This window comes from Colletotrichum karsti (genome assembly GCF_011947395.1).
Source record: "Colletotrichum karsti strain CkLH20 chromosome Unknown Scaffold8, whole genome shotgun sequence".
NCBI lineage: Eukaryota > Fungi > Ascomycota > Sordariomycetes > Glomerellales > Glomerellaceae > Colletotrichum > Colletotrichum karsti.
The window spans coordinates 271,806-394,878 of NW_024065908.1; the positions used below are offsets into that span (position 1 = coordinate 271,806).

The following is a 123,073-nucleotide window of genomic DNA, read 5'->3' on the forward strand; positions in this document are numbered from 1 at the left end:
CGGCGTAGCTTCTCAGCATCGTCACCTTCCGCTCGTTTCATATACCCGCCCGTGGACTTTAGCCTCTTTTACGCCCAGCCACTGTCTCTCTCTCTCTGGCTGTCTATTCCAGGCTATCTCTCTCTCACACACACACTCACTCACTCGTAACATACCTAAACATCTAAACACCACAACCCGTCACCATAGGTTCTCGACCTTCTCTCGTCGACTCAAGACTCTCGACATCACAGAGGCCTCTCGAAGGCTCACCCCATCGTCACGATTCGGGCTCTGCAAAGGCACCTCGCTGCCCGCCCATACTTCCCTTCTTTCCAGGTTGATCCTCGGCCGCCTTTTCTTCCTCACTCTCTCCGTCCGATTCTGTAGAGCTGTGCTTGCTTCCCGTTTGCCTCTTACAACCTTCTTTCCGATCTACCTTCTCTAGTACTCTACAGTTTGTTTCCTTTGGTCTCACGACTCGCCCATATACCCTCGACGCGACGACGACGACTCGATAGCAATCACTCGCTTCACCAAAGAAACACCTGATTTCGCCACCCGACGAACACGGCATCTCTCTCACACAACTCTGTATCAAAGCGTATCAAATTTTGTTAGCTTGGGAAAGGGACGGCAAAGATTTTTGTTGGGAGTACTTGGAAAGAAAGAAGCTCGTAAAGGCTCAGAAAGCATAGACCTGGATATACCCATCAGCGGCTTGGGAACCATCATCGATTCCCGAACAGAAACGACGACGAACCACGAATTTTTTTACAACCCGAATCACATTTTCAACCTTCACAATGACGCGAACCGCATCGAGTTGGGGCCCGAGGAGGCTGTTGGCTTTGGCCGCTACCTTCGCCACCAGCACCGTCGCCGACTCCATCCTCAAGACCAGCAGCTTCACAACCTGCGGCAACGATTCCGCCATTACCGTACAGAAGATCGATATTCAGTACAACAACGACGACAAGACCGTCACTTTTGACGTAGCAGGAACGAGCGCCAAAAGCCAGAACGTCACCGCTGTATTGGACGTAAGCGCCTACGGAACCGCCATTTACTCCAACAGCTTCAACCCGTGCGACGCCGGCACTTACGTCGAGCAGCTTTGCCCTGGTATGTGACCAGTTGCCAGACTGCCAAGACTTGAACCCGTTATACTGACATCCCACAGTTCCCGCCGGATCCTTCGCCGCCCGCGGCACCCAGAAGATCCCCGATGAGTACGCCAGCATGGTCCCTGCCATCGCCTTCGCCGTTCCCGATATTGCCGCCATGGCCAAGCTTCAACTCAAGACCCTCGACACCTCAACAGAGGTCGCCTGCATTCAGTCACAGGTCACCAACGGCAAGACGGCCAGCGTCGCTGCTGTCTCGTACATCGCCGCCGGTGTTGCTGGCCTCGCTCTCGTCGCCGGTGGTGTTTCCGCTGTCAGCGGTGCCTTCGCCGGAGGCAGCGCGGCTCTCAGCGGCGGCCACGGCGGCGCCGGTACCATGAGCCCCAGTTTCACTGAGGTCGCCGGTTGGTTCCAGGGCATGGCCATGAACGGCATGCTTTCCGTCAACTACCCTCCCGTCTACCGCAGCTTCACCAAGAACTTCGGTTTCTCCACCGGTATCATCCCCTGGACTGACATGCAGGTCGCGATCGACAACTTCCGTGGAATGACTGGCGGTGACCTCACCAAGGACAGCGTCCAGATTCTCAAGAACAGCACCCTTGTTCTCAGCGACGGCTCGACCATCGACGGCAACAGCACTTCTCTCAAGGTCAAGCGTGCCATGGATGCTTTTGCTCTCCTCGCCAGAGAGATCGAGACGAGCGTCAACGGAACCACCAGCGGCGATTCTGGCGGCGACGACCCCGTCAGCACCATCAAGCAGAAGGTTCAGGGTATCACTGCTTTCGTCAACACCCTCAGTGTCCCCAAGTCCAACACCTTCATGACCGTCCTCCTCATCGTCGCCATTGTCATTGCTGCTATCATTGTCGGTATTCTCCTCGTCAAGGTCATCCTCGAGTTCTGGGCTCTCTTCGGCAGCTTCCCCAAGGGTCTGGCTGGTTTCCGTGAGCACTACTGGGGCTCCATCGCTCGTGCCATTACTCAGCTCATTCTCCTGCTCTACGGTATCTGGGTCTTGTACTGCATCTTCCAGTTCACCAACGGAGATTCATGGGCTGCGAAGGCACTTGCCGGTGTCAGTCTGGGTATCTTTACCGCCATTCTCGCCTTCTTCTCTTACAAGATCTGGAGCACCGCTCGCAAGCTGAAGAATGCCGAGGGTGACGTCGCCGGTCTGTACAACGACAAGAGCAACTGGATGAAGTACTCCCTCTTCTACGAATCCTACAAGAAGAGCTACTGGTGGATCTTCGTCCCCGTCATCATCTACATGTTCGCCAAGGGTACCATTCTCGCCGCTGGCGACGGCCACGGCATGGCCCAGACCTCTGCTCAACTCATCGTCGAGGGTCTCATGCTCATTCTCCTCCTGTGGAGCCGTCCCTTCGAGCGCAAGTCCGGAAACGTCATCAACATCGCTATCCAGGTTGTCCGCGTCCTCTCCGTTGCTTGCATTCTCGTCTTCGTCGAGGAGTTCGGCATCGCCCAGACCACCCAGACAGTCACCGGTGTCGTCCTCATCGCCGTCCAGTCAGCTCTGACTGGTGTCCTGGCCATCCTCATCATCTGGAACGCCGTCAACGCCTGCATCAAGGAGAACCCCCACCGCAAGCGCAGAAAGGAGATGGGTAAGTTCAAGCACGTCCACAATCTGAAAGACATGATCACTGACCCCATTACAGAGAAGATGCAGCGTGACATGGACACCCTCACGCCCCTCGACGCCCGCAACTCCCTCCTGATGGACCGTAAGGACCCCGAGCACGGCACCACCTTCTCCATGAGCAGCGTCCCCGAGAAGAAGGGCGTCCGCTCCGAGTCTCCCGAACCGTACCTCGGTGCTGCCGGCAACGGCCCTTACCACCCTTTGGCGCCCAACACGCCGTACATCAACCCCAACGAGAGCAGAGACAACCTCGTCCTCGGCGCGGCGCCCATCGCCGACAGGAAGCCCACGTTGCCCAACGTAGGCGGCTACGACAACGGTGGATACGGCGGCGGTGGTGGTTACCGGGGAGTGTATCACTAAACGTGATGAACTAAGGGAAGGGAAACGCCACCAAGCCAGGCGCGTGGCCTGAATGAACTATGAACATAAAAACCAATAACCCCCAAAAGTGTGGAATATGTATGACCAGATGGGATCCGATACCAAAGGTTCCATAAAGAGCCAAGCTTTATATCTCTATTTTCCTTATTTTTTATTTATATTCAAACTTTCCTTGACTAGTCTCTCATTTCTTCTCCATTCCCAAACACATACCTCTGCACATGGTCCAATGATGTTGACGGCCTTGTTGTGTCTTTTTTTCCTTCTGTCTTTTCAAGGAGGGAGAAAGCAACCGCAGCAAGCAGTCCACGCTCTCTACGTAGAAAAAAGTGTCAGCCTCATCAAATGAACAGACATTTTTTAATTATTCGACCGCAAAGGTTTCTTGTTTTCTTAGGGGTTTTTCTATATCAAAACAGTAAGAATAGGTGCATGGTAGCGAATTCGGTAGATACCTCTTTATTATTTCTTCTCATCCCACGCCGTGGACGTCTTTTGTTCCTTTGGCCATAACATTCAAGAGTACTGTATATACACAATAAACGAAAAATTAATCAATTGATAGCTCTATACGTCAGTGAAGGTATCGTATGTGTACGGATACATGGAGGTACATCGAAACTTTGAAGAGATCGTCGAAGGGGGGGCCTCAAGGGTGCGTGGTCTTGGCTTTTTCTTCGGCGGTGGCTAGTCATGTCTATCATGATGACTTGCCTTTCGCGCGTGGCCTGGCCCACGTTGACGCGTCCTTTGGGGGGTAAAGATCATCGTTTGTATGGAGATGGAGGAAAGGTCTAGACTTTTTGGATTTTGTTTGCTTTTTCTTGGGTGTTCGTTCTGGCCCTGTGAGGCCTTTTGGTCTGAGCGTCCCGGCGGTTTGTTTGTGTGGAATTGAGATGAGAGGTGAGATGAGCTGAGGTGTGCTTCCAGCCCCTTGCTCACATGACTGTTGCTTAGAAGTTTGGGTTGAGCTGATGGGTGCTGCGGGTCTGTGATGAGAGTGAGTTGAGCTTGAGGATTGTGGTTTGGATTAGGTGGTTATTGGGCTTTTGGCTTAGTTCCGTTGCTGGTTTTCTGAGGAGGACTTCGGTTGTAGATTGATGGAATTTGAAATTCGAGTCTGGGCCTGGAGGGAAGTGGTGCTCTATGAGATTTGAGGCGGGCGTTTGGGTTTGAGTTGGGATGTGGTTGTTTGTGTGGGTTGGTGGAGGAGGTAGGTGAGCTGAGCTGACCTGTGGTATTGAGTTGACCCGACCTGTGCTATCAAAGTTGAGCTGACCTGTGCTATGGATACCAAGTTGACCCGACCTGTGCTATCAAGTTGAGCTGACCTGAGGTGTGCCATGGATACTAAATTCACCTATCCCATGCTGTGGACACACAACTGACCTGACCTGTGCTGTCAAGTTGACCTGACCTATGCTCTGGATATGAAGCTGAGCTGACCTGTTCTATGAATACCTGTATGGTCTTCTTTTTATGGCACATGTATATCAATGACAGGTCAAGCGATCAACGAAGTCCAACGAGAGACCAGGTCTAACGTGGCCTGGCCGCCCGACAGCCTTTGAAACCCTCCCTCACCCATGGGAATCCTTCTCGGGTTTGGCGATATCGCTCCCTTTCAGCCCATAGGTACTGACTAAGTTGGAAAGCATGGAGCATAGAAAAGACCGAAACCGAGAAAAAAAAATGTGTGAAGGGTATCTCAGGTTACAGGAAACTGTCGGACTCGGATACCACATTGAAGTCGGGGACGGTGTTCAGGCACGGGATTTCCCCCTTTGATGAGTTTGGCAACGGCTTGACGGCGCATATCCAGCTTCTTGCTGATCACGTCTCAAGGCTTCACGACGTAATGACATCGCCAAGGATAAGGATTCGTAATTCGATATTATAAGGAATGCCTGCGCGATGGCACATATAAAGAGACTGCAGCAGTCCCCCGACGACCATCCGCGGGCCAAGTCCGGTTGCCAACTCATGTGCAGCAAAGCATCACTCACAATGCGGCCTACTCTGTTCTTTTTTACTCTGACTGTAGCTCCGTATGCAATGGCGCAAAGCTGTCGGACCGTCGAAACTTGCAAGAGCGGAGCATGCAACGTTGCGGATGTAAGAAGACCATTTTTATATCGAGAGACGCGAAATCAAGAAGATTTGAGGCTAATCTCAGAAGACACCTCGTGCGTGCGACTTTGGCTTTCAGAGTGCCCCATTCTGCAGCAGTGTAGGGACCCCACGCCGCGCTCAGGTCACTCATTCTCTTGCTGACACAGGTACACTAGGGCCAAGCTTGCCAGCCGGGAAGCTGTTCGAACTGTAACGCCAATGGTGTTTGTACTGTAAGTGAGAGTTCAAAAAACGTTGAATAACATCAACTGACATGAATCGGGCAATAGTCTTGCACAGTCAAATGCGTATGAATCCTGCCGATTTCGATTTTCAGTAGCTGACCCAAGAATTCAGTGTAACCGCGAGGGTAATTAACAAACGACATTCGGTGTAGGGCAATAGGCTTAGGTTTGTGTACGGGCATGGTAGACGGAGAGAAAAACATGTAACAAGCGGCATAGAGGGATCTAGATGAGACTGGCCTATCGAATTGAGCAGTTGACCTCTTGAGCTAACCTGACGTGCCATTTGAGTTGACCTGACCTACCCCAATGTATCTGAGCTGACCTGACCTACCCTCAGTTGACCTGACCTACCTACTCGACCCACATCAATGGTCCGGTTATCTTCTACTCAACAGCACTGAAATGATCGATCGATGGTAGGTAGATGAGCTCAACTGTGTTACCCGACAACTTTCATGTTCCGTCTCGTGCGCACATATCGCCAGGTCATTTGTCTCGCGAGGCAGCGCAGCATCCTTCCAGGAACGAGCGGCGCGTTCTTTCGCATCAGTGTTCATTTGCTGTGCTTGAAGCCTTCAACTCGCTCGCTTGTTCTGATTCTCGCTTGAGCTGACCTGACCTACCTATCCACTCGAGTTGAGCTGAGCTGACCTACCCTCCTGCTAAAGTTGAGCTGACCTGACCTACCTGATCCGTGCTCAATAGACTGAGGTGAGTGTTTGAGTTGACCTGACCTACCTACCCACTTGAGTTGAGCTGACCTGACGTACCCCTTGGAACTCATCTATGAGCTGACCTGACCTACCTTGTCTGTGCTCAGTAGACCGACATGAGTGTTTGAGTTGACCTGACCTACCTATTCACCTGAGTAGCTGACCTGACCTACCCTCCCGCGAAAGTTGACCTGACCTACCACTCTCATAACACGCCTTGTGTCAGATAGGCCAGCTCCAGCAATCGCACACCTTGTTTCGAAGAAGCAACATCCTCGCTTTACTCAGTGACCGTTGGATCATGAGTCGTCAGGGCAGCCTCGCGTCAATTCATCAGCGTGGCCTCACCAAGTCGGTAGGACGCGCACCGGCGCTTTCTCTCGACGATGCGGGCTTCGATTTGTGTAGGGACTCATTTGGAGACGCGACATGCGACACGCGTGAAAACTCCCAAAAGGGTCGTGGTCAATCAGATTACTCGGGATTCTCTTGACGAGCATCTGTTTCTGATTGAAAATTCGGCCAGAGGCGGGTTCTGCATTGCTTCTCTTGGCTGTGGATTATTCCTTGAGTTGACCTGACCTACCCTCCAAGCTGATCTGACCTACCTAAGGTACTGTTTGAGCTGACCTGACCTACCTTCGAGTTGACCTGACCTACCTTTGAACTGACCTGACGTACCCAACTACCTCAGGTCAGCTACGCGCCATCCAATCAGCACTTCGAATCTCAAGTTCAGCCCACAAACCCATCAATTTCCGAGAGTTGACCTGACGTACCCTCCTTCGCTTGAGTTGACCTGACCTACCCTCCGCTTGTCCTCGCCAAACTCATCCGACCTCCTATTCCCTAACCTAGTCGGATGTCTTCTGCGGCATCGTTGCTCAGATTGCGGATTGCGCGCCTCGATGGAGCTCATCTCGTTTGTTGCCCAAGCGAATATTTCCGCGCAAGTTGTTCAAGGGCGGCCCTGTGTTCTGTTTGCCGACTTGACCTGACCTACCCAACTCGCTTAAGCTGACCTGACCTACCCTCTTCGTAACTCGCCAGATTGAAACACTCTTTCAGAAACAGTCGGTGAAGAGAGCGCATTTTGTTAGTTTATCAGTCACTTCATTCTGCGCGCCGTGAATGATGCCACAGTGGCGCCGTTGGCTCAATTCAGATGCCAAGGAACTCACTCGTTCGAAAAGCTGCAACGATGATGGATGACCTACAAAATTCAACATTCACGTCAGCTCATTCACTGCAGTACTTTAGGTGAAGCCTGCTGCTTATTCAGGGGACACGTTCGAACCGACCAGGTTTGGTATCAATATCAATGCATCGGATCGCTGTTCAGTGTGAGTTGGATGAGTTCGCGAGTTCATGGCGAAAATTCAGGATGTCACTGGAGTTCATCTCAAGAGCCGTGATGAATTGTCACTGGCCCAAGAATGGAAGCAGCGGGTTTCCAGCCAGGGGCTTGCTCTTTCCAGGGCCTGAGTGCACAGTATATCATCGCGATCCGCGAAGACAGATCCGCACGGCTACTCGGTATGGTTATCGTGTATAGATGCACAGTGCTAACAGAAGCTCTGCCCCTCATCACCCCACTGAACGTCATCCACACCAAACGGTGCCCCAAACTTGGTCTCACATCGTCAACCCAGCCCATCGTCACCAGCACTCCTGCGGACATCGATCTGGCTCTGCCATTTTGTTCGGCCACTCCCCATCACTGGCTTACTCAGTCCCGGCATTGAACGTCGTCTCCTCGCAGTACCAGCTGCTCCTCTCGCCAGACCTGCAAGCTCCTCCCAATTCGCAAGCCAAGTTACACACAAACGAGCTGCTCATCTGCATCTCTACTGCACCCGCTTCCGCCAACCCGCATGGACTAAGCATTCCTTGGCAGTTCGGAAGAAAATCACCCCCCGAAAATGAGTGAGTTGCAAAAGGCCTGGGCCAAGAGGAAACTCGACCCGATGCACCCACTGCCGGAGCCTCTCAACGATCTCGACGAGGAGCCAGATCTCGACCAGGTCCCCGAACTGCCTGAGCAACCCGACGATGGGGATTCGTCTTCGGCCTCATCGGCCTCGTCCGCTTCCTCGACAGGCACCGTCATCCCGTCGCCCAGCCAGAACCTGTTCGCTCGACCTCAAGGGTAAGGAAATCTCATCATCTTCGCGCGAGTGACCCGAGGAGGGCGTCGAAGTGGACGGGAGATACACAATATTCAGGGCGCTGATTCAGCTTCTAGTGTGCCGCGGGGCCGCACGCTGGAACAGATTCCCTGGACCACCTACTTCGAGCGCGAGCTCTTTCTGAAGCCCGGAGGCGACGGTGACGGTTCCGTCACGTATCACGCGTACCTCAATTCCCCCGTCGACAAAGGTCCCTTGTTTGTCATGCACCACGGCGCCGGTTCCTCGGGACTCTCCTTCGCCGCCCTGTCGTCCGAAATCCGGAAGCGCCTTCCTTCGGCCGGCATCCTATCGCCCGATGCGCGGGGCCACGGCTCCACCTCCATCACGGACGGCACCGAGCTGGACCTCAAACTCGACATCTTGACGGCCGATCTTTTCAGCGTCATCCAGTTGACTAAAGCCCAGATGGGCTGGCGGGAGCTGCCTCCGATCGTGCTCATTGGCCACTCTCTCGGCGGTGCTGTCGTGACTGACCTCGCCAAGTCGGCCAAGTTGGGCAATTCGCTGCTGGGCTATGGGGTGCTTGATGTGGTGGAGGGCTCGGCCATGGATGCGTTGCAGAGCATGCTGACGTACCTTTCAACGCGGCCGAGTGGTTTCGCAAGCCTGCAGGCCGGTATCGATTGGCACATCCGCTCGCGGACCGTCCGCAATTCGGTCTCAGCCCGGACGTCAGTACCGGCTCTGCTGGTGTTTGATGACCAAACGGATCCCACGCGGCCGTGGCGATGGAGGACAGATCTTTCAGCCACACAACCGTTCTGGGAGGGCTGGTTTGTCGGGCTAAGCAAGAAGTTCCTCGAGGCCAGGGGAGGGAAACTGCTTCTCCTAGCGGGGACGGACAGGCTGGACACGGAGCTGACCATTGGTCAGATGCAAGGTGAGCCGGTCTTCATTGCAGCTTTCTGCTGATCGAGGCATCGAGCTGACATTATTTTCCAGGAAAATACGCACTTCAAGTATTCCCCGAGGCAGGCCATTTCATCCACGAAGACCTACCGGAGAAAACAGCGTTGGCGGTTGTGGACTTTTACAGACGGAACGACAGGACCGCGCTGGTGCTGCCGCCCAAAGTTGGCGATTTGCTAAAGCAAGGGAAGAGGGTCTAGAGTCGTGCCCGTTGGTGTTGATGCGTGCATTTAGACTCGTGGTTCTGTGTATTCAGAGTTATACCCCTGAATTCGCTCGTCGCCCGAAAGATTCTGTGCCGAGAGAGCACGGCGCAAGACTAACACAATCAAACAAAAACACAAACACGTCATGTTTTGACACCCGTTCGCATCTTTCTTGTGACACTGATCATGCCCCAGTAGCTATCGTTACACCGCCGAGATACCGAGATGTCTCGTTCGCATCTGATCACGGACACCCACGAAACTCTGCGAGTCACAAACTGCCTCATAGAAGACAGGCGTATCTAAGCGTTTTCCTCGAATCGATTCTTCCTTCGTGCGTCTCGCCATCAATCATTAAACTGGACAACGGGCCTGGGTCAAATTACCCGGCGAGGGGTATCTTTATCATATACATGTTCGCCTGCGTCGCTATTGTACGCTCCAAAATCCAGTTCCTCTCTATGTTCATGGTTTGCTTATGTTGTAGTTAGTAGGAAAAGGAAACACCTTTCTATCTCTCCATTCTGGTGTGCGGTCCCAGCCTCTCAGACGGCATATCCCTCTTCCCAGTCCTCTCATCATCGTCGCTGCTGTTGTCAGACACGCAAATCGTCGGCGGGAGGATGTGATCTATAGAATGCGACGTGATGTCGATGGTCGTGCGGACGTTGATGACAGGCCTCGGCGACGCCTGTCCCTCGCGTACGTGGCTGTGGCTCCTCTGCCCGAGGTCCGACGACGGCCTCGACTCGGGGTAGTCGTGCTCGTCGCTGCCCCTGTCCTCGCGGACGGTCTTGTTCAGCTCGATGTCGGAACCCTCGGACGAGAGCGCCCTCTCGATGTCGTCGTACGTGCGGCCGGTGGAGGTGCTCTTGTCCGAGACGATGCCCCCCTTGGTCGCCCTCGGCGTGGGGGGCTCTTTGGCACCCGGGTTTCCGTTCGAGTCGATCCATGCCGGGCCTGATGGACGGGAGTTTTTGCTGTTGGTGCTCCAGCCGAAGCCCCAGCCCTGGAAGAGGGGCCTCATGCTGGTCACGGAGGCGGCGATGATTCCTAACGCTGGTTCCATGACGCTCCAGATGGCGACGTCTCTGTTGATATGTTGTCAGTATGTCGGTGGCACAGCGGTGATGGTAAGCAGTCTTACATTGTCTCGTACAGAAAGTCCGCCGAGATGGCAAGGCGTCTGACGTAGGGAATGCGAATCATGAGAGCTACGCCGGCGCTGCAGATCCTCGTTAGCAAACAACATCAGCCCCAGGGGACACGGGTTTCCACTTACACCATGCCCATGCTGAGAAGCACGGCGACCAACGCCTTGGTCCGGCGGTTGAGGTTGACGTTCCACAACAAGGCTATCGGTAATAACCCAATGCACCAGTCAGACAGCGCCGAGATGATGCTGTGGGCGATGGTCGCGTCCGGGACGATATTGTAGTTGATGCACCTCCCCTCGTCCCCGTACAGTTGTCTCCAGAAGTACGACGGCGGCATGCACTGGAACATCATGATGAAGAAGAAGGCGACGGAGATGCCAAAGACGACGGCGAGGTTGACGTAGATGACCCATCGGTGGATCTTGTTGAGGGCGAGGCGGAGCAGGAGGAGGCAGATGGACGTCCTGATGGCCAGCGTGATCGGGGAGTAGAGCACCTCGCAGATGTACCAGGCCCTGAGGGAGGTGGCGGCTTGTTCGCGGGTGAGCTCCGAGATGTGTTTGCCGGTGGCGCCTTGGGTGACTCCGTGAAGGGCGACGCCGCCGTAGACGGTGTACATGAGCTGCGAGGGATCGCGTCAGTCTGAAAGCGGAGGAGGACTGAGTTGATGGACACGGCGAACTCACCATCGCGCCAAAGATGAGCCAGTCGTCGGCGGCTACGCTCTTGACTATGCACACTTTGACGTATGCTCTTGCGAGAACGAAGAAGCCGGCCGCGATCAGGAACGCCAGCTGGACTGCGAACAGCTCCATTCCCCGAGAATGGATGTCCTCGTGACTGACCCGTGCAAAGATGTAGTGGTTTTCCATGGCGCTGGATTGCTATCGCGATATCTGAGGAGATCACCCAAGACCGCCCACGTAGGGTGCCCATGTTGGAGGAGCGAGAAGAGCCTTATAGTCCAGACTCCTCCTGTCAGGCGCGAACCCGGATCTGTCAGGAATGAACTCCTCCGGCAGTGGAGTCCCTGGAAAAAAGAAATGGAAAAGAAAGCACGGCGTTTATGGGAGGGCTCCATGGCCGCATGGAGGTCGTTGTTCAGGTACGGGATACTTCTGCGGGTTGGCGGGGAGAGACTGCAACTTGCATCTGCCGCTGCATGACGGGCAGGGTGTGAGCAGGCATTTTGGCATACCGCGATGTGAGTGGCTCGTCGAGAGAATCAGGGTCATCCGAACCAGGGCCGTGTATTGGAACATGTAAGAAGGGCACTGCCAAATGACATACCCGCCACCGAGTCTGGTCTTCCCACGATTCCGACTGGCTTGCCTGCAAGTTGTATGCGTTCCGAAGGAGACGAGAACCCACAGTTGGAGAAAAGAAACCTCCACGGGGCCAGATGGAGTTCGGCTGACGGGTCAATCTAACAACACGAACGAAACTTCAGATGAAAAGATTTCGGTAGGGCAAGTATTGATAACTAGGTGAGAACCGTCTACAGAGGTAGGAACATCAGTACTCTGGACTTCAAGAATTTCCATCGCCTTAGTGCTTGGAAGAGAACGTGAAAGAACACCTGCCAACTTCTGTACAAACGAACCGTCGTGGCGTGCTCGAGAACTCCGCGAGGCTGAGATCCCTCCTTCACATTCAGACTTTTCCAAAGTCACTCCCCCGAATATGACACGTCTGGTAGCTCGGTCCTTGGTAAAATAAGGCGATATATCTCGCATGTTGGCTCTTGTCTTGGGTCTGGGGTCTGAAGCCTGCGACGTAGGAAGCCTGGCCACGACCGTGTTTCTCACCAGCGATTGCCGAGGGATTATGTGTCACCCCCTGCAAACGTAGAATGTTGCGCACTGCCGAGTATGTCTTGGATATCGCACATATCGTAAGCATCATGGTGGCGGGAGGCCCGTGGTCCTCGAACGACATGGTGATTCCTCAGCACGCTTTGGCCATATGGATCTTATTCGAAAAGAAAAGATGGAGTAGCGGCCTGGGATCTTGACTATGGGTGCAGGAAAATGCAAGGTGCGATCACTCAGTTCTCGTTTGTGACATATGCTGTTGCGTGATCCCGATTCCAGCGTCAGCCATATCGATTCTCGTCGTTGCAGCTTGAGCACACTTGGAGGACAGACTCCGCGGTGGCTTGTTGGGAGGGTTTTCCGCGCTCTCGGGCTTTCGAGGAACGACGGCGAGTCTTCTTCCTCAGCTGCATTCGAAATTAGCATGAAATAGATTACGGATGACTCTGATGGAAGACATCATACTACCCTATGCGATCCGCCGAATCCTGCTATCTCCCAGGGTGCTACCTAAGGCAGCACCGGCAGGTTGTCCCAGTCGTACGATTGTAAGGCACGTAAGGTAAAGTGACTTGCATACTGACCCAAGGCAAGATGGACAGGTTCAATGGGTGGGTAGCAGCCGATGGCAACATCGCCTTTGGCATATCGGCCGTAGCGGCTTCGAGTCGCCAGCCAATCACAACGGCCTTTTGCGTCGGAATCAGGGGTTTTCATGAGCCTCTGGAGCATGTCAGAATGATCATCCAACGGCCGTCGTTGTCGTAACTTCGGATATGCAGACTGGAAGTGGGCGTAACGGGGAAAACGGCCCAGGCCAAGCCGGCGAAAGGGCTTGAGTGATCTGTCAAATGCAAAGAAGTGGACTATGGGGAGGTTCGAGGACCCTGAGCGGAAAGGATTGGACTTTGCCCGTCTACTCGTAATATCTGACGGGTGCTTCTCGGGCTGCGAGAGGTCGAGATTGACAAGAAAAAGAAAGTTATTGGAGCCAGGTGGGGAGGAAGTTGCGGTGGAGGTCCAGCAGCGACGCTGCGGGGACCAGGATGACACAGGCCCGGGGGAGCTCCGGAGGCAGGGGCCGGGGGCCATCTCGCCAATCGTCAGGAGTCCACGACGTGAGAGGGCACCAGCCACGACGCGGATGGCATGTAAGGCACAAAGTGCTGGAGCAGATCTTTTGGATCCCGGACGGCTGCCGTGGTGTCATCCGGGGCGGGTTATGTTTGCCTGCCAACTTTGACGGGTTACATTGACAAGAGCTTGGTGCATGAGTACCGGCCGAAATACTGCTGGGCAACGGCTTCGAGGTGAGCCGGCCTACATTGCATCATGCTTTGCTTCAAGATGCAAGACGCCCAGGGCAGTTTCGAGATCGGATCGTGTTGAGGTGACAGCTCATGAAGCGGATCTGGCGCTTCTCACTTTCCCTGTTCCCCGACTGCATTATGCGTTGTGTGTTGTGGGATGAACTGCATTCCTTCCTTACATCTCGCAGACCGCGGATTGAAAGATTTTTCTCAGATACCCGCAGTTCGTTCTTTTCTTTTAGAGGCCTCTTGACGCTCTCGCCGTGATTATGCGTCTGGAGTGAGACACGAGAATCGCTTAAAAATGATCAATCACTTCTGAAAATCAATTGTGGTTTGGAGCCCCTCACCAGTGTCCGCAGCACTGGCAATTCTGCGTCGCTGCTGATTCGATCCTTTTTCTGTTCTTCATCAGCTCGGGTGCTTTGGAAATGTCTCGCGGGAGCGGCTTGCGGCTTGCCAGCCACGTTCGGACTTCGTTGGGCACAGTCTACCTTATGCTTGGAAACACGTGTGGAACAGATCTATGTCGTGCCCAAAAAGCTAGACGGGGTCGAAGAATCAAATGCGTGTCCCAGACAATTCCGAGTGAACGGAGCTCTTGACGCCTAAAGCCTGTCGTCGTCTGCGACTGCACATGTCGCTGCGCTGCGCATTGAAGCATTGGCGTTCGCTTTGTGGGAACCACCGAAATTTGAGACTTTTTTGGTCCCGAGGTCGAGCCGGGGAGGAAAAAGAAAATATCTCAAGCTTGTGGTCAGATTATGACGTTGACGACGTGGGCCTGGGCTCGCTTGAGGGCGCAGGTGGCTGACTGGAAGACATGAGGGGCATAGCAAAGTAAAGGAGAATAAGGCAATGCGGAGCATCATGGGCCTTTGACGGTCGGTGATGGGGTCCTACACGGTCTTCCGGGTCGAAGCGTCGTCCTACGGGTGCCTCACGGCGGCTCCGAAGACGGCACGGTGCAGTCCGCCCGAATTGCGGGGGCGGGGCCGTCCTGCTGATCGGGACGCACAGACCCATCTGGCCGAACCCTCCGGCTTTCCGATCGATCGAAATCATTACGTCGACTTTGCCATAGCGGGACCATTTCATAAGTCTCAAGCAGACGGAAGTTTCTCTCCGCAAATTCTATGCGTGGATGAGAGTCTTCATCTTGGTTACAGAAGCATTTAGAGAGTGCAATTAAGAATGCGATATCTAGGTAGACAGAAGGCACGCTGGTTTTGACCCTGCTGTTAGCAGTTGGGAATGAAAGAGAAATTTTTGTGAAGCCGTGTTGATTGTATTTTACGCTTCACATCCACTCGGTAATTTTGCGTGTTCATGACGGATGAAGTGAGGCTCTCCTGGGCCTAGACTGTGTAATGCTGCTGCAATTGCAGTCACAATGACGTCGTTGATGAGGTATGTGGATAACCCGCCCGCCCATACCTTCCCTGGGTCGGCTCGACGACATGCAGACTGCAGTTTCCCTATCTGAAATTCGCCTTGGGCGACGACATTTCTTTAAATACTTCATCCAGCGCCTGTTCTCTCCTCCGACTCCGATAAATTCTTCCCATCTGCCCTCGATACCACTCTAGAACTCAACAAAAGAAATCTACAAAAATGACGGACAAGTCTCAATTCCAAGAGGGTAAGCCTAAGATGGATCTCACCATTCGAAAACATGCTGATTTTTCAACAGGCCACTCGGTCCCAGTGACGGACCAAAGCTTCCCGGGAAAGGAGGGAAACATGCCCAACCCCACACCTCAGTTTGACCGAATCCCGACCGGCGATGGTGGTTCTAAGCTGTACCAAGCTGCCGGAAAGCTTGAAGGCAAGAAGGCCGTAATTACCGGAGGTGACTCCGGCATTGGCCGTGCTTCTGCCATTCTCTTCGCCATGGAGGGTGCCGACTCGCTCATTGCCTATCTCAAGGAGGAAGAGGATGATGCGCAAGAGACCAAGAAGCGTGTCGAAGCTTACGGCCGGAAATGCTATCTCCTGCCAACTGATCTGACCGACCGTGGCAATTGCCAGAAGGTTGTTGACACTGCCCTTGAGAAGATGGGTGGCATCGACATCCTGTTCAACAACGCGGCGTACCAGATGATGAAGGAGAACATCAAAGACCTCTCTGAGTAGGTTACATCTAACTTGGGTACCTGGTCGTTGCCATAAACTAATTCAACCGTAGGGAGCAATGGATTCACACATTCAACACCAACATCCACCCCTTCTTCTACTTGTCCAAGTACGCTCTTCCTCACATGAAGAAGGGATCGACCATCATCAACAACGCAAGCATCAACGCCTACATCGGCCGCCCAGACCTGCTCGACTACACATCTACAAAGGGTGCCATCATCTCCTTCACCCGCGGTCTGAGCAACCAATTTGTTGACAAGGGTATTCGCGTGAACGCCATTGCCCCTGGTCCTGTCTGGACGCCGCTCATCCCCGCAACGATGAACGAAGAGGCTCAGAAGCAGTTCACCGCCCCAATGGGTCGTCCAGCCCAACCCTCTGAGATTGCGACCTGTGTGGTGTTCCTCGCATCCACCGACAGTTCATGCATCAGCGGCCAGACCATTCACTGCAACGGTGGTACTATCGTCAACGGTTAAGCACTGGATATGCAGAGATCCGGCCAGGTATGGCATGTATTCTAGTTTAGTAATTAGTCAGTGTGACCACACGAATGAGGTATGACGCAATGAGAAAGGTTCTTCGTCAAAGCTCCGATGCTAGTCTTTAAATGTGTTATTATTGAACCCAAATCTTTGCTATGCACCGTTCACTTACCACAGTAAGTTCCTTGCAAACCTCAGCAATGGAACACTGGTCGCCGCCATTGAGAGCTGTCTGTTCAGCAGCAAATTACCTTAATTGATGATCATGTGTGAGAGTTGCACTAACTGGATACCGCTGGGGACACTGGAGACGGCAGGACTAACCGCAAAAGGCAGCGCAGCATGGATGAAACAGGGGACCGGGTTGAAACGTGTCCAACCACAAGCTGTCAAATTGTTAGCGAGATGCTAAAAGGCGGCGGGGAGGACGCGCTTTGCATGACCTGCATTTTGACTGTGGTTCTGGTGCATTTTGTGCATATTGGTCCATATTGACGTGTATTTACTTTGGATCAGCGACTTGTTGTTATTGGCTGAGATCAACGTCTCCGGCATACCACGGCAACCCCTTTATCTTGCTTCGTTTGTTGACGGCGACGCAACAGACACGACCTGTTGATCGAGAGCTGCCATTCGGAGAAGCTTTACGGCATCCCAGCCGACCATGTGCCACTCAGTTGTCAGTCAACGTGTATTGTTGGTCAGACTACCGAGATGCTTTTGCCACCAAAACTCAAGCGGGACAATGCGCCTCACAAGTGTTGGGCACTGGGCGGCGGTTGGGATAAGACGCGCAAGACTCATCAGTGACAGTTCTGTTGGTGGGTATCTTCGCGTATCTGGAGGTTGTTTCACCGCATCACGGATCTCTTCGCCCCCAGGTTCGTCTAGGTCTCCGTAATCACGGGGTATCGATGCTGGACGCAAACCGTTCCATAGCCTCTGTGACGTGACAAGTCGAGCCTTTTTCGGGTCCCGAACACGTTGGAACCTTGACGTCGTTCACGCTGGCTGTACAGAGTCATGTTTGGCGTTCTTAGGCGGCGGGATGCAATGGAAACCGAGATCGCTGGGAAACTCTATTGTAATAGTAGAGGCCTTTGCTAAGGAAAGACATCCAAGAGCATGGTTAGAGAGCATGAAATATTTGTATTATGCTACGCCGGAAATTAAGTCGCCTGGGTCTAGGAAGACCTGCCTGGAGGAACGAACGCCCAATGACAGACCCGCGCTGACTTTGGAGGTGCTCGGCCGCCAGGGCTGGAGGTAAAATGTACTTTTGAAAAGATCGTGAAAGGAGGCAAAATGTCGGCTATCACTCGTACCCGGTACCGCGACTGCCAGATCCATCCATCCACGACCAGAAACGGGCCCCTCCTCCAAAAAGACGTGTAAGGCGTCGCGCTTTCCCCTTCCCTCGTCACCTCCCTTGTCGCAGGCCCATCCCTTCATTTTCCCTCTCCCCCTTCCAGAACAACTCATCTGGTCTGCACTGCTTGTTTTGGCCGAGAGCCACCCACACATTCTCCATCCATCTGTTGTTTTTTCTTCTTTCTCACTTCTACAACACAGAAGAGCCGCCGCCGACTCGTTCATGTGTCTCCTCCCTCTGGACTGCTCTGCTTTCTTCTGTAACTGCTTGGGCCCCTCAAGCTGTGCACATCGGTAGCTGTCAGACTCCACAACCATCAAGTAAACAAACGAACCGCCTCTCTCGAATCGCATCGCATCGCATTCTACAGTTCCAACCCGCCAACGCCGGCAAACATGTCTGCCACGTACAAGCAGTTCCTGGCTGCTCCCAACTCGTCTCTGCTCGCGCCCAACGCCACCCTTCTGTACATCACCACCACCACTTCTTTCAATGGCCCTACCGACATCATCAAGCACTTCAACACCCTGCGCAACCAGGTGAAGAAGAAGAAGGAAGAGATTTTGGACGTCGTCGAGGGCCGCGATGCTATCGCCGCTGAGATCGAGACCTCTCTGGAGTTTGTTACCAGCGGCGGCACCTACCTGCCCGGCCTGGACGACAACTTCTTGGCCGACCGCACCGTTTTCCTCCCAATTGTTCGTTCTGCCCTGCGCTAGCAGCTTTCTTCTTCACTGCGCCATCTAGCTGACCTGTGACTCCTGCAGATGCACGTTGTGAACTTCGACAGCGAGGGCAGGATCGCGCAGATCCGCCAAAGCTGGGACCAGGGCTCCCTCCTCAAGCAGCTCGACATCATCGGAAAGTCTGGTCGCAACTGGCCCATCCGTGACAGCCAGGACCAGATCAAGATGATCACCAAGGGTTTGAAGGCTACCGGCAAGGTCTCAGAAGCTCCCGACACGAACGAACTGATCAACAGATCCCGCGGCAACTCGAGCAACGCGCTGCGCGACCCCCACGCATCCCTCTCCCTGTTTGCCCCCAGAGAGCAACAGGCTGAAGAAAGCCCGGCCCGGTCTGTCGTGTCACCTTATGCGGGTACCCGACCTCAGCAGCGGTCTTTCACCGATATTCTGGGCAACGCGGGTGCAGATGACGAGCCCAGCTCCCCCAGCGCAGGACGCGACCGCGTCGCTCCCAAGATCGGCGCTGGAAAGAACTTCCAGCCCAGTCGCCTGTTCGATGCTGATGAACATGCCGACGTGCCCGACAGCCCCGAGCAGTCGCCCGAGAAGTTCTACCGTCCCAACCCCAAAAAGTACCAGCACTTCGACTTCGCCGACGGCTCGGACCCGCAAGACACACCCAAGCCTGCCGAGGGCCGCCCCAAGGCTAGCAAGCACGACAGCAGCTGGGGTTTCGAAGACTTTGTCACTCCTCAGAAGGTCAAGCCTGGCAAGACGCTGCGCACTCAGGATGTGCGCCACTGGGATACCGACGTGACCAACGACTCTGTGAAGGAGACCCCGATCGCCCGTCCAGTCCAGCAGAAGCCCCGCCGCGACGCCGAGCCGCACTTTGAGTTCCAGGATGACGGCCCGGACGGTCAGCCTCGGCCCGCTGGTCGTCCCAAGGGTTCCGCGCACAACACTGGCCTGCACCTCTACGAGAACAACTTGTACAGCGAGGATGGCAAGCCCCTTCCCCCTGACGCTGACCGCGCTCTGGGGAACATTACAAACCTGAACCATCGCCACAAGGACTTTGACCCTCATTTCGCCATGTCTGACGACTCCCCCAGCCAAACCGGTCAGCAGCAACGACCCACTGTGAGCGACTCTCGCAAGAAGGCAGTGAACATGATGAACTCCAACTGGGAAGCCTACGACAAGTCTCCTGCATCTCAAAAGGAGAACATCCCTGAGCCTCAAGCAGCTACCAAGAAGGGCGGTATTCACATTGCTGGAAACGGCATGGGAGCCAGAAAGGCCCCGGCCGAACAGGAGGGCGATAGCCGTGGTATCAACATTGCTGGAGACGGCATGGGTGGTCGCAAGGGCGCCAACCGCAACTGGCTTTACGGCGGCGACGACGACGAGGAGGACACGCCCAAGGCCATCCCGCCCAAGAAGCCCGGTATGTCGGCGGCTCAGCAGAGCTTCTGGGACTTTTAAAGACATGTCCTTAGATCGACCCGCACAGACGACACGCGCGAGACCTCAGGGCCGCCCCTTTTTGATTGTTTTGTTATGACTCCATGTCTTGCATGCTTCCGATGATTCACGGAAGCGTTTACTGCTGCAATATTACCAGACCTTGTCTTGTTTACTCCAGAGCGGCTCGACTCTTCACCGGCTCTCTGGTGAAAAGTCTGGCTGGGCAATACCTGGATGTGAGAATGCTGTATTACGCCCTACACGGTGGAAGGGGGAGAAAGTTGTGTTGGATCAGGGGGGGCGGTGTGGAGTGAGGGGAGAAGAATAGGCTCCCCTGTTATTGTACTGTGTAAAGTTGTAAAAGCCCATGATATCCAACAGACCACCTATTTCTATTCAAATAACGTATGCGTTTTGCGAGGTTCTGAGTGATTGGTGAGAAAGGGCTTTGCAATATTGGGCTTGAACTCGGCTGCGCTTTAGGCTTGCGTGGGTAGTAGCGTCAAGACGACGGACGAGGTAAGGTACTGATATAAAAATGGAGGCCAGTCGGTTCACTTATTTGGCTCCGGTAAATAGGTCGGGAGACACTCGAGAGTTCCATAAGCCCATCACAGCATGAGTAGCCAAGCTTGAGCATAGCTCAAACTGTCGGATTGAGATGCGGATGGATCTGATGAAACGAGCCGCCTTCACTTCCACTGGTCTTCATCCTCGCCGCTCATTCTCGATCTTCGAGTATTACAGACGCCAGTGCGTCCAGTATCATTTCTGCCGTGGCCTGCAGAGCGCTGCACCAGCTCCGACCTCTCCGCGGTTTATGGGCGGCAAACTCCAACATGGGCGCCGAGCCTTCAAGGGGGCCTTCAAGGGAGACGATGTTCAAGTGAATCTTTGATTAACAGTGCACCAAAGCCAGATTTCCACCAAAGGTGTCTGTCTGTCTGCCCTGAGCTGATTCGTACATGTACCATATATAGCCTTTATATGTCAAGATAGGTATCCCGGAAAATTCCCCGTGGCATCCCAAACGCCTCGCTATCCGTCGCTTACGATTTCATTACATGAAAAGAGGAAATAAAGAAATAGGTATCTACCGGTTCCCGAACGACTAGCACAGAAACTTGTACATGCGCTTCCACCTCGGCCAGGTCCTCTTCTCCTCTTGTTCCTGGGCGACGAGGATGCCAAGGTTGAAGTCGCGGCGGCCGGTAACAAGGTCCATGTCGTCCGTCTGGATGAAGGTGGTGCGGAAGTAGAGCTTGTGGACGAGGTAGAAGACAAGGACGATGGGGAAGGCGGCGTAGCGGAGGAAGAAGTTGCGGGCGACCCAGTTGGCCTGCTGGTTCTCCCAGCCGACAGGGAAGGCGCCGACCCAGAATTGGGCGATGAGGACGAGGACGTTCATGATGAGGCCGCACCAGGAGCCGACGATGCCGACCTGGGAGCGGAAGGCGAGCTCGTGCAGGCCGTGGCCTTTCCGTGCCCAGGCGTGGCGGAAGCGGATGTGGCAGAGGCAGATGGAGGCCCAGGTGAAGACGGAGGAGAGGCCCGAGATGGCGAGGAGCCAGTCGAGGACCTCGTCCTGGGCCTCGAGGTCGGCGAGGTAGGCGAGGAGGCCGACGGCGGAGGCGACGCCGATGGCTGTTAGAGGCCGGCCTTTGCGGTCGACGTAGGAGAGGAAGCGGGGTGCTTGTTGCTGGTCCGCGAGGGCGGCGAGGGTGCGGGAGGAACCGAAGACGGCAGAGTTGCCGACGGAGAGGACGGCGATGAGGATGACTGCGTTCATGACGGAGGGTAGGATGTCAATCTGTGCGTTCTCGATAGCGATGACGAAGGGGGAGGTTTTCGCGTCAGCCGTGGACGTGGCGCCCAGCAAGCGTTTTTCGTCGTACGGCACCAGCAGGCCGATAAGGGCAAGGGCGACGATGTAGAAGAGGGTAATGCGCCAGAAGACCTGCTTGATTGCGGTTGGGAGGGATTTGCGCGGGTTGGCGGTTTCCGCCGCGGCGAGACCGACGAGCTCGGTGCCAGCAAAAGCGAAGGCTGCCGTCACGAAGACGCTGCAGAGGCCTTTGAAGCCGTTGTGGAAGGCCCCCGGTTTGTGCCAGTACCTGCCGCCAATGTAACCCGAATCCGGAGTTCCTCCACAGTTGAGGACGATACCCAGTAGACTTGCGATTTGTTAGACTCGGCAATGCATGTTGGTGGTGGGGACTGCTTACATGAAGCCTATCACGGCTATGACTTTGATGATGGAGAATAAGAACTCAGCTTCACCGTATCCTTTTACACCAAAGAGGTTTATGGCCACGATCCCGACCAGAAAGACGGTGACGAAGATGGCTTTCACATATTTCCCGTCCCAATATGTTATCGTGATGGAGGCAGCTATGATTTCGAGAGGTAGTACAATCAGCCATTGTAAGGCGTAGCTAAGCATTGTCAGTACTTGCCGAGGTTGGAGATTGTAGCATATCAGAAGACTCACTTCCAACCCATGGCGAAACCCCATGACGGATCCAAAAATCGTGTCGAGTAGGCCGAGAAGGAGCCGGCTACGGGGAAAGCAACAGCCAACTCTCCCAGAGCCTGACAGGTGCAATATAACATGGCGCCAACCAGCGAGAACGCAATCAATAATGAGGCCGGACCGCCGACCTCAAGTGCAGTGCCGGATGCCACGAATAGGCCCGTGCCGATGGAACCGCCGATGGCAATCATCTGCAGGTGCCTCCCCTTCAGCCTCCTCACCAGCAACGAATTGGAGGTTTGCAAGTTCGCGCGGCGGATATCGTAGTAGTGGACGCCATTGTGTACACGGTCGCTGGTGCTACCGGATTCCACGTCGTCAACGACTGAGTCCTTGCGCGCACCCTCCGGATCGCGCTTGAAGCTCTCCAGCATGCGGCTGAAGACGCCCGGCGCGGGGCTCGGGTCGTATACCGGCTCGCGGCGCATGCTGTAGCTGCTCCCGAGGGTCAGGGAGTCTTCTTTTATTTTGAGCGTACTGAGTTCGACCTCCTCGTGGTACGGCGCCATCCCGGTGGACGGAGGGTGGGTTTTGTTTTCGGGGGGGAAAGAGTGGAAGGCGGCTTTTGTGGTTCACACCGCTCCCGTCGCGGGGTCTGGGGTGATCGTCGGTCGCTCGAGGGGACGGGTCGGTCGTGTGGACTCGGTTGATCGCGAGATCGTCGTTTGGGATCGATCGGTTTGGGTTTTCTGGCCAACGGACTTCAGGCGTCGGACAGCTCCGTGAAGGACCTCATGCCTATCGCCGAAGGAAGTTTGGGGATTCTGGTCGCGATTCGAGAGGCTCGTAGGTTTCGGGTGTCGCGTGTCAGTTCAGTCGTCTGGTGAATCTTGGCAGGTCGCCGCAGAGTTTCGATGGGTGTTGAAATGATTTTCGATAACTAGGGAACGGAGACGGCGCGGCGGAAAGCTGACCACCTCAACGAAAGGGGTTGGGTGATTCGCCCGTGTAAAAGAGACGGGATGCTTATCATGCTGCGGCACCGAAGCAGCGTAGACCGATGGCCGCATTGGCGTCTCGAGGATGGTCGGGAAGGGTTCTCTATCTGGCGACAAGGATGTTGCCCGACCCCGACGCCAATGCCATCCAACGGTGGCAGCAGCGGCGACAAGACGAACGACTCCTCTCTGTCTTGCTTCTCGAACGGGCAAAGGCCGTACTAGGTTGGGCGAATGAGCGGAAAGGTCGCCACGACCCAGCCCCCGAATCCTTTAGCTCTCTCTCTTCAGGACTCTTCTCGCACTCGGGCTGTCCTCTTTGAATGTCACATCCCACGTTGATGTTGTGTGAGAGAACCCACATTTGCTATCTCTATCTCACTCGATTTCCTCGCTTCCCACATCGTCGCAACGCAATCGGCAAGGGCAAGCATGTGTCCGGGGGTGCCTTATGGGGACGAGATGTGCTCCAGCAGGCCAGACCTGCGACTTCCACTTTCTGTTGGAGAAGATGGGGGGGGGGGGGGGCACCCCTCCACTGACTTGCGGGAGATACACAGCACTGGCCAGGTGCATGAATTGGGGGCGGGAAGCTGCTGTAGGGGAACTGCTACTCGCGATGCCCCTGTCTTTATCTGGTGCTGGCCAAGACGACAACTTCTTCTCTCATCACAGACGATACCAGCCTCAATAAAACGCTCGTTCACGTCTGCAGGATGCCCTGAATTTCATCTGTTCTAAACTCTCGAGTTTGCCTTTCACCGTTGAAGATCGGCTCGTCCCGCCCTGTTTGTGTTTGCTTGACATTTGACATTTGCGCACGGATTAGGCGTCTCGGCCTCTGCCGGCTGTCATCCAAAGTCATCCCATGTCTCGGCGCCGAGGCGCTTCACAGTTGGCAAACTGCAAACATTGCCCCATGGTTCGTCCAGACGACATTGGGCTTATCTCACTGTCATGTTCGGTTGCCTGATGGTCTTTGAAACATCAAGCAGGCTCTCGATACAGACTACCTCAATGTCAGATTCCACATTGGATGCCGGCAATATGTTGTGGCACTGCCACTGGATTCATAGGCTTGTTCTGAGAAATCCCCTAGCCCTTGCCATTTGTCTAAAAGCTCTTTCGGTCAATACCTTTCATTCGTCTATATTTCCATAGCTTCTGTAAAATAGGTAGTTGAAGCCTTCGTCGTGAGCATCACGGCGCTAAGTTCCTGAGGTTATGGGAGAGACAAGTCGATTAGTTTGATGAAGATCTCAAATCTCTACCTGCGAATCAGTAGGCACCGCATATTCCAAAGGGGGTTTCCATGCTACGATTCAGTCGCGAGTTAGCATGCTACTTATCCTCAATCATCTCCGAAGAATGGCTATTAAAGTGAGCGAACGTTGTGAGAATACGTCGGTTCACTAGCGGCTGGCGAGGCCGAAGCAATGAGTTCAACCGAGTAGAACTGGTCCATCGAGCCAGCACCCCGGCATTGGAAGTTTTCCCAATGCATCCTATCCTGAGTGGAACTCGAGAACGTTGATATATGATGGAATTCGAGTATTCGCCGTGACACACAACCAAGAAACACCGGACAACAATAGTAAATAACGGGCGCAGTTGAGAAACTGGGAGAAGTGCTGAGAGACATGCCGTCCCGTCGACAATGGGTTTGTCGAGAATACCGACGATACACATCGCTCGTCGTCCGTCATGCGGCGCCTTTAGTTCTCACGAGTTCAAGGGCATGAGTTGCTCAATACCAGAGTTTATGCCAATGAAAGAGAAGCCCATGCATTCAGACTCACTATTGGACCCGTGCTCTTGAAATCTACCACTATCAACATTTGATGTAAGCTGCCTACAGTTTCCCCAAGTGAATAGGTCGGAAATGTCAATATTCTGCGACAGAAGTGCTCAAAACTAAGAGAAATTCTCTGGATTGGCGGGCGTATGGTACTGACTTAGCTGCAACTTGAGAAAGAAACGGATACTCCATCGCTGCATGAAGAGCCGAACGAAGCTCTGTCACTATCGAGCCCGGGTGAATGACTCATCGACCGTTCATTAGACAGTATTTTCTTGATAGACTGATGAGATTTTAGGGACCCCTTGAGTACCTCTTGTGCTTAGAAGACTCCGTATTCAAGTCCCGATGCTCGGTGAAGAAGTAGGACATGTTTCTGAGGTCAGAAGTGCTACTCCCTTTTTTGTTAAAATGACTTTAGCAACATCATGTCCCCAGATTCTACTGTAATGGTTTCCATTAGTAGATGGAAGACAATAATCGGATCTGCTTCGTCTTCTCAGTAATCCAAAGGTCTGTCGTCGTATACATCACTTCTCGACACAAGATCTTCATTGAGAGGTCTATCCGAGAGGTTTATCCCGTCGAATACACCAGTGATGGATATTGACGGAGACAAACATGGTGCTTGATGAGTTGGATCCTGGAGGTTGAAAGCAGTCTTGAGTAAACGCATCCCTGTAAGATGGTCTTTGACGTTACAGTCTTTATTGACGTCCGCATTTGGTGTGAATTACCATTGCTTTCTGGCGTAAAGTCACAGTTTCTCGCCGGCGTTAGAGGTTTTCATAGCAATACAGAGTAATAAGACGAATATCGTTCGCCGGTGCATCGCCAAAGCCTTCTCCCACAGAAACATTCGACCCGGCTCGCCTTCCGATCCCAGAACCGCTCGAGTACCTTTCTAAATGCTGGGGAGACTCGTCGTGCTACTTCTTTTCCGGGGACCGGCACCGGTGCTATGAGCAAGTATGCGCTAAGTGAGAAGCCTGTGATCTCACCTCAATGCCGGTCCAGCAATGGTATGGCGAACTTGAAATACATTTATCGTCCCCTGTGACCTCGTCTCCGAAGAACACCTCAGCATGTTTTGCCCAATGTTAGCCTTGACTATATATTGACTGCTACGACTGCCTCGGACGTCTAAACGTCTGCTGAGACACCAAACCACAATGAATCTGCGATCTCCCCAAGTGGACTTTTCCCAGCGGTTTGCAGGGTTTCATCCGCTGATCCTCAGTGGGCTCCTCAGCATGTCATGAGTGATCTGAAAATACGAGTATAGGCAATGGCTCTTTTCACTCTGTCCATGAGTTCCGTCGTCCAGAATATATTCAGTGCTGTTACAACGCAGGGCTATCAACGGGCTTGGCAATGTGAACCTACATGCGATCTATCGAGAAGTCCTGTGCAGACTTATAGTACAAATTTAGCTTGCCCGGCTGGAAGTTATTTGAGGCATGCTTGAGATCGTGCTACTAGAACACGTCAATGAAGAGACTGACCTCCCAGGGGCTTCTCAGCGTTCTATTTATGGTTTAGTTAGGCCGCGTCCATTTTGCATACGGACCCTGGCGTTCTTGTTCCAAGTATATAAAAATAGGCGAGAGATACCGTCATTCCAACTTCCAGTGAGTAGGGGCGCTCAAGTGCTGTGCAAGCGAATGGCGAAGCATACAACGCGTGATCCAGCCGCTGAAGGTTTCAGGATTGGGATGGGTGCCCGTGAGGATGCGTTTTCGGCACAATTTTGGTTTGTTCGTCATCCGCCGTCGTCTACCTGTGGTTATTTTTCTGTGTTTATACAGTCCAGATCTGCTCTTGAAGGTCAGTGGCAGTTAGTTGTGATCGAACTCCGCGCCGGCGGCATAATTTCTCGCCATCTTTTCTGGTGGCCAGAGAAGCAGCGTGTCATCGCCGAACCTCCATCTTGGGGTGCTCACTGAAGCTCACCAAAGGGCGTCAATATTTGTAGTAATTTCGGATACGTATACCACAAGCTGGACTTCCAAGTGAGGGAGTTGTGGTACTAGCCGTCGTGGAATGGCCGGTTCCCGGGATGACCAGGAGGCCAAACCATTCAAGTAGCCCACGATCAGTGTAGTCCAAAGGACGAGCAAGAGGTCCACCAGATCAAATCGCCAATCCCGCGAGGCGCTGCACATCTTAGAACATTATCGTAATAATCCAAGGGAACATGGAACACATTTATTCCTGCAAATGCCTTTTATGGCAACCCAAACTACTCCTTGTACAACGCCAGCCATGCCACTTGGATGAGAATGCCCCCAAAGACACAGTCATGCTCTGTAATATAAACATACCATCCTTGTTTGTTCATCACAAGATGGAGCTCCTCATCAGATAATCGTATCAAATCAGGCCTGCTCGACGATCTTTCCATCCTTCCTAGGCTTGCGCTTCCACCCCGTGTTGAACAGCTTGCCCATGTCGAAGCGAGGGAGCGGGTGCGCCTCGGTGTTGAGAACGACCTTGTCAAGAGGCAGCAGATCGTTGGGCGAGAACAAGAGGTAGAAGTACTTGAGTGTCTCGGCCTAAAATCATGTTAGCAAAAGCTCCATTGAGGGGTCACACACTAAGAGACTTACCATCCAGAAGCTCTCCAAGTTGTCGCGAACAACCGGAGGAATCGTGTTGGCGTTGCTCAAGCTAGTGAAGCCGCCACCGTCCTCGACCGCGGTGTAGTTAACGAAAGACTTGAACATCTCCCAGCCCCAGTCGCGGTACTTCTGGTCGCCGGTGATTCTCCACATGTAGAACAAGCTCTCAACGGTCTCGGGGCGCTGCAAGTTGTGGACGTCGTTGGAGTGGACCTCGAAGTCCTTACGCCACTTGGCGTGCGGGTCAGGGTCGAAGGTCTGAGGCGGATGGTGCGAGGCCGAAGCGGGAGCAGGAGGGTTGTCGATGTTGAAGTAGGTAATCTCGGCCGCGAGACCGGTTGCCATCCACTTGTACATGCCCCAGCAGGTTTGCATAAGCTCGCGGGCCAGCTTCATGTCGTCTTCCTTCTTCTTGTTCCACGTAGGCAATCTCCTGGCCTCGGCTTCAGGGATACCTCCGGTGACTCCCAAAGCAATTGTTCCTGGCATGAAGCACACAAGGTGGTCCATCTTCGGGGACAGATCATTGTGCAGGCCGTTAGGCCGCTCTCCGAGCACAGTAAAGCCCGACGGCTTGCTGTAGGTGATCAAGTGCTTACGCACTCCCTCGAGAGCTTCGTCCCACATTTCCAGGTAGATCGGCTCCTGCTTGTTCGTCTGCAGATACTGCTTGATCAGGTACTCATAGTACGAGTCGCCGCGGGAGCCCAGGCGAACGTTGTCGCCCCTGAATTTTCCGTCCGTGGCGTAAACGAAGATGGGAACCAGACCATCCTCGGCAACATTGTCATCGACGATCTGCATGACCCTCTCTACCTTGTCCCAGAAGTCCTTCTCGCCCGTGAGCTTCGCCAGGTACTTGAACTCGAGCTGCAAGGTGGTGGCCTCGGCGGTCGAGGAAGCGCCGCCGTCAGCGTGGGAGACGAGGCCCTTCATTTCGGCGAGATTGACGCTCGCATACGGGACCCCAGACGGGGAGTCGAAGGCAGCCATCAAACGGTCGGCCAGATCCCTCGCCTTCTCCAGGTATAGGTCTTCGCCCGGCTGACCAGGGTCGTCGTCCTTCATGGGAGCCAGTTCGGGGAATTCGGTCGAGAGATAGTGGGCGGAAAGCAGGCCACCGAGCATTCTAATCGTAGTTTCGAAGGTGTTGACGTCTTGATCTTGGTTGTAGGTCAAGGTGTTGGCGAGCCAGTCTCTGGCATGGGCTAGGCGCGAGGTCTGGTTCATCAGAATCATGGTATCTAGCGAGTCGACGATGATCCATCCGACGCCCTTGGGCGCCATCTGTCGGCCGGTCTTCGCAATCGGGTGGTACTCGTCGTAGCCTGCAGAAACACAAACATCAGCTTCGCCGTCTTGCGCCAATTAAGGTATCCTCGGGTTCAACATACCCCAAGCGTAGCGCTCGTACGAATCCCAGCTAAGCTGGAAAGCCTCGACAACTCTTTCGCGCCGGCTGAGCCAGTCGACCTTCTTGCCCGATTGATCGGAGGAGCTCAACCAGCCAGTCCATTGCGACGCCGACTCTCGAGTTTTGGAACCTTCAGAAAAGAAGCCGAACCACCACAGGCCGGTGAAGAAGACCAGCAGGGTGCCGATTATGGATCGTTTCCTGCGCCAGAGAGGGCGAAACCTCCGGGAAGCGTAGTAGGGCTTGTCTTTGTACATGGGAAGCTGGCCCTTTGTGCCGAGTAGGTCCTCGACCCGTCCTTGTACGCCTTGGAAGAGACCCGAGTTGCCGGCGCGACCTCGATTGTTCACGCTGCCGGAGCCCCAATACCGATCCTCCAATGCTCGCTGAGGGTTACTAAAAGAAGGGACATTCTTGGGGACATTGAAAGACATGTCGTCCAGGGCTTTCGTTCCCGCCTCTACTGCCTTCTCCTTGATGTTCTGGGCAGCACGGGAGGCCGTGACTTTGAAGACGTTGAGGGCTGAGTTCTTGTGGAGGTTGAAGGGGTCGCGGACGTTCATATTACGCTCTCAGCATTGTCGCAGTGGAGACCCGGTTTCGAAGAGACGACGAGCTGGGAAGGTGCGATTCGGACGCGGAGCAGCCAAAAGCCAAAGCCAAAACCAGAAATGCCAATAGTGAGATCACCCCCAGCAACGAAGCATGGGAATGCAGTCTTCAATGCAGATGAGAAAGAAAAAAAAGAGCGGCTGAGACACGCGCACGCGAATCTCGATGATGTGGACTTTTCTGATTTAATAACTGGACCACCGAGACCACCAGCAAGCGACGAACGGTGACGCCTCATTGCCCGCCAGGCGGTCGAGCTCACTCCTGGTCGGCGGCCCATACCAATCCTATCCCGGGAACCTTGCCCGCCTAGAGCCTGTTCGGCACGCTTTAGCAGGCTTGGCTTTGGTCGCCCAATCACTCGCGGACCCCCTGTAACTTGAGAAAAGGCCACCTGTAAAAGCCAGTCGCCAATGACGAACCGTAATTCCGGAAGATCAAGAACCAAATGGTAATGTGGGTGGAAAATTGTCCGGGAGAAAAGAAGACCGACCCTTCCGGCGCACCGTGATTGCCCAGGGAGCTGCTGCCAGGTGGATAAGCCAGTTGGGCCGCCCAGAAAACCCCGCCGCTTCCCGTCTTCCGGCACGGTGGGGCCTCGCAGGGCACACAATCGGAGAAGCATCACCGCCAGAGCTGCCTGGATGTCCGACTATGATCAGGTTCTTCAACAGCGAGAAATACGAAATACGAAAAACTGGCTGGACCCGAATTTCTGGATAGAGTACGAACACTACATCGCAAGGCTGCGTAACATCCGCCAGGAAAAGCGTGTGGGCCTGTGATACGTCAACTGAGAGTCGGAGGCCGCTTCAGTCATACAACATCGCACCAAATAACCAATATATCTGACGGCTGATTTGAACCCCAGAGACTCTTCCCTTGCACCAGAGCGGCGTATTGGAGGACGAAATGTCTATCAAGGACTTCCCATTCGTAACGCCGGAAGAGTTCGCTGAAATTTGTCACCACTTTGACAGCCAGTACTGCCGCGCGACGTTGGGACCCCTACGCCAACGCTGGAAGTCGAGAGTATGCACGGCTTTGGACACATCATTCGCTACAGGTGTTGAGTATACGACATACTTGCAAATCATCCGGCCCTTGGAGGCCACGCTGGACTGCGGGGATCTTTCATCCGTCTTGGACAAATTTTCGTTCAACGATGGAGGGGACGAGCTTGGATTGCACGACGAGGCTATGATAGATGCCGAGGAGACTGACGAGGTAATGCCGCCATGACAATCCTCGCACGGCGCAATGCCTAACCTTGCAAACGACAGGCCGCCTTGACAAAGCCTCGTGTACCAGACATTGGACACGTCGTTTATGAAGTGCACTTGCATCCCACGTATCGGATGCCATGTCTGTGGTTCACATTGCATGGACTGCCAGCGGATGAACCAGCATTCAACCTCGATACCGTCTTTCGAAGGCTCGTACCCGATCAATTCAAAGATGCTCTTCGGAAAACGGGTGGACTCGGGGGGATCTCAGGCGACGTGAGTGCGCACCAGCTGTGAACCAGTCAATTATGAGTTCTGAAAGAGACCATTTTTAGGTCCGTACTAACACATCATGTCGTAGCATCATCCCCTCACGGGTCTCCCCTCTTTCTTCATCCACCCATGCCTCCTCGGGGACGCCATGTCGGGGTTTAACTGCACCAAAGAGCAGTATATGATGATCTGGCTGGGGCTGGTCGGCGGATGCGTAGGGCTCTGGGTGCCCAAAGAGATGGCCATGGATTCATCCGGCTGAAACTCGCCGCGCTCGCCCCTCTGCCAGCTTCATTTCCTGAACTGAGTTGGATGCCTCCAAGAAGATCAATCGTCGTCGCTGTCCTCCTCCATGGCGACATCACTGTCGTCATCCTCTTCCTCATCTCGCTGTCGCTTCTGACCCGCCTGAGTATTGCCCATTGGCTGATCACCGCTGGCGGCGGGCTTCGCTGGGGCGGTTCCCGGTGCGCCACCCGGTGCAGGTGCGTTGAAGATGCTTTGCTGAAGCTCGGTAACCTCGATGTTGGAGGCTCCGGCGGTGGAGTTGGGCATCTTGAATGTGCCATCGAGCTTCGCAACGAAGTCGGACTTGGACTTGGCGTACTGAATCGTCTAGTTTGCGGTCAGTAAACAAACGCTAGAGTATATAGAGTACATGGAAGAAACGTACCAGAGAGCGGCCCAAAAAGTCGAACCCTTCTAGTGACCGCATAGCCTGCGTAGCTGCTTGTACGTCACGGAAGGTAATGTGTGCTTGGCCTCGCATCTTCATGGTCTTCATGGCGACGATATCGAGAACGGGCCCGTACGTAGAGAATAGTAAATAGAGCTCCGTTCGCAGGTCATTCTTCTGAATTTTTGCAGAGGGAAGGTTCGTGACGTAGAGTCTACATCAAGTTAGCAAATGCCTGCAGCATCTGGGGACATGGACATACGTCTGGTTAGGAGCAATCTGGGGAACTTTGGCGGGAAGTGATGAGTTGGGCGCAAGGCCGCGAGGAGGAGCGACGGCAGCCATTGTGAGTTCGTACCGGGCGCTTAGCGGCGTTGGAGGAAGGATCGGTCGCGAAAGTGTCTTTGAAGTCGAACAGCTCGAATGTGGAGTGGCTTCGGTCGGCGCGTCGCGTTACTGTCGTGATGCAACTGTCGCGATCTGATTTTTTGCTGTATCCGGCCACCGCAGTTTGGTCGCTTGCTTGAACTCGGGAGCTCCCACGCTAGTGCAGTACTCTAATTGAGGGGAACACCCCAGGGTGGCCTTACGGCCTGAAGCAATGCCTGCTGGATGACCTACGTAACACAGCTGCCCCACCATGACCTCCAGGTGCAGACGGTAAAGGGTACTCCAAATTGTGTGGTCACCGCACGGTTACGTATGTACCTAGAGCATTTCGGCACTGCCAGCGCAACGAAGCACTGCCACCAAGCATTACAGCTTCCTCTCTTCATCAACATCATTTCCCACTCCCTCCATCTCCCCCGCCATTCGACAAAGTAGTGGTAGTAGAGAGCTATACTCCTATCACGAAGGAAATTCCTCATCATGGCGGCTCCTCAGGTTCACCACCTCTTCCACGCTCCCATTGCGGACCACTCGTTCTCGGCCGACCGCCAGACTCTCGCTATCGCCCGCGATTCCACCATTGAGCTGTACGGTCAGTCAGGCAACGCCTTCAAGCTCAAGGATGAGTTGAAGGGACACGACAAGACCGTTACCAGTGTCGATATCGCCCCTAACAGTGGTCGCATCGTCTCATGCTCCCAAGGTAAGTCGATGCCGCGTCTCCTGAAGTGGTAATAAAACGGAAACCTGACTCTTGTTACTAGATCGTAACGCCCTCGTGTGGGAGCCCTCGCCGAACGGATACAAGCCTACTCTCGTCCTCCTCCGAATCAGCCGTGCTGCCACCTTTGTGCGCTGGTCCCCTTCCGAGACCAAGTTCGCTGTCGGCTCTGGCGACCGTGTTATTGCGATTTGCTACTTTGAGGAGGAGAACGACTGGTGGGTTTCGAAGCACCTGAAGAAGCCGATTCGCAGCACCATCACCTCCGTCGCTTGGCACCCTAATTCGGTCCTTCTCGCCGCCGGATCTACCGATGCCCATGCCAGAGTTCTCTCCAGCTTCATCAAGGGCGTCGACCAACGTCCAGAGCCCACCGCCTGGGGTGAGAGACTGCCCTTCAACACCGTCTGCGGAGAATACCTAAACAACTCCGCCGGCTGGGTGCATTCTGTCTCTTTCTCCCCTAGCGGAAACGCCTTGGCTTTCGCTGCCCACGACAGCAGCATCACCGTCGTTTACCCTAGCGCTCCCGAGCAGCCGCCCCGCGCTGTTGTCACCATCACTACCCAACTTCTTCCCTTCATGAGCCTGATCTGGAGTAGCGAGGACGAGATCATTGCTGCTGGCTACGACTGTGAGGCCTTCCGCTTCAAGGGTGGCGAGGGCGGTTGGGCTTTGGCCGGAACGCTCGAGTCTAAGGGTCGCCCAGGCCTGAACGACGCTCGCGAGGAGTCTGCCTTGAACATGTTCAGGCAGATGGATCTCAAGGGCAAGGTCAAGGATGACACCCAACTCAAGACAGTCCACCAGAACACTGTGACCAGAGTTCGCTCGTACGAAGAGTCAGGCGGCAACGTGACAAAGTTTACTTGTAAGTCCCATATCCTCGCTTTGTCTGGTGTCTATCGCGAAACTAACTGGAATAAAGCAAGCGGTGTTGATGGAAGAATCGTCATTTGGAGCACTTAGACTACCTCACATAGCACCTTTCAATGGAATACCATTCTGTCTCAATACATGCGCGCCCAAGACTCTACATATGTCTGACGTACCTGCTTTCAGCAAAGTCAGCTTCCATCGGCTCAACTACTTCCAGAAATTTGATGAACTTACTACACGCTCACACCAGAAATGCATATATCAACGCGCAAGGTACTGACAAGTACCGATCGACCTACAGATTCACGTTGCCCAGCGGACAACATGGATCCTCCAGCGTCGCCCAGCGGTTTCATATACGATGCTAGCCAGCAGCACCCACCGATTCGTCAATCGTCAACATCAACTGCCGCCTCTGAAGTTGCATCCGCAGATTCCTTGCAAGTGAGAGTTCAACGCGAGGTAACGGACGAGACGATGCAGACTCACTCGCCCCCGACATCCGAACAGCTTGTCCGAGTTCGAGCTCCTGGCTCTCGAAGATTTGATGCGTCGTCTGTGCCCTTTCGCAACTTGAGGGAACGTCCGGTGGATGTAGAAGCTCGTATCCAACCATTTCACCGGAGACAAATACCATCAGCGAGATTCAGTTCGATTCACAACATCTGTCTCGAGGCCACCCAGAAATACCTCAGAGACCGCCAAACCAACCGGCAAATGCGAAGCACAGCACCGACAGATCATCATGCCAGCGTCCTGTGCCGCAGACGCCGTCCCTCCTATCATGGAGTTTCATTTCGATACACCCCGTACGCGGCCAGCAATGTTCACGCTCGCCGTGAGAGCTCGACGGGCTTCGGGCTGACGGCTGGCTCAGACATCTCGCCTACCGAATCGCTCTTGACCAACATCAGTCGCATATGTGACGAGCTGTGGGCGCAGGCGCAGAGGGACAGGTTCCATGTTCCCGGAACCGAGCGAGCGGCCGTTGAAAACATGGCGCATCTTCTTGAGTGGGCAGAGACGATTGTATGGAACCTCCCCACCGAAGACGAATATGAAGACGATGGCTTGGTAGAGTTTCACGCGCGAGAGGTTACTGCGGGAAAGAACTTGTGCCTTTGGCTGGGCGATACGGAGAGGTGGGAGATGATTGTGGCATTGGAGCTTGAGGTACCACTCGGCAACGCACATTGAAGCTGTCACATGTGTTGTAAGTTGTGGTCAGAGAATGTCAACAGACAGAGAGAGCTACAAAGATATTCCTTCAACTCGAAATCGGTGCTTTCCACTGTTGAGTTGATTCCTCTTGCGTCAGCACGTTCGACGACAGATGTCAATAGGATGTTACTCTCCATGCATAGCTATTATTGTTCCCACGAGACCTCCTTTCTCCGTAGGTACCTACGTTGACGTCAATACATCTCCACTTGCATTTAGACAACAGAGTCAGATTGACGAAAAAGATGAACTCGCAAACTGTACATCGCACTTCTTGGGTGCTTTTAAACAGTGTTTAGGTATATCAGGAAGAATGAATGGAAGAAGGAAATGATATAATGTCATCATCCACTGCCGGATGGCTGTTGTATGAGGTGTCAGCTGCCGGTCTAAAGGCAGGGCAGTTTAGTGGGCGGGGGCACCTGCAGCCACTTTGTTGGCGTTCACCTTACTGAGCCCGCTGGAGGTGCGTAGAAGAAGCACGGGTATCCATGCCCCTGCAACAACTTAACTGTGGTGCCGCTGATCTAACCAACCCCACCAACACGTCTGCCGCCTGAGCCTGGACCTCCAGCTCCCGTCGTCAACCACCCTTTATCACGGCCTTTTCTAGCCATTTTGAGGGAAGCTCAACTTGACAGAGGATTCCCCGCGACATCTCTTGCCGTAAGTTCCTTCTTGCACTGTTGGTACGTCTCCAAGTTAGGCTCCATTACTCCTCGGCAAGTTCTCCGCTGCGCCTGTGGCCAAGATCACTCACCGCACACATCAAACGACCCGCCGCTAAACATTGCCCGAAGGACCCCGCCAAAAGCTCACTGCGACGCCGAACAAACGGCCAACGACGATTGCCGAAGCCGAGATACCGCTTCGCGACGCCTCGCCGATTCCGATATCCCTCGAGCGATTGCACACATACCTTAGCGACATGACCGCGGAGACATAATGGACCACCATACGCCGTCTCCTCAAGAGCAACAGCTCTTATGGCTGCTGAGAGACCTCCCTTCAAATTTCAACTATCAGTACAACGAGAATGCGCAGCGCGAGCTCCTCAACAGCCTCTTCTATTCTCTGGCGGGTGGCGATCGCTACATGCCTCTCTTCTTCCCGTCCGGCCGGCCATCCCATAACTATAAGCTCCACGATGCCCAGGGCGCAGTCGAAGGTGCCGAGTACACCGAAGCCGCTCGGGGCAAGCGATGCGGCCATATCTTCAAGCCCGGAGAGGCAAGCTACTCCTGCCGCACCTGCAGCACAGATGACACCTGCGTTTTGTGCAGTCGCTGCTTCGATTCGACCGATCATGCCGGCCACATGGTCCGCATAAGCATATCTGTCGGGAATAGCGGCTGCTGCGATTGTGGCGACGACGAGGCTTGGAAGGTGCCCTTGTTCTGCACGATTCATTCCGAGATGGAATCGGACAAGACGGAAGGCAAGGGAAAGCAAACGGCCGGTCTGCCTGAAGATTTGGTTCAATCCATGCAGATGACAATCGGCCGCGTGTTTGACTTCATTTGCGACGTCATATCGTGCTCTCCGGAGCAGCTCCGCCAGGCCAAGACACTGGAATCTATTCATGCCGATGAGGAGCTGTCGCGTCTATCTCCAGAGACGTACGGCGAGGGTCGGACGGGCGACTCCGAGTACGCTCTGGTGCTCTGGAACGACGAGAAGCATACGGTGGAGGATGTCCAGAACCAGATAGCACGAGCCTGCAGAACGACAGAGGCTCAGGCATTGGAGCGCGCCACGGAAACAGATCTTATTGGGCGTAGTATTCTCAAGCAGCTCGGCGATCTCGACACCCTTCTGGAAATGGCCACGAAGCTGGAGCACATCAAGGTCACTGTTACCATTCGGTCATCACGCGACACATTCCGCGAACAGATGTGCGGGACCATGATTGAGTGGCTCTGCGACATTTCGGGGTGCAGCGTCGGAACAGATCACGCCATTCTGCGCCAGACTGTCTGCCAAGAGATGATGAAGCCTTGGAGGAAGGGAAGTCCTGGCACCCACGCTGTGGTAGGCAAGGATGGTATTTATGATGAGGAGAGATTTCTAAGCAACTTGGAGCAGTCTCAGACGTTTACTCAACACGTACTTCTGCAAATGCAGCGCATAGCAGCTCAACAGGCAGCTCGAGCGTTCGACGTCAGTGACGATGAGGACATCGACATGGGCAGAGGCAACGGCACACCGGACAGTGATGGCGATGACGATGAGGACGACGACCTGGATGACGACGACATCATGATGGTCGACGTCCGACCCGAGGGTCCTGGGGATATCGGCCTCGAGTGGCGTGGAAACGATCAAGCTCTGGAAGAGGACGAAGCGACAATGGCCGGCTACCCGCCACCTCCGCCTCCTCCAGCGGCAGCTCGGCGGTCTGCACGAGACCGTGATCTGACACCGTCAGACTCGGACACCGCCGAGCCTCTGATAGCTCCCGCTATCTACGCAAAGGCCAACCTGGAAATCCCCAAAACCCCTGGTCAAGGGGAGAAGACACCATCGCCCAAGCCGGGCAGATACTGGCTCGAGACTCCTCCTGGGTACATGAACCGGGAGAATGTACCGCCAGCGGAGGACGTTTTCCAAAGAGTCCGTCTCGATTGGCTCATTCTCTTCGACCTTCGCATGTGGAAAAAAGTCAGAAACGACCTGAGATCGCTCTACATTTCAACCGTCGTTTCAATACCGGAGTTCAAGCGCATCCTTGGTCTTCGATTCGCCGGCCTCTACACCACGCTGGCCCAGTTGTATTTGATTGGTGACCGAGAACCAGATCACTCCATCATCAATTTGTCGCTACAGATGCTCACCACACCATCAATCACTGCGGAGATTGTGGAACGCGGCAATTTCATGACGAGCTTGCTCGCCATCTTCTACACGTTCCTCACTACTAGGCAAGTCGGGTATCCCTGGGATGTGTCATCCAATGCCGTTCTTGCTTTCGACTCCGGATCGGTGACGAACCGACGCATGTACCACTTTTATTTGGATTTGAAGTACTTGTTCGGCTCGCCCCATGTCCAGGAGAAGCTGCGCAGTGAGGAGCGCTACCTGCTGCAGTTTCTCGATCTCGTCAAACTGCACCAGGGCATCGGACCGAATGTCCGCGCTGTTGGGGAGCACGTCGAGTACGAGACAGACAGCTGGATCACTGCTTCGCTTGTAACAAGAGAGATCAATAGGTTGGCTCGACAACTCGCAGATGCGTTCAGAAATGTCTCCGAAACCGATGCGCAATTTGTTGCGCAAGCGATCAGGATGACGGCCAAGACCGTGATACTGCATTCCCTCGGCGCTGAACGCCACAGATTCAAGCAGGCGGAAATCAAGGAAGAGGTGAAGTTCAAGACGTTGGGCGACTTTGAGTTTGACACTGAATCCGCCCGTTACGACGTTGTTAAGTTCACTGTTGAGGAGGACCCCATCAGCTTCCATCACGCCCTTCACTACACGCTCTCGTGGCTTATCGAATGCGGAAAGTCGTTGCCCGCATCTAGCATGAGAGCTCTTCTGAGCTTTACAAACCAGGACCTGAGAATCCCTCCGCGCACCATGGGTCGCAAGATCATGCCGAGACGAGAAAACTCTACGCCGGAAGACAACCTCATGGCTACCTTTGATTATCCTCTTCGTGTCTGCGCCTGGCTTGCTCAGATCAAGGCGAACATGTGGGTTCGCAACGGTATCAGCCTTCGACACCAAGCGGCAACGTACCGCGGAGTCAGCCAGAGGGACGTCTCTCACCACCGGGATATCTTCCTGCTACAAACCGCCATGGTTGTGGCGGACCCTAGTCGCGTTCTCGCATCCATCATTGACCGCTTCGGCATGGAGAAATGGGTGAAGGGCTTCTTCGAGCAGAAATCGGCAGCCCAGGACGACGCGCAGCATCTTGATGTGGTTGAGGACATGATTCACCTTCTAATTGTGCTTCTGAGCGATCGCACTTCACTAATTGCTACTGAGGATGAGCCGAACTCCAATATCCTTGCCATTCGTCGGGATCTCACTCACATTTTGTGCTTCAAACCCTTGTCTTTCAACGAGATTAGCAACAAGTTGCCGGAGAAGTGGCAGGAACAAGAAGACTTCCACAGTGTTCTGGACGAGATGGCGTCATTCAAGCCTCCTGAGGGCGTCTCAGACGTCGGTACTTTCGAACTCAAGCCTGAGTTTGTCGAGCATATCGACCCCTACATCGCGCACTACAACAAGAACCAGCGGGAGGAGTCCGAGCTAGCCTACCGCAAGAAGATGGCGATCAAGACTGGTAAGCCTTTGGAGGAAATCGTCTACGAACCCAAACTTCGACCCATTCCGTCTGGATTATTCAAGGACTTGGGAGCATTCACCAGCACAGGCATGTTCGCTCAGATCGTCTACTACTCCTTGCTTTACCCACTCGTTGCTGGAAGACTCACGCCCAGTGTTCCCTCCACACGGATTGAGACCTTCCTCCAGGTCGTTCTCCACCTCATTCTCATCGCCATTTCGGAAGATAAAGAGGATGAGAGTGACATGACGGAGGAATCGTTGAAATCGTTCGTGTTCATTGCGTTGACGCGTACCGCACGAAGCAACTTCATGCAAGAGGCCCCCAATGCAAAGACGATCGTGTCATTGCTCGACATGATGTCGACGAAGGAAGAATTCAAGGCGTGCCACCCCAAGATTGGTCTCATCCTCAAGAGGATGAGGCAGAAGCGTCCTCGCAACTTTGAGAGTGCCTACATGCGCCTGGGTGTTTCGGTTGACCGTATCGACACCGCGTCGCCTGCAACAAATTCTGCCGAGGAGGAGCGGGAGCGCAAGAAGAAGGCCGCTCTCAGTCGCCAGGCCAAGGTCATGGCTCAGTTTCAACAGCAGCAGAAGAGTTTCCTGGAAAACCAAGGAAACATTGATTGGGGCTCCGATCTCGAGGACGATGAAGAGGTTGAGCAAAATGCCGACCGCAAGAACAACTGGAAGTATCCTACTGGCACTTGCATTCTGTGCCAGGAAGACACAGACGACCGCCGCCTGTACGGAACCTTTGCGCTCTTCAATGAGAGTCTTATTCTCAGACAAACGGACTTGCAGGATCCCGACTTCGTCCGAGAAGCCTTCCACACACCCTCCAGCCTGGACAGGTCTGCGGAAGACATCCGTCCATTCGGTGTTGCCCATGAGAATCGGGAGGAAGTCGTCAAGGTCAACGCCAAGGGCGAGAAATTCGCCGCGGAACGGCAGACAATAGGCAAAGGATTTCCTTCAAACTTGTCACGCCCAGGTCCCGTCTCTACAGGCTGCGGTCATATGATGCACTTCAGCTGTTTTGAGATGTACTTTGATGCGACCAATCGGCGACACCATCACCAGATTGCAAGACACCATCCCGAGAACCTCAAGCGACAAGAATTTGTCTGCCCGTTGTGCAAGGCCCTCGGTAACGCGTTTCTGCCGATCATATGGAAGGGACAAGAGGAGTCATTCCCGGGGGCCCTGCAATCCCAGCGCGTCTTTGCAGACTTCGTCGATACTCAGATGAAGTCAGGATATTATATACTTGGCGCAAATCGACCCCCAGACCAAGTCCAGAGTTCGTTTGCCAACTACACTGCCAGCCATGTCACCAGCTCTCTGGCAGAGAAGGCTTCCCAGTTGATCGACGATGCATGGTCATCTGATGACTCAGGCCTTGACTCTGTTGTTGTCAATACGCCGCTGACAGCTGCCTTCCCAGCTGCCGCCACGGCCCTTGCCAACCGCAGGTCACAACCTACCAGCAGCAGCAGCTCAACGATTGTAGGGGAACTAGTCAAGGTATACCGCCGTCTTCGTGATACGATGGCCTCCAATGGCTTCGAGAGCCGCCACAAGCATCCCCTTGACCGGCGGGAGAAGAACGAGCTCGCTTCCAGCGATGTCTTGGCCAAGCTGGTTGGTTTCTCCATCTCGGCCGCAGAAATACAGCAAAGAGGCGTCGAGGCACAATACGGCTTGACGTTGCTAGAAAAGATTCCAGAGCAGAGCCTTACGCACCTACGCATCCTGTCGGAGACAGCTACCTCTTACATCGCTACTGGTGGACTTAAGGCTGGCGGCGATAACCTCATCGACGAAGAGTTCCGCAAGGACAGCGAAAGGCAGCATGTCCAACTCTTTGCCTCTCAGTACTTTGGACAGGAGACTGAGAAAGCCAGACGACCCATCGACACCTACGGACCGCTGCTGGGACAAGACCCTTTTATCTTCTTCTCTGAGTGCGTTTTCGGTTTGATTCCTGCACAAGACTTCGATGTCACCCACGTCTTGAGACTCTGCTATCTTGCAGAGATCGTCAAGGTAGTCTTCCATATGGCACGCAACATACCCGTGTCCACGTGGGTGGGCCATCTCCTCAACAAAGACAAGCATGACGACCCAGCACTGAGGAACTTTGGTGCCTTCTGTCTGGCCATCACCCAGGTTGGCATGGAAATCAACGTTGCTCACCATGAGATACCAAAAGACTTGGGCCAGAACCGAGGGTTCAGCCAGCCCGAACTGGACAACTTGGAGGGCTACTACACGTTTGTCAAGAAGTATGCCTTGACGTTCCTGAGGAAGGCCATCATCCTTCTCTACGTCAAGTACGGCATCGACTTCAACAGCCACAACTCTCCCCAGCCCGATGCGGACGAACTAGAGCGTCTCACCGAAGCTCTTCGACTTCCGTCCTTTGACGAAATGTGCGCCTCCGTGACTGACCATGGATCATCCTGCGGTTGGCCAGCTTCAACAATGGGTCTTGTCAGCGGCTGGATCCGACACCAAATTATGTGGCCGGGTGATGTCGAAGGCAAACTCCCCACAACTGCGCTCATCAGTCACCCAGGTATTTTCGAGCTGGTGGGACTGCCAAAGAACTACGATGCCCTCATAGAGGAGGCCACCAAACGTAAATGCCCCACGACCGGCAAGGACGTGTCCGACCCCATGATCTGCCTACTCTGCGGTGAAGTCTTTTGCGGCCAGGCAGTCTGCTGCCTCAAGGAGGAGACCGCGTCCGGAGATCGCGAGCCACAGAGAATCGGTGGCTCGCAGCAACACATGCGAAAGTAAGTTAATGTTCCGTCCACTTCCTCATTAGCCAGAGCTAACCCAGGTGTGCGTCTAGGTGCCAAAAGAACATCGGCTTGTTCCTCAACATCCGCAAGTGCTGCATCTTCTACTTGTTCCGGCTGTCGGGATCCTTCAGCAGCGCCCCCTACATCGACAAGTACGGCGAAACGGACCTCGGCCTGCGCCACGGCCGCCAGCTCTACCTCAACCAGAAGCGCTACGACTCGATGCTGAGAAACACCTTCCTCAGCCACGGCATCCCTAGCTTCATCAGCCGCAAGCTGGAGGCGGAGATCAACAACGGAGGGTGGGAAACGATTTGATGAACGGAGATGGGAACTCGTGCATACGGCACGGAGGTGATGGGTGAGGTTATCTTGATGAACACAATATCCAAATAGCAATCGGTGACGAGGAGCGGGGGAAGAGGAGTACATTGGTGGATAGAATTTTTCATAGTGAGCTCGAGTGGATAGACCTTACGCATCTCACAATTACTTGGTTATCGTTGTGTGAACGGACTCAGGGACGGAGTTCTCACGGGGTTGGTCGGCCAATTTGGTTTACTTATCCATCGTGGTGGATTACATAGCACACACACATACACCCGCAAACATACATTGGCGTTTTTGAAGTCAGAAGAAGCACCGCCTTCTTGATTCTCTTGTTCGTCTCTCACTCTCACTGTGGTATCACGTATTATAAAATCAGATCACCCCTCAAGGTTGACCCAGGGGGACACATCAACGATCCGTTGACCTCTACGTCCCGCCCATCTCCAAATCCTCTTCCACTTTTATCGGCGGCTCTGTCCCCGGTGTCTCCTCGGCCGCCACGTCGGGCGCGTCTTCCACGTGCCCGTTCGTCACCACAGCAGCGGCAGCAGCAGTAACATCGCCATCCCCACCCACCCTGCTGAACATCCGTATAGACCCGTCCTGTCCCGCGCCGACCATGTTGTCCCCGTGCACATCGACCCAGAAACACACGCTCTTCTTCCCGCTGGGATGGTGCGCGGGGATCCTCTGCACGACTTCCTTGGTGACCACGTCCCACAGGACAATCTCACCGTCCTCGCTCGCCGAGGCGATAAAGGCGCCCTCGCCCGGGACGATGCCGAAGCAGCCGCCGATGGCGAACTTGTTGTTGGTGTGACCCTGGTACGTCTTCTTGACGGAGCCGTCGACGTAGTCCCACAGTCGGATGTTGTCGTCGAGGTTGAAGGCGAGCACGAAGCGGCCGTTGGGCGAGAAGCATACCGACGTCACGGCCGGGTTGTCCTCGTGGACCAGGGTGCGGAGGCACTGCCCTGTATATGTGTCCCAGATACGACTGTCCCGAATCATTCATCGTTAGCAATGGTTTCACGCTGCAGGGGAGGGTGTTCTTACATCAGCCCGTCGGTCGAACAACTGACGACCAAAGTCCCGTCGCAACAAAAGTCGATTCCGCTCACAGGGTCACTGTGCGCAGGCAAACTCCTCATCAACCGCCCTGCCCTCACGTCCCATAGGAACACAGCTTCGTCGTACGACCCGCTGGCCAAAACATTGCCCCTTGGCGAGAAGGCGAGGCAGTGTACGTAGTTATGGTGTCCGCGCAGCGGCGGCATCGGCCTCGCGGTGCCCCCGGTGGCGGCGACGCCCTTGGCCGTCGCCTTGGGTCGGCCTGTGACGCGGTCCCACAGCCGGATGGCCTTGTCGTCGCTGCCGGTCGCCAGGGTCCCGCTGTCGGGGCTCCACGCCACGCAGCTCACGCCCGCCATGTGCCCGACGAGGGTGTCCATGTGCCGGCCCGTCTCGGCGTCCCAGACCTTGACGGTGCCGTCGGCCGATGCGCTCGCGATCCAGCGGCCGTCGGGGGATATCCGGACCTGCGAGACCGGTCTGCCGGCATGGCCGCCGAGGACGCGGGTTTGTTCGAAGACTGGCCTCACGGGGCCCTTTCGTGCGGGCGGTGGCGGCGGCGTGGTCGGGGTCGCGGCGCCTGTTGTTACTGCGCCGGGGGTCAGGCGCATGCGGTCGACATTATCTGCTAGGCTGCGCCGAGAGGAGGACGAAGAGCGGTCGCTGCCACCGGATGTCGAGGCGGAACGCGAGCGTGAGCGGGACCGTGGGGATGCCGTCGGGGATCGGGTCCGTGATCGTGAGCGCGAACGGGAGCGCGAGGAGCGTGAGTAGTATGCTCCATTGAGCTCGTCGTCGCTGGGAGACCTGCTAGGCGTCATGCTAGGAGCGGCTCGCTGGGCTGAGAGTCGACGGCGGCGCGTGGGAGGCTTGGTTGGGGCAACGGTCCCGTTGAGGTCTGGTGAGCTAAGTTCGTCTGGGGAGCTGTAGCGATGTAGCGCGGTGTCGAGGACCTTGCGGCGTTTGGGAGGGGGTTCGGGGAGGGGTGTCGCGATTGCCGGGGAATTCGAGCCGGGCATTTTGAGGGAAGGTGGTCTTGGTAGCGACTGTGTCGTGGCGTCAGAAACTTCGGGTTCGGAGGTGAAGGTCGGTGTCTAATAATGTTCAGGAAGGAGGTGAGAACAGGTCGGAGTGGTGGATGGCGAGGGAAGGAGACAAAGACGAGGCTGAACAAAAAGTGACGATGGAGATCAACTTTTGGAAGCAAGGAGCAGGGGGCTTGACGTGTGATGAGAGCAGCCTCGTCCCCACTACACGGGTCGCCTGGCGGTTCCACTGTGGACGCTAAAAAAGAAAAGCGTGGGCGGGATGTTGCAGCGACACAGACGCTGCCGATTGGGCAATTGATTGGCTGGTGGAGCTGGTGCCGGTCGAAGCTGCACCTCATGAAAAAACAGCGGGGCCTTCCGGAGCGACCCCGGCAGGAACGGCCGGAGCAGGAATGCCAGAACGCAACGTCCTGTCCTGTCCTTCTTTCAAGGTCCGAGCGAAAATGACATCTTCATCCCATGTTGTCAGTCTCGTGGTCTTAGACGCGGAAGCGCACGCCGTGAGCTGTCTTGAACACTCTCGAGCTCTTTGAATCCGCATTGCTGATGCCGGAAACTTCAGCGCGTAAGGTCATCACCGCATCCGTCTTCGTCTTTCAGATTCTCGTAAACACTCTCACTCGCTCCGCCAACTTTCAAACTACGGCATCGCGACAACTTGCTTCTTCAATACGTAGACATCCACCATTTTGTTTCCTTTTCCTTCAGAAAGGAAAACAAAGACAACATGGAACCAGCAGACCTCCGCCTCCTGACCCTAAACTGCTGGGGCCTAAAATACATCTCCAAACTCCGCCCAGAACGCCTCTCGGAAATAGGTCACCGCATCCTCTCCCTCCCCAACCCGCCACACATCGTCGCCCTCCAGGAGTGCTGGGTCACCTCCGACTACGACTCCATCCGGACCACCCTCGCCCCGATCCTCCCCCACGCCAAGTTCTACTACTCGGGCCCCTTCGGCGGCGGCCTCGCCATCCTCTCAAAATGGCCCATCCTCGAGTCCTCCATGCACCGCTACCCCCTCAACGGCCGGCCCACCGCCTTCTGGAGGGGCGACTGGTACGTCGGCAAGGGCATCGCGTGCGCGCGGATCCGTATCCGCGTCGGCGACGGCGATGATGTGAGGGAACAGACGCTCAGCATCTTCAACACCCACACTCACTCGCCCTACACCGAGAACCAGCCGGGCGACAGCTACCTCGCGCACCGCCTGGCGCAGTCGTGGGAGATGTCGAAACTGCTCCGCGCCGCCGCTGAACGGGGCCACCTCGTCCTCGCCATGGGCGACTTCAACATGCGGCCCCTGACGCTCCCGCACCGTATCATCACGGCCCACGCGCCCGTCCGCGACGCCTGGCGCGCGCTGCACCCGGACTCTTCTCTCGGAGCGGCCGAAGACGCTCTGGAAAAGGCACGAGGCCGGCCGCCTCCCACGGCCGAGTTCAATCTGCTCGAGAACGGCGCCACGTCAGACGGGTCCTTCAACACCTGGCGGTGGCCCGCGGAGTTGCAGAAGAAGCTCGGCCCCGGGAACGAGCCGATCGTGATCCCGCCGGACACAATCGACCGCAAGGGCAAGCGGCTGGACTACGTCTTCTTCGGTGGTCCTCTGGACGCCGACGGCGCGGGCTGGGTCGTCCGCGAGGCCCAGGTCGGCATGGTCGAGCCGCACCCGACGCTCGGCTGCTCCCTGAGCGATCACTTCTCCGTCGAGGCGACGTTGACGTATTGTTCTCCTACAGCAGCATCTCGCAGGGACTCCAACGTCTCCGCTCAACTCGAGCCCATCCTCCCGCAGGACCTAACCCTCTCGAGCGCCGAGTATGACGAGATCCTGTCAGTGACGCGCGAGTACGTGCAGCGCGAGGAGAAGCAGCGGTATTGGAGGGGCGTGCACTTCTTCGCGTGGTTCGCTGTCCTGATCGGGTGCCTCATGGGCGTCTGGTGGAGTCCGCATAACTTCGTGGCCTTCATTCTCATGCTTCTGAGCAGCTTCGGGCTGGTCGCTGGCGTGATCGACGGTCTCATGTCGCTGTTGTTCTTCAACACCGAGTTGAGGGCGCTCAACGAGTTTGAGTGGGAGATAACTAATGTCAAGGCCAGGGCTCAGCGTAACTCTACGGAGTCTGGGAAGAGGGACAAGCCTTTTTGAACGCTGACTTAGGGCGCCGCTAGATTAATGTAATTCTGCTCAAAAGGTACGGTATACGACAAGCATGCCAATGGTCTCACACACGAGGAGAAAACTGTGGAACAATAATGTTTATTTCTATTCATCACACTCATCGATTTGTCTTCCGCAACTTGTGCCGATCGCCCAAATTTCAACCAGCCCGAGTCACCACCCTTGAGGTGGCACTCTGTTCGACATCCCCTGAAACCTCATATCGTAGCCCACCACCGGCCCTTCCTGCGGCATCGTATACGCATCCGTTTCAAAAACTGCACTGACAGGTTGGCGGTGCATGTGAGAGGCCTTGCGCCACGAGTATCCCAAGAACGCTGTTTGTTTTCTGAGTCTCATGACTTCGTCCTTGGTCTCTGGGTCTCGAAGAAGCTTGTCCCTGGGCCGTTTGCGCTCTTTTTGGCCGTATTTCCTGACAAGCTCCTTCATGCACTGCTTTCCCTCGGAGCTCAACCTCGAGTATTCATCGATGTCGCGATCGATCTGCTTGAGTCGGTTCGAGTCGTAAGGTTGCTTGATAGCATCAAGAACAAACTTGACATGACGATCTCCGAAGCCGACGGATCTGAGTTCCTTGAAGATGACGCTTGTGTCTGGCAACTCCTCCTCTGCACCAGGGTCTACCGATTCCGACCAGTCGCTGATAGGCTCGTCTTCTTCGAAATACTGAGTGTCGAGGAAATCGGTGATTTGTGGCAGCCATTCAGGCTCTCTCCAGCGTAGTTCTGACCAGCGAACTCCACGAAACTATCTGTGTCTCTTGATACCGGCCGCATCATTTGGAAACACATATCGACGAAGGTTGTGTGGCAGATGGAAACGGTCTTGGTGATCATAGTACGGGCACGAAAGGCGTTCGTGCTTCACCTCAAGCAGAGATTTGATCAAATCCCTACAATCGTCCGAAATCGGGGGTGTAGGGGGGAAGATCAACGTATCTTTGTGATTCTTCATCGAGTTAGCGTGACCCAAGTTGGGGGTTTTTTTTTTTAAAGAAAACTTACCACGATGTTCTTCTTGGTGTACTGTCGGCCTTTGTCTGAGAGGAACGGCGTATGCCCATACAGGCATTCGTAAAGGATGATTCCGATACTCCACTAGTCGCATCTGCCGTCGTATCTCTCCCCCATAACGACTTCTGGAGCCATGTACTGACTTGTTCCCACGACAGAACGGGCACACGATCGCCTTGTAGATACTGCCCTCCAATCAAGGAGATCGTCCACCATGGGTGGCGTTTCTGTGATATGAAGCTGTGCGGTGTCATCTATTGTTTTGAGTCTGGGTAGCTCCCTAGATTGAATCTTTTCCGCCGGGGGTTCGTGTCTCGATAAGCTCAGATGAAATGAGTTTCTCCTTGTTTGGGTCCCCTCTTGCGATGGTTTCTGATCTTCGTTATCGCCATTGAGAGTGATATTATTTGAAGAAAGCAGACTCTGGCGGTGCCACTTGTAATAGGAGGTATCATGAGACCAGTGATCATCAAAAGCCAGCCCAAAGTCAGAAATCTTGAGGTGACCGTCGGCGCCAATAAGGAAGTTGTCTGGCTTCACATCTCGATGAATGCAACCGAGATTGTGTGCCTCCTCAACGCAGAGAATCATCTCAGCAATGTAGAACCGGGTCCTCGACTCACTCAGGATATTCTCGCGAATCAACAAGCCGAGGAAGTCTCCACCCGGCATGTAGTTCATGACAAGATAGAGATTGACAGGGTCTTGGAAACTGAACATTAACGGGACGATCCTGTCGAAGGATCAGCATAGCTGTGTGAATCAGAAGCAACACCAACCAGGAGAGTAAACATACCACTCGGAACTCGAAGCAGCAACCAGAAAATCTCTTTCGGCTTGCAGGTGACCCTCCTGACAATTTCGAATCATGTCTGATTTCCGAATCACCTTCATGGCATAGACCTGGGGCCCGTATCGTTCGCGAACGAGTTTGACCACCCCGAAACTCCCCTTACCAAGGATTTGTACTGTGTCGAGGTGATCGAGATATGAGTACCGAGGCACACCGAATCTCTCTATCTGGAGCGGTTTTGTTGACCAGGACGCCCAAGTCGTCCGGCAGCTTTGAGCCTTCACGACTCTCTGCTGGCGGAGATATATTGTCTCTTCCTGGAAGAACCTTCCCATCTCGAGTTCCTTATGATAATCCGTCATTGGAGGCATAGCCTGATCCAAGTCGTGTCGGAACTGCATGAGACGCTGCTCGCGGGGCGTCTTGCCGGTGCCGAAAACCTCCTTGTAATACGTCTCGAGGTATATCTTTGCTGCGGCGGCTCTTTCAATGGTATTCACTCTCCGAACGTCAAGTGGTGGCTGTAGTTCTATGGTATCTCCGTCGGAAGGTATTGGTGGCGCCTCAATCGCCGCGGCATGCGGCGCAGACGCTTTCCAACCCCAGACGTGGGCCACTTTCTGCATCGCGCGCTGGATAGTGCTGCCGCTTGAGCTTTTCTTCTTCCTGAGACCTGTGACTGCGTGAGCATGGTTCACGTAGTGACTACCATTTCGTCGAACCTGTGATGTGCCTCGCAGCCAGAATGTGTCTGGCAACTCGACTGGTGTTGAAATTCGACGGCAACAGCTTCTCAGGTTTGCCCTAGTAACGACGTGGCTGGCCGTCAAACTCGCCGTACTCCTTGGGGAACAAGTTGTTTGGGTCGGCGTCGATAGTCACAACGGCGGGAAGCGGTCCAGGCACTGGAGTGCTGTTGCTACGATTGTGGTTGGGGAGGAACTGATGATGCATGGTGATGATGGGGAAATCGACGTAATGAATAAGTTTGCTAGTAAACGATCTGTAACGTATGACGTGAAGTCCAAAAAAGAGAGACGGACAAATCGACCAGCGATGGCGGCTCTTGATCTGGCGATTTGTCTGTGGTGGTGATGTTCGGGGGGCGTTTCAAGAACATAGGGAGATAATCAGGTGGATGTTTGGCTGCTCTGAGAAACTGAACCGCAGTCGACTGCGTGTATGCATTTCACATGCGGAAGCAGGAACTCGCGGTTGAGCACCGACTTCTGGGCAGGAGCACTCAATGCCATCCTGCTCAAGCAACAGCACAATCTAGGCAGACCGAGCCTGCCGAAACATTTTCAACGTTGACCAAGTAATGAAGCAGAAGGAGCAGGCAGCGTGAAAACAGTAAGGAAAATCTTTTCGTTAAGAAAACAGAGCTAAGTACAGACCGACCGGAAGAAACCATGACCGGTACAGAAATCCCTACAGCATAAATTCTTTTTGTAGTACGCCAACCAATGCAGTGTAAGTCCTCGCCTCGTCATCCCATCAAACAGAATCTGCTTCCCGCGCCTCAGCAATTGCGGATCTTCGCAGACAGCCACAGGTCGGAGACTATCCATTGCGGCACGGCGAGAGGGTGTGCTCGCCATCACTTTGAGCACACATCATTAAAAGGGGTAGTCCCGGAATGTCGTTCCCTAGCGTGTCCAAGCCATCGTCGTGGCGGGACAAGTTGGGTATGTATGTAGAGTACAGTTGGGAGTACCCTTCGTCGGCGTCACTCCGCCGAAGTCGGGCATGTCGATGATATGTTTACTTGATCTCAAGGAGCTTGACGTCGAAGGTCAAGGTGCTGTTGGCGGGGATGCCAGGCAGACCCTTGGAGCCGTAGGCAAGGTGGGCGGGGATGGTCAGACGACGCTCGCCGCCGATGGTCATGCCCAGGATACCGACGTCCCAGCCCTTGATGACCTGGCCCTTACCGGCCTTGAAAGAGAAAGGCTTGCCCTTCTTGTTGGCTGCACATGAGTTAGCAGACTGGGAGCAAACATGAGAATGATCATTACTCACCATCGAAGACCTTGCCGTCGTCGAGCTTGCCAATGTAACGGACACCGACGGTGTCACCGTTCTTGACAGCACGGCCAGAGCCGACCTTGCGGTCGTCAATGGTGACTCCCTGGACCACCTTGACGCCGACCTTGCCAGCCTGCTTGGCCTTCTCAGCAGAGCCGGTGGGGCCCTGCTCGAGATTCTTGGCGAACTGAACCTTCTTGTCGGACTTGGGGGTAGACTTCTCCTCGGAAGCGACAGCCTCGCCCTTGTTGTTCTTGAGCTTCTTCTTGTCCTTCTTGGAGAGCTTAGAGTCGTCCTTGCTCTCGGCGATCAGGTCGTCGAGGCTCTCGGCAGCACGCTTCTTGCCCTTCTTGGCCTCAACGAGCTTAGGGATCTCCTCCTCATCGGAATCGACCTCCATGACGCGGGGGTCAGCGGTGTCGTCGAGGTCATCACTGTCCTCGTCACTCACCTCGCCCATAGCGTACTCAAGCTCATCGGGAGACAAGTCGTACTCGTCATCCTCGTCCTCGTCCTCGTCATCGGAGCCCTCCTCGACGTCGATAACATAGTTACCGGTAAGGTGGACGGTGTGGGTACCAGAGACGACGAAGAAGACCTTCTCGCCCTCGGAGACGGTGATGTCCAAAGGCTGCTGGTAGTGCTGTGACATTGTTAGCGGGGAACGTCAGGCGTCTGTGGGTCGTGGCGCAACTTACGCGCTCGGTGTCGAGAGTGCAGACGACAAAGTTCTCGAGGTCGAGACCCTCCTCGTCATCGCTTTCGTCCTCGTCGTCCTCATCGTCATCCTCATCGGAGGCCTTGCCCTTGCCCTTCTTGCTGGCCTTGCCGTTGGGCTTGGCGTCGTCCATCTCCTCGTCAGAGTCTTCCTCCGCCTCAGCAGCCTCGATCAGCTTCTTGAGGGCATCGGCCTGTCTCTGCTTCTTGGACTTGGAAGGGTCGCTGGGGCCGCCGTTGGGCTCCTCGTCGTCGTCAGAGTCCTCGTCGTCGTCGTTGGCGGCGATAAGAGCCTTCATGTACTCCTCGTCGATCTCGTCATCGTCCTCGTCGGCACCTTCGTCGCCGAGGCGCTGCTTGACCAGGCGAAGAGTAGAGCGGGGGACGGCGGGGATGTTACCCTCGCTGTCGGCCTCGGGCGCCTCGGTGGGATCAATGGCAGCCATGGTGATGCGGAACTGCAAATGCACAGTTAGTACCCGAGAGGTATTGGTTGCGCCGGGCGCAAACTGCGACCGAGTCGCAATTCATCCGCGACGGCACTTCCGAGGTGAAAGGCAGAAGCATCAATGTACATACAGTGGCAGGGAACTCGGCAGCGGCGGGAATGAGGATCTCGCCAGGAGGAACCTCCAGGCCATAGAGGGCGACAGGCTGAAGCGACATTTTGATGATGTGTATAATAAAGCGTGAAAAGTATTAAAGATTGCCGCGCTGGGACTTGTAATGTGTTTCACAAGGAGGTCAGGAATGTCAAAGACCTTCGACTTGGAGAATTTCTGTTTGAGTATGTAGAGAAAGTTGGGAGGAGAGATGCGGGAGGGTGCAATGGAGAGGTTGTGCAGAGAAGGTGAGGTCCAGGTAGAAGAGCTTTTGCCTGAAATTTTTTTTTGCCGTTCGACTTTCCTGCCGGGAACTTTTTTTTTTTTTTTTTTTCCTTTCCATGGCGTCGACCCCACTCCACCGGCCAAGACACTGCTAGCACCGCCTTATCGGTCTTATCCTTCCATGGCAACCGCTGCACAACGACAGGGAAGCTGCGTCCGGGGAAAGAGCTGCATAGGACCCTTGCCAGAAAGAACGGATTCCAGTTGCACAATTGCGGCAACAAGTGAACGGTGAGAGCGCCATGGAGCCACCGAGAACCATCCACGCACACCGCTTTCTGCCTGCTCTGGTCTCCGTCTGCCTCGGTGCGATCGCAGCGCAATTGGCCTGGTTTCTGAGACCCGCTTTGATACGGCTCCCAGATTCCTCAGGTCGACGACTTCGGTGCAGCCCGCTTTCTCGCAGAAGCAGAACATCCCGTATGAGGACGCATGCCATCTCGAACAGATCACGATCTTGCATGATCAAGTTTCTCAAGTCATGTGATCGCTGGGAATGCATATACCGCTTGGAGAAGTGTGCCTAAGCAAGTGACAAGTCAAGAGCAACCCATTTACATGAGATAGTTGCTGTTGAGTCTCTCCCTCTCTCTCTCGGAACCACCCAGCCATCCTCAAGACTATAATATCAAACCACCTTCGCCTTCCCAGGCCTCACAAACAAAGCCTTGACAACCTGCCACATAACCCCCAGAAAGAACACACTCTGCCCCTCCCCGTAAACCTGCCCGCGATCACCCACATCCGCCATCGAGCACGCAATCTCAGCAACCGGTCCCGGGAAATGCCTCCCGTTCCCCCTCGCATATGCCGCGACGAGGTCATTCCCGTTCGTGACACCGCCTACACACATCATCGTCGTCGTATTAGTCCAAGAAGACCGTGAAAGACCAAGTAGCCGGGGACTGGAAACTCACCACACGTCCAAAGATTCCCATCCTGAACCCAACGGTACCTCTCCCCGACGAACTCCGTCCCCGTATACTTCTTCCTCAACACGCCCTGCAAACCCCTCGGCCCGCAGACCCTCCTCCCTTCCAAAACCCCCGCGGCACCGCACAAGAAGATACCCGTACAAACGCACAACACATCCGTCGTCTCCTTCTGCGCCGCATGGCCCCTCAAGAACGCCAGCACGTCCTCCCCCCAGCTCGCAGACGGATCCGGGCCGGGGACGAGGAGGATATCGAGCTTACCCGGCTGGACGTCCGGATGTGTCATATCGTGCATTGCGGCGATCTTGAGGTTCGACGTAAGCGGTACGAGCGCGGAGGGCGAGGAAGACGTCGTCTCGACGGAGGTAATATACGAAATCTCCACAGAGGGCGCGAGTTCCCTCACGTGCCTGGGCAGGAAATCCATCGACTCGAGTCCGAGGTACTCCCTGGACATCATGTGGAAAACGTCGATGCAGGCAAGGTCTAGAAGCTGGACCTCCGTCGGCACGAAGACGCCGATCTTGACCGTCTTCGAGTTGGACATGTTGGGAAACACCGTCTGGGCTGTCTATCTTGTCGATGTAGAACTGATGAGTGATGTGCTCCGCAGGAGTATCGCAAGTTACGAGTTGGTGATAGTAAGTGACGATCGTTGCGTTCAGGAAGCAGCGACATTCCTTATATCATTTCGGCTACCACCCGGCTCGCACCGATGATCCGGCCCTGGGTGGAACATCTGTCTCGACGGCCCCATACTCGGCCGGCTTCTGGGAGCCGCCGGCGCCGTGCAGGAAGCGGCGCAGTCGACTTTGGCTGACACCAGGTGCCTTGATTGGTTGAGAGCATGCAACTTCCGAGGGCACTCGGGACTTGGCGGTGATTCGGCCGCCTGATTGCTAGGTAACAATGCATAGGTACGAGAGCTCCAGTCGTCGAGAAGCTTAGCTACGGGAACGCGACCTACTACGCAGACGACTGAAGCAAGTCGCCTCCGGATCACAAGGTCCTCATACACACGGCAGACCTCACAGCATCACAGAAGGGCACGAGGCACGTCTTGAGTGTTTCTACAATTCACATGATTCGTATTGATTGTGGCAAAGTTCTTCCTATTGACCACTCCCGATCCACGTCTTAGCGTCAGTTGCCATGATCATGAATCGTCTATGTACACACAAGATTAGATATTATAGGACTCGTCCATTAGAGGGTTCCCGGGATTCTGTGTGTCGGCCTCCCTTCTTGCTCTTTGGAACCCACTCTCAGCTGTTCCTGCTGGGCTTGTCCCGTCCCCAGCGGATGCAGTCGTTTCTCACCCTCTCGGCATCTTTCTGCCTCTGGTGGTTGAACATCGTCATGCTGGCGTGGATATGTCCTACTCCTTCCGTTCCACTCCGTCTTCCGTATAAGCGAATGCACTTGGACGGCTCTCTCGCTCGTCAAGTTCCTGCGTAATTGCTCCGAGAACTCCGGTTTGAGGCCCCATGAATCCCCAATATATCTAGAATGCCGATACCATGCCATGCCATGCATATCAAGAATGCCCTCATCTATTTACACGTGAGGCTCTCGAGAGCCTCAACTTCTTCAAACACGTAATCGAGTTAAAACCGCCGCTCGGTGGGTCTTCCTAGAATTGGGCTGTGCGTCGAATCGAAGGAAATAAGGAGGAACCGTCGCGGCCCATGCCAGGGTGCGAGATCCAGTCGAAGGATAGGTAAAAAGATAACATAAGAAGGGAATAAGTCGTTACGCCATTTGGTCTGCCGAGAGCGATTTCGCCCTTTGTCTTGTGACCTTTTTGCTGACCGAGTAGACAAGGTCCAGTGTCCAGAAATGGCACAGTTGCGCCTGGGCGCAAGGAATGGCTCCGTAGATGGGAGCCACCAACGGGACCATGGCGTAGTCGATGAAGTTCTTCTTGACGCTGCGGTAGGAGAAGTTCATGCCGTCGGAAAGGCCGGCTTCGGACATCTCACGCTGGCGAGCCTTGACGCAGATACGGTGGAAGCTCTCGTACAAGAACAGGTACAGGGCGATCTCCATGAACCCAAGAGTGCGCAGAACGTTGCAGACGTTAAAGATCCAGCCGAGGTGAGCGACCTCTTCATTGCCCTCAGTAACCCAGATGTACAAGGTCGAGGCGACGACAAGGATGGTCATCTGCAACGGCAGGAAATGGGCCTCGAACAAGCGGTGGAACAAGTAGACTATGCGCTCCCAGTTGGGGGCCTGCAGGGTATCGTGGGTGACGTCGGAGAAGATACCGCTCTCGCGAGGCTGCTCCGGGTTTTCGTGATCCAACGGAGCCTCAGGGACGTAGACGTCGGAGGCGTCGCCCAGGGAGGTGTGCAGCGGGCGGAAAGCGCGGGAGGTGTGCTTGCGCTCTTGCCAGAGTTCTACGACCTTGCGAAGAGCGTATCCGGTATCGAGAGCACCCCACATGTGTCTCATGGCCTGCTTGTAGCGAGCCTGCATATCAGAGTAAAGACCACGCAGACCCTTGGAGCCATTTCCGCAGACGTTGCTTTGGCTGACGGGGCTGAGAATAGTTCTGACCGTCAGGTTTCCGTTGAGGGCGAAGAAGCACTTCAGGTACATGTGCAGATCCTCTCCGATAGCCTCGTTGTCACAATCCCAGCCGCCGACGCGGTCGACGAGCTCAAGAGGAACAGAGTAGACGGAAGTGGGAGGCGCAATGGTGGAGCCACCGTACAATCCAGACATACCACCAGCACCCCAGAGAATATCGGCGACACGGACGATGGCGGGAACGGCATGAGCATTGCGGTCGAAAATGATTGGGGCCGAGTACAAGGTTGTCTTTGCTGTTTCGGGGTAGGACAGGTGCATGGTAGTAAGCAGGGCGAAATAGTTGGCCGAGAGGTGGCTGTCGGCTGTAGATACCCCACGTTCTTGTCAGCGAATCATCCTACACGCGCAAAAATTGGAAACATTGACTGCGGCAGAATCTCTGATTCTGACATGCGCACGTACCGTCGATACCCGTAATGATCACATCCTTGCGGGCGGTCATTGAGTATTTTTGGCTCAACTTGCGGGCAGCCCATGCCACGTTGCTTCCCTTGCCAGCGGACTCTCCAGGAATGTCGGAAGGATGAATGGTGTAGTCGATGCTGCGGAACTTCTTGACGAATTCTTGGATGAGGGTCATGGCCTTGAGTTCCACATTGGGCTCACGCTGCTCCATGCCGAGGTAGACCTTAGGGGACCAAGTTAGCAATTGAACGCATTAAGTAGGGGAGCGCGTCGTCCAAAGCCGGCGAAAAGTTTGCCGTGGTTCGGGGACGAGACACAATGAAAATTTGAGGGCAAGTAATCGGAAGTCGACTCACATCGTAACAGCTGCGGGCCTGGGGGTGCGAGGCCAGAACCTCGAGGGTCTCTTTCAGGGTGTCCATCTCCTCCTTGTAGTTGGGAATGACGATGGCGTGAATGACGCGATCGGGTTCGCCGTCGCCATCGGTGTAGAGCTCGGGCTCGGTGTCGCCAGCTTCGCTGCTGGAGGCGGAGCAACCGTGGGAGGATGTCAGGGTCTCTGAACTGGACAGAGAGGTGGAGGAGCCCCGACGGCGATGGGAGAACTTGTAGTCCCTCAGAGTCTTGTTCCGTGCAATCTTCTTCAGGTTGCGGGTCATGTCGAAGACAGCGTAGCAGCATCGGATGGGGAAGGCGAAGACGAGGACGTGAATAAACAGGCAGTAGTATACGAAGATGACGGTCCAGTAGCCAGCGCCCTTGGTCGTCGAAGAGATGGGTGAAAGGCTGTCCTTGTCCTGATGAATGTATTTGAATGCCGAGGCAGCTGATTCTGTTGAAATAACGTAGTAACTCAGGGCCAGCAAGGCCAGCATGGCCAGGCCGCCTGCACGGCGCGAGGCCCAGGCGAAGATGGACATGTTGATGACCGACCGAAGATGCGTGAAAAGGCGATACCAGAGAGAGGTTTATCGTCGGCGGGAGAGCGACAGTGACGGTTGTTGGACGACGGAAGGCGACTGTGGTGGCTGTCTGTCTGTCTGTCGAGGCGAGGGAATGTACGAAGCGCGGTTGAGGCTACTCGAGGGAGGGCGAGACCAACAACTGCGAACAGCGGACGGAGGAAGGAGAGAGGAACGGAGGGGGGAAGGAGGGAGTAGGACCAAGAAGCAGGAAGCGAGGACCTGAAATTGCGAAAGCTGTCCGACGTATGGAGCGCTACCCAACAGGACAGGTCGAAGTGGTCTCTCTCTCGCGCTCGCTCGCTCGCTCGCTCACTCTCGTGTCTCGAAGGAGGAGTTGTTTTGAGGAGTAGGAAGGTTAGCAGAGGGGGAGGGGAGGGAAGGAAGAGGGAGGAAGAGGAAAAAAAAGGGAGGGACAGAGGGAAAATTAGAGTGCGTGTTGTCGGATGATATTCACGAGGTGAAGGGCAACTAATGGATACGGGACGGGACTGAGAGAGAGAGAGGAAAAGAAGGGCAAGGTTGAGAGAGAGTGGATGATTTCTTGGTTAGGACAGAGACGACCGGGACGTGGACTGTGACATGGAGCGCGAAGTAGCGCGGTGGGCACTGGACGGTAAGGTGGTAGGTACAATGGGCATCGAAGCAGACTGGACGGGACGGGGACAGGAAAGGAAAGGGGGCGCACCCTTCCCACCTCTGGTGCTGTTTCTGCGGTGCTGGTGCGGTAGGTAAGGTGAGGTAAGGTGAGTTGCTGCTGGTGCTGGTGCTGGTAGACCGTCTGGTACTGCTATCTGTAGACCTGAGAGGTTGGAGCTGGGAGCTTCGTGCTTGTTGTATTGGACCTGGGGTGTTTTAGAAACCCAAGCAAGTACCTCGGCGCAGGCGAGGCTCAGAAAAGATACATGAGGTGCAGATGCGTAACGTCAGAGCCAGAAGCAGGCCTGAAGCAGCCGCACCTGGAGAAGTACTTACCTCAGTCAACCTAAACCACTTGTACCTTTTGCAGCACGTCCAGCGGCAGTCATGACGCCCGTACACACCTGAGGTACCTTCCCTACCGACTTGAATGAAGGTACCCCTGGGCACTCACTATTGAGACCTACAAGAAGCACCAAACCCAACCCAGAGCCAAACCAGCAGATGGCGAGACAGGACGAGCAACACAGCAAAGAAGCGCAAAAGCTGGGCGATTGGGGATGCAGGATGCGGGAACTGTACTGGGCGAAAGGGGGCAAGGAAGCCTCTGGATTGGCGAGACGACGACAGGGGGGTAACCCGGCAGCGGTGATGGCAGCCGTAACAGACAGGGGACTATGTACTTGTAAGTGGAGCTAAGAAAACGGAAGCCAGATGTACCCAATAACCTCGATCTCAGCAAAGAGCACACTCTTGCTTTGATTCTCTGAAGAAGACGGAGAAGACGACGGGATTGCAATTTGGCATTGGCCGGACCGGGCTGGTATCGACGATTAGAACAGCATGCAATTGGTCTGAAATGGATAAGAGAGGTCTAGAAACCGGGCATCTGGGGGTGGCCTTCTTCTTCTTGGGGGTGTGCGTGCCGTCCAGTCCTTGCCCGTGTTACTAGCGCATTTCTCCCGCTCTCATCTAGCGGGCTGCCTCTGCCACACACTCAGGTCGCTAAGGTGCTGCAGCCTGATGATGATGATGCCGCTGCTGCTGCTGCTACTGCTGCTGCTACAACAGAAAAAGATGAGGTGCCTCGATAATTGCGTTAGCGCGAAGTGGGACGTGGGTTCGCGTATGACAAGGTTGGCACGGATTCGACAGGGTTGGGTCGCCTTGGGAATTTTCTGCGCCTGCACTGAATCGCCCCGCGGGAAATGAGCAATGAGAAATTTACCGGCTAAGCGGCCAAGCCCTCGACAACTCGCACCATTCACACTGTATACTTGATCATTCCATTTCCTTCCTGTCCTTCTCCAGCCTCTCTCCTCCAGCTGTCTCTGTCCTCCAGCCTTCATCGTTGTCCGCTGCAGAAAGATTCTCGACACCGCCTCACTCTCCCCGCCGTCTACCTCCACAATTCTCTTGGAAAGGCTGTAAAATGTCGCCGTTCGTCTGCCATGGCGTTTCCATTTCTTCCCGCGTATGATGTACGATTACGCCCAGAGGGGACCCCGCGATATTAGCCTCACTGAACGGCTCGGCTTTATATGCCTGCCTTCCATTCATCTACGAACTGCCCACATGACATGGCGCAGACCAAGCCACAGCAGCAAAGCCGGGCAAGCTTCGACAGCCTCCCCCAATCGAGACACATCGTAACACGCGTCGCGCGGGATTCTCTTCAGGTAGATTGCTGACCGCTATCGTCTGTCACCTCACCTGCCTCTGCGTCGCCATCATCGCTGCGTGCGAGTCACTCTCCGTCGGGCAATGACACAGCCTCACTTGGCAGCTCTTGTCTTTTTTTTTTTTTTTGAAGGCATTCTCGAAGCCTCCGTGTCTCTCGCTCTTACCGTCCTGTGTTAACATCTGAGGTTAATTACTCAAGACCCTTTCCCCTTTTCCCATGCAGTCTCTTGTCGCAAACTGTTCTGGACTGGCCGTCAGTCATCAATGCCTATCCGCATTCAGATGCCAAACCACAGGACAAATGTTCCAAGCTTTGAAGACGGAAATAATTTGACAGTTGCCCGCACAGTGCGGTCATCTCCGTGTGTTAGCCACCACAGATAGCGGGTATCAAAACAACAAGAAAGACAGGGCCCAAAGACCGAAGACCGCTTTCTACCTGTGCAAAAACACGCTAGGAACGCTAAGCTGCCGTAGGTTCGCTCCTCCCGCTCTGACGGGCTGGTTGGCCCAAACGGCATCCCCTTTGGGGTCGTGAGAAAGATGCAAGACAGGAGATGGAGTACTTCCCCCACTAACAATTTGCGATGCTTCGACTGGGGGGAGACCACAATGTCCACCAGAGAGACCCCATCGTGTCCAGGTCCCCCTACTGCTCTCCACTGCTCAGTCTGACCGACATCACGCTTGTTTGTTGAGGCCCGTCTCGTCTGGAGAACAAAGGAAACTGATTGATCAGCTTTGAAATCATATCCATTCTTCAATCCAATACCTGTCATCTTGGCGGACAAAAGCCGACGGGAATACTGAGGTTTTAGCTTCCGCGGAGGATGGAGGATTCGACATCCAATGCAAGATGCAAGAATGCAAGGACTCCTACCAAGCCTACTGGGTTGTCGACTTAGCTACATTTTAAGGCTGTTCCGGGGCGGCGTAGTATCTCGTCGTAGTCAGCCCTCGAAGCTTAGGTTGACCACCTCACAAGCCGAACTCCAACCTCGCTCCTGTCACGCGTCCCGGGGAACCTTCTCTCGTCTTGCCTTCCTTGGACAAGCATCATCTTGTCCTCTGCTAGCTGCTTGACGTGTATGCAGTTGCAGTTGTTCATGCAACAAGAGGTACTTGTAGGTTTGGCTTGTGAAGCAGTCGGTGAGGACGGTACCTGCCTCGTGTAAGTGATGACGGGAGTGCACCTTCCTTCTTCCTTCCTTCCAACCTCAAGCAAGGTTCTGCTATGCCATTCTGGTAGGCATCCACGGTACGTACACCGACTTCGACTTCAACTTCACCAAACACGACGTCCGCCTCGGGTCTTTGAGTCCTTTCATACCACATCTCACCGTGGCCAAGAGGCCAATGCCATTGTCTCCCTCCATTCCTCGACCCCAAGGCCTCCAGAAACAGCAAGCTAAACACCCAATTCCTGCGAAAAAAGCATAGCGTGCTTGTGCGCTTGTCACGACAATCCTACCAACTGTTTGCAGGAGATGTGAGGCTCAGTGGAAGCAACTCAACTCTCCCTTGGAACGCTATATTCGGGCGTCTCGACGAAATTCCGTCGCCGGTTCTGCTCGCCCAGCCAATCAAGTAAAGATGGTCGCTACGAGAGACGTCTGCACCATCCATCTCGGCTACCTTGAATGGGCTGTGCTGGAGATCCTCAGTCTCGGAATATAAGCGATTTGCCCGCGGCGCGCGTAGTGCGTGCGTGTGCCCGTGTGTGCCCGCTTCGACGACACGATTTAAAGACAGCACTTCGCAGCCACGCGCCATGGATCTCGCCATTGGTGCCACACGCCAACTGAACAAAGACGGTTCCCCAGGCCACCCGTCGTGGCTGCACCTTTCGCCATGCGTGCGAACCCGGATCGAGGCACACGGCGGGCAGATACCGCTGCTTGTACCACGCACGCTACCTGAGAACAGCAGGCGAATGGGAGATTGCCTACGAATACAATGGCCCGGGTAGCGCACTATGCAGCACACGCAGCTGTCTCTTCTCTCCGGCTCTGCAAGTCGTACGTACGCCAAGCGGAGCAAATCGTGGCTCGGCCAAGCCTTAGTGTACTTGTCGCTGTTGGCTACATCCTCGCAGATGTGTATTGGTCGCTTGCGAATCTTCCAGCGAGCTTGGTTCCTTCTCAGAAGGAGGCGGGTCTGGGGCTTGGAGAATGGCATGGCAAACTGTGGCTGCCGTCGTCATCATCAAAGCCATACTGCGGCCTCGTCGTCATAGGACCTGGGCGAGGGATGCTGGGGTTCCTGAGCTCTCGACAAGGTGGTCGCGGATAATTAGAGAGACGACGAGCAGAATGCGAAGGCACCCACGCAATCAATCCACGAACATCGATGCAGACATGGACATCGCCATCGGCAGTGCCAGGGACGGGCACGACAGCCCAGGCCAGGCGGGACAAGGCAGTTTGCTTAGGGTGCTTGCCTGGCCGCCCACATCAAATGTCATCCCATGGTATTCGCCCTTTGACGAGACCGTCGCACGTATTCCCAGGGGTCGCAAAGATGATCGCGCTCTGCTAAACTAGCTCGCGGCCGAGGCCCTACGATGTTTTTCTTGGTCGTCCCACCATCGCAAACCTTCAATTTGGTGCCAATCCCTCGCCGAGTCTGACATTCCTCCAATCAACTACAAAGTCCAGTCACAGTGCGTTCCCCTCCTCCAACACTACCTTCATCACCGGCTGGCGAGCCGGCCTGGGATCTCGTGGCGAGCCGGGATACCGTTGCTGCGAAATGATGGGAGGCTACTGCGAGACCCAGGCTCCAGTTTTCGTTCCCCTCGTTCTCTCCTATCCGGAAGAGATGCAACAATCAAACGAGAAAAATTTGAAGCGCATATCAATCAAAAGGAAGAAAAGGTATGGCGCTCTGGCCAGGTCTCCGCCGCTGAAGCCCGAGAGCAATAGCCAATGGCTCTGTTGGGGTCAAGCAGTGACGGCAGTCGGAAACGGAGATTTCGACCTGCACATCGCGTACGTGGTGGTCCTGGTCACACCGCCCGATATAATCATGTGTTCGACAAGCGCATGTCATTACGATCTCTCTCGGCCGTGGAGTCAACCAGCTTCTATTGCCCGTCGTTATCACGAGTCACAATATGTGGTTGAATCAACCGCGCCGCCTCCTAACGTGTTCCAGCAGCACCGTGCTCACCGCATTCAAGCCATCTCGAACATCCGTGCTATCAAGAGCGGCACCATTGAAGTCGGTTCACTTAGCGCCTCACCCTCCCACCTTATTGGGAACAGCACATTGAGGAAGTTGAGATCGGACGCTTTACTATGCTTATAAGAGAAAAGGCAAGCTAAGCAAAAGTATCGGTGTACGAGACAGCTCGCTCGGTGCGCATGCAACAAGCACACCAGAAGAATATCTGCTCCTAGGGCCCTAAGAGACTACCAAGGCAGTTTTGATGGCGACGGCGACCATCCCTGCATCAGACTGTGCTTGTGCCTCCAAAGCACTGGCTACGCAGTAAACCGAGATTCTCAGATATCTTGGTATTTCTCGGCGTATAACGTCTCCGCAACTCTCCGCAATTTCAAAATCAGAAGCGAGAGCTTGCTTTTCGCCGTACTGAAAGATGCAGCCTCGAAAAGAAACGGATACGAGCTTATTCTCATCAGCGACGGGCAGGCGCATCGAGCACTTCCTGGTCCACGCAAGCTGCTTGTATCAGGCCGACGACAAGCTGACGCGACACTCCCATATGAGCTGGTGCTTCATCTCAGAAACGTTGATACGTGGAGCAAAGACACGATCCAACGCCGACTCCGAAGACTTGTTGGTCAGCACCGGCCTTTAGGGGAGATTCCGATGCCGTGGGTTTCCTCCGAGGATTTGGAGGCGGCCAAGAGACTTGAGCAGTGACATAACGGTCGGTCAGCGCCAGCAAAGAGGATGAAAAGCGACGTGGAAAGGGGGGGGGAGGTGCCGGATGGTGGGGTGAACAAACCCTTGGCGGGCCGGCGTTTGAGATTGAACGTTTCTGATGCTCCGAATCTGACTGGCTGGTGTGGGCCAACAAGGCCGGACCTGGAGTTCCAACTTCCAGCCCAACCAACCAACTGGCCGCGTAGAGAATGCGCGGCTGCCAACATGTTTTCCTGTCACATCTGGTGACTTCCTGTGCTCTTCTGGAGGTCACCAATGTCGTCTTGGGGACTGGCCTCGCCGTTGACCCCGGTACGTCAAGGACGGCATCCCTCCAAGCTTGGTATCGCGGCACCCACGTTGACCCGCACCCGCGGATCGCCATTAACGACACCACATGCAGACGCGATGGCGGGTGATTGGGGAAAAAGGGGGCCAAGGAGAAGCGAGTTCAACTGCAGAGATATGGAGCTGGGCCTGCCTTGATCGGAGCCATCACACCACCATCGACGCGGTCCAACGGATAGCGGCCGCGTCTGGGAAGTCCTTCGCTTCGCTTCTCTCATGTGCATTGGTGTCTTGGCCCCATTCAACTGTTGCGATCACAATTTTTTGATTGCACCTCTGCCTTGATGCCTTGGCGGCGTTGGCCCTGCTACTTTGAAGTTCTGGGCTGCAGTCCCTCATTGGCTGGATTCTCTATGCTCACAGTCCGCGTGGAGTTGACGTTAGAGTTAACGGGAACTTGACTTGATTCAGTCGCTACCTCGGTCTACGGCACGCGCTGATTCATCAGCAACATATTTGGTAACATCCGATATCGAGACTTTTTGCCCGCCACGATACGGGATTGAGCCAAAGCCAATATGCGAGCAATCTCAAGAGACTCAGACTGCAAGGCTGCTGCTACTGCGCTTGGAAGCTTATCGCCCTCCATTCGGCGGCCGCAAACCACCTAACCCACGCATAGTCGAGGGTTCGCCTTCGAGACATTTACTTCGTTGGGCTCAAGGAAACCCTCGGACTCATCCGTCCAGTAGTGGAGGGTGGCATGTTAGACCTACTGCGACTCAGACGTTCGCCCCATGATATCGGTCTGCAAAGGCCGTCCACCTCCCCGCCGGGCCCCGTCTCGTCGGCCGATGGTAGCTGCTGCACCGAATGCAGGAAACGACTTTGAAACAGGCCCTGCAAGACCATCAGGATGAGCATACTTTCCCCACGCCGCGCAGGGCGAACTTGGCAAAGTACCACATGTACCGCTCCGTTTTGAGAGACAACGAGGAGGGGGCCAGTTTGGGGAGTAAGGGACTTTCTCACGGTTAATGGTTCGTGAGCGGGGGACAGCACCAACACCTCTTCAACATGCTCGTTCTTCTTCTCTTCTCTTCCGTTCCAAAGAATCCGAGACATCGACGTCTGATCAGTCAATGACAGTTGACGGGGCCCTTTTGGCACCCGCATGCCGCTTCCTCCCTGATTTCGAATGGGGGCTTCTGGGACACGCTCGTCGTCGTGGCCGATGAAACGGTTTGCCCCAGACGCCCAAAAAGCCAAAAAAGAATCCCCCGGCCTTCGCAAGGTCTCACACACACGACATCCCCGACGGCCGGACGAATCGACCAACCAGTCAGCTTACGGGACTGACATGTCGTATCATCGGATCCGAGGTGAGACCTTCGGCTGCCCTGTGCGCACTCGTGTGTCCCAGGCCCAGGACACGTCTCTTGCTGCCCGCTTGATCGTCGCCCGGTGATATGCCGTCTCGGAGAGTAAGTGGCGGCGGGCCGGCGGCGACGGACGACAATGGACATCCGCATGGAGACGGCCTCGGCAAAGCTTCCGGACCTCTATGCCGGGGTATGTCACAGAGTCACAACAATATTCAGGTCCGGACAATGAATGTGTCGAATTGCATTGTATTGATGTTAGGGCATAACGGTGACCCTCATGATGACGTTGGCGCGACGTATGCTCTTCAGCCGCAGCTTTGGTGACGCCGCCTCAACCATTGAGCTCTAACTATTCTCCACGCCCTGGTGGCGGCCACCAAAGTCTGCCAGTGGCGGGAGAGCGGTTCGCGTGAGTGAGCCATTGCTCCTCAACATCCTCCGCCGGGACGCATGCTGTGCTCACTGGTGACAGAAGCCTATACGTCTTCGAACGCCTCACCCAAACTTCAGCTACGACGCGAGGGCGAGTACGGGAGCTCGGTCGTGAGCTCGCGTTCGTCTAACCTGACCTTCCCCCTTTTATCCTCGATCAGCAGCTTCTTCTCAATGTGATAGTTGAGTACGTGAAAATGCCTCTTTCCATGTCGATAGGTGGCGGAGCCGTGGATTTCCAATTCCTTGAAGGTTTGCAGAGTGGCATTTCCAGAGCGGGACCTCAGCTAGGGGTCTTGCCTCAATTCGACCCAGACTGATGTTCGTAACTGACAAGCATCTCAACCGCAAGCTGTGGTCGCAGTAAAGCTTGATCCAGTAGATATGTTGTTGATCAGTGTCATTTCTCATGCCACCTTCTCGAACAGCTCTTGAATGGGTTTTGCAGCCTAGAATGGTGGTCAGCATCAGGACAAACACTCTAGCACCGGTCAAACTGACATCGATGAACTTCTCCAGGTCCTTATCAAGATTGGCAAGATCGTCTTTCCGCTTCTTATTCTCGGCCATTAACTTTTGCTTCTTGCCAACCAGCTCCAATCTTTGCTGCTCGAGAGCCTCTCGTTCCGCCCTCTCGTGGCCAATCCGGGCGATCATCAGGGCGTTTTCGTCATCGTTGGCGTGTTCGGGGTGGATGGCGAGGAAGTCCTCGACGGGAATCAGCGGGAGTTTCTGGTACGTGTGGCTATAAAACATGGTCAGCAGCGCGTCCACGACGATCGGGGAACTCCAGATGGACATACTCGTACGATTCGCACGCCTCGATCTCGCCCTCCAGGTGCCTCTGCTCGTAGTAGAGATTTTGCAGTTGCAGGTGCAGGCGGTCGACCTCCTGGCGGGCCTCGGCCGTCTGGGCCTTGGTCTCCCTGGCGGCAAGATTGGCGGCGCGGTGCAGGCCGCGGAGGTGGGCGATGTTGGTGAGGAGCAGCTTCTGCTCCTTGGAGAGGCCCTGCTGTTGCGCCGTCGACAGGGCGTCCTCGCCGGACCGGGCGGTGTCGGTGAGGACCTGCAACAGCTTCACGGCTTGGTCTTGGGCGTAGCCGGAGGTCTGCAGGACCACGAGCAGCTTCGGGTCGGATACCAACTCGCTGACCGCCATGACTGTCGTGGGGGGGGCCTATGGGGCGGGTGAAGGTTGGTTCGGTCGTAGAGGTTGCGACGAGGCTGAGGATGGTTTCTCCTGGAGGAGACGCTTGTCGTCGCGAACGGGAAAGCTTGTGATGCGGCTGGGCGGATGGCTGAGTCGTCGTTTGGGCCGGAGTCTGGGTCTGGCTCGTGTCGGCTTGGCCTGGGTCGCGCGACCGCGTCGGGCAAGGCTGAAAGATGGGATCGGTATCCGTATCGGACAGACAGGACAGGGCAGGGGAGGCGCGCGGGACGTCGAACGGCTCGGGCGCTTTCGGCGGGGTGGTTGATCGTGGTGGTGGAGGAAAAGGGACCTGGACTGGAGGCACGGGGCGGTCGCCGGTCGGAGAGGATGTTGCAGGGTTTGAGGTGCAGGGCTGCTGCTGCGGCGGCTTCTTGTCGTTAGCCTAGCGCTTCCACAAGATGAAGCGGAAAGCTCGATGGAGCAACGAGGCGGACGTTGGACAACTGACGCAGCCGCGGGGACCGTGCTGGTGACTTTTTTTCTTTCTCTTTTCTTTCCGCAGTGGGTTGGAGGACCTGGAGTGTTACCGCCATGTCCGCTCCTGCAGCTTGCAGACGGACGCCGTGCCGTCCCACCCATGATGAGCAGGTTCCACAATGTTGTGGCCGCCAGAGCCAGTCATATTCATTCATTCGCATTCCAGGTCTTAGTCATCCTGGGGCCGCGGATGATGGATCTTGAAGATCATCAAGACTCAGCCGGAACATTTTCCACAGAGCGAGACATTTTAGGGATCTTCCGCCTCACTAGCAGAGAGCCGTCATCGTTTTGGTGCTTGGGCTAGATATCACGGCCTTCTTAGGAAATCGCCGTCACCAGGCACGCTAGGGGCGGGAGAGAGTCTTGTGAGCGAGATCACATCTTGGATCATGGATGACATCCGAAGGACACTGAGTTGGGTAATATCAAAGGTAATATTTGTAGTTTGGCGGCGATCAGGACCCCGAAACAGACGGGCATATGCTTTGCCAACCAGTCATCACTGCGTAAGGATATGGCCAAGGTCTTGGGGGCTACCTACCTTATGCAGTATGCTCTTCACCGCGGATCGTTTCGACTTTTTTGAGCAGGTAAGGTACGTCAAGATCTCGTTGGCGCTGACGCTGACGTTGGTGCTAGTGCCGGTGCTGGTTCTGGTGCTGGTTCCTCTGCGCTGTCACCTGCTTCTTCAACAAGAGACTTGATTACCCCCATCGGGTAGAGTAGAGTAGAGTAGTATTCGTACCTGCTGGCACCTGCGTGGGGGAGGACTCAGGAACAAGCAGCCCCCTCTCCCCCGTCGGGGGCGGTCACAGGCATTGACAACAGCGGCCCAGCTTTGTTGCGTTGCGACCTGCGGCGTCCTGCGGCAATGCGGTCGGTGTGTTGCAGTGTTGCGGTGTCTGTCTGTCTTCCTTCAAGTCGTCTTTCATCAACCAGTCCCTCAGTCAGTCTGGAGAGTGGATATCCATGCATGGGATCGAAATGACGCTATTGGGCGGCCATTACGCCTGGTCCGCCACGGTGCCCACGCTGGGCCGAACTTTACCGGACGTTCCCAAATTCTCATTGCAGCAATGCGCGCCGCGCGGGAAGAGAGAGGGAGTTCAGGTCCCCCTCAGACCTCTCTGATCCCTGCCAAGCTTCCCATCTCTGCGCTGGAGAATCTCCATTCGGGCTTTCGTAAGTTCGTATCTGTACCTATGCAAATCTCGTTGTTGTCCAATGTCTAATGTGCGCTATCATGTCTTGCGTTAAAAGGTAAAGGTAAAGTTTCAGTTGGGCAATAGGATCAGCAACAACTGCAACAGCAAAGACAAAGCGAGAGCGCTTTTAATTATCTAGCACTCTACCTAGGTATCTAATTCCTCTTAGTGATATGTTGTTATTCCCTCTGTCTCCCACTTCCTTCCGATGCGGACCCTCCTCCTCCCTTCTCCATCTCTCTCTCCTTTGCGCTCATGACCTTTTTTGGACACTGATGCCGAGAAAATGACCACCCCGGTCTCGTCCTTGTATATCCGTCAGGTAATCTCAACCGCATAGTGCTTCCTCGGCAGGCTTGGGGTACGCATACTCCTTCCGAAGGTCACTTGGCTTCGTAATTGTTTTCTTACCTCTTTACCTTTGAGTTCTTTTTGATCCCTCTTCCTTCAATCCTCTCTCCTTCTCAACTCACTTTTTCGGCCCGCCGACTTTCGGGGGACTGAGTTCAAAGACGTGTTGTTCTGTTGCTTATTCGCCGCGCAAGCTTGGCTGCTGATATTACTGTACCCGCCCACGACAACCAAGCAACAGTAATAACAACTCGGTTGATTCTTTTCCAAACCCGCTCAGTAGCTTCTCTGTTTCTTGCCCCTCATCCAGCTCTCTTATCTTCTCCCTCCATACCTTGCCACGCTCGCCAAATCCGAAGCACCAACATACCTCAAAGTCTTGTAGCAAAAAAAGACAGGACGAACGAAGTACACCACGTGCGGACGACCACAGCGCCTCCCTCAGTCGCACAGGGAGCGAACATTCACAAGCCCGAAGTCGCAGTTCGCCTCCTCCGCCGCTCCAGCTCCAGCTCCTCCTGTCAGGGTCCAGGTATCCTGCCGATCTGCACGTCTGCGCTTCTTCTGCACACACGTTTTTGGACATCCGGGCCAATCACTACCGCATTGTTGAGATCCCGCCCGCAAATCGACCCCCTCCCTCAACAGACTAGAAGCATTTTATTTCGTGGAGAAGCCGAACACAAAGCGCGCCGCCCAAACCTCCGCCGTCCCTGACTTCCACTCCCAGTCCCCTCCCTCGGACTTTTTTGGGATTCATTAGGTATAAGCCAATCGATTCCCTCGCCTCCCGCCCGTGGTCTCGTTGGTAAACCATCAAACGGCTCGCCCACCATAATTGCAACCCACACCAGAGGCGTTCGACGACTTCACCACCGCAGAGCCGCCAACTACGTCCTGCATTATCTTGCTTGCCGGTGCCACATACGGCCAATCCCAAGCCCCTGGGACATCTATTCGTTACAAACCATACCACTCGACGGCGAACTTACATCGCACCGTCTTGGTTGCTGACCGACCATCCCGGTCTGCACCCCCTTCCTGCCGAGGCCGAAACCCCTCGAGCTTGGGAAACCTACTTTGCATCCTTTTATAGACGAGTTATGGACCCCCTCGCCAGTATGGCTTCGCTCAAGTCTCCCTGCTCCGGCGCTGCCGTTCAGGACGACGAAGATATCGCCGTGGCCACCAGCTCCGGCCTTCAAACTGAGGGCACCGAACTCGCCCGCAGACGACGACACTCCTCCTTCATTCCCAGACGCAAGTCAATTGTCAGCCACATCATGGACGGAGAGGAGCACTTGTTGCTAAAGGTACGTTTTACACCCAGTGGTGGTTTTTTTTGTTTGGTTACACTTGCCCCCCACCGAGCTCGGACAAAACATGCGGAAACACAAAAAAGAGAGCTGCGGTTGCTGACATGTGCCTGGTCACACCAAACAGGTCGACCTCTTCCTCACCGAACTCGAGCGCCGCCTCGAATTCATCGAGGAATATGGCGAACTCACCTTCGATGCAAGCATTTCCCGTGCCTTCTCCACCCTCCAGACCGTTCGCGCACGATGCTCCCACGCCTCGGAGGAAGTCCTCGGCGCAGGCCGACGCCGCCTGCACATCATGGTCGAGACCCTCGAGGCCCGCTACCAGGAAGCCCTCGACTCCGCCGAGTCCCTCAACGAAAAGGCCCGCGTCGGCATCGAGCTGCTCGACGACATGCTCACCGAATTCGAGAACCGCGCCTACAAGCTGCGCGAGCAGGGCCTGGCCAACGCTGCCAGCACCGCAGGAGCCTTCATGTCGGAGGGCCGTAGGGTCGTTGACGGCGGTATCGGGCTTGCGAGGGAGGTTGTGGACGAGGGTATTGAGCGGGCCATGCGCGCGGCGGAGAGTCTCGAGGAGAAGATCGAGCAAGCGATTGCGCGCGCGAGGAAGACCAAGCTGATCACCTACGACGACCTGCCCAACCCTTGGCGCATCAACCCGCATATTCGCAACGGATATCGCTTTACGGAGTCGAAGCTTGAGTGCATTTGGTCTGCTTTCGGCGTCTCCAACGAGCTTGTCAACATCTGGTCTCACGCCATCGGTCTGGTTATCGTGCTCGCCGTAGCACTCTACTTCTACCCGCGAAACGTCAACTTCTCCCTCAGCACCAAGACGGACATTTTCATCGCTGCTGTTTTCTTCTTCACGGCCTGCTTAACGCTCGTATGCTCCACCATCTGGCACACCATGAACGCCGTAGCGGACGTCGACGCAATTTCCATCTTCGCGTGCGTGGATTACACCGGCATCTCCCTCTTAATCGCGGCATCCATCGTAACGACCGAGTACACCGCCTTCTACTGCGACCCCATCAGCCGCTGGACGTACATGACGACCACCGCCATCCTTGGCATCGGCGGCGTCATCCTCCCCTGGCACCCGACCTTCAACGGAGCCGACATGGCCTGGGCGCGCGTCGCCTTCTTCGTCGGCCTCGGCGCAACTGGCTTCTTGCCGATTCTGCAGTTGTACTTCACCCATGGCCCGGACTTCGTGTGGACCTTCTACACGCCCATCGCCAAGTCCATATCTGTATACCTCATTGGCGCCTTCGTGTACGCCAGCAAGATCCCCGAGAGATGGTGTCCCGGCATGTTCGACTACATCGGCGGAAGCCACAACCTGTGGCACCTGGCTGTCCTTGGCGGTATCCTCTTCCACTACACGGCGATGCAGTCCTTCTTTGAGGATGCTTTCAGGAGAGCCCAGGGAGAATGCTCCGTGTTCTGAGGGTCATTCGCCGAAGTTTTAATATCCGGTAATGCAATGCCACTTATGGTTCGGCGGGCTCCGGTCACTGGTGGCTCCTGCTGCGAGTTCAGTGTCCGGAGGCTGCCTGACAGCCCTCATCCGCAAGAGACTGAGCCTTGCTCTTGTCAAAGGCTCTTCCGGGGGTACTGTTCTCCATGTACCCACGACGCACTACCGACCATAGCGTCATGCTGCCTTCAGCAAGAGCAGTAGACTTCATGCGCTCTTCAACGCGCCATGTAACCCTCATGGCTTATGAAAGCGGCTCGGTCAGATCGAGCCCCCTCAAATCACGAAAGAATGACATCACGCCACGCCTCACGCCAGTTGACGAGAGAAACGAACCTAGGACGTTACTGAGACTAGATGGTGATGAAGTTGATGATAAAACGGGGGGCATTCTGCTACAAACCAGGCGCAGCATTTTTCTTCTTCGCCATTCCCTGCTCTGAGCTCTTGCTACTAGTGATTCTAGCATTGGACACATCATGATATAGAGTAGACTCGTGTGTTCCATTAGCATAGAAGCTTAGATGTACAGGATATTTATATGAATAGTAATAGAAATGGATACCCATCTGTTCGAAACCAAGTTGCAGTATGAATTCGATGTTTTGCGTACTGGCTTCGCCCGTGATGGTACTCTTCCGCTTGAATGTTAGATGTCAAGTCTGTGAGATGTAGTTCGGATGCCTGTCTTTCCTAAGATGGTATATATTCGCAACCGACGTTCGTCATCTCGAACCTTACGGAGCAGGACTGCTTCGTGGGGTTCGTAATCGGCTGGTTGCGTCATTCAGTCATCAACAACAGATCGCGCAAGAAACCGACGTTGACGGCTCGTTGTTGGTCCTTCGGGTAACACAGAGAGATGATGTGACATCTGGCGTATACCCACAAGACGACGACGGGCGTCAGCAGAAGTATCGATCGATCGGGTTTATCGACCTGACGTTCTGGGTTGCGTACGTACCTTACCCGACATATGTTACGTAGGGAGGATCTCCAGCTGGCCAGAGCAATCCGCGAAGGAAGCCTTACAGTCGGTGAGAGTCTATCTCCTTCATCCTGAACCTTTTGAGTGGGAGATGAGTCTCTGCGACAGCTGGGCGGGATAAGAATTTGTCCTGCGTGTTGGTTATGATATAGGCGAGTCGGGTCTCCTGGCATCCGTCTAGGATTCGAAATGCGCATCATGGATGCATGAGAGGATGCGGGCCTTTTGTCCTTGGTTCACATTCTCGGCTGAAGAGGTCCTTTTAAAAGCATGTGTTTTCTTTCTTCGTGAATCGTTCAACACATCGATTGGTTGCTTCTTCGAAGAGTTGACTGGTTTGTGGACGTAACGGTTATCTTGGACTAGTTGGTTGATGAATCGATGATGTTAACGGATTGGTTGCGAGATGATGTTGAGAGGTATGAATGATTTGGGAATAATCTAGAGGCGGCGATGATGAACGACATTTATTGCACGTTGATCTATAACATAAGTCTATTTGATAGCCCCCTGATAGAACGGTCCAGTGCAAAGCGATGGCAGATGTTCCTTGATGACGTGACAAATCGTCAACACAGACTTGCCATTTCATTGCTTCGAGGGTAAAAGTGACATCTGAATGTAATTAATATACTGTCGTTGAGCTACGAAACGTAGTCTAAGACGAAGTTGTCTTGCGTCAGTATAGAAACCTCCATAAAACGCTGTGCTCCATGTTACGCCAGCTCATACTTCGCTATCCGGATAAGTCTTGAGTAACTTCTGCGTCAGTTAATATGTAAGCGAACAGGATTCTTCACCTGTCCGGAAGCCAGGCAGCGGGGAATGGCGGCTGGTCTGACATTGATGCTCAGCTGGATTCGGCTCAGGATGATCAATGTTTCAGGTACTTGCTCTAGTTGACGTCAGTTCGACTGAGTTGAGGGACGCAGGTGTATTATTGGATATGGGTAATACTCAGACGACAGCGATGGAGGATGACGGTGGTACTCGCGCCGGAACATGGAAAAGACGCGGTCGTCGAAATGTCGTTCAGGGACTTGATCATGGAGAGTCTGAAATCCCTTAGGACGTATTCTGCTAGGAAGAAAAGACGGCGGACTGCACCATGTCTGCGCCGAATGCACCGTGTGGGGTTCCTAAGGTACTCAAGTGGTTTGCACTGCGGCTTATATAGGAAGGTTGGTGAATAGCAACTCGGTCTCTTGTGCGAACGCAAAACTCGGAGTCAATCCTGTGCTTTGGTGTCATTTCGTTATCGAATCAAATAAAGCGGACGAGGTCCTGATACCGCTGTATAGCTTGGGATGATTTACAGACGCACATGATTTCTATGTTCATGTCAGGTATGAGCACATGTATCTCACGTGAGCCGTATCCTGCGTTGGGTCAGAAGAATCATTCGCAGTACGCAGTACATAAACAACCAACCATGTTTTTCTTCGTCATCTCTCCAGACGGTTCAACCAAAGCTTCCGGGTATTGAACTGACCTAAATCCCCAACCGGAGAATATATGATCGGGCGGTGACTGAGTGAGGCAAGTACGGACAGGCAATTCAAGACACTCGCAGCGAAGAATACTTGTTGTAATATATGGAAAGTGATGAAGGATAGCAGGGGGATGACAAGTTCAAGTTTGGTCCCGATGTTAGTGAACAGCAAGATGGAGACACCTTCTACCGACGGTGCCTGCCGGAGATTCGTTTGAAGAACCGGCGGCGCGGCGTGGCATGTCAGTGGACGAGATCTCTCACTTGCCCGACAGTCTACTCCCGCCCTGGGAGGACATTTCTTTTAACGACTTCCAAGTTGCGTCGCGAATTTTAAGGATCATTAGAGCTCCCGGATTCCAACCACACGTTACCAACGAATTGAAGAGCTCAGTTCAGGACTACTATGCTGTCCTCACAAAGGCTTTTAAACCAAAATACGCTAAGTATAGTTCGTTCAAGTGGGAAGACGATAGACGTCAGATCGGGTCCGTTGTGGTTTCGGTCAGGGACTAACAAGGAGCATCCCACATACTGCACTCCTCTTCAGGCTGAGAGCAAGTATCTAGTCATCCATGAAACTGCTATACTTATGGAACTGACACGCAGAATAGGGCGCCGTCTTGTGTGGCTTTTGACGCCGGATATACTACTTGCTTGGGAATTGCCTGCTTGACGAGTTTGTTCTTCGTCACGTTGATCCGAAGGTTTCAACCCCAGCTGGGGGCTCTGACAAGAAAATAACAAGAGAAATATGACGGTGATAATCTGGAGACGGAGATGACGGGAGCTGGGTTGAACTCGATGTGTGGGTCAGAAGAGGCCGGGTTCTTTACAGGGCTTCGTCTATGTTCACCACCCAATGCCACTTGTGACGAGGTATGCTTTGGCTACTAGGACAACGGATCGAGAAGACTGCATCAATTGTTTAAGCAACAAAAGTTCAGCGTGTGATTATAGGTAGACGAGCGCATAGCACGTACGAGGAGTCAATCCAGAACATAATGAGAAACTAACTAGATTGATGTTATGGCGAAATGGACTGAGAAGAAAAAGTGCTGCTGGGCCTGCATCGTTTGCTTGAGTTCTTCCTCGACGCCAAGAACACCGTAGTTCCGTCAATGATGTTCGGTATAAGTCATTCAAAAGACGACAACGTGTGAAGCCCAGCGCCTTGCATTCTTACTGCCATCACGCAGCAGTCGGCTCACTGACAACTGTATAGGGGTATCAAGTCTGAGCTGGGATATGAGTAGCATACTAATACTTAGACCGAGTAAGTGTAAGTATATCACATGAGTACTCTGAGTAGTTCATCGCTTCCACACATTGCGCCTCTGGTTTCCATTCTACCATCGCTCCCAACCCCACGAACTCACATCCAAGTCCATCACCTAGGCGGCTCCGGCGCAGGCGGCGGCCGCAACCTGGACCCATCCGACTCCCCATCCGACATGAAATCCTCCTCCTCGCCGTCCTCAAAATATGGTTCTTGGTATCCGTTTGGATGTTGTCTCCTAGGTCCGACTTGGTCAGCCGGAATCCTCCGCACTAATGTGCCAGCTTCGGTTTCTTCCCTCACCTCCTCATACGTCGGGCCCCGTCCGCCGCTCATGAGAGTCCTGCTCCTCGGCGGCTCCGCTCTCGACAGAGGTGCCCCGACGTTGTCCGCTTGAGCTGCAGCCCGCGCCGGCGCATTGCTCCTCTGGGCGGCCGTGTTCATCTCTCGTGCGGCCTCTCGTGCCGCGCGGTGTCTGCGTGGTCTCCCTACCCACTCTGCTTCGGTCTGGGGTGTGTTCGATGCGTGTTGGGGCACACGCCTACGCTGTGTAGGGGATTCTGGAGGATCAAAAGGGGTGCTTTGCGGGACCGCTGTCTCGCTTCTGTAGATTCCATTTTGCCATGCAGATTGCCGTGGACGAGAGGGGTCTCCGGCTCCGTAGTGGGTTGATGATCGTTGTGCTGTGGGTGAAGGGGGGAACGCGTAGCCGTCTAGCTCGCTGAGCGCCACTTGTACCCCGGCTTGGATCGCTCGTTGCATGTGTTCAGGGTCGACCCGGGAGCTCATAGTCGACAATCGATCGAATTCCACCTTGTCGCTGTAGAAGCCCCCTTGTCTTCTCGGGTCCCCGTAACTTTGAGGCTCGAGCCTCCTTCCCTCCAACAGCTGGTCCATTTCTTGTTGATGTAAGTCCGGTTGCCCGCCGTTCAGATCGTCCCAGTAGGGCTGTTGATCCGGTACGGATCGTGCCGGCGCCGAGTACATCCTCATACCGTATTCCGACCGAAGTTCGGGCTCCGAATGTATCTCTTGATGCCGTAGTTCCTGTCGTAGCTCGTTGAAGCCAAGGTTAATCTTCGCCATCTCCTTGCGCAGAGCTTCGTCTCTTAATCTTGCTGCCTCATTTTCAGCAGCCCTTGCCCTGGCGGCATCTCGCCTGTCTCTTACTTGTTGCTGATACAGAAGGTCACTCGTTCTCTGGACTTGTTCAACTTCGTGCTCTAGTCGTGAGGGTGGCCGTGTAGGTTGTGATATCTGGATCGGTCGCGGCTGCGGTCGCGCGTACCTTGATCCATGTTGTGCTACTGACCGTGACCGAGTAGGAACCGGGGCTCCGTAATACTGCCTGGGATCTTCTGCATACGATGCAGGCTGGTCTTGTGGGCGTGCGAAAGGGTTAGGTTGAAGGAAGTTGGTGGAGAGTGGCCTTGGGGGAGGTGCGCTCTGAGGATACGAGTAGGCGGGATAGCCGTTATAAGCAGTAGGCGGTGGATAAGGGCCGGGAGCATACGAATGTCGTTGTTGTGGTGCCAGGTTTGTGGGAGTGAAAGGATTCTCGCCGTAACTATGTGAGGGTGGCAGTTGGGTCTGAATCGGCGGCGGCCTATATTGGCTTGCTGGCGGAATCGGGGCAGCAGCAAATGGGTTCGGCGGTCGTTCGTCAGTTCTGTTTCTCATGCGATGTGTGCGAACCGAGCGTGTGGAAGGCTGTTCTGATGGCAAGTCAAACTGTACGCTCCTTGCCTTGCTATGTCTCCGGGTCGGTTGTTCAGGCTCGGGGTCGCTGTCGTCGACCAGGGAGTCGTCGTATGCAGGCTCACCTGCGACGCTTATCCCATAGTGACTTGGGGAGTCGTAGTACATTCGCTGTCCCCGACCCATCATGATGGAATCGACGGTTCCCGGAATCCGTTGAGATAAGGGTTCGGTACGTCCAACCCCGAATCAGGCGACGAGAGATCTTGAGAGGGATTTAATCGGTTGTCGTGTCACACGCGATATCGAAGCGTTGGGGTTGAAGAACCAAACACCATGATCCTGAAGCCGAGCATTTCAGAGATGAATAGAGAAGATTTTGAACCCCCGATTATCCGAGGTGAGGAGTGCCGCGCGTGGTCTCTGAGCTGGCAATCGTCGCACCCGGTTCTCCTCCAATTGGTAAAATGCGGAGGTATGAGCCGTTCATGCAGCTTCGATCAATCAGCATCCACCACTCCTGGCTCGAACTTGGTCGTACTCAAGCAGGCTGTGAGGCATCCTCTGCACCGTGTTGCCTAACAATGCACCTACTGGAAGGACGTGAAACCCTTCAAGGGCCTCACAATCTGAAACTCGGTGAAGCTATTCTCAACCACGATAGTTCTGACATTTCGCCTATCTGGACGTCATTAGCATCAAATCCGCTTTTTCTCGAATTCGCTTCTTACCTTTCCAACGGAGGCTTACTTTACCCTCAGTACAACACTTCTCAGCTTCACTTTCTGAAGTACTTCTCAACTGGCCAGAGCCTGCTTGATGCGGCCTCAGCATGCGGCCTGCGCTCCACCCAGAGAGACCTGCCGAAGCGACATCACGAGCTGTGGTCTGTTTTCTAAGCGTTGCATTAGCATAGCTGATTGCATAAAGTTGCTGCAGGCGACTCCGTACGGCCTCATTCAGTTACACAAGTGAGGCTGACGGGCCAATGAATGGCGCATTTTGTTATGCATGCCAGTTCATGACCCGGATAGTTCCATGCAGAAGGAAAACGCCATCCAGTGAGCCTGGGGCTTATCGGCAAGACATGTTTGATGCTGCAAGTGATCTGTCTTCTTTATCAATTGCGTCGGGGCAAGCACGCAAGATAGCGTCCCGGCTTCTGGTACAGCCCCAACACGGATCGTCGTAAATGCATGGTACTCTTCTCTGCGGCTCTCTGACGTCAAATGACCTTGTCAATACTGCATAAATTTAGTTTTTGATGCGCCCGAACTGATTACTTCGTTGAATTGGCAAATGATGTCATGTTCCAGTTGATGTCGCTGTACAGCGATGCGAGAAAGTTGGTTCGCAATTGCTGCAAACTCGGTGGGTGAGATCTAGAAGAGATTACCGACTGGAACCGGTCTGGGTAATTAACTCTGACGGAAATTGACCGATCGAATACATTCTGAAGCCGGATGAACCATCTTAATTGGCCCCCAAAATAGTCTTTCGTTGATCATCCCCAGATAGATGTAAGTCTTGATCCGGGCCTACACAGATGGCCGGAAACGAAGCTCGTGTATCAAAATAATCTGATTTAAAGACAAGAAGATAGGATGCCGTGGATCATATAAGCCAGGCTGGGGTCAGGGCGATTGATCCTCTCAATATCCCACTTCCCAAGGCCACAGCTTGGGTCGATATATCGTCAGACCCTCCACGTCAACAGGTAGAGCGAAGTTGCCCGTTATATCAGATGTGGATCCCCCGCATGTGTGCCAGTTCCGTCCGAACCTCCGAATCGTCCGGGACTGCCCCGGCCAGCAGAACTTCCGGCTCACCATGTCAGGCGTAGATACCATTCCTCCCCGGGTAGCCAGTAATACTCTGTAAACGTAACTTTACATGAAGGTTCTAAACACAATTTAATATTACCCGAAATTGTTTGGTTCGCACGCTGCCACTACCTGCTGCATTTCTCCAAAGACGGTGCAATTGTTTCGGGTGTTTTGGCGCTCGGTCAGTATCGGCGTAGACACAGACAGTGCCAGTCATCTGTCTTCGATTGACCGACGATATAATCAATTCATAGACACTCCTCGTCGCCATCAAGCTTCTCTTTTTGACTACTGCATATCCGTCTCGTAAAGCCATTTGTGGCATGTCAGAAACCACTAACTCGTCTCTGCCTTGCGCCCTCGAGTGCTGAAGGCAAGGTTTCCAAGTAACTATCCGATTAAATCTCCCGATATGCCAACTTAAAGAAGGGTGGTCGATCGGCCCCCTACGACTTACGCAACCTACCAAACCCCGCCACTACATATTATCTTTCGTCGATCTCAAAAAGTCATGCTCGTAATATCATTCTCGATCATCGCCGTGGGGCTGTTCACATACATTATCATTAGGGGTTTCTACCTCTTTTGGTTGCATCCCTTGGCTAAGTATCCCGGCCCAAAACTGGCTGCTATATCCAATGTTTGGTACTCGTTTCACTGGTAAGTTGTCAGGCGTTGATCTCTCAATCACTCTTTTACGTCAAAGACATACGGACCAAGGATGCAAGATGCCAAAGAAGCGATAGAGGATGGCTGTTGACCTTTCCCAGGCTGTCCGGTAGATACCCGTGGACGCTCGAACGCCAATTCTATATTTACGGTATGTATCGAACATGCTACTCATAGAATGAATAAGTGCTCACCTACAACAGGCGATGTCGTTAGGATCGCTCCAAACGAGCTTGCGTTTCGCAGCCCGCAGGCGTACCGAGACATTTATGGGAGCACCCACAAAGGACGAGAGACGTTCGTCAAGACCGACATACAGGACTATTCCGAATTCACGGGCTTCCCAAACCTGGGCATCGCCGCAGTGCGCGACCCGGAAAAGCATGCGGAGGTTGCTCGCGATTTGAAAGCGGCATTTAGCTCTCATACACTCCAGAGTTGTCAGGGCGTTATCCATCAGGTCATTGACGAGTTTGTTCTACAACTAGAACAGCGCGTCGAAGTCGATATCACCAAGGTACACGGATCCGAGGACCTACCTGGTGGGCGATTCATATCACAGATCACGCCGTTAACGAGGACAGTGGGCCGAATACCTCGTACAAGACATTTCTGGAGAGATTATATACGGCCGAGAAGCGACACTCGTCAAGGCAGGTGAGCTCAGCTATTTGAAGGTAGTGTGAATTCAGGCCGCCGAACTGACGTCGTCGGACATGAAATCAGGTGTACCATCACCAGACCTGATCGCAACACGCAAGTTGCCTTATTTGGGAGCAACGCTCGTCGTACTCAAGCGCTTTCCGCTCCTCAAATTCCCTCTCTTCGCGTGTCTCGTTCCATGGATCTTGACCTCTGGTATCCCATCTATTGGCGGAACCGTACAAGAACAAGTGCGTGCCAGGCTTGTCCGACGGGATAACTTACAAGCCCTTCGGCACCCAGATCTCTTGCAACCAGTCATGCCTTCTTCCTCGGAAACACCTTCAGAAAAGGGAACCGAGCCGCACAGCCCCGAATGGATTATAGCTCAAGCCAACTCCCTTGTGGCGGGCGCTTTAGCCCCAGTCACCAACGTGATCATCTCTTCGCTCATGTTCTTGTGCGCTGCTCCAGAGAAGATGGAGCGACTGAAACAGGAAGTCCGCAAAACATTCAGCACTTACACCGATATTACCGCCGAGGCCGTCCAATCATCCTGTCCGTACCTCAACGCTGTCATCAATGAGGACTTGCGCCTCATGACCCCGGCCCCTTTTGGACTTCCCAGGTTCAGTCCGGGAGCACTCGTTGATAGTCATTTTGTTCCCGCCGGGGTAGGTCGACTTGGACGGAAAGCAATGACGCTCGTACAAAAACTGATATGAGCAGGTTACGGTCCAGACTTGTAATTTCGCGACAGCTCACTGTCCGGAGTATTTTTTTCTGCCACGCGAATTTCACCCAGAGCGATACTTGGACGCACACCACATTTGGTACGACGCACGATTTAGTAACGATGACAAGCAGTCAATCACACCTTTCTCCGTCGGACCACGCCGTTGTCCTGGGTCAAATATCGCGTATCTGGAAGTGCGTCTGGTGCTTGCCAAGCTGATCTGGACCCTCGACATTGAGTTTTCACCTCGAACCACCACACGCGATTGGGACGCAGACATCAGAATGCTCTTGTCGTATCTCTTTCCAAACGTTTGGATTCAATGCAAGCGGGCCGCATGTGCTTGACCTACGTAGAAAGTGATGAACTTGTGCGGCTCTGGGTATATTCGATGGCTGGGTAGATGGCGCTCTTGTTTGCTGAACCCGGAATGAGGTAGAAGCGCTAACCCCTTTATCGATAGTAAATAATGATGATGAGTAGTGAGGCATCGGGAATACTGGACATTAATAACAACTGCTTTTACTCGATCCAACATTGTGTTCGTAGAATGCATTATTAACACTTCTTGTAATGAGGGTGAAAAGGATCTACCGCGCCGGCGTATTCAGGAGAGCGAGCATATAATGGTCCTATATAACTCAACAGTGGGTGAAAGTTCCTCAAGTCTTCTCCTGACGCGAAGGCTCAGAGCATTGGACTTTATCAATCTGCTAGAGCTTCAGCTGGAGAGACACCCATTTATTTCTATCATTTCTATCCAACATAGCTTCATTTAGGTCGCGAAATGTCTTAAACATGCGATACGTGCGGCTTGTCGGCCGTAGAGATATTCTTGTTATCCATGTCGTTCGATGCCATGATCTTGTCTCCCTCAAGCTGCCCAACGCGACGCGCGGCACCCTCGTAGGCGCCAGACGAGCTGCGAAAGGGGTTGAATGCAACGCTGAACACGTTATCGATCTCCTCCAGAGCCCGACCCTGCACGACGGCGTAGTTGTCAGTAATCTGTTTCCAGGCAAGATTGTTGTCGGAAGAGGCTGCACTCACCTTGGTCTCGGGGAGGACGAGGAATGTGAAGATGAAGGCTGCCAGGGAGATGCTGCCAAACACCCACCCGACCTGGAAGTGAATGCTATCGATCATGTACGGGATGATGAAGTTGGTCACGAAAGCCCAAATGACGTTCCAGGCGGCGCCAAGCGACTGCGTCTTCTCCCGCAGAGAGGCGTTAGGGATCTCGGTGCCGAGGAGGTAGGGGATCGAGGCGCCTCCCATCTATTCAGAATTCAAGTCATTAGTACAAGGTAGGATCATCTGGAAGGGGGATCTCAGTTGCTAGTTGCTGAGGACTTACGTTATAGCTGAAGGCGAAAAGCATGAATGCAGCTACGATGGTGTTGCTCTCCGTTGCCGTTTTGGTGGTTTGCTGGCCGAGGCCGGCGAGGAGGTACATGAAGAAGCATTGGAAGAAGAAGCTGATCAAGAGAGAGTACCGGCGACTGTAGGTGTGCATCGTCAGTGAGCTATCCGCGCAGCAAGTCACCGAAAAGAAGGGACGTGTAGGCGAGGAAAACGCACCCTATTTTATCGACCATGTACATGGACGGGAGCACTGCGATCATTCCCAGGCAGCTGTTGATAATAGGGTAGGTGAAGGCGTGAGCTGCGTATCTGTTTTCTCTATAGAAGACTGTTTGGTACGTAGAGACAAAGGCTTGGCCGGTTGTCTGTAGTCCAGTACGTTAGAAGAGTTCCATTCAACTTCGATCATCAAGAAAGAGTGGCAGGTAGGCGCCTCACCTGCTGGAAAAAGTAGTACACGATAACAATAGTCGTTCGACGGAAATTGGTGCTGCGAAGAAGATCCGTCCATGTGCCCTTGTGCACATGGCTCTGGAGAGCCCCCCTAATAGCCACAATCTCGGCCTCGCAATTGCCGTTTTCAGCATCCTCCTTAGGCCTCAGGCGGCAGAGAGCCGTGACGGCGTCTTCCTCTCGATCTTTGGAGAGAAGCCAACGCGGAGAACTGGGAATGAAAAGGGTGAAGAGGGCGATCACTACGACGGAATGGGTTAACGACCGTTTTGGAGAATTCTTGGAGCGACAGGGGATACTCACAGGCTGGGAACACCAGTTGTACGCCCGTAACCGTCTTCCAGCCGACAGGGCTAGTATCGGTAGAGAAGGCCTTGTTGATGCCCGTGGCGACGAGTGTTCCAGCGTTGAGGAAGAGCTGCAGCGAGATGACGACTAGACCTCGAAACGCGGCCGGGACGATTTCGGACTGGTAGGTGCTAAAGTAGACTTGTTAGTTTACATTCCACGGTTTGCATAACCTCATGGGAAGCTAGCTCACGTCACGTTGACCTCGACCAGTCCGACTGAGATGTAGACAACGATTCTGCCGACGATGAATTGCGGGTAACGCCCGGTGCCGGCAGCGGTATCTGCAGCCGTGATCTCAACTGCCACAGAAGACTCATCAGTCTTTGAAGTCTCGAGCGCGGTAGTAGCACCAACAAAAGCCATAGCGAGAAACACAACCACTACAACAACAGGGCTAATACTTACGAATGACGCCGATTACCGACACGACAGACAATAGGTAGAAGACGTTCCGATGACCGAGCCTCTCTATGGCAGGCGCTGCGACGAAGCATCCGATAAACTTTCCAATAAAGGCCAAAGACGATATAAGAGAGGTACGGAGAGAGTCGAAGGTGTATGCTTCCGTATGCGGGTTGTATGTGCCAAATTGTCTAATGAAACCCTGGCATAGAAGTCAGCCAGCCAGCTATTTGATCCCGTCTGATAGTCTACTGCTCACCTGGTTCGCGAGAACGCCTCCAAAACTGCCCGTGTCGTAGCCATAGAGCATGTCTCCCACGAGCAAGCAGAAACTCGAGTAGAGTAGCATCGGGGTCACCACGGACCAGGGAGAGCGCTGAGTCGTCATCGCGTTCAGAGGTAGTCGGACATAAGTGCAGAGACACAAAGCTTGGAACCAGTCAAAGGAGTGGGAATGATGTTCGGTCGGTTTATGTATAACATCAACAAATGGCCATGGCTCCCCGTGGGTCCGATTCGACCCCAGGAACTGCCACCAGTTCTTTCCAGCTTCCTGGGGCTCAGTGCGGGGAAAGCAAAACCTGGTCCCAAAAACCGTTCTACGGTGTACATTTTCAGTATTCTGGGTAAGGGGATAGCGATCTTGAAGAAACAACCCTCCAATGGCTGACTCGAACCCGTGTAATCTCCGTTCTTCCCCGTGGGGACATCGGAGGCTGTCATGCGACCCACTCGCAACTCCTGCATTATCCCGGCTTGGGAAAGGCTTGGGACGCACATCGTGGGGAGTCATCTTGGCGGTGACGCTTTATCTCCCCGTGCTTCCCCGTCATCATACAAAGGGTCCGAATTTCTACTTCGTTACCCCACAGAGATGCTCATTATGGTAGAGAGGGACATCATCGAAACTGAGCGCGAGGTGTTAGCGGGGTTTTATCATCTTCGCCCGAGTTTCTCTCACCACGCACCCTCAGAGCTTTCTCATCTCTGACTTGTACATATAAGACCCCCGTACATCCTCAGCAGCATTCAGAGACCAGGCTGCGATCTGTAATCTGGGCCCCATCAGTCAACCGTCGCCATGAGCTCGATACCCAAGAAGAAGCCTAACTTCCTCGTCGTTGTGGCCGACGACCTGGGCTACAGCGATATTGGTCCCTTCGGGGGTGAGACCAAGACGCCGAACCTGGACCGCCTCGCCAAAGACGGTGTCAGGCTTACCAACTTTCATACCGCGTCAGCCTGCTCACCCACGCGGTCCATGTTGCTTTCTGGCACGGACAACCATCTGGCAGGCCTCGGGCAGCTGGTGGAACACATGGCTGACCGGGCCAAGTACGACGGGAAGCCGGGCTACGAGGGTTATCTGAATTTCCGTGTCGCGGCACTATCAGAAATCCTCCAGGACGCTGGGTACTTCACCCTCATGTCTGGGAAATGGTGAGTAGCTGAAATCATACCACTCACTTTTCCATTCCCAACGAACCATGAGGCTAACCACGTCTTGTCCAAACACACAGGCATCTCGGCCTGACGAAGGAAACGAGCCCGCACGCGCGCGGTTTCGACAAGAGCTTCGTCTTCCTCTCCGGCTGCGGCAACCACTTCAACTACGAGCCCCAGCTCTCCGACCCCTCCCACGGCATTTTCACACCCATGAACGGCGGCAAGTTCTGGATGCGGGATTCCGAGTTCCTCGACCGTACCGCCGACCTCCCTGAGAACTTCTACTCCACCACCTCGTTCACCGATGACCTGATCACGACGCTCTCGGGTCGCACCGATGCCGAGGCGGAGAAACCCTTCCTCGCCTACCTGGCCTTCACAGCGCCGCACTGGCCGCTGCAGGCGCCGCGGGAGACGATAGAAAAGTACAAGGGCCTCTACGACGACGGGCCCGACGCGCTGAGGACGAAGCGCCTCAAGAGAATGGTCGACCTGGGCATCATCAAGGAAGGGGTGGAGCCGGCGCCTATGATATCGCAGAACTGGGAGAAGATGACTCCAGCTGAGAAGGCGGAGTCGGCCCGCAAGATGGAGGTCTTCGCCGCTATGATGGAACTCATCGACGAGAACATCGGCCGTATCGTGGACTACCTCGAGGCGGCAGGTGAGCTTGACAATACCTTCATCTTGTTTATGTCTGATAACGGCGCCGAGGGCGCTATGCTCGAAGCCCTGCCGATGATGGGAAGCGTGGGCAGTGTCAATGCCATTATTGATAAGTACTATAATAACAGCATAGACAACATCGGCATGGGCGACTCCTTCGTCTGGTACGGCTCTGAGTGGGCGTGCGCATCCATGGCGCCGTCGCGTGGCTTCAAGACGTGGATCACGGAAGGCGGCATCCGTTGCCCGTGCCTAATTCGCTACCCGCCGCTCGGAGCGGCCGCGGCCGGTTCCCACACGGACTCGTTTGCCACAGTCATGGACGTTCTGCCCACCATCCTCGAACTGGCCGGTGTGCCGTCGCCCGGTACGGAGTTCCGCGGGAGAGAGGTCCTGCCCGTGAGGGGCGAGTCGTGGGTGCCGCACCTGACGGCGAAGTCAGCCGGGTTCCACGACGAGGAGCACCACATCACCGGCTGGGAGCTCTTCGGTCTCCGCGCCATCCGTCAGGGACCCTGGAAGGCGCTGTACATGACGGCACCGCGCGGCAAGGATCGGTGGGAGCTGTACAACCTGGACAAGGACCCTGGCGAGATCCACGACCTGGCCGACAGCGAGCCCGAGATACTGCAGAAGTTGGTGGAGCACTGGGAGGTGTACTATGCCGAGACGGGCATGTTCGACCCGGGACACGAGTTTCCCTATGTGAAATACGGTGACGGTTTGCTGCTAGAAAGCTGATAATGGCCCGTGGATGCCTCGTCTTGGATCAGATACGTAGATCTTGGCGTTGATTAATCTCAGGGTACATGCTAAATGAATCATTCGCGTTGAACTTACTTATCGTGTACAAATGTATGTATAGTAATAACATTGTATGTATTACTCATTTCGACAGCTAAAATGCTCTACAACCAGAAACTCCTCATGACCGCTGCCGTACCCGACTCTTCAATCTCCAGTTGACTGTTGTGTAAGATACGAGAGCGCGAGGGTCTTTACAGTTGTGGAGACAGACGTGAACAGTGCTCGAGTGGCACAGATAACATCTCTCATGTTGGCAGTACTTGGACGTTGAGGTCGAATCATCGCAGTGCCTTTCCACGTCAGCTCTTCTAACCGACATTTGCTTTGAGACTCACGGACGTCCACAGCAGGATGTTGACAGTTCGTGCTTGCTTATTATATGCGTGACCCAAAACAGGGTCTCTAACAATTCTTTCGTACATCGGGGGCAGTTCCTTTTCTCAATGGAGCGACGCCTCCCAAGCATCCCTCCGATGATGCTAACCCCACTCTCGATCGAACGCAGTTCCGAGGCCTGCGGTGCAAAGATAATTCCAACATGATGCCGAACGCCAGGAAACCGTAATGTCTTTTGATGCCGTACAAGTGCTCTTCTCCCCCGTGGTTCACTGCAACGCGATCGCTCCTCGTCGATTCTCCCGGATGTGGAGGAGCCCCTGAAGGCCGCAGAAAACGAAGAAACCCTATCAACAGAGCCAAGAGGTTAGCACATGCTCATCCAAGCGTCTGCTTCGTTGTTGTCACGAGATGGCGGAACGCGACGTACAATGTAGACCAGCACGGAGACGAAGAGGGTGCCCGCGACGGCGCCGCCGTTCTGGGGGTCTTCCTTTCCGCCGACAAGCTCCGGGTGGTTCGAGTTGAACAGAATAGCGAGGATACCGAGGATGACGACTGCGAAGACGGAGATGACGGTGCTAAAATCGAGGTCGAACGGTTAGTTGTCTCCAGGGTCCTTTCGAAAGGGCGCGTTGTCTCCCACGTACCATTGCCATGCCAGGCCGGCACCAACGACGGGCTTCATGATTGCAGTTGTGACGGAGGAAAGGTCCTCCCTGACTCGAAGTGGATGAGAAGGTGATGCGAGCTTGATGAGCAAGGCTAGATGCGTTACGTTGGCGATGATGAGGCTAATCGTGATGCGTCGTCGGTGCTGTTGCTGCTCCTGTGTCGCCGGGACCCACATCCATCCGGTGACGTCCAATAAGGTAGTACTGCCTTACTTCCAAGGCAAGCTGCCCAACACCAGCCACTGCGATCAACAGCTTCAGCCACATGTCGGAATGAGGAAGTACTTGGACCCGGGGCGGGCCCGCTTCAGGAAGAACCCGACCGCACTGTTCCGCTCCTAACCGACTGAATCCTGGTTCCTTCCACCACGATATCCCATCCACCATCCCGTCAGTCTGACGAAGGCAAGTCCGGCGACGCTTCAAAAGTAAAGCTTCAGCCGTTACTACTGGCAGACCCGGATGATGTTCCCTGACGGCAATGGACTCGTTCCGTCAGATCGAGACCGGAGACGTCCCAGAGCATCGGGCCTCTGCTCTTGAGTAGTAGTTTTACACTAATGGTTTGACCATCTCGAGAACCTAAGCCCTGAAACGCCATCTTTACGAATCTCAAAGCAATACGAGCTTAAATAAAGATTGAAGATGGTGTCGAAGCAGACTCGCTCCAGAGGAAGCCTGGCGACACGGAGTGCAACGGGACGCACGGCGTATCAAACCCGGCCCCGCAACACCATCCGAGCCAGAGTCTTTGTCCGTCCGCTTTACGCAATTGACGGAGCTCAGCCGAGCGTCCGTTGCGGATGGTCTGGGTCACCGGAAATGACATACTCGAAAGACGGCCCATCGAAAGCACAGAAAAGGGTCGAATGCAAAGACGTGGTTAGGCAGTCCAAGCTTCAGTCTTAGCACTGGCACCTGGTCTTCGCAGCTGGCCAACGTGCCAGCGAAAGACGTTGCTGTGGCGCTCTACAGACGGCTTCGTCGACTCTCCTAGGATGACCTGCCATAGAAAAGGACGGAAGGCCCGCCCGTTCGTCGCTCGAGCCTGATGAAACTGCGATATGGCCCAAAAAGGTCACTGTCATATCAAACGGTGCACGAAAACAGACGTCGCCAGTATACGTTTCTCATGAAACACTGGTATTACGCAGAGCCTCTAAATAGAGTGGCTCTCGAACTTCGCGTACGAACACCTCCACAGCAGGACTCTTATCGTTGACGTTCGTCATGGCGGTAAGACGGTTCTTCGACGATTCGACGAGACTGACGGCGTGATGGCCCTACCTTACGATTTCCCTTCACCACGCATGACGAGCCGCCATGACGGATTTCGACATTGGATGAAGGATCGATTCACACTTCAGAGACTGGAGATTGGACATCTCGAAAGCACATCTGAACGAGACAGCCAAGAGTTGGATTCAATCCCATTTCAGGCAACCGAAATGCCTGGAACTCCTGTCTGCCAAAAGTCCGACGGGAGGAACTTTGCTTGAAACAGAACCAAGACTTGCTCCTCTGCAACTACTTTCCAATACTCTTTTGGGGCTTCCCCTAAATCTCCTGCCTGCATCTGCTCATCCTCTAGGATTTATTGCGAAAAGGGGCACATTCATCTTTCACGTTGGGGCCAGGGTTGAATGCTCGATCAATCGAAGCCAACGGAGTTGGAAGCGATCTGTCAGGCACTGGCGCTGGAGGCTTCCCAGCTTGTCAGCGCTAGTAACGCCGCCCGCCTGTTCGGAATGGCACTTTTAGTTGCCGTCCAACGATTGCAAGCGCGCGTGGCAAGAGGAGAGACAGCTGAGCCAGACGGCAATTTGGATGCGACATGCAATAATGGGAAGGAAACATTGGCAAAGTCACACCGGGAGAAACAAATCAGACCAGTGGGGCGTTTCTTTGTTGGTGACACGGACACAACGTTTGCTAAAAATGACGGGATATTAAAGGCATGTTTGTCGTTGGTGTTGAGCAACCATGCTGCGCAGGGCTTTTCTTTGAACGCTGAATTTGGCGAGATTATGAACGGATCATGATACTGGCCATGTTGTTTGCCGTTTGCTACGAATGTTCGCAGTTGCGCCATGGTGTCTGCGGCGAAGTGCCACTAAGCAGCATCGTCATCTAAGTCGTTCGAGGAACGGGCTGACGGCCGGATATCACGGCGAGGTCTGCCTTTCTTGTTGAACCCCGGAAACACAAACTGCAAGGGCTGTTCTGAAACAAAGGGAAAGGGAATAAGGAATAAGGCTTCTTGGGGAGCAGAGCGGAAAAGCAGCGTAGTCTATGTCCCACGAAACCATTACCTCCATCGATCATCCGTACTACCGTTCAACAGGCATTTTGCAGCAGTTGGCCGGGTTCATGGGTTCCGAGTGTCCCTGTAAGCTGCAAAGAGCCAGATGAATACGGGACCTTGCAGAAAGACGTTGTCATTCGAAACACGCCAACGAGGTTTCTGTGAGGTAAGGCTACCTACTACGTAGTAAGCTAGAAAAGATGACAGACGTATCCGAGCGGGCGAGACAGCGCGCTTGGATGCAGCGAACATTTTGCGAGGGTGCCATGGCTCACTTCAGTCTGCGGTCACTACGTAGTAACTGAAATGGTGATGAAATGGAGGGTTGATGGCTGCTCGTTCTGCTGTTGAATTTTGGGGTCTGGGGGCGGCTGGCCTGGCCGAACTGGAGGGATGATGGAGGTTGTCACCTCAGGGTCACTTTCGGTGGTCCACAGCCCACGACGGCCTGAAGCGAGGCCCCGGGATCCCACGGCGGCTCCACTCGTACTCTAATCTCGACTCCCATTCCACGGGTTCCTCGTTGGGTTGGCGTCCTTCCACCAACAACTCATCACCATCACACACCCTCCAACAAGCACCGCCATCCGTCACGGGCACACGCCAATGCGCCCTCGGCGTTTAAGCGACCTTCTGGATGTTCTAATTACTGACCCCGTGCTGACGTCGACGAAAGGACCTGCAAATCGAAACACCATCAGGTCCAACCAACAAAACTCGTTGTCATGGTGAAAGAAGAGGCTGGATAAACTGGAGGTTGGTGTTGGCGGGGTCGTCACCACTGCAGCTGCAGGCAGTTTGGGCTGTTTCTTTGGTTTGCCTTGCCCTGACACACAGAAACGCAGCACACTGCGGCATGCTGCGGCACCGCTTGGCGTCTTTCTCTTGGTTCTTCTTTGGCGATTGACTCGTCAGCCCTGCTCACCCAGGCGGCTATTCGCATCCTGTGGACAGAGTGACAGAGCGACCAAGCATTTGCTGGCAAAAACCCTCCGAGACCCCATATCGGCACGTTTCTTTGATGGAACTCTGTCTCAATCCGATTGGCAGGGACGGCAACTGGTCTCCAGGTGGCGCCGTGCTGATCGAGGTACGAGAAACAAAGTCAGACACTGCCAACCATCTATTTGTTTTTGTCTAAGGTACCGACATGCAGCCCAGATGCGAATCCCTGACTCTCTTGAGCTGGGGGCCAACGGATTCCCCTGCCGCCGTCGCTTCTGCTCCCGATGGAACCTGCTTCCGCATTTCACTCCAACGAGTAAAGTGCCAATTTTGGCAGAATGCCTAGCAGATTTCGGCGTCCTCTGTGTGTATCCCTTCCATCTTTGCGGCTGTATCGAACATAGTTGCATGGCCCCGAGGTTGGTTCTCCGGTCTTACCGCAGAAGCATGCAGGTAGACAGAAAACCGACGTATCCGTTCCGTCCATTGGGCGTCGAGGCCGTGAGCTTAGCTGCAGCAACGACAACCTCCCCGCCCCCTCTGAACTACCCGTCCACTGCCTGCCTGTCCCTTCTCTCCCATCCATCATCTCTACTTTCGTCACACAGGATCTATTCAAGGGAAACCCCTGCATAGTGGACGTGCGATACGTACCTTGCGAGAGACATGGTTCCTCGCTAAGATGCGCCGACGGCTAGGTGCCGTTCACCCCAGTTGCACACGATGATGGCTCAGAGCATCCGATGTACTGAGTATGCGAAGTTCTCGCTGCTTCTGGCCCCCGTTCCTTTCTTTGATTAACCTGAAATGGGTAGTGCAAGCTGGGGGCATGTTCAGTTTGTCAGTGAAATAATACATATGTGCCAAGGGGCCTTCCATATTGGATCTTCGCTAATCCTATCCTCATCACCTCTCGCATGTGGGCCATATAAGGAAAGCAGCCCAATACCCTCGTCAGCCTACCGCAGATCACTCCATTAGAGTTCCTTCCTCAACCTCCACTCTTTACCGCAATAAGTCTATATTATTCCACTCGCACTTGATCTTTCCGGTGCTCGGCGAGCTAGCGGTCCTTGCTTCATAAGAACCTTTCAGCCCCTTCCACTTCTGATCTGCGTCCTCGCTCACAAGCCCGTCCTTGATCAACACCTCCCAACCTATATTCCTCAAATCATCCTACCCCTCAGCACTCAAAGTCGTCACGAGGCCACTATGCGCGCCCAGTCTATCGTCTCTGCCATCGCAGCTGTGGCTGTTAGCCACGTTGCCGCTCAAACCACAGGCGTATGTCCACGTTCGTCTTGGAAATGACGTCTCGATACTAACACTACTCGAATAGGAACTCGGTGATGCCGCTGTTGTCAGCAACCCCGCGGGCTATGTGTACGAGGCGGTTCTGCCCGAGGAGCCATTCTTCAAGGGTTCTCTGGAAAGCAACGTGAAGGGTTCCATCGTTGCCATGTCGGCTCCGGACGGAAAGGGCGTCGAATTCAAGGTCAAATTCTCCAACCTTCCCACGGAAGGAGGCCCATTCCGTAAGCTATTGATACACTCTCTCGTACAAGTCCATCATCTAATACATAACAGCCTACCACATCCACGTTGACCCCGTTCCCGAGAACGGCAACTGCACCAAGACCCTCGCTCACCAGGACCCCTACATCCGTGGCGAGGCCACCGCTTGCGACTCCTCCAAGCCAGAGACCTGCCAGACCGGTGATCTGAGCGGCAAGCACGGCGCCGTGGGCGTGGATGGCTACGAGAAGACTTACGTCGACCCTTACCTCTCCATCGTTGAGGGTCCCGGCTCCTTCTTCGGCAACCGAAGCTTCGTCTTCCACTACGCCAACAAGACCCGTATCACCTGCGCCAACTTCAAGCTCGTTTCTAAGCCCGACTCTCACGACAACTGCACCACTACCACCTCCGCCGTCGCCGGCACTGGTGTCGTTCCTACTCCCACCTCATCTCCTAGCACCACTGGTTCTAGTGTCCCCTTCCCTGGCGCTGCTTCCGTCAGTGGTGCCTCCGTCTCGTGGGTCATTGCGGCCTTCGCTGCCGTCATGTTCGCGCTTTGAGGACCTTTCTAAGAGTTGGGAGAGCGACCATGATTATCTGCACCTATTCCAATGTGATTCAGCACATCGTTCCGGGCTAGACGGCGTCCAAGTTTTTGGTTTCACAAGCAAGCAACATGGCCTTCATCATCGGGCCTAACACATTTTTCTCTTCACGCGTAATGAGCAACGCCGGATCCAGCGCGGAATATGGCAGAGCACCTTTCCAATCCTGTACATACTGCCCTTTGGTCGAAGTTTAGATGATACCAGGACTAGATAGCTAGTCCATGACAAAAGTTGACTTCATCTTTCACTCATGAACATCCTTTTCCGGTGACTAGTGCCAACCTTATCAAACGCCCTTCAGAAGCCGCCTGCCGAGAACGAGGTAATGTATGCAGTCGCCGCTCGGATGATGTCCCCGCGAGTAAGTGCGGTCGTGGCACGGACGGGGATCTTGGGTCATGAATAGACATTCGATCGTCATATGTCGAGCCAAGACGTCGGTATCTTCCACATTGCTGATGGTGTGCCGCCGCGGCGCTTCATTGCTCAGGGACAAGCATAAGGCGCATAGGGCGACCGCGTGACGGGTCAAAGTCAAAGGCAACAGCGGGAGGGCTATCCGCCCACGGCAACATAAGCGGACCGTTCAACGTGAGGATCTTCCCTCTCGAGGCTGGAGGGCTTTACTATTTAGATACTCATTATAAAACCCATTATTTATCCTGATTAGTCATGCCCCAAGCGACATGATGCCATATAACGATGCGATTCGAGGCTGGAGGGCCCCGGTTGGTCGATCCGGAGCGTTGACAGGGACAGTGCCTGTTTGTGCACTTGTCAGCGCGGCGATGAAACAGAGAGAGAGGGGACGACGCGATGTGTTCGGAGGACAGAAAGTTTGGGTTCGTGGGTTTCTGTCCTCAATTGGTGACGTCGACGGCGGGGAAGGGCCCCTAGGTTAGACGTCTCTGTGGGTACGACAGAGACCCTTGGGCCCTTGGGTTCGATGCGGAGTGTGGGGGATGCTTTTCTGGGAGATATGTCGACGTCTGTATGCGGCTCTGGCGGTTGTGTCTGCCCCTTTGCGTCCCCGTATGCGGCAGAATGCATGTGTGGGACGAGGAGAGATGGCGCCGGTTTGGATACGCAGTACCTAGTGTATGTAGCCTGCGGGAACTTGTTTCGACTGGGCTGCTAGTTCAAAGATCATCTTGCCAGGGTGTTGACTGGGGAAAAGTGTCGTCTGTCACTTGTCGCAGCTCGCTATCTGACTGGGGGGGATGGGTAGCTGCTCGGACCGATGAAATGTTTCATGTGATGTTAGTGTTTGGACGGTTTACCAGCGTCGCGGGACTCGGCAGCGGAGATGTGGGGCCGCAGGTTGCGGCGCCGGTCCCACGCCCCGGCTTTTGCTTGCGAATCCCGGGAGGATATCCGAAGAGTATATTTCTGCTTCCGTGACTACCACGTACGATATCAATTTCGATGGCTGATAGAGAGATTGCGATATACTCTCAGAGGAACCCGTCTGTTTTCCGACAACGGCGGACGGTCTACTGAGTCTGGACCCCCGTCAACCGGCGAGACCGCAGGTTGCTCCGTGTGCCCGCCACACCCCGACACCTCCTCCGTTCGGACGCGCCCGCGAATTAACCTCAGAGTTTGAACGCCGGCGAACTGACGCGCACCGGTAGAACTTCTACGCAGGGTGCCGGGTTTGCTTTAGTTGGTCGGTCGGTTACTCGGCAGCGGAATCGCTCTCTTAGTAGTCGTCGGCAACTTAGATTGATCCCGACCCTTTCTTTTTGTTTCTGGTCTCCATTTCCTTCTCTCTCAGTGGACGTCGGAAAAACTCTTGCAGTTTTCATTTCATAAAGCCGGCCGAAGCCGGCTTCATTCAGATCGTCTGGTACGATTCGAACAGCTCGCAATCCTCGTCCTTCAGTGCTCTGTGATGTTTTGAGAGTATCCGGGTGGGTGGGTGACTGGAACTCTTAGCCCCTGGCTGTGCTATAGTATGTGTGCTTCCAACATCAACCCTCATAATCATACAGGTGACATGAGTCGTCCGTCACATAAAGACGCGATGCCAGGTTTGATGAAGAGAGGAAACCCCGCCTATGGTTGCCCTTCTCAGCCGCAGGAGGGCTTGCCCGGTATATATAGGTGACAGAGCTAAGGTGGAAGACTCTGTTGGAATGCTTTCAGGTACCTACCGTGGTCAAAGAACGAAGACATACAGAACTGGAGTCGCGGTTATCACGGTCTGCGTGATGACCTATGATGTGCTTTTCTCCGAAAACGTCTCATACAAAGCAGATGGTTCCTCTCCAAGATGCCGCAACCTCGCGCTCCATCGTAACCTCGAAATCCAACTGACCAAAGCATTTATAGCACTTTTCAGGATGCTGCAATGTTCACTGAGGACCCGACGGTAGGATCCTCCATCATTTCCGCCCCTTTCCAGGTGAATGGAATGAAGCACCATGTCCCGTACCCGTCTCGGTCTTGAAACGAGGATGATCGTATGCAGAACCAAGAAGCGACGAATACTCAAACATGATAACCAATCGAAGATATTAACGACGGATATCACCGCCGAAATATTTATTGTATGTTCAGTACCGAGAGCTTACAACGCCGAACTCGGAACATATCTGGCGGCTGGTTCTGTGGAAACCCGATCTTGCCGTCGTGTCCCGCAAACGCACGACAAGCCATCTTGAAGTTTTAATGCAATTCTAGTCAACTTATGGTTTTATAGGAGACAGAACTCTCACCGAGGACCATCCGTCTTGACCGGCAGCTGCGTTGCTCGAAGAGAAGAGCTGATCAGGCAATGGGATGCATCAGTTACGTCCAACGAGGTGAGGTTGCCGATTAACCACAGTACGCTCTCAACACATCGGGTGCGACACCGTGGAAAGACGGTCGAGATTGCGACATATATGAAGTTAATCATCGAAATTTACATTTGCACAAACTAAGGGGTATTGCCAAGTTGGGTGAGACGATCCACTACCTATTCACTAAAGTGGCCGGCCTTCACAGAGGTATGTCCAACGAAAAGCTGACCCGGCTCTTCTGCAGATGAGAGCATCCGTCGCCGTTCATTACTACTCGGCGGTTATTACTGCCACTATGCAGAGTGAGTTGAGTTTTAGCGTCTCAAAGCTAGCCACCTGCACTGCTGGATGAGTGGCACATCCGATACACCTTAGGTCAGTTCCACGACACAACCGAACATCCATCATCAAACGGCAAATGTCAGACAGCCTCAATAACAATCTGTCTGAGCCCGTAACAACTTCGTGGTGGTGCCTCGGCGTTTATATCAGGCCGAGTTGAGAGGTACTGCCTGTGAGGCACACACCGTTGAAAAACGGAAGTTCAGTGTGATAGCTACATGCATTGAACGTGAATACACGTCTCGACAAATGGCAGCCTCATATTGCTATGCCACGCCTCAAGCCATGTCATCGACCTGCATGACGGACATGGGGTAGTACACGACGATCTCGTTATAAAAACACCACTGATTACGTCAAAGATCCTCGCGCAGAGCACGTATTAACAGCCGTGCGAAGCCGATCGTAAGAATCGTAAGATAGGGCAACGTTCTTTAAAGAGTATTATGAGCGCCTAATGATCGTCCTGCGGCCGTCTGTAAGGATGTCGATTTCACGGAGTCGACCGCCCGCTGCCCACAACCCAGCCAGCCAGCTGTGTCCATGGTCGCCCTTGTTGATCTGTGATCATTCGTACCAGTATATAAAAAGAGAAACACAGGCTTGTTAAAAGACGAGCACGATCAGAGTCTCGGTGATGTTTAGCGGCCTTGACTTCATCACTTTCCGTGCGTGGCCTATCCCGAGAGAGCCGGTTTCGATCCGCGCACACTCGAATTTCGGCTTGACGAACTTCGGTGCGGGGAACGCACAAGTGGTCCGCATATTATAGTCTTTATAACAAAGCGATTATCAACGGCTTAGTCTCAAACTGGGCTCTTTGGAGGTCGATGGCCCAGTCTATCATCGCGTCCTTCGTGCTACAGTCGTGTATAGACCACTCGTTGACGGAATGCAGAGTGACGGCCTATAAATTCCAACTTCAACGGCCTTGGTACTGGGACTTTTGTTTCGCACAACGTGACTTCCACGGCTTTGCGTTCGTCGTCTGGCGTCATTGAGACAGTCAGACTCGTTATAGGTAACTGGAGCCTGCGTCAATGATACCAAGTCCGCTGCCATCCAATCGTTGCAATAGTGTGAACGTGTTTGGATTTTTAGTATTGCCGGCTTTGCTTATTGTTGCAGGATATGGCGATGAGTAAGATGAGGGAAGCCGAGTACGTTTCGACATCATGTCCGCAAAGCGACTAGCAAAGCTCATCTTATTGCCCTCGACACAGCCTTTCACATTGAAGAGTCAAGAATGCCTGTCCAAGCAGCACAAACATGGTCGGGCACACTACAAAGCTGGGCAAAAGCCGGCCCTTTAAACCGCGACGCCGCCACCCATCGCCACAGCCGGTCCACACCAAATTTGGAAAGTAGATCACTACTCGTGTTCGTAGACGTGAAATCGCATTAAGTAAGTTGAACATATATAACATGAGGCGGACATCATCTGTCCGCCCCTATACTCGTGCTTCTCGTGTTCCTGGACCCGTGGCTGCATTGTATCATTAAGCCTCGTTTCGGTTACCCCCCATCGTTCGTTTTTTGTGTGTGCTCCCATCATCAAGTCGTTAAAGTTCTTTCGTAATGTACAATGCGTTGCGACGTTCAAGACAAAAAGGAATCGCTGTTTCGTCTTCCGTGCCCCTGTACTGGTCGTGGCTTTTCGTCTCCAGCTTACGCGGGCGCCGCCGCTGGCCGGACGTGTCTGTCGTTTAGAAATATGCCACTAGAAGCTCATCTGCGTCGAGGCTCGGTCTCCCGTCCAGTCTTCGAGATCGGGACGATTACTGGGCGTGCGACACAATGGCGGCGTAGGTGTCGTCTGGTATTCTCTGTATGATCCAGAGAGTGCGTTCGATAATCTTATCCGCCTGAAGCGATGGGAATGAGCGCAGTAGCTTATTGGGGCTTGTCCAAAGTTAGTCTTCCAGCTGTCAAGGATCGATCAAGTTTCATACCTTGGCGAGCTCATCAATTGGTCCCGCATACCCATCAGCTGGGCCACGATGCATAGAATGTTCAAGTGAGGACCGTAGGCGAACAAAAAGTCCCACAGTCGCAAGACTTCGGGCAACGGCGGCGTGCAGGCGCATAAAGTCAGAACCGAGGGGAAGGCATAGATCTCAGCCGTCAAGCCCTTGGAATGAAGATATCCGCTCAACTTGGAGTCAACAGTCGCCAAGACCTTGTCCACCAAAGCCAAGCCCTTGTGCACGCCGTCCATAGCGCCTCGAATGTACCCTGGACACTCCCGCGTGAGAAGCGTGTAGAAAGCAGTGAAAGCCTCGGCCTCACTGCGCGCAGCGTACAAAAATGGCGCGGCCAACACGTTCATGCCCTGGACATATGTTCCTGGCTCGGCCGCGTGGCTGGACTCGGAACCCTCGGTTGTCAGCGTCAAGGCACGAGCCCGGTTTCTAGCAGACGGCGAGGCGGGGTTGGTAGAATGCGCGGTGGTCGTCGAGGTCGAGCTGTCGTGTGATATAGAGCTGCGTCCGGTGCTGGGTCGACTAAGGGACCTGTCGCGGTCGCGGCTGCGCTGTATCTCGCGGGAATCGTGCAGGCGCCAAGCAACGGCGTTGAGAAGACGGATAAGACTCGCCTCGCTGACGCGTCTGCGGAAGAGAGGATCGGTGGTGAGGGTGCGGAAAGTGTCGTTACGGATTTTGGAGTATGCTGGGGACGCGCCGCGGTGGATGAGGGCGAGATAATCGTCGGTAGGGAGGACGGGGGTGTCGAGGAGGATGAGCCAAACATAGATGCGCAACGTTGACTGTTCAATGACACGTTAGCTTGAGGAAGATGTCGAATGGGAAAGCAAGGGGAAGTTTACCATGCCGTCACTGTCACTCTTGATACCCTCGCTCAGGACTTTGCGGCGTGCCATTCCCAATGCCTCGACGGTGTCACCATCTGTCGGCCCGTCCTTGATAAGTTGGTTCAGCGACATATTCACATATCGCGGGTTGATACCCATCATGCTGCGCTTGGTGGCAGCTAGGGCGTTCAAGTGGTGTTGGCTCGTCGCATCGCTGTTGGATCGTCCACGTTGCGGTGATCTGTTCAGGTTCATGGCAGAGGACGAACTCGCATCGCGTCGCGTAGGGGAGATACTGCGTTGGGTCAATCGCTGCTGCGCGATCAGGGAAGGTTGCGAGAGGGGCTGCAGCTGGAGAGCAGCCTTGGAGCCAAGATTGTGCGCGGACTGCAGTTTGCGCAAGGCGCGATGCGTTCGTGGGGACGGGGGAGGAAGGAGCTCGGTGGTCGCGTGCGTCTGCACAAAGGCGTGTGTCGCCGGGGGCCCGGTAAACGGGTCTCTTGTCGGACTCGGCGGCATCTTTGCGAATGATATATAAGAGGGCAAGGGGGGATTTGGTACATTCACTCTATGAATCGAGAATTACAACGAATTATACGAGAATATTCAGACAAAAGGGGTCCAGGCAAGAACAAACTGCAACGCCCAGCAGAAAAAAAAGGGGGCAACTACAGCGTAGCGAGGTGACGAACACCTCGTGGGCTACTATTTTTGGCCCAGGGCGGGGTGAGGAGGTTGGTGATTGCAGATTTTGGTGTTGGCGATGACCAGCAGTGCAACGACACGATGGCGGAGGGCTTGGTGTTGCTGGTGCTGGTTGTTTGCTGTCTGACTAAGGCGGCTCAGTTGCCCGGTGAGATGAGGGGACCGGAGCCCAGGGGCCTTCGCGACGGACCAGCCGCCGTGTTTTTTCGCGTCCCGGGTGCCTCACAGGCCTTCAGCTGCCGCCTTCTACGGCTCCTGAGTGGCCAATGCACTGAGCTTCAACCGAAGAGGGCAATTCGAGGAAAGGAGCCAACCTCAAGGATTGAAGTCTCAGTGCACGAGACCCCTTTTCGACGGCTCAGTGATCTCACTTATCGTCGTTCTGCTTGCTTCTTTAACCTGGGGGCATACGGCCAAAAGTCCAGGTGGCTGGTAATGCACAAGAAAGGGGTTCGACTGGCTTGGGTATCCCGAGCTGTGAAGATGGATTCCATTTTGTTGAGCTGGACGCCCAGAGAAATGAAAATGGAGGCGCCACGGACGCGACAAACTCCCTCGCACTAGCCACAGTTAGTAAGTGAGTGTGTGGCTGTAGGCTCGGCTTGGAAGAATATTGACGCCGCCGATCTTATGTCAGCCGCACGTGTCGCAACGTTTTCGTCATGCACGATACAGCGTCTTGGCATCCGGTACATGCTGGGGACCATGACGTGTGGTCATCCGCAACCACACCCGCCCGACGGAGCCAGTGGGCAATTCGAATCTCAACTCGAAATGCAGAATGCCAGAGTCACTCCCGCTTTCCGGCTTGACAGCTCCCCATCCATTCCGACTCCCCCATCACTGTCGAACCTGGGGCCGTCGGTCCCCTGCCTCTCCAGACTCACACTCATCTGTCACGATCCCCTCCAGACGAGTCCAGCCCGAATTTGGCCGGTCTGATTCGTACGTCTAAAGAACTATTGAGGCCTGGTTCTGCGTGAGGCGTTCCAACTGGCTCGGTGACTCTGGAGTTTAATTCCGCTGACCTCAGGGAAGGGCCTGGCAGGAATTCATGGCCACAAAGCTTCGCACCACACTTGGATCAAGTCCATCTCAAAAACGAACCAATCAGCTTGAGCATCTCTGCACCCTTCCACTCCACTTGCCATCACCTCAAACAAGGGTGCTATTGCACCATCGCCGAGTTGCAGAAGCTGAACCTCATTGGCCAGATCGCCACTCAGCACACCCAAAGCGGTAGTTCGCTGGGGAACTGACCCCCTCTGTTGGAACACCTGTTGCGCAACAGAAAGCACCAAGCACCGGAGCTGCAGCACCTCGTCCGACCATCAGCTCTGATTTTTCAACATCTCCATATTATCACTTCTGTCATCAAGGCAGACCTCTGCCCAGGCTCCATGACTGACGACACTCCGAGCATTGGCATTCTCCAAAACATCCACTCGGGGATAAGGACCCCGAATTTTCTCCCATGTTGAGAGACGCATTTGTCATATTTTCCGTGTTTTTGTGACACAACTACGTCCACCCAAGCCCAGGTACTCTGTATTTCACGCTGTTTGCTTGGGGGGACCACGCGACTCGTCCTCCGAGACCGCCTTCTTCTCACATGGCCCGTTTTCCCCCTCGCGGTTCTGTTTCCGTCTAAAGGCGCTTAATGAAAAAAAGGGAATGCGGACTTCTCCCGTTCGCTTGCCAGTTCGACATCAAATAAGCAATCCGAAGACGCCCATGCCTCCTCTTGTGTGGGTATAAGATAATTGGACTCGCAGCATATCCCGTCCCCATCCTGGGCTCCGCTAAGCTTGGTCTGGCAAAGACTCGATGGCGACATCGCCCCGGTTTGGACATCGCGGGAGGAGTGTATATACAACCACCACCATAACAAAGCACTCTCTTCGCTACCTCCAATCTTGGGACATTGTCGCCTGTTAAAGCTGCGCCATTACTCCCCGGCTGTCACACTCGGATGTGATTCACTCACACCCCCATCTCGTCAGGGTTTTCTCATTCTTCGCCGTCGCCTTCTCCTCGGCCACTCTCTCGCTGCTGCATTGCTCTTCTTGGCTGCCGCCGTCATCCCGGAACCACATCTCTTGGCCCACGAGATCCATCGTCTCGTCCAGCGGGAAGAACTCAGAGCCTCCCTTGGCACTCTCCACTACCGAAGTCTCTGAACTCAATTAATAACCCTGCCTGCCGGCGTTTCACACACTGGTTGAAGAGCTTCGAAGAGCTTTGAAGAGCTTCCGTTAAAGTTGATCAACCAACCGCCTCGCACGCGCAACTTCTCTGTCCTTCAACATTGACAGCTCGTCGTCCTTGTTGCAATAACGGACTCCCCGATCCTACCCAGCTGCGTGGTTGCGAGCACACCAGTTGGCCCTTATCAGACGCCGTCAAATCACGACAAACTCCCTGAGTCGGGGGCGTCGACGACCTCGTCATTGAATCGGGTCTCGACCAATTAATATCACCTTGGTCGATTGCGCAACTTTACAAGGGCTTTTTGGCAGGTGTCAATTTCGCTCTTCTTGCCTCAAAGCGCCATCCCCGGCGAGGTTCAGGGCCTGAAAGAGCTTTAGTTCCTTCTTGCGACATTCAGCTTCCGCATATCACACCCTCGGTCCTCATTCCTTTCACCCACCGCTAAGTCGGTTTCTTCCGGGGCAACTTTCGTGGGTCCAGATCGTGTGGCACAGGAACCCCAGCCAAGCCTATATAGCCTTGGGTCTATCTACATCTGAAGAATACTCAGACTCACTCTGGCCACCTGCTCCCAACGTACCAGCCGACCACCTAGTCCCTCATCGCAGCCTCTGCCATCATGGCCAACAAGATCGGCCATGGCCTGGCCAAGGTCCTGGGCATCAAGCTTGACCGCCCAGAGAACGAAGAGATGTTGCGCGGCGAGTCCGTCTTTTCGGTTCAGTCCTCAGATACGTTTGTCGAGGCGGAGCCGACAACAGCAGAGTGGTTCCTGGAACTGGTCCCTACCGGCCAAGAATTCCTCGAATACATCCGCTCTCTGTTCCCCTTCCTGAACTGGATTGGTCACTACAACTTGCAGTGGTTCATGGGTGACCTCGTTGCCGGTGTCACTGTCGGCGCTGTGGTAGTCCCCCAGGGCATGGCCTACGCCATGCTCGCGAAGCTTGATCCCGAATTTGGTCTCTACTCATCCTTCATGGGTGTTATCCTCTACTGGTTCTTTGCCACTTCCAAGGATATTACTATTGGCGTATGTTCACCTGTCTACCGATCTCACGGACTTTGCTAACGATTTCCAGCCTGTGGCTGTTATGTCAACTGTCGTCGGTAACCTCATCACCGATGTCCAGTCAGAGTTTCCTCAGTACGAAGGCCACCAAATCGCATCAGCATTGGCAATCATCGCCGGTGCCATCATTCTGTTCATCGGTCTGATCCGTATGGGATGGATCGTCAACCTGATTTCTCTCACGTCGCTCTCCGCCTTCATGACCGGTTCAGCCATCAGCATCGCCGTCGGTCAGCTCACGACTTTAATGGGCATCAAGGGTGTCAACACACGCGAAGCCACCTACCTGGTCTTCATCAACACTCTGAAGAACCTTCCCAAGACCAAGATGGATGCCGTCATGGGCTTGACTGCGCTGACGTGGTTGTACCTCCTCCGAACCGTCTTTACCACAGCGGCAAAGAAGTATCCTCAGAAGTCGAAGCTGTTCTTCTTCCTGTCAACACTGCGAACAGTCTTTGTTATTCTGCTGTACACCATGATCAGCTGGTTGGTCAACATGCATAGGCGCGACAACCCCATGTTCAAGATTTTGGGATCAGTTCCAAGAGGTTAGTTCCTATGCTTCAGTGACTACCCGTCGCATAGTCTGACGAATACCACAGGTTTCCAGGATGTCGGTACCCCGAAGATCGACACTGACCTCATCAGCGCCTTCCTGCCCTTTCTCCCCGCCAGTGTCATCGTCCTGGTTATCGAGCACGTCGCGATTTCGAAGTCTTTCGGCCGTGTCAACAACTACACTATCAACCCCTCGCAGGAGTTTGTGGCGATTGGTGTTACCAACGTGATCGCCCCCTTCCTCGGCGGCTACCCTTCTACCGGATCTTTCAGTCGTACAGCCATCAAGTCCAAGGCTGGTGTCAGGACCCCTTTTGCCGGTGTCATCACTGGTCTCATCGTCTTGCTCGCCATCTACGCTTTGACGTCTGTCTTCTTCTATATTCCCAGCGCATCTCTGGCCGCTGTCATCATTCACGCTGTTGGAGACTTGATCACGCCACCCAACACTGTCTACCAGTTCTGGCGTGTTTCTCCGTTCGAGGTTCTCATCTTCTTCATCGGTGTCTTCGTTACCGTCTTCTCCTCCATCGAGAACGGCATTTACGCTACCGTCTGTATTTCCGCCGTCCTTCTCTTCTGGCGCATTCTTAGAGGTCAAGGTCGCTTCCTCGGCAAGGTCAAGATCCACTCCGTTATCGGTGACCACGTCATTGGCGAGGACCACAGACAGGTCGTTGGCGAGTACGGCACCTTCGACGCTGGTGACAACGCCGCTCGCAACGTCTTCCTCCCCATCGACCACGGTGACGGCACAAACCCCGAGGTCGAGCTCGACCAGCCTTACCCCGGCATCTTCATCTACCGCTTCTCCGAGGGCTTCAACTACCCCAACGCCAGCCATTCCCTCGAGTACTTCACTGAGTACATCTTCGACCGCACGCGTCGCACCAACCTCGAGGCCTACGGCAGCCTCGGCGACCGCCCCTGGAACGACCCCGGCCCGTCCCGCAAGGCCAAGAAGGCGGCCGCCCAGATGGCCGCCTCCGAGCACAAACCCACCCTCAAGGCCATCATCCTCGACTTCAGCTGCGTCAACAACGTCGATCTCACCTCCATCCAACAACTCATCGATGTCCGCAACCAACTCGACCGCTACGCTGCCCCGAACAAGGTCAACTGGCACATCGCCTGCATCAACAACCGCTGGACCAAGCGCGCCCTCGTCGCCGCCGGCTTCGGATACCCCGCCGACCGCGGCGACGGCCTGCAGCACAGGTGGAAGTCCATCTTCAGCGTGGCCGAGATCGGTGGCGCCGAGTCCGCCGCCGCCGTCGCGGAGAAGGAGGCCAACGAGAAGGAGATGTCGTCGCACGCAAAGGCCGCGAGACAGGCCGACGAGGAGACGGGTAAGGCCGGTGGTGTCTACGACGACATCGACCCCGTGTCATCGTCGGGCATGCACCACGAGCGCGGCGGCGGCAAGGAGCTGAGCCCCAGGAGGAGAGGTGTCGTCGTGCACGGTCTGAACAGGCCGCTTTTCCACGTCGACCTGACGAGCGCGTTGCAGAGTGCGATTGCGAACAGTGAGAGGGAGGAGGTCGAGCCCGGGCCCAAGAGCCCGGATACCTCTAGCGAGTAGATGGGCGTTCTGGATACTGGATTAGCGATTGATACCCATGTTGGGAAACATTTGTTAGATTGGTGTGGATGAATCATGAAAAGAGTGGCGTGTCGCGATACCTGACGGCACATCCATAGACCTTGTTCTTGTCATTTACGTTTTTCTGTATATAGAGCTGTGTGCTCGATATATTCGGCATAATCACATGATGTTATTGCTGAATGAGTTGATTCATACTTGGGTGAATTGGCTCCTACAGATATCAGTGGATTTCCTATTCACTGCGCTCATTTGCGCTTGCGACAGGGACAGTCAATCACCTCGGCCGCTGTCTGTACATGTGTATGAATGGTGCCAGCATAGGCCATATAAATAGAGACGACATGTTCAACAGCTGCAAATATCCAGCAACAGTAAGCTCTGCTGGCATCGTTCTCTTTGCGCCGAATCGGTGCTTCTTCATATCCGATGGCATTCATCACGCCTGGCATGTCCCATGACTTCACATGAAGATGGAGGGTTGCCATAATTATTATCATTACCGACATTTCTATCCTTCTCTCATAGTTCCCCAGTATTCGATGGCGAATACTCAAGAAATGAGGGGATCAAGTGCGCTTCAAGCACATCTACAATCATTCAGCCCCTCGCTTACAATAAACAAAGTTACCTAATTCCAATAAACCTCCTTAAGAAGCATTAGATCCTCATGGAGTATCGTGTAGACCAGTATGTCCAATTTCACAATTCGCTCGCGAGCAAAGGCAGATTCGATCCCGCCTTACCCGAAATCACTATTTATACTGTCTGTTTCCATTTCGTAGAAGAAGTAATCACGAAGTGCTGCATTGAGAGAACGGTGCGCACGAACGTGAGCGCAGCGCATGGTCGGTAGCGGCAGAATATTCATGCTTAAAAGACAGAAGTGTCGGGGCATTGTTTTCTCTCGCAAACAAGCTTGCGTCCTGGTTGGGTACTCGTTTTTGTTCAGCGGATGAGCTTCGCGGCCAGGAATGTCCGAAACAATACGTTGATGTCGGACTATCACCACACACATATGTTGATCTCGTGGGAGTGATCGGTGGGGCCGAAAGATGGCTATAACCTTCTACCTAGCGTCTGACCTCGTCTCTGTCCGGCTCCTAGATCATATTCACGGTTATTCCCAATCACGGGTCGAAGTTATCTTGCCTGTGTCAAGGGTCTCTTATACCACCGATGGCATCGCATGTCATGATCAACTGGATCTTAAAATGCAATACAACCGTCAGAAATCTGCGTTTCGAGTCCCATCAAGATCTCATTCTGGACGTCTAGTAGATTCCGAAAAGGCCCTGCGTCCTGAAAAGATGATGACCATACGCGCCACCGTGTGTTTTGGGTATCTGAGTGAGTTGTTAACAGCCTCAATGATCAGATCAGGAGTGCTTGCATCGTCGGCAGACTACCACTCATCCTAGAAGAAGACCGGATAGTGATGGTTCCGTTGTTTGCGTGGGATATACGCCGGTGGCCTGGTCTTGAATGTGTAGGTGAGAGGTAGTAGTGTGCTTGCTAGAGCTTGCATTTATAGAGCGACGCCGGGTCTTTTGTCAGCATGTCGCTTCAAACATTTGTTGGCCTTACGCTTTGGTCTGATGATGGTTGATGGTTGATTGTTGATTGTGGACGATGAATGGTCCAACCGGTATCTCTCCTGACGTTCGACATTAGCCCAAATAGTTCCCATGTGTTTCCGCGTGGTGTTAACAGCAGAGTTGCCGTTGTTCTTCTCTTCTGGTGCCCTGTTATTCGGTCGGATAACGAACAATATTCTTGGCTCAATTAGATTCAAGCTGATCAAGCAAACGTTCGGCTGTTCATACATGGTCAAGGTTGCGCTTAAGAACTACGAAGATGCACTCCAAATGGCACTTTCACAACCAGCTCAAGGTTCGAAAGGCCTTCTCCATAGAAGTTGATCCCGAGTGCGGCCGAGTGGATTGCTTAGATTATGGAAATCGTTGAGAAAGTGACAAAGTTCACATTAGATAGAGTCGAACTCTGATAGAACCAAATTAGGTTCTATGTAATAGACTTACCTTATGTGTCATATCAATCTAACTTGTCTGTCATCTTTGCTGTCAAGCCACGAAACTCTCTCTAACAGGAACGACCCAACTCGACTCCATTGATCTCCATGGTTGATCAACATCAGCCCTTCTCTCTCTGTGACATTCAAACACCACACCACCTTGGTAGCTTCTTCGGCCACATCGAACATACCGATTGCCACCACTTTCTCATCCAAGCTACGGCTATCGTCATCCAACGTTGAATCTTCGCCGTTCATACATTCAGCGTCAGCAAGAAGAACACCGAACCTTACTGCCTTGCCTATGATGCTTTGGCCCCACCAACTAGAAGAATCTTTGCCGCGAAAGTAATCGCCCGCCGATGTGTCAAGAACCAAAGCCTTGGCAATTTTCCCCATCACTCTGAGCTCGCGGTGCGGTATATGCAAAGTTTCCAAATCACAATCTTCATCCGTTGTCCATCTGTTGTTTTCGGCCCCTGGCCTCAGCTTGACGGATTCGTTGAAGCGAGAAGCTTCCCGTTTGGTCGTAAACCGATGATATATCGGGCCTTCGATAGATGCCCATGACCATGATGGCGCCCGTACCACCGTTGATAGGGAGAGAATTGCTGACCTGGGCCGTTTGCCAGGGACCGAGGGGCCGCTAATTATGTGCCGCTTCGGTTTCCAAAGAAGACCCCTGGCGATGTCGCTTTCCCAGAGCCCCGCAAGGTAGCGGGAATCTATATTTTTTCGAGCAAGACTGGCGATAGATGCTATGGCAGCGAAGATGTCGTGAGGATTGGACAAGTTCCCCTGCGTGTAACCATATAATATCGCATACCACTGCGCCAATGTTTCTTGCCTTCTAACTTTCGGATCTGGGGCGTCGGACAGGAAAGCGCGCCTTAGACTAGTTTCCCCTGGGTTCCAAATGCTCCTGGAGCCATCCTCCCATGAGCTCCCAGTGCGGCAATTATATGCAATCTGATTCTCAGCGAAAATGATCTTGCGCTGAGAAAGGACTTCTTCCTGATAGCACCACCCGCGGGTACTGGTAGGTCCTGTTGTTTGTCGACGGTCTGGAGTAAAGTATACAACATCGGTACTAGAAGACGAGAGCGGCAGCGGACAATGCTGTTGCTCTTGTTTCACGTTTGGTGTGCTGAAGCCCAGACGAGAGTCTGCAGAGCGTGCGGCAACAAGAGTGAGGCCCGCGTTGCCATAAACCTGTTCCATATGTCTCGACTCAAAAGCCCAGTCTTCTGTGTCACCCTGAATGATACAAAGGGCATCGATCCAGAGGTACTGAAAGCCAAGTGCGCGGGCTAACTGAATAGCTTCTTGATGAGCCTTGGCTAGTAACGCCAGTGGAAGTTCAACGAGGAATGCCTTGAAAGTATCGTGTGTCAACTTAGGAGTATCCTTTGACGGCCCCCAGCAGTAGGAAAGCGCCATGTACGGCTCGCGCATATCTCCAGTAACATGGAGTCTGGGAGGCCTGCTCTCTCCCACATCGATGACTCGCGTGGGCATCTTCAAGAATTCTGGGCCCTCGCAACGTTTATGATTCGCACAACACTCTTGAAGGCGGGAGCGAATGAACGACACCTGAAGGCTAGTGTCGGGATCCGCGGCGATGAACCGTCCAGGATACCTCAGCGCAGCGGCAGACTCGGCCAATCTTCTAGCTTTTAGATAACGTTTCCCATTTTCCGACAGAAAGGAATATTTAATTCTGAGGACTCACGCATAAACACGTAGACTAACCTGCATAGGAGTACTACCAGCGTTTGTCTCTGACTGGTCGGGTACGGATGGTCCGGCCCGCCCGCACATTATCCAAACGCGAGATTCATAACCGCCCCGTATGGTCTGACCCCAAAGCCAGATGCTTGGATACCATGGTGCGTTCTTGGTATATGAGCTCGGTCTTTCGCCGTTGAGCAGCTCAGTAATAGTCTCAAGTGGGGTGCGACTTGTCAGAACGCCAGCCCAGCAGACACCACAAAAGGCACAGCCTGATTCTGCACTTTCCTTGAGGGATTTGAGGTTTGGGTGGAATTTTACATCGTGATCGCTTATCGACTCGACGGTCAGCTTGGCGCAAAAGTTGCAGAACGTCATCGGGAGGGAAGAATGCTGAGAAACGCGGCCTCGTTGATGCGGGTTCCAAAGTTCTTCTTCGTTCGTCTTCCAGGTTTACTGTGTCAGAAATAGAGAGCAGGCAGACAGACGAGGATGCATGCTTATGTAACGACGCGCATAAGGATATGACTAATACGGACGTACGCTCCAATGACCATTTCTTTCAGGATGGAATATGGAGAGCTGATCTGGCCATCGAGGAAGTAGATAATGTTCCCTTCAAGTTCATCATTAATTCGATATGGCTGTGTCCCGCCGCGGCTTCGCCAAGCGGCATTGGTGCCAGGACTCGCCCATGGGTGTTAGACGAATCGATAGCTGCTGACAAAATCAGCTAGATCCGAGCATCATTCAATCAATCATGGCGGTGCCTTTCTAATTGGCACGTTAATACGCAGGTCTGTTATACGATTGCCCATTCTCGGACGCAGTCTCTGACAACTGGTTGCCTGCAGCAAGGGCGTTTCTCCCATGCTGCTCAAATCCTTTGACTGGGCTTAACTCCCAAGTTCATACTAATTGACAGCTCGGCAACCTTCCGTGATAAGTAAAATGCTCTTTTGTCAAGCTCACTCCTTGGCAACTCATGGCAAACGGGAACGAGATCCTACGAGTCCACTTTCCGCAGTAAGCTTAAATGTTCTTTTGTCATACTAACCCCTTGGCAACTCTCAGCACACGGAAACGAGATCCTGCGATCCCACCTTGGTGAGCGCTAGCCACTGTCAAACTCTAAGTCATGCGGTGCTTAATGACAGTCATTCTAGACGACGAGAGCCTCTATTGGATTCTTGGCACCTGGATATTGCTGGAGAAAGAGACATCTACAGGCACAAACCAAACAGAGGGAAGCGAACATCGAACTGTTCAGCAGGGATGGTGTGAAGATCACTGCGAACATAATCTCCAGTTGACAGGAACTTTACGGACGTAACTTAGCCATTGCATCCAATAGTGCTCCTGTGGGGAGCGGATGATCCAACATGCCACTCTCTAGTGACGCATCACTTCAGGATACCAAGATCCGGCAACCTTGAGGTGGTCTTATTTGATTGGAACTTCTACGGGACTAGATTCTTATAGGACAAATACCCGGCAGCTACGAGCGATCGGGTTGATGTGGTCCCTTGCTGCGGAGAACTCGGAAGGAACCTTAACGGGACCGCCCATGTCAAGGGTTGCTCAGCTGTCTGGCATGTACAGGGCTCGGCATGCCTCGAGAACCTCAGAGAGATTTGAAAGTTATCGATCAACATGATACCACGACAGCGAAAGTTCTTCCGCCTCGGTGACCTCTTGGAGAGTCAGAAGAGGAAGGTGCTTCACACTACAGAGGCGATCGAATGATGGATGGGCCAAGCATCATGATGATGATACGAAGACGAAAGTCCTTCCGCCTCGCTGAAGCCAAGAAGTCCGATTGGGAAAGTGCTTCAAACTGCATTGGCAATACGATGAAGTCTGAGCCAAGCGTGATGCCACAAAGGCGAAAGTGCTTTCTCGTTGAACTCGAGGACCGTCCGAAGAGGAAGGTGCTTCATACTCCGTGAGCGATTCTTGCAGAGGCTCATAAGTATAAGAAGGGAGAAGACTCCCATTGAATCTCATCATCACTCTACAGTTCTTCACAACCATCCAATTCACCCATACAGTCGTACACCTTACCAACACTCTTTCCAAGATGAAGTCGACTCTCCTGACTGCCATTGTGGCATCTTCCGCGGTTTGTCCACGGCCATCCACCATACTTTGCCATCTACTAAACTCCAACTCCAGGCCCTTGCATCTGCTTTCCCGAAGGGCGTCTCGTTCGTCAAGGCCTCGTCTCTCTCTCAGAGATCCATCGACGAAGCCGTTCCCTTGACCTTCATCGGTCAGGCATTCGTCGACGGGCCCAACGTCACGCTCACCGGCACCGCCGAGTCCATCTACAACGACCTTCTCGCCATCAACCCCTCGTACAACGAGTGGGACTTCCCCGAGTACCAGGAGCGCATGACCGCACTCGGGTTTACCAAGGAATCGCTCCTCGAGCTCACCCACTCGGGCGACGCCAGCAAGTTGAGGAAGCGCGGCCACGTGAGTAAACCACCCCATTCATGACGACTTCATAGACTTACACTTCATCAAAGACCACCTGCAACCCCTCTGGCGACGAGGTCGGCAACTGGGGACTCCAGTGCAACGAGGGCCTGGGCTATCTCGGCAGACTCAACGGCTACTGCCAGGCTCCCGCCGGCCGCGGTGGATGCGCTCGCACCAGCTGCTCTCACGGCTGCGGAATCTTCCTCTGCAACGACGTAAGTACACCGTTTCACTCATGTGCGTCCTGACAGGGCTTGAATGCTAACACGGACAGAACCCCAACCCGATCTCGGTCTGGTGCGGCAACCAAGTCGGGGACGTCTACGACATCGCGGCCCAGTGCGAACGCGAGAGGACCTCTTACGTCTTTTCCCTTCTGGGACAGATCTTCCGCGACGGGCCGCCGGCCTGGAACACTGTTGTCAGGAACCAGAACTGCTAAGTTCTGGGCTTCCAAGGCAGCTTACTACCATTTCCTGGTATGATGACGGTTTAGAGTGTGACCGTTGAGGAGAACAGATCTATTTTTTATTCTTAGGCGGACATATTAGTGAGGAACAGGTGTTGTAGGAGATATAGGATAGAGTCGATTATGTCAATCAATCCTTTAAAACAGTTCTCTGCCTTTGCTTCTCTCTGTACATGATGATTGGCTAGCGGCCGTCACTTCCTCAGCTCGGTACCACTTCACTCACTTGTACAAGCTGCTGATGTCGGCCAGACCCGCGGCCACAAGATTTTCCTGAATCGATCCATTCAACAAGACGTTGAAAGGCCCGGCCTCAAGCGGACAGTAAATGTCACGACCGCACATCGTGCCCTGGAAGTAGGACTTGACAACCGCTAGGGCGCATTGGTTGAGAGTCGCCGAGGCCGTGTGCTATAAGACGTCAGCATCCCTGATCTCTACCGATTCGATCTGGGACAGGATCTCAAGGAGAACACTTACACCCAGCCCTTCAATCGTAAGCCTCCGAGCTCCTTTAAACTTGGGAGCGTTGTTGACGGTACTGTAATCACACACGTCAGCAAACCACACCCCAGTCCTTCACACCAACACCAGGGACTTACTTCTCAATCGGCGTCGTCGGATCAAACGTATTACTCACAAACAACAAATCCGCCCTCGTCTCCCCCCCATACGGCCCCTCAAACACCTCCCTCCCCCGGATCGACCACCCAGAACACCCCAGAATCTGCTGAACCCACGTCTCCCCGACCACGCTCTGCCCCTCCACCTGCTCGACAAACGGCCTCAACCCCTCCAGCGTCGTCCCGAACAACCTGTTCCCCTGGTCCGAGCAGAGCACCCCGAGGCTCTGCTCCGGATTCACCCGCCCCTCCACCCCGGGGTCCCCGATCGCCGCGTTCAGCCCCGCCGTCCACGCCGCCAACTCCCCGCCCGCCAGCGCCGCCTCCAGCCCCACCAGCGCCTCCGCCATCGCCGGGAACGACACCACCGGCCCCGTCGCCGCCGTGAGCATCCCGACCTTGAACGTCAACAACGCCGACGCGATCTCGCTCGCGTTCGCCCACCCCTCCGCCTCCGCCCCGCGCGCGTCCAGCCGCGCAAACGACGCCCTCCACCGCTCGAAGATGTCCATCGCCGTCTCCCCCGTGTAATACGCGCACGCCTCCGGCCCCGCCGCGTGACAGTACACGAAGAACGCCCCGAGCACGCCGTCGAGGTGCGTGACGCCCGGGAACGTCCCGTTGGCCTGGTATCCCTCGGGGCTCACGACCCCGTCCAGCGCCACGCGCCCGACGCGCCCCGGGAACATGGACGCGAACGTCTGGCCCAGGAACGTGCCGTAGCTGATGCCGTAGTAATTCAGCACGCTCGCGTTGCCCCCACCCTCGACGACGCGGCCGCCGTCGGCGGAGGAGGCGAAGGCGTCGACGAAGCTGAGCATGTCGCGCGCCGTGACGGCCGTGGTCATGTACCGTCCCGCGCCCGTCTCGCCGCCCGCGCGCGCCTCGCACCGTCTCCCAAGGTCCGCGCTGAAGTCGATGTAGCGCTGGTAGAAGTCGTCGACGAGGCGGTGGGGTTCCTCGTCACGGGTCTGGAGGGTGGTGGTGTTGGTTGAGCAGTTGAGGCGGGGCTCGCCGAGGCCGACGCCGCGGGGGTCGAAGCCGACGATGTCGTAGTTGGAGCCGATCCAGGCGCGGAGGAGGGCCCCGCCCTCGCGGACGAGGTCGAGGCCGGAGACGCCCGGGCCGCCGGGGTTGACGAGGACGGCGCCGCGGTAGGGTCCGTCCGGGGAGTCCGGGGTCGCGGGGAGCTTGAGGAGGGGGACCGAGGCCCGGGCGAGTTCGGGGTTTTTGTAGTCTAGGGGGACCTGATGTCGTCAGTGAAAGTGCGGGGTAAGAGGGGTGGTGGTGATCTGACATCGAGTCTGGCGCAGAGAAACTGGTCTTCGCAGGGACACCAGATGAGGTCCTTGGACGGGGAAATGGTCTCAAAGGTACAATTCTGGGCTCTCGTCGTCTCCGCACCGAGTAGGATGGCCGCTGTGGCGATGGTTCTGGCCTTCATCTTCTTTCCTCCCTTGTTCGGGGAATAGCGAACGAATAGCGTGAAGTAGTAGAATGAATGTGTGATGAACTCGGAAACAGCCTGATCAACCGACTGGCCTTCCTTAACAACCCAAGGGTCTCCCCTCCCCCTCCTTATATCACCTTCCCCCTCGGCCAAGGCCACGATGACATCTTTCAGTCAGTTGGCGACATGTGCTCTCGGAACACCTCGACAGATCGTAAACCCAACCATACAGAACCCCTAACAGCCTCGCCCTTGATCGCAATCTCCGATGCGTCCATTCCCATCAACATTCTCCCCGCAAAACCCCAGAAGACAGACGTCGAGAGAAACAGATGGAGGCTGTGCTGATGCGAACCGCGCGATGATTCACCAAGACCAAGCCTATAATTAGCGTCGAATACGTTTCCTCAACCCCGGAATGCTGGCCGCCCATGTCTCAAAGCTCGTATGGGATGTCCGTCGTATCCCATCGCCATCAGCCCATGTCTCGATCATTTCCCCCATTTCCCCCCCTCCATGACGGAGGGCGGAGGACTGGAAAGAGCAGCTGAGCCACCACGCGGTGAACCCTCTCGGTTGCATTCACAGCTGTGCTGGAAAGACTCAGGTGAAAAATAGACCTCAATTGAGCGCCAGGAATCCAATCCGCGAAAAAAATGCCCTCTAACAGACAAGTACACCCGAAGACATATACACACACTCACTTACAAATCACACCGACCATCTCATTATCCCTCCACATCCCATCTTACATCGGCCTGCCGTCATAGACGACACCATAAGGCACGGTCTCGATATCCCCGTGACAAGCCCTCTGGTAGTCCGCCAACTTGGGCATCTCCTCCTGCACCTTCAAGAACGTGCCCAGCTCGCACCACCCGTCCTTCCTCTCGACGTCGCACTCGGGGAAACTCCAGCCCAGCGGCAGCGTCCTCTGGTTCAGCACGAAGTGGATGTACTTGGTCTCGCCGCCCTCGCTCTCGTAGCCCGACCGGTCGGCCTTGAAGGGCTTGGGCGTCTTGATGATCTCGATGTCGAGGCGGGCGCCGAAGGGGGTGATGTGCGAGACGGTGAAGTTGTGGGGGCCCGGGTACTCGGTCGGCTGGAGGAGGCGGGCGAACTGCTTGAAGCCGAAGGCGGTGAGGATGGAGGCGATGTTTGTGTCGTGGGAGAAGTCGAAGTAGAGGCTCTGGTTGAGGGGGAAGGTCTCGGTGTTGTTGTCGAGGGTGACGTTGATCTGGGAGCCTGAGTAGCCGAGGGTGTGGTTCTGGAGGCGGGCGACGACTTCCTGTTGCCATCCGATGCCGACGGCGCGCTGCGATATGATCAGTTCATGTTTCATCTCAGAGGGATTTCATGACGGAACTTACTCCTGTGGGGTTCTGGAAAGCGTTGTTGCCAGCGAACGCAAGATCGACGGAGTAGGAGAATCCAACCCACTCTTCGTAGGTGAAGAGGTCACAGAAACGGCTGAAGCCGTAGGCCACCGTCTCGTAAGGGCACATGGTCTGGGCCGCGTAGGTGTCCTCGATGGTCCAGTCGAAGCCCTCCACCATGCCTTTGAGGCGAGCCGTGGCGTTGGCCAGGTAGTTGGAGGCCCAGATCTTGGCCGCCTCGTCGCCGCCGTTCTGCTTGCGGGCGTTGGGGCAGTTAAGGTAGCCAGCGAGCGAGTTGTTGGCCATGTTCTGCTCGATGATGACTTCGATGGTGGCGTTCTTCGTCCTATGTGCAACTGTTAGTCGGCCGGCGGGAAGTTTGTCAGGGCGTGTATGAAAACATACCATTCGAGGCCGAAGAAGCCGGCCAGCCAGTACTCGGCTGACTTGAGCATTCTGTCTTGCGTCTGTAAAGCGTGTCAGTCATCCCGAAACAACATTATTCGCCCAGGAGAAATAATGAGCTCACCGTGGTTCGCACAATGATCTTGCTGTTAGGGTTATACAGCGAAGAGTACATGTACGAGTGCAAGATGCCAGAGTCAAACAACTCCTGACGACCCTTGGGGACAAGGATCTCATGACCGAGCTGGTACTTCCAGCTGTTCAGGAAACTCAGCGCGCCCTTTGCCTTGAGCGTCTTCTCGGCCTCAGCAACCTTCTTCCCAAAGTCGGCCACGTTGGAGCCCATGGTGGGATACCTCGATCCGTGACGCGAGAGCATCTAAACGGCACGTCAGTCAAGATCCCAAGCGTCGAAGTCTGAGCCCCCAGTCTTACCTGAACCTGAACGATGTCCGCCCCTTCGGGCAGAGCATACTCTTCGACACCGAAACCAGGGCTAGGCTGATACGGCGTGAGATAGCTGCACTTCATCAGCACTGAACACCAACCCTCCCTCCGTCCGGACACCACATCGAAACTCACCCCATCATGTTGAAAATGCCATCATTAGCGCTCTGCATCCCCTGAATCGGGATATCCGTCTGCAGCGGCGCATTAGGCACGAAACTTCCCGTAGGCAGGACCCGCGTCTGCGCCATGAACGCGGGCTTCCCCGTCGCCGTCGGCCCGGCCCATAACTCCGGGCTCGTCCTGAAGTACTGCGGCACGTTGGGGTCCGGCCGACACGGACACTCATCGTCGCCTCCCTTGCCCCCAATACCCTTGAAGACGCCACTGGGGCCATGCCTCACCCCGTTGCCATCCAACCCGAACCCCAACACCACGAAGGCGATGATGAAGCCGAGGATGGTGACGATGATGGCGAGGCCGATGGCGACCGTCGCGCGGCGGTAGCTCCGCTCGCTGGGCGAGACGTGGAGGTGGTCGTCGTCGTCCTCGAGGCTGATGGGGAAGGTCGCGTCCGCCGGGGTGCCGGGCGGGAGGGCCGGCAGCGGCTTCTCGCTCGGGAGGGGCTTCCGTCCCCGCCGTCCCGAGGATCCGGAGCGGCTTCGGCGGGGACCCTTCTGCTCCTCTCCGTACGGAGAATCCTCATCCCCCGGGACCCGGAGATATCCGGCCTGGCGGGCACCCATCTTCTGCTCCTCCTCTCACACAGAGGCCAAGACGGATGGACGGCTTGCAACGATAAGGGACGTGGAAACTTCTGCGCTGTCACTTGACCTTGTCAGACGGGCGTGATGCTACGTACGCGCTCTACCTCGGACGCCGGCCTATCGGGCTCGCTGTCGATTGACTCGGGGCCCGCGAAGGGTCTCCGTCGCTTACGCACGACAAACGGCCAAGAGGGGGGGAGCCGTATGTGCAGAACACAACGGTTTGACCAGCCAGATCAGGCCGGTGACAACGAGCGACTGCGAGTACGGCAGGAGTGGTGGTGGTGGACGTTCGCTAGGTGCAGGCCGAGGCGCAGATGGAGCGAGCGAGCGGTTCAGACGGGGTACGTTTCACGTCCGGGAGTGCCGCGGTAGTCGCATCGATCTGCTTTGAATTGGGGGGGAATGGAAGTGGAGGGCCGTATGCAGGCTCCGAACGTGGTACGGAGTAGCAGTTCGACAAACGGGTAGGAAGCGACAGGTCCGTGGCGTGGAAAAGTGATGACTCGATGACTGCAGGTTGCGGCAGCGAACTCTGCAGAAACAGGGGCGGCGGGCGCGGCGCAGGATGGATTCTTCGATGCTTTTGCACCCCCAGTAGTCGGGGTTGGTGTTCCGTCAAACCCAATTGGCCACCTGGAGGAGGTGGATTGGAGATACGTTAGAAGAAGGTCACTGAGGTGAGGGCCTCAAGGAGGGTCCCCCGGCCCGGGAGGAACGGACGGAAAGGAACGAGGAAAAAATAAAATGATACAAAAGCAAAAAACACACAATGCCAATCGCTCGGATGCTTGCGAGTGATACGCGCGGCAGGTAAGCCTGGACACAGTGACGACTGGAGGTAGGATTTCGTGATAGAGGCGTCGTCGGGATGGACAGATGGTCAGGGAGGCTCTTGGTTAATTAAGGGGGGCACAGCGCCTGTCGTTGAATGCGGCCTCGTAATTCGACAATTTGGCGTGGGATTTGCGGATACCTGTCCCATTCCCGTCCGTTCTTGGTACGTACCTAGCTCCAACGGGAAGATGGATCCGGTGCCGAAGAAACAGATCCGATCCTCCCTCCACTGGTCTGGCCAATAGGGTCCATCGGACAGCTGGCTCCGGGTGGGAGCACAGGCCACCCGTCCTCGAAGCCTCGACTGGAGTCAGTGCACGTGATAAACGCCGAAACAGCTGGCAGACGCCGGCAAAAACAACCTTACGCGCTTACCTAATGGAACCTCCATCACTGGATTTGAGCGGGAGCAGCGGCGCCAACTCCGCCGTATGATCCGAGCGCCTGCGTTCAGACGGCTGATGGAAGTTCTGCTTTCAACAAAACCTCATCACGCCGTTCCTTCTTTCCTCGAATATAATCTTCCACTTCATCCAACCAGGAGCCAAGAGCGACACTCTCCCTCCAGCTACTATTACCACAATCAGCCACCCTTACTCAGCTGGTCGTCAGCTCCGATTCCAGACCTCGAGCGGAGAGCAAGCGATAGTTTCCCGTTGGAACTAACAGCAGCGATCCCACCCCTCCAAAAAAACACCACATCAACCCCATGTCCCGACATGCCTTGACACGGCGCGCGATGCCACGCAAACTGATATCGCAATCCGAATTGGTCCTTCAAAGGCACCGCGCAACGCCTCCATCAGAACCTTGGCTGCATACCGCAGACGCCGTTGATTAGTTATGCCCTCTTGAAACCCGCCCATCTCCCCTGTCCTGTCGCTTTTGGCGTTACCCACCCATCATCTTTGCTTTTTCCCCATCCTGTGCAAGACGCAGCTCGATGCGGTTGAAATAAGAAAAGAGAGGGCAGACAAAAAAAATTCTCAAGTGCGCCCACGCGGATGTGTCTCCAGTTTGACCGTCTCACTTACAATAACCCCCCCGCTCACTTTATCCCTCGATCGATCGCCTGCGCTAGGAACCGATGACAACTCCCCGGCCATGACCAGAATGCATTTGGCAGCAAGGAAAAAGCAAAGAGAGGTCGAAAGGCGGATGAGGAGATGAGCAGGGCCTCGCTGCAAGTTGCAACTGAGGGCCGACGAAGACTCACCCGCGCTGCCGACGTCGGACCAGCGTCGCTTCCCAGTCCCGTCCCCGATGAGGTCTTCGTCCTCGCCATGTGCGAAGACGAAAAAGCAATTGTCTCCTCTGAACCCTGATACTGACCCGTACGCAGTATGCGCGCCGACGGCGGTTGCGACCACAACCCCAGCACTACCCACGACGGGAAGGTGTTCGTCAAAGGAAATCATCGTCATCACCAGAACCCCAGACCCTTCAACAATGAAGACAACCCAAAAGCAAAATAGCCCCCGCCTAGGGGTCTCGACACCCAGCCCTCGCCGGTTCCGAAGATTGCAAAAGTTCCCGCAGGACTCCCCTTCAATGTCCACTTCTTCCCATGCATGCTTCTTCGTGCCTCCCTTGTATGTGAGTGCGTGTGTCTGTCCAGAAGCGACGTGTCTCCGTCCGTCCCAGCAGACTGCCATTCGATCCCGTCACTATCCCTGGAGGTCGGGCAATTGTCAACCGTGGCCAACGATCCGGCAATCGCATGCATCCCCTTCGGCAGCGACTCCAACCGCCTGGCCAGCCGTCTTGCAGATGTCATGGACCGCTTGTCGACCCGTCAAGCCTGCAGCCACACACGCTCCTCGATGGTCGACGACCGACTATGCAGAGTCGAGATCGCTCGGGGCCCTGCACATGTTTTGACCAGACGTCGAAACGGCTGTCGCTGCCCACTACCGGTCAGGACTCGTGAGAATTGCCGAAGCCACGCCCTGGCCCCGACGCCTGCGGCCTTCCATGCCCAAGTGTCGGTCAGCCGTCGACCGGTCAAGATATTGCAGACCGGAATCCACATGCTGTATGATGGTCGTTTGCCCCCCTTCTCTTTGGCATCTCGGGCGTCGAGGCGTGGATGCTTGTTCGCCTTCAGTGTTTGCTTTTCCGACTTCGCAGCCCGTCCTTCTACATATCGCGACAGGGTCCCGTATTGACATGGAGGCGTCACACGTGCGCATCGAGGAAGAGGAAGAAGAAACTCCAATAACTCAAATCCGCAAAGAGGCCAAGCGGCCGTTCGTTCATGCGCTGCTGTCGTGTCTCGTTACACCTAAACCGCGAGTTAGCATGCAGAAATCCCGTCCGATTGAGCGCCTGGGTATGGGAATCTGAGAAAGGCACTGTCCTGGAGTTGCACAAGAGGGAAAACCCAAGCCGTGCTCCTCGTCCAATGTTGCCCCTCTGTAGGTTCCCGTTTCTCGGTACGAAAGCCGTCAGGGGGAGCCTCAGAAGCGGTCAGGGCCAGCTGAGAAAGTGGCTTGACGTCCATCCTCGAGGCATTGGCAATCCCTCACCGATGTCTTGGATTGCCCAATCATTGAACCACTTCTCTGACCGGTGCTGCGTTGCTAGCATAGTTCCAGCACCACGGTCGTGTGATCAGTAGCCGCTCCGTCTGCAGCCACGCGATTGACGTCCAAAACCACACCGGTTTGTCTCGCTCCTATTTTAGCAAAACTTCTCATGTGCCACGTTTGGACCACTCGGTCAATGATCAGCGCTCATGAGCCTTCTTGGTTGGGAAAAACCGGTGAATGGGTAATTAAATTCTATTACAACGAACTCCTGGTCTTACATCCATCCGTGTATACATGCTTTTTTCTTGCCGGGTTCTACTCGAACTCCCAATGACTCCGTGCTCATCCGACCGTGACAGACAGGGTAAGAGAATAAACTTTTCGAGTGTGACCAGGGTAATAGGATACGGTGAGGGAAAAAGCAAATAACGCAAGATGCAGTAGTCGCTCCACGCCTGAGCGAGCCCATGTGCCCAGGGATAAACAATGCAAGTCCAAGAAATGCAACCGTGACGCCCCCTCTCCAGTTTTCGACGATGCTTGTTCGTGTTCCCCGGCGCAAAAGTGATGTGAAAACAAGCGCAATTAGTTGGGGTACTTGCGAAGAGGAAAAAAGGCGTCAGGCATAGGTTCCAGATGCCAGACACGGTCGGCCGGCTTCTCGAAAGCATCGTGCCACTCTCGCTGGAGCTCATCGGGGATGGACCATCCCAGCTTGTCGTTGCGTACGCGCATGCGAACGAGATGGCGCTTCTCGCTTGGGCCCTGGCCGTTGACAAAGGCCTCGCGACGGTGAAGGATGGCGAGGTTGTTGATGAAGTGGATGTCACCAGGTCGGGTCTGGATCTCCATCTGCGTCGCCTTGGCGATGGTCTCCACGGCGTCGAGCGCTTCGATCTGACGAGCAGTCAGGGTGGGGAAGTGTGTTGGTCGAGGATGCGCAGCGTTGCCCATCAGGGGAGTGCGGCCGAAGTTGATGATGATCTTGCCTTCATGATGGAAGAGGACGGGGCGACATTGGAACTTGGGGCTGTGGGCAAGTCAGTAAGGAATCTCAACTTGGTACACCATCGAAGTGCATGAGGGGTAGTGAAACATATCGACTTACAGAGCAAAGGGCCAGTCCGAGCGGGATAATGTGCGAATGATATCTGGTCGTGTAGCGGCGAGGACGTTGTAGACGGTGTGGGCGGAGGCAATGATGCACTTGCCACCGGCAGCGGCGGTGGCTCTGGTCAACCAACTGATGATATCCCCAGACTCCTCGTTGTGAAACGTCTGGAAGATGAATGGGTCAGGGATCTGTTGTTGAAGTGAGAAAGAATGTTCTTACAATGGAAGAAGTGGAATGGCGGTGGTGATCCGCCTTGGCCTGAGTGGTGTTGTCTGCAACAATGTGGACTGTGGACAGAATTAGCAAAGTGCCGAGCACAGACGGTTGGTTACCCAACGTCACATACCAAGCATGTTTCCCTTCTTGTCCTGGCGGCCACGCTGGTTGGCGATGTACCCCTGGATGCCAAGATAGAGTACCGTAAGATCCTCGACGGAGTGGTTTTGCGGGTCAATGCCGCGAACTACGCCAAAACCCCTGCCATGATGAATGTCGTCGGCGACGCGAGCAAGGACGGATCCCAGGGTCGGGAGTGGAAAATTGTCTGGACTGACGAGGTCGCCGTCGAGGCCCAAGGCTGTTGTGCGAAAATTGTCAGCGCTCAGGCCGTTTTCCTAGATTTGAGGCGGACATACCTTTGAAGTGCTTCAGAGCAACCATGAGCTCATCGAGGTCGGCGCTGGTGAGGTTGTACGTGTACTGCGACTCTTTGGTGAATTGCGGGCCGGTCCAGGCTGATTCGAGGTCCAGTGTCTCGGGAAAGTTGGTGGGGAGGCCAGGAACGTCCGCGACTGGAGCGTTACAATCGAAGTGATGGATGTGGTGGGCAGCAGATGCTGTGGTAGCACCCATGACCGGACCAACAGCTGTGTACGCCATCTTGCTGATGTGAGAACTGAAAATCGACGTGTTAGAAACCGACCGAGGCGCAGGATGAGTAAGCCATGGCAAGGACAGACGAACCTGTAGGTTTCTCTATTTGATATACTGTTTTGCCGTGTGTTGTTCGCGGGGGTACAGGGCAAAGAAGAATTGCTCTTGAAGAAAGGAAACCCGGATCAAGGAAAGGCTTGAAGTGACACTCGATGGAAGCTATTCGACGACCAACACGTCTTGTGTGTGCGAGGACGAGAGAGTGTGTGCGAAGAGGAAGTTCCCGTGTGGGAGCGGCTGTACGTGCGAGGCAGAGACAGTCTTGTATAAAACCCTGAAGAAAAGAGAAGAGAAAGACGAGGGCCGGAACAGCAACGGTGGCGGGAGAAGAAACTGTTGAGGAAGAGATGGTGAGGTGGTTTCATGATCTGCCAGCACCTAATATACCTTCTCGTGGACCCCCTTTTAGGTAGGAAGGAGACAGCGGCCGCGTTTCCCAGTCGGTGAAGGGAAGGAAAGGAAAGGAAAGGAGCTTGCTTGTCGAGCGGTAAGGCAGGTAGACGATGTGTGTGTTGACGAGGAGGGACAGAAAGACGGACGACAGCGAGATAGCAAGGCAGGAAGCCGATTGTTGTATGGGACCCTGGGAAGGCGGTTACCCGATGCGCGCTTGCCCGCGTGCTTCTGTAGGGGTTTGGTTTGATGGTGACGAAGTAGATGTAAGGAAGGAAGCAGGAAGCAGGACCTCACAAGACGTGAGGTGAGGCACGGAGTACGGGTACCGTGGTTGTGACAACTCCAGGTCCCGTCGAGATGCCGTCCGTGTAGAAGATGGGCTACCTCACATGTGAGCGCGCGGGCGCGGTCGGGAAGCAGCAAGTCGCGGGAGAGCGGCA

The 123,073-nt window shown here is 54.5% G+C and overlaps 31 protein-coding genes across 31 annotated transcripts; 14 read left to right on the forward strand and 17 right to left on the reverse strand.

The window, feature by feature from the left end:
• Positions 1–785: 785 nt before the first annotated feature.
• CkaCkLH20_03252 (transient receptor potential ion channel) lies at positions 786–3,141 on the forward strand (the record flags this gene model as incomplete). Its single annotated transcript, XM_038885971.1, has 3 exons — positions 786–1,104; positions 1,163–2,740; positions 2,795–3,141. 3 exons carry the CDS (start codon positions 786–788, stop codon positions 3,139–3,141), a joined length of 2,244 nt encoding a protein of 747 aa, XP_038748480.1.
• Positions 3,142–8,157: 5,016 nt separating this feature from the next.
• Positions 8,158–9,536, forward strand: CkaCkLH20_03253 (protein phosphatase methylesterase 1; the record flags this gene model as incomplete). The annotated part of the gene is made up of 3 exons (XM_038885972.1): positions 8,158–8,384; positions 8,481–9,307; positions 9,370–9,536. 3 exons carry the CDS (start codon positions 8,158–8,160, stop codon positions 9,534–9,536), a joined length of 1,221 nt encoding a protein of 406 aa, XP_038748481.1.
• Positions 9,537–10,053: 517 nt separating this feature from the next.
• Positions 10,054–11,571, reverse strand: CkaCkLH20_03254 (uncharacterized protein; the record flags this gene model as incomplete). Its single annotated transcript, XM_038885973.1, has 4 exons — positions 10,054–10,633; positions 10,690–10,767; positions 10,825–11,321; positions 11,386–11,571. 4 exons carry the CDS (start codon positions 11,569–11,571, stop codon positions 10,054–10,056), a joined length of 1,341 nt encoding a protein of 446 aa, XP_038748482.1.
• Positions 11,572–15,437: 3,866 nt separating this feature from the next.
• On the forward strand, positions 15,438–16,441 carry CkaCkLH20_03255 (short-chain dehydrogenase reductase family; the record flags this gene model as incomplete). Its single annotated transcript, XM_038885974.1, has 3 exons — positions 15,438–15,465; positions 15,517–15,955; positions 16,012–16,441. 3 exons carry the CDS (start codon positions 15,438–15,440, stop codon positions 16,439–16,441), a joined length of 897 nt encoding a protein of 298 aa, XP_038748483.1.
• A 1,773-nt stretch (positions 16,442–18,214) lies between these two features.
• Positions 18,215–19,996, forward strand: CkaCkLH20_03256 (uncharacterized protein; the record flags this gene model as incomplete). Its single annotated transcript, XM_038885975.1, has 2 exons — positions 18,215–18,517; positions 18,587–19,996. 2 exons carry the CDS (start codon positions 18,215–18,217, stop codon positions 19,994–19,996), a joined length of 1,713 nt encoding a protein of 570 aa, XP_038748484.1.
• A 1,093-nt stretch (positions 19,997–21,089) lies between these two features.
• On the reverse strand, positions 21,090–23,020 carry CkaCkLH20_03257 (amino acid permease; the record flags this gene model as incomplete). Its single annotated transcript, XM_038885976.1, has 3 exons — positions 21,090–22,152; positions 22,204–22,413; positions 22,470–23,020. 3 exons carry the CDS (start codon positions 23,018–23,020, stop codon positions 21,090–21,092), a joined length of 1,824 nt encoding a protein of 607 aa, XP_038748485.1.
• Positions 23,021–27,625: 4,605 nt separating this feature from the next.
• CkaCkLH20_03258 (glycosyl hydrolase family 47) lies at positions 27,626–29,845 on the reverse strand (the record flags this gene model as incomplete). Its single annotated transcript, XM_038885977.1, has 3 exons — positions 27,626–27,802; positions 27,857–29,196; positions 29,263–29,845. The coding sequence occupies 3 exons, from the start codon at positions 29,843–29,845 to the stop codon at positions 27,626–27,628; spliced, it is 2,100 nt and encodes a 699-aa protein (XP_038748486.1).
• Positions 29,846–31,720: 1,875 nt separating this feature from the next.
• CkaCkLH20_03259 (RNA recognition domain-containing protein) lies at positions 31,721–32,414 on the reverse strand (the record flags this gene model as incomplete). The annotated part of the gene is made up of 3 exons (XM_038885978.1): positions 31,721–32,008; positions 32,067–32,283; positions 32,332–32,414. 3 exons carry the CDS (start codon positions 32,412–32,414, stop codon positions 31,721–31,723), a joined length of 588 nt encoding a protein of 195 aa, XP_038748487.1.
• A 525-nt stretch (positions 32,415–32,939) lies between these two features.
• Positions 32,940–34,149, forward strand: CkaCkLH20_03260 (uncharacterized protein; the record flags this gene model as incomplete). The annotated part of the gene is made up of 3 exons (XM_038885979.1): positions 32,940–33,162; positions 33,224–34,051; positions 34,109–34,149. The coding sequence occupies 3 exons, from the start codon at positions 32,940–32,942 to the stop codon at positions 34,147–34,149; spliced, it is 1,092 nt and encodes a 363-aa protein (XP_038748488.1).
• A 627-nt stretch (positions 34,150–34,776) lies between these two features.
• On the forward strand, positions 34,777–35,256 carry CkaCkLH20_03261 (uncharacterized protein; the record flags this gene model as incomplete). Its single annotated transcript, XM_038885980.1, has 1 exon — positions 34,777–35,256. One exon carries the CDS (start codon positions 34,777–34,779, stop codon positions 35,254–35,256), a length of 480 nt encoding a protein of 159 aa, XP_038748489.1.
• A 969-nt stretch (positions 35,257–36,225) lies between these two features.
• Positions 36,226–42,713, forward strand: CkaCkLH20_03262 (uncharacterized protein; the record flags this gene model as incomplete). Its single annotated transcript, XM_038885981.1, has 2 exons — positions 36,226–42,386; positions 42,446–42,713. 2 exons carry the CDS (start codon positions 36,226–36,228, stop codon positions 42,711–42,713), a joined length of 6,429 nt encoding a protein of 2,142 aa, XP_038748490.1.
• Positions 42,714–43,151: 438 nt separating this feature from the next.
• CkaCkLH20_03263 (WD domain-containing protein) lies at positions 43,152–44,815 on the reverse strand (the record flags this gene model as incomplete). The annotated part of the gene is made up of 2 exons (XM_038885982.1): positions 43,152–43,722; positions 43,782–44,815. The coding sequence occupies 2 exons, from the start codon at positions 44,813–44,815 to the stop codon at positions 43,152–43,154; spliced, it is 1,605 nt and encodes a 534-aa protein (XP_038748491.1).
• Positions 44,816–45,572: 757 nt separating this feature from the next.
• CkaCkLH20_03264 (uncharacterized protein) lies at positions 45,573–46,997 on the forward strand (the record flags this gene model as incomplete). The annotated part of the gene is made up of 1 exon (XM_038885983.1): positions 45,573–46,997. The coding sequence occupies one exon, from the start codon at positions 45,573–45,575 to the stop codon at positions 46,995–46,997; it is 1,425 nt and encodes a 474-aa protein (XP_038748492.1).
• A 186-nt stretch (positions 46,998–47,183) lies between these two features.
• CkaCkLH20_03265 (uncharacterized protein) lies at positions 47,184–49,790 on the reverse strand (the record flags this gene model as incomplete). The annotated part of the gene is made up of 4 exons (XM_038885984.1): positions 47,184–47,767; positions 48,466–48,776; positions 48,840–49,599; positions 49,652–49,790. The coding sequence occupies 4 exons, from the start codon at positions 49,788–49,790 to the stop codon at positions 47,184–47,186; spliced, it is 1,794 nt and encodes a 597-aa protein (XP_038748493.1).
• An 810-nt stretch (positions 49,791–50,600) lies between these two features.
• CkaCkLH20_03266 (FKBP-type peptidyl-prolyl cis-trans isomerase) lies at positions 50,601–52,247 on the reverse strand (the record flags this gene model as incomplete). Its single annotated transcript, XM_038885985.1, has 4 exons — positions 50,601–50,806; positions 50,859–51,507; positions 51,563–52,039; positions 52,161–52,247. 4 exons carry the CDS (start codon positions 52,245–52,247, stop codon positions 50,601–50,603), a joined length of 1,419 nt encoding a protein of 472 aa, XP_038748494.1.
• An 849-nt stretch (positions 52,248–53,096) lies between these two features.
• Positions 53,097–53,950, reverse strand: CkaCkLH20_03267 (ThiJ/PfpI family protein; the record flags this gene model as incomplete). Its single annotated transcript, XM_038885986.1, has 2 exons — positions 53,097–53,311; positions 53,386–53,950. The coding sequence occupies 2 exons, from the start codon at positions 53,948–53,950 to the stop codon at positions 53,097–53,099; spliced, it is 780 nt and encodes a 259-aa protein (XP_038748495.1).
• A 1,205-nt stretch (positions 53,951–55,155) lies between these two features.
• CkaCkLH20_03268 (uncharacterized protein) lies at positions 55,156–57,326 on the reverse strand (the record flags this gene model as incomplete). The annotated part of the gene is made up of 3 exons (XM_038885987.1): positions 55,156–56,303; positions 56,404–56,629; positions 56,763–57,326. 3 exons carry the CDS (start codon positions 57,324–57,326, stop codon positions 55,156–55,158), a joined length of 1,938 nt encoding a protein of 645 aa, XP_038748496.1.
• Positions 57,327–66,093: 8,767 nt separating this feature from the next.
• On the reverse strand, positions 66,094–66,845 carry CkaCkLH20_03269 (uncharacterized protein; the record flags this gene model as incomplete). The annotated part of the gene is made up of 3 exons (XM_038885988.1): positions 66,094–66,135; positions 66,188–66,431; positions 66,490–66,845. The coding sequence occupies 3 exons, from the start codon at positions 66,843–66,845 to the stop codon at positions 66,094–66,096; spliced, it is 642 nt and encodes a 213-aa protein (XP_038748497.1).
• Positions 66,846–70,053: 3,208 nt separating this feature from the next.
• Positions 70,054–71,707, forward strand: CkaCkLH20_03270 (izh family channel protein; the record flags this gene model as incomplete). Its single annotated transcript, XM_038885989.1, has 2 exons — positions 70,054–70,245; positions 70,376–71,707. The coding sequence occupies 2 exons, from the start codon at positions 70,054–70,056 to the stop codon at positions 71,705–71,707; spliced, it is 1,524 nt and encodes a 507-aa protein (XP_038748498.1).
• Positions 71,708–75,607: 3,900 nt separating this feature from the next.
• On the reverse strand, positions 75,608–76,582 carry CkaCkLH20_03271 (uncharacterized protein; the record flags this gene model as incomplete). Its single annotated transcript, XM_038885990.1, has 1 exon — positions 75,608–76,582. One exon carries the CDS (start codon positions 76,580–76,582, stop codon positions 75,608–75,610), a length of 975 nt encoding a protein of 324 aa, XP_038748499.1.
• A 2,949-nt stretch (positions 76,583–79,531) lies between these two features.
• CkaCkLH20_03272 (uncharacterized protein) lies at positions 79,532–80,375 on the forward strand (the record flags this gene model as incomplete). Its single annotated transcript, XM_038885991.1, has 4 exons — positions 79,532–79,680; positions 79,791–79,840; positions 79,893–80,206; positions 80,274–80,375. 4 exons carry the CDS (start codon positions 79,532–79,534, stop codon positions 80,373–80,375), a joined length of 615 nt encoding a protein of 204 aa, XP_038748500.1.
• A 1,484-nt stretch (positions 80,376–81,859) lies between these two features.
• On the reverse strand, positions 81,860–84,026 carry CkaCkLH20_03273 (uncharacterized protein; the record flags this gene model as incomplete). Its single annotated transcript, XM_038885992.1, has 8 exons — positions 81,860–82,345; positions 82,425–82,569; positions 82,649–82,797; positions 82,871–83,127; positions 83,189–83,364; positions 83,427–83,535; positions 83,642–83,840; positions 83,898–84,026. The coding sequence occupies 8 exons, from the start codon at positions 84,024–84,026 to the stop codon at positions 81,860–81,862; spliced, it is 1,650 nt and encodes a 549-aa protein (XP_038748501.1).
• A 693-nt stretch (positions 84,027–84,719) lies between these two features.
• On the forward strand, positions 84,720–86,491 carry CkaCkLH20_03274 (Arylsulfatase; the record flags this gene model as incomplete). Its single annotated transcript, XM_038885993.1, has 2 exons — positions 84,720–85,078; positions 85,159–86,491. 2 exons carry the CDS (start codon positions 84,720–84,722, stop codon positions 86,489–86,491), a joined length of 1,692 nt encoding a protein of 563 aa, XP_038748502.1.
• A 769-nt stretch (positions 86,492–87,260) lies between these two features.
• On the reverse strand, positions 87,261–87,743 carry CkaCkLH20_03275 (uncharacterized protein; the record flags this gene model as incomplete). The annotated part of the gene is made up of 2 exons (XM_038885994.1): positions 87,261–87,474; positions 87,544–87,743. The coding sequence occupies 2 exons, from the start codon at positions 87,741–87,743 to the stop codon at positions 87,261–87,263; spliced, it is 414 nt and encodes a 137-aa protein (XP_038748503.1).
• Positions 87,744–92,029: 4,286 nt separating this feature from the next.
• CkaCkLH20_03276 (superoxide dismutase) lies at positions 92,030–92,895 on the forward strand (the record flags this gene model as incomplete). Its single annotated transcript, XM_038885995.1, has 3 exons — positions 92,030–92,101; positions 92,157–92,352; positions 92,405–92,895. The coding sequence occupies 3 exons, from the start codon at positions 92,030–92,032 to the stop codon at positions 92,893–92,895; spliced, it is 759 nt and encodes a 252-aa protein (XP_038748504.1).
• A 4,954-nt stretch (positions 92,896–97,849) lies between these two features.
• CkaCkLH20_03277 (mitotic check point protein) lies at positions 97,850–99,402 on the reverse strand (the record flags this gene model as incomplete). The annotated part of the gene is made up of 3 exons (XM_038885996.1): positions 97,850–97,973; positions 98,024–98,838; positions 98,899–99,402. 3 exons carry the CDS (start codon positions 99,400–99,402, stop codon positions 97,850–97,852), a joined length of 1,443 nt encoding a protein of 480 aa, XP_038748505.1.
• A 3,016-nt stretch (positions 99,403–102,418) lies between these two features.
• On the forward strand, positions 102,419–105,014 carry CkaCkLH20_03278 (sulfate permease; the record flags this gene model as incomplete). The annotated part of the gene is made up of 3 exons (XM_038885997.1): positions 102,419–102,832; positions 102,882–103,422; positions 103,477–105,014. The coding sequence occupies 3 exons, from the start codon at positions 102,419–102,421 to the stop codon at positions 105,012–105,014; spliced, it is 2,493 nt and encodes an 830-aa protein (XP_038748506.1).
• A 5,867-nt stretch (positions 105,015–110,881) lies between these two features.
• CkaCkLH20_03279 (uncharacterized protein) lies at positions 110,882–111,727 on the forward strand (the record flags this gene model as incomplete). Its single annotated transcript, XM_038885998.1, has 4 exons — positions 110,882–110,923; positions 110,977–111,279; positions 111,333–111,500; positions 111,560–111,727. 4 exons carry the CDS (start codon positions 110,882–110,884, stop codon positions 111,725–111,727), a joined length of 681 nt encoding a protein of 226 aa, XP_038748507.1.
• Positions 111,728–111,976: 249 nt separating this feature from the next.
• Positions 111,977–113,821, reverse strand: CkaCkLH20_03280 (uncharacterized protein; the record flags this gene model as incomplete). Its single annotated transcript, XM_038885999.1, has 4 exons — positions 111,977–112,165; positions 112,235–112,295; positions 112,357–113,624; positions 113,675–113,821. The coding sequence occupies 4 exons, from the start codon at positions 113,819–113,821 to the stop codon at positions 111,977–111,979; spliced, it is 1,665 nt and encodes a 554-aa protein (XP_038748508.1).
• A 754-nt stretch (positions 113,822–114,575) lies between these two features.
• On the reverse strand, positions 114,576–116,801 carry CkaCkLH20_03281 (histidine acid phosphatase; the record flags this gene model as incomplete). The annotated part of the gene is made up of 6 exons (XM_038886000.1): positions 114,576–115,142; positions 115,198–115,549; positions 115,609–115,670; positions 115,733–115,987; positions 116,044–116,128; positions 116,191–116,801. 6 exons carry the CDS (start codon positions 116,799–116,801, stop codon positions 114,576–114,578), a joined length of 1,932 nt encoding a protein of 643 aa, XP_038748509.1.
• Positions 116,802–120,775: 3,974 nt separating this feature from the next.
• Positions 120,776–122,183, reverse strand: CkaCkLH20_03282 (uncharacterized protein; the record flags this gene model as incomplete). Its single annotated transcript, XM_038886001.1, has 5 exons — positions 120,776–121,220; positions 121,299–121,468; positions 121,524–121,591; positions 121,651–121,881; positions 121,940–122,183. The coding sequence occupies 5 exons, from the start codon at positions 122,181–122,183 to the stop codon at positions 120,776–120,778; spliced, it is 1,158 nt and encodes a 385-aa protein (XP_038748510.1).
• Between the last annotated feature and the right edge of the window lie 890 nt (positions 122,184–123,073).